The sequence below is a fragment of the Arachis hypogaea genome, chromosome 17, assembly GCF_003086295.3.
Source record: "Arachis hypogaea cultivar Tifrunner chromosome 17, arahy.Tifrunner.gnm2.J5K5, whole genome shotgun sequence".
Taxonomy (NCBI): domain Eukaryota; kingdom Viridiplantae; phylum Streptophyta; class Magnoliopsida; order Fabales; family Fabaceae; genus Arachis; species Arachis hypogaea.
Window position 1 is genome coordinate 110,218,073 of NC_092052.1, and position 144,179 is coordinate 110,362,251.

At 35.3% G+C, this 144,179-nt stretch overlaps 9 protein-coding genes and 2 non-coding genes across 11 annotated transcripts; 2 read left to right on the top strand and 9 right to left on the bottom strand.

Moving 5' to 3' along the window:
- Nucleotides 1-6,576: 6,576 nt before the first annotated feature.
- On the bottom strand, nucleotides 6,577-13,918 carry LOC112764891 (proline--tRNA ligase, chloroplastic/mitochondrial). The gene is made up of 8 exons (XM_029294566.2): nucleotides 13,790-13,918; nucleotides 13,499-13,705; nucleotides 13,086-13,223; nucleotides 12,859-12,949; nucleotides 12,449-12,653; nucleotides 12,129-12,210; nucleotides 7,855-7,944; nucleotides 6,577-7,527 (listed from the first exon to the last, which is right to left on the bottom strand). Exons 1-5 carry the CDS (start codon nucleotides 13,916-13,918, stop codon nucleotides 12,649-12,651), a joined length of 570 nt encoding a protein of 189 aa, XP_029150399.1. The 3' UTR covers nucleotides 6,577-7,527; nucleotides 7,855-7,944; nucleotides 12,129-12,210; nucleotides 12,449-12,648.
- A 2,081-nt stretch (nucleotides 13,919-15,999) lies between these two features.
- On the bottom strand, nucleotides 16,000-16,619 carry LOC112766574 (metallothionein-like protein 4B). Its single transcript, XM_025812469.2, has 2 exons — nucleotides 16,510-16,619; nucleotides 16,000-16,437 (listed from the first exon to the last, which is right to left on the bottom strand). The coding sequence occupies exons 1-2, from the start codon at nucleotides 16,593-16,595 to the stop codon at nucleotides 16,275-16,277; spliced, it is 249 nt and encodes an 82-aa protein (XP_025668254.1). The 5' UTR covers nucleotides 16,596-16,619; the 3' UTR covers nucleotides 16,000-16,274.
- An 11,267-nt stretch (nucleotides 16,620-27,886) lies between these two features.
- On the bottom strand, nucleotides 27,887-28,918 carry LOC112763649 (uncharacterized). The gene has a single exon (XM_025809268.1). It carries the CDS (start codon nucleotides 28,916-28,918, stop codon nucleotides 27,887-27,889), a length of 1,032 nt encoding a protein of 343 aa, XP_025665053.1.
- A 19,609-nt stretch (nucleotides 28,919-48,527) lies between these two features.
- On the bottom strand, nucleotides 48,528-52,071 carry LOC140180792 (uncharacterized). Its single transcript, XM_072222088.1, has 3 exons — nucleotides 50,957-52,071; nucleotides 49,659-50,582; nucleotides 48,528-49,495 (listed from the first exon to the last, which is right to left on the bottom strand). The coding sequence occupies exons 2-3, from the start codon at nucleotides 49,735-49,737 to the stop codon at nucleotides 49,140-49,142; spliced, it is 435 nt and encodes a 144-aa protein (XP_072078189.1). The 5' UTR covers nucleotides 49,738-50,582; nucleotides 50,957-52,071; the 3' UTR covers nucleotides 48,528-49,139.
- LOC140180682 (uncharacterized) lies at nucleotides 48,672-49,103 on the bottom strand. Its single transcript, XM_072221955.1, has one exon. The coding sequence runs from the start codon at nucleotides 49,101-49,103 to the stop codon at nucleotides 48,672-48,674; it is 432 nt and encodes a 143-aa protein (XP_072078056.1).
- Nucleotides 52,072-52,408: 337 nt separating the features above from the next.
- Nucleotides 52,409-53,889, bottom strand: LOC112764426 (histone H3.3). The gene is made up of 4 exons (XM_025810010.2): nucleotides 53,280-53,889; nucleotides 53,094-53,170; nucleotides 52,908-52,998; nucleotides 52,409-52,807 (listed from the first exon to the last, which is right to left on the bottom strand). The coding sequence occupies exons 1-4, from the start codon at nucleotides 53,349-53,351 to the stop codon at nucleotides 52,637-52,639; spliced, it is 411 nt and encodes a 136-aa protein (XP_025665795.1). The 5' UTR covers nucleotides 53,352-53,889; the 3' UTR covers nucleotides 52,409-52,636.
- Nucleotides 53,890-54,328: 439 nt separating this feature from the next.
- Nucleotides 54,329-58,470, top strand: LOC112767199 (protein MAIN-LIKE 1). Its single transcript, XM_025813081.3, has 6 exons — nucleotides 54,329-54,449; nucleotides 55,418-55,497; nucleotides 55,671-56,383; nucleotides 56,589-56,679; nucleotides 56,770-57,910; nucleotides 58,113-58,470. The coding sequence occupies exons 2-6, from the start codon at nucleotides 55,432-55,434 to the stop codon at nucleotides 58,253-58,255; spliced, it is 2,154 nt and encodes a 717-aa protein (XP_025668866.1). The 5' UTR covers nucleotides 54,329-54,449; nucleotides 55,418-55,431; the 3' UTR covers nucleotides 58,256-58,470.
- Nucleotides 58,471-58,645: 175 nt separating this feature from the next.
- LOC112763650 (uncharacterized) lies at nucleotides 58,646-61,701 on the bottom strand. Its single transcript, XM_025809269.1, has 3 exons — nucleotides 61,482-61,701; nucleotides 59,576-60,568; nucleotides 58,646-59,475 (listed from the first exon to the last, which is right to left on the bottom strand). The coding sequence occupies exons 1-3, from the start codon at nucleotides 61,699-61,701 to the stop codon at nucleotides 58,646-58,648; spliced, it is 2,043 nt and encodes a 680-aa protein (XP_025665054.1).
- Nucleotides 61,702-77,239: 15,538 nt separating this feature from the next.
- On the bottom strand, nucleotides 77,240-77,348 carry LOC112768875 (small nucleolar RNA R71). Its single transcript, XR_003186255.1, has one exon. It is a non-coding gene; the product is annotated as a small nucleolar RNA R71 (small nucleolar RNA).
- Nucleotides 77,349-103,420: 26,072 nt separating this feature from the next.
- Nucleotides 103,421-109,324, top strand: LOC112764380 (uncharacterized). The gene is made up of 16 exons (XM_025809936.3): nucleotides 103,421-103,955; nucleotides 104,104-104,165; nucleotides 104,296-104,363; nucleotides 104,712-104,833; nucleotides 105,209-105,314; nucleotides 105,433-105,484; nucleotides 105,814-105,931; nucleotides 106,010-106,040; nucleotides 106,121-106,144; nucleotides 106,309-106,433; nucleotides 106,891-106,972; nucleotides 107,090-107,212; nucleotides 107,314-107,367; nucleotides 107,855-107,924; nucleotides 108,293-108,326; nucleotides 108,601-109,324. Exons 1-16 carry the CDS (start codon nucleotides 103,757-103,759, stop codon nucleotides 108,936-108,938), a joined length of 1,608 nt encoding a protein of 535 aa, XP_025665721.1. The 5' UTR covers nucleotides 103,421-103,756; the 3' UTR covers nucleotides 108,939-109,324.
- A 22,990-nt stretch (nucleotides 109,325-132,314) lies between these two features.
- LOC112767764 (small nucleolar RNA R71) lies at nucleotides 132,315-132,422 on the bottom strand. Its single transcript, XR_003185204.1, has one exon. It is a non-coding gene; the product is annotated as a small nucleolar RNA R71 (small nucleolar RNA).
- Between the last annotated feature and the right edge of the window lie 11,757 nt (nucleotides 132,423-144,179).

The window sequence follows — 144,179 nt, forward strand, 5'->3', positions numbered from 1 at the left end:
TTTCATATTTTTGTTAATGTGTTTTTAATAATTTTTATTGACAATCCAACTCAAACCACATAATACCATTCAAAATATCAAAGATCTTTAGGAGACAATGTAGTTGAAGATCTTTTTTTTATAGATTAGATTCACCAACAAAAAGGATCTTGTACTCACTCCTCTAAACTCAGATTTTGTCATTCTTGATTTTCATTCTTATTTGCATTGTCTTCCTTGTCTCTATTGTGGTAGCCTTCCTTCCATTCTAACACTCTATACGTGTTCAATCATCACATTATTCACACTAACGTAAGTTTTAAGTATCAAAGTAGTTTAGCAAGTTGGCCTAATTTTTCAGGCGAAATGATTAAGGATAAATCTTAGTGGAAGTTTATATAATAGAAACAAAGCAAATTTCTTTTGATCTTTAAAATTATATTTGCAATTATTTGATTTACATTATTTTCTTTGTGTAACTCAAGATCAAAATTTTTTTTCTTTCCTCCTAAAATTTAGTCATCAAATTCTGTTGTTTCACTTTACTATCTATTTATGAAAAGAAAAAAAATTGAAGTAGAAGTTAAAAAAGTAAAATAAAATTCATTTAACATGTTAAATAAACTATAATAAAAGCATTATATATGTATTAAAAAGTTCTCACAAGACAATCTCTTCGTGAAACTAAAGAAATACTACGATCATCATATACACACCATGATTTAGCAAACATTTAAGCCTTGTGCGTATGCATGGGGAATGCATACGCACGATTGTCGCTTCGAAGGTGTACCAAAATGACACTCTCCTTCACCTTGGCGTGTTAAATTCCCAAATCCTTGGCCCTGGGAGCTATTTTTCTAGTGTGTTGCACGCTAGCCTCTGGATGCTCCTGAGCTTGTTTCTCTTGGCGTGTGACACGCTCAATCTTAGCGTGTTGCACGCCCTCTTTGCTGCCTTAAATTGCCTTGAATTTGAGTCTATGGAAAGTTGGTCCAGCGTGCCACGTACTTGCCTTGGCATGTGGCACGCCAGCTTCTTGAATTGTCTTGAATCTCCTTCTTTATTGTGTGTGCGACATATTTCTTCCTTGGCGTGTTGCATGCCAAGTTTTCAAGGTTACTGGGCATGCACACGCCCTCCTTGAGCTGGAAATTGTCCACTAAATTCCTAGCCCAACGTACCACGCCCCTATGCTGGCGTGTTGCATGCCAGGTCCTCTGCTTTAGCTTGAGTGGGCATGTTGCACGCCCTCCTTTCTGGCGTGTTGCACACCAGTTCTCTGCCTCCTAGAGGATGCTTTCCTGGTTACTTTCCTTTGCTTGTGCCTTACTTCTCTTTTGCTATCATTCTCCGACAATTAATAAGAAATCAAAGCACTCAAAGTACTAATAAAAAACCCTTAAAAATCACATAATAACCAAGTACAAAGTCATCAATTTTCTCCAAGAATTACAAAGAAAAGTACTTAAAATACTTATGCACCACATACCAAACTTAAGCTCTTGCTTGTCCTAAAGCAAGCAAAGAATCATGCCTTAATCATCAAAGTTTTCAGGCTTAAAATGCAAGGGTGAATAGTAGCAGTTCACATTTTTTAGTTAGCCATTTCACTAATGCACAATTCAACATAAATGGTTATAATCTTTTAGAGCCACTATCCTGATTAGATTATGGAATCCTTCCTTGATTCATCACCTTGAAGCAAGCTTATTTACTTTCTTTTCATAGCTTATTTTTGTTGGGTGCTTTGCACCTTGACCCTAGCCGTGACTCTAAATATTTTTTCTCAAGCTTTATTCGACACAAAAATACCACAAGCACTTGATTAGGGAGCTCTTTAAGCTTACAATATCCTTTTAACATTTTTCATCAGTGGTGCTCAGAGCCTTTGACTTCCCTTTCTTTGGGAGGTACTTTGCACTTTGAGTTTAGCTGTGACTTTAAATGTTTTGTTTTCAAGCTTTGCTTGATACATAAGCACCATAAGCACTTGACTTAGGAGGCTCTTTGAACTCATTTTTCTTTTAATTTCCTTCGTTAATGATACTCAGAGCCTTTGGCTTCTCTTTCAACCTCTTTTTTTTTAAATATTATTCATTATATTCTTGCTTCTCCAAGGCTTTGTCAAGTGTAAGGATCCCATAATAGTCATCTAGATTAAGGCCTTGAGCAATTTGGCTCTTGTTTGTATTGAACATTCTTAGTTAGTTTGGCTTTCCAAACTCACATTGTCATACTCTTTATGTTCAATCCCTTTTTTTCTTTTGTTTCCTTCTTGGTACATGTTCTTTGCTTGCTTTATGTATCAAGCACAATTATAATTGTGGGTTGTGATGGACAAGTCATGATAAGCACTTGCGAGACAGGAATCATAAATGCATTATATAAGATAGAATAGGATAACATACATGAACATAATTAAAAAGAAAGGAGGCAAATAGAATTCAACAACCTTGGCTATCATTGCCATCATCTTCATCATTTTTCTCATTGTCCTCTTCATCACCTTTTAGACTATATAGAGCATAACCTCTAATACCAAACTTAGAATGATTGTTTGTCCTCAAGCAACAAAGAAAAATAGTGGTGATGAAAATAGGAATAATCATAAATATCTAGTGGAAGCAATTAAGCGATACAAAAGCTTATTCAAATAAAACAAATAAAATTAAAATAAAACGAAAGTAAAGACAAAACAAGGTAACAAATAAGTGGCTAATGCGTTTGCATGGGGGATGTACCTTGCATGAGTGAAGTGTGGCAACACCAAACTTGGTGTGAGAACACTAAACTTATTCCATGAAACACATATGCAACATGAAGTAAAGTAAAAAGAAAGATGAAAAGAGATTACTTAACGTTAGGTTGCCTCCCAACAAGCACTTCTTTAACATTACTAGTTTGACAGTTAGTCCTTGCTAAGGTGAAGGTTGATCATAGTGCTCCAATGCCTCCCTTTTCACTTTAAATGTCCTTCCATTGTCTTCATCTATGAGTTCAATATGTTCCAAAGAGAGGATCTTATTTACTATGTAAGATCCATACCATTTGTTCAACTTGTCTGGCTATATCTATGGTGGGAAAGGGAATTAGATTACTTGCTGTTTAGGAGAGAAGTCACTTGTAGGGTTCTTCTTATTTCTCCATCTCTTGGACTTCTTCAGACTCTTCTCTTCTCCCTTAGGTGATGGTGCATACTCAATACCAAACTTAGGTTTGATGTCAGGGGAAATCTTGTTGGTTTCCACAAAAGGGGGCTTAGGTTGCAATTTCTTGTTAGCTTCTTTTGTGCCTCCAACTTGCGGCACCACTTCTATTTCTTCTTTGACTTTCAAGCATGGTGGTTGAGCTTCTAGAGGTGCTTCATCAGGGGGTTCTTTGAGGCTTGGATTACTTGATTCAACCTTCATGCAATCCTCCTTGTCACTCGAGTGATGCATGGTTTTAAAAACATGAAACACTAAGAGCTCATCACGCACCCTCAATATCAATTCACCTTTTTCAACATCAATTATGACTTTACCAGTAACTAGAAAAGGTCTCCCTAGAGTGATAGAAGAATTTTCATCCTCTTTCATATCAAGAATAACAAAATTTGTTGGGAGAAAAATTTTTTCCACTTTGATCAATACATTCTCAACCGCTCCATGTTCTTGCTTTATTAATTTGTCTACCAATTGAAGGGCTATTCTCATGGGTTTTACCTCTTAGATTTGTAACTTATTCATCACAAAGAATGGCATCAAATTGATACTTGCTCCTAAATCACACAATGTTCTTTCAAAGGTTGTGTTTCTAATGGTGCAGGGGATTTGGAAACTTTCAGGATCTTTCTTCTTACTTGGTAAATTTCTTTGATTGATTGTACTACACAATCTAGTCATTCCCACTATTTGGCCTCCTTTTAAGGATCTTTTTTTTGGACAATAATCTCTTCATGAATTTAACATATAGGGGCATTTGTTCAAGTGCTTCTATAAATGAATAATGTTGATGTGCAGTGACTTGAATATCTCAAAAAATTTGGAGTATTGCTTTTTCTTGTTCTCCGCCTTGAGCCTTTGAGGGTATAGGATTCTTGGCTTGTAATCTGGCACCTCTGCCTTTCTTGTTGATTCTCTTGAGAAACTTGAGGTTAGGGTGCAAGGACGTGTGCCTCTTGAGGAATGACTTCCTCCTTGGCTTCATCCTCTTGTTGGTCAATGCTTGTGACTTTGTTGCTCACTTCTTTTCACTTCTCAAAGTTATGGCCTTGCATTTTTCCATCGGGTTTGGGATTGTGTCACTGAAAAAAGTATTTGTGGGTTTTGCTAATTGTTGAGTAATTTGTTCTACTTGTATTTTCATGTTTCTAATGGAGGTTTTAGTTTCGTGCATGAAATTTTGAGTGTTTTGGACAAAAGTAGAGGTTTTCTGAGAGAGTGTTTCTAAGGCAACTTCCATAATGGAAAGCTTCTGAGGAATACGGGATTCTTGCAATGGTTATGGGGGGTTGTGAGGATTGGTGGTTGTGATGAGAGTTGCTGGGTTAATGATGGGGTTGAAATTATTTTGATGAAGGTTGTTGTTGAAGTTATTTTGTCTCTGACCTTGATTTTTTCACCCAAAATTGGGGTGATTTATCCATCAAGGGTTGTAGGTCTTAGAGAAAGGGTCATTGTTGGGTGGTCTAGAAGAATTTCCCATATAATTCACTTGTTTCAGGGAAGATTGGCCAAACTCGTATCATTCACCTTGAGAACTTTCTCCACTCATGTCATAAGAAGCATCTTGTGTATTCACTGCCGAGACTTGTATATTCCCAAGTTGTTGAGTAATGGTATTAATTTATTGGGACATGACTTTATTTTGGTCTAGAAGAGTGTCCAGTGCATCCAACTCCATCACTCCTTTTCTCATTGTTCTTTCGGAGGAGTATAAGTATTGATTATTAGCCACCATTTTAATCAACTACAATGATTTATCAGTGGTCTTTTTCATATGCAAAGAACCTCCATCTGAATTATCTAATAAGATCCTTGAAGTGGTGGTAATTCCATCATAGAAAATTTGGAGTTGCACACAGTCAAAGAACATGTCCGGAGGACACTTTCGCAGCATCTCCTTGTACCTCTCCTAAGCCTCAAAAGAGACTCTCCTTCTTGCTGTCTGAATGTCGATTCTCAACTTTGTCAACCTTTAAGGTGGAAAGAATTTGGTTAAAAACTTACTCACCAAATCCTCCCAAGTTGCTATACTCTCCTTGGGTTGTGTCTCAAGCCACTGCTTGGCCCGGTCTCTCATAGAGAATGGGAATAACAACAATCGGTAAACCTCAGCAGGAACTCTATTAGTCTTGATCATGTCATAGATTTGGAGGAAGTTAGAGATGTGTCAGTTGGGATCCTCTTGAGGACTTCCACCAAATTGATCATTTTACTAAACTAAAGTGATGAGTTGAGACTTTAACTCAAAGTTATTAGCATTCACAATAGGAGTGACAATGCTACTATCACAATGTCCAGGATTTGGGGTAGTGAAGGAGCTAAGAGTCCTCCTTGTTGGTGGATCATTAATGACATTGTGGGCAATAGCATTATTGTTGTTGTATTTCATATTGAATTCCTGCTCTTCCTCATTTTCTTTTTCATTGACTTCTTCAAATTAGTGGTCTCTAGCTTGCTTTCTTTGTCGCTAGAGAGTTCTTTCAATCTCTGGGTCATAGAAAATAAGCTTTTTATCTTTATTTCTCTGCATAAACATACAAAAAATAAAGAAGAAATGGAATTTTTCACATCAAAGAGAGGTAAACTCCAAGTGAGGCAACTAACGAAATTTAAATAAACGGAAATAAAAGAGTCTAATATAGGTAATCAATTAACGGGTAGTTGTTAATCATAATTAATCCCGGACAACAGCGCCAAAAACTTGATGCGGATTTTCAAAACCATAAATGATACCATGGGAGTGGGTTATCGTTCCTACGAGGATCAACGGATTAAACAAACAATAGTCAATTGATTATTCTAGTTAGACAAGCACAAACTTAGGGTTTCAATAGCAAATAGCATGAAAATAGAGAGTTAAACAAGAGCAAACTAAAATTGATTGAGAAAGTAATATGATTAAGAGAGTTAAGGTTTTAGAGATGTTGAAACTTCCGAAAAATGCTTTTTACTTTTCATCTTGATTAAGCAATGATGTATCTATGGCAAATCATTAGCAATCAAACTCCAATTCTTTGATAATTCAATTTCTCTAATCCTAAAAAATTATCAATTCCTTGATTAATTGATTGAGATAAAAGGTTATGTGCTTTCACTGATTCAAAAATCACACAATTGATTTGTTGTCACTTATCAAGTCCAAGTCCAAAACTTAAAAACCATGAGAAGAAGTTTTCAAGGTTAGTCAATTAATTAACTTTTTCAAGAGATTAAAAGAATTTAAGTCAGAAGAGAATTATTTGTCAACACTTCAAATCATTTGGATGAAGAACGAAAACTTTTCCTTATGAAAACATCAATGCATTAATCAAGATAGAAAAGCTATAACATTAGTCCATAGAAACCAATAGAGCTCCTAACCTTAACCAAGGAGATTGGTGACTCATGCTTTAAAAGAAAACCTAAAAAAATTATAAATTATAAACTGCCAAAGAAGCGAAGAGGGGCCAAGCCCGTATGTGACTTCTCTCCTTATATACTAAAACCTAAAACAAAAACCTAAGCATTAAATGAAAATTCAATTAAAATAAAAACTAATCAAATCTTTCCAATTAATCTTCAATTCTTCTAGTCATTCAGGTCCATGACTTGATGATTCAATCCTTGACTTGGTGGTTCATTATGGGCTTGAGGAAAGCTTTCTTTCAACATGTGAACTTGGGCTTTTGGAGGCGTGTGGCACGCCCAAGGTTAGGCGTATGGCATGTCCAATGGGGAATCAAATTGGCCCTTTGGAGTTCTGGCTAATGTGCCATGCCTTGCACTTGCGTGTGGCATGCCCACTTTTTCTTCAATTATAGGAGTAGTTCCAACCACGGCATGGGACATGCCCCGGCCTTGGCATGTTGCACGCCAAGTTTTCAAAGTCACTGGGTCATGCACACTCTAGGCATGTGGTATGCCCCCATCTATGGCGGCGTGTTGCACACCAGCTCTAGGCTTGAGGAGACCTTCGAAGGCGTGCCAAAGCTGCATGCACTTGTATGTTGGCGTGTGGCACGCCAGCTTCTTGAATTATCTTGAATCTCCTTCTTTACTGGGTGTGTGACACACCTCTTCCTTGGCATGTTGCACACCAAGTTTTCAAGGTTACTGGGCATGCACACCCTGGGCGTGTGACATGCCCCATATATGGCGTGTTGTATGCCCTCCTTGAGCTGGAAATTGTCCTTTGGATTCCTGGCCCAGCGTGCCACGCCCCTATGCTGGCGTGCTACACGCCAAGTCCTCTGCTTTAGCTTGTGTTGGCATGTTGCATGCCAGTTCTCTGCCTCCTAAAAGATGCATTCCTGGTTGCTTTCTTTTTTTTGTGCTTTATTTCTCTTTTGTTATCATTATCCTACAATTAACAAGAAATCAAAGCACTCAAAGTACTAATAGAATAACCTTAAAAATTACATAATAACTAAGCACAAAGTCATCAATTTTCTCCAAGAATTACCAAAAAAAAGTACTTAAGATGCTCATACATCGAACAACAGAAAAAAAGCCTCTTCAAACATTATTGTTCAAGTCAAATGCATTAGATGAATCCATTTCTGCGGTCTTTGGACAAAACAATTGGCTCTGCCTTGGGATTATCATCTCTTCATCTTTCATATTCTTCCTATTACTTATTTCCATCCTAAGCAAATATTATATATATTCAATTGATCATAATTCAAACCTTAAATTTCCATACTTTTCAAGGGCCAGCTTGAGCATGTTATTCATCTGTGTATCTATAGTCATTAATTACAGCTACATCTGTTTTTATCTGGAACAAGAAACAAAATATGTATATTAAGCATATTATAATCGAATGTACAATAGCTCCATCATCAACTTCTCCAAGCACAGTATGTTATGATACTGACAAGGAATTAAACTCTCTAACCCACCAATCCTTTGTCGATGCAGTTAAAGTACAATATGGCAAAAGACCATACATAAAGAGTAAGATATGACTTTTTGAGATGACCATTTTTTTAAGTTCAGTTAAATATCTTTTTCACTGAATAAATAATACTTTTTTGTTGGAATTTGTAAGTAAAACCTCAAGGAGAAAAATTTCTTTCTGTGATAAAAATACTCTCTATCAAGTGTTGGAGTTCTTGTCAGTGGCCCAAGTGAAATGAGACATGAAGTAGCATCAATATGTAAATCTTGCTCCATAGAAAACCTGCTTTGAATATATTAGCTTCACCTAGTGATTGGTGTGCTTGAGTTTCTCCTTTTTATATTTGTATTCTCTGTCCTAATCTCATATCTCCACTTTTATAGTCTTGTATAATACAATGAAAAAAAATAAGAGCAACAAGTTTTCAATCTTTTAGGTCTATAAACGTAAACAATCATATATTCGTCGGTTTAAAACCAACTCCCTTAATTCCGTGGAGTTCACTTTTCAATTGATAGGAACCAAACCACCAATTCTGCATTTTAACCATGTATTTATAAAAATCATACTACTTTTTTTTGTTAGGGTACAAATTATACATAACCAAGACATGCGCCACAAAGATGAACTTATGATAGTAGGAAGGGTGAACTGACTGGTTTCATTGATTTGCGACGTTTTGGTGGATTTTCTTTGACAAACATACTCAAATTGAGGATATTATTAAATTCAAAAAGAAAATCCTAAAATGGATTAATTTATTCTTGATATCATAACCTAAAAACTATTCATTACGTGTTCTACGTTTTTTTTTTAACAATAAACAGTTTTATATGTTGTCGATGTATAAAATTTTAGCATTTAATTGCAGAACTGATCTGAATTAACTCATATCATCTGAACAAATTCAGGATAAGCATAAGTCAAAAACCAGATTCAAGGAGAACATTATTTTGTCATGATCTAAAGTTATGCTACCATTAGCCTTCTTCACTTCAAACAAGTAGATGATTAATGAAATTATATTACTAAGCAGAAGCCTTTATTTCACACAATTTAAAGCATGTTTGAATAGGAGATATTTAGATTTTAGACCAAAAATGAGTGAACATGTCATGAAATGCTATGGCCCTCTCCAAAAATTCTACATCTAAACAAAATATTTAACTAAGTCTAACCAAGTTGTTATAACCGCTTTTTAAATCACGTACCTTCTCGTTCATCGTTTCCTTCTCTTTCTTCTTCTCCTCCTCTGTTTTCTCCTCCTCCTCCTTCTTCTTCCGTTTTCTTTTCCTTCTCATTTTCCATTTCCTTTTCTTTCTCCTCCTCCTCCTCTTCTTCTTCTTACTACTAACATCTCTATTGCTATTTTTTCTTCTCCTTATTTTTTCTCATTTTTTCTTTCGTTATCATCGTCACCACCACCATCACTATCTTCTCCTCCTCCTCTTCCCTTTTTTTCATTTGATTCTTTTTTTCATTCATTTTCCTCATCCTCCTTCTCCATCATCATCATTGCTATCATTATATCGTCATCGTCATCTTTGTTGAGTTAAGAAATTAACTAAATTAATTAATGATGACAAATATTATTTTATTGGGCTAATTAATCAATAAATGTTGATTATATCTGATTAAATATTGCAGGCCAAAATTCATTGTTGCAGCAGCCCAATATGGAACAAGCTGAATCTATCTTTGTGGGCAACAATTTCAATCAAAGTCCAATTACAAATAACAAAGAAATCAAACGGGCTGAATGAAAAGAACCAACCCAAGTCTGAATTCATCTCTTAAGCCAATCCCTCCAATTTGCTTCCAGTAAAGCAACGTTCACTTTTTTCTCTTTGGTAAGAACTCAGAGAAAAAGAGAGAAAGCTTAGTTCCTAAACTGTTCATCAAAGAAGAAAGAAAGAGAAGGGTTAAGTAAAAAAGGTTGAAGTCTAATCACCCACATCAAACCATATCAAGATAAGTCAGAAGCTAAAGGTGATTCATTTTCTTCTTCATGCATCTTATTTTCTTCTCTTCATCTTCAACTTTCTGCCAATCCAATTTGAGATACATGGGAAAGATGATCTCTGCTAAACACTGCTGTGAATCAAAAGCCAAGATTATTTCTTGGGGACTAAGTAGTATCTCAAGAGTTCAGATCTGGTCTACCATTGAAAGACTGTTTCTCTTTGCTTCCATGAGGCTTTCGATGGGGCTTTCGATCAAGTAAGAGAAAGTCAGACTCATATTTCTAGTTTGGGGATTAACTGGAAAAAGTGATATGGTAAATTGGTAGCACACAGCTCAAGGAGTTGACCTAAGAGAGAGAGACTCAACAACATGCAAGAGGATACAAAAAGAAAAATTTTGTTTCTGCTGAAGCAAGGAGAAATAACCAGTATTTTGAGGTTTATGTTCTGAAAAGAGTTCTCTGAAGAAGTTCATCAACTTGGACAGTGCTTCCTAGTCAAAGGAGCATTCCACCAGAATAAGGAACTAAATCAGAGACAAGCAAAATCTGGTTCATCACATAGCAAAGAGGTTGTTGAAGCATCAATCTCCTTCATGTTTTATAGATTGTAATTTTTCTTTTTAATGTTTATCTTTCTATAATTTCTTGAGGTAAAAAGCAGAATGAGAGAGCTCAAGTAAAAGCCTAAGAGTGGAAAGAGACAGAGAGAAACACTTGAGTGAAAAGCCTAAAGTGATTTCAGATTTCTTTAGGTTGATTCTGTGTCTTGTATCTTGTACCAGTGAGGTACCCCTTTCTTAATTGGGTGAGCACTAAGAGTGAAGAGTTAGGTATTAGCATAACCAAGTCAAGTTAGGTTAGAAATTGAGAGTGAAAGGATTGTGTCAATCCTGTGGAATTGATGTATGTAATACTTTAACTATAGTGAAAATTCCACCACTGTTGTGGTGGAGACTGGATGTAAGTTGCATTGCACAAGGCAACCGAACCAGGATACATGATGGTGTCAGCTTCTCTCTTCCATGCTTTGTTCTGTTTTCTGATATTCATGAGACAAAACAAAATTGTCTCATAAATTTTCCAATGCTGAGTTCAAACAGATTCAGATCGAAAGTTTGTTTTAAAGGGTTAATATATCAAAGTTAAAAGAAGGCCATAGATTCAACCCCCCTTCTCTAAGCCTTCTACAACCTTCAATTTTCTTTATCGTTATCATCGTTATTATTATCGTTATTGTTGAATTTTTGTCATATTAATGACATTGTCTGATCCAAAATTAATTTGAATGTGTTTTTGTTCATGATTCAGTCTTGTTTATGTGCTTGTTTTTTAACTGAGTTTATATGTCGCAATCATTAAGTAATTTCAGTATAAAAACTAAGAAATTTATGTATATTTATTAACAAATTTTGGTGTATTTTTATTCTGATAAGTTCTGCATAATTCAAAACTCAGCATAACAATGATGGGTCCAACCCTTCCTTCTTCAAGGTAAGGGAGAATATTATCTATAACCTGACTAAAAAGTACATAATTTATCCGATTATTCCTGCACATTTTTGTGCTTTTGTATCAAAGTTTCGGTGTAAAAACTAAAAAATTTATGTGTATTTGTTAAGAAATTTCGATGTATTTTTATTCTGATAAATTCTGCATAATTTAAAATTCTTTTTCTTCCTCTTTCTTATCTTCTGCTACTTCTTCTTCTTCTTTTTCATCATCATCTTCTTTTTTTTTCTTATTTATCATTTCCTTCTTATTTTACATTCTGAAATTTCTTCTTGTTTTACTCTCTTAATAAGAATAAAAACAAAAAAAATACAAACAAAGAAGAAAAGAACAACAATGCTGCAAAATTACTAGGAAGAGGATAAACCTACATTCATTGAACTAAAAGTAAGAAAGAAATAAGAAAAAAAAAGAAAAAAAAAATACGGCATTAAAGGAGACATTTTTTGCTTTTGTAGTAAGGTTTTTGTGTAAAAAACTAAAGATTTATAAAGATTTATGTATATTTATTAATTAATTTTGATGTATTTTTATTATGATAAGTTCTGTATAATTCAAAATTCTTCTTCTTAAATAAGAAACCTACATAGCAGACCAAGGACCCTTAGCCCATTTGCGTTGTGATATTGCTACTTTAAGATCATCATGAGTTCACATCTACAACATTGCTGCAAAAGAAAATGCCGTGCTTTTTCAATATGCTAGTGTTATAGCATAAGCCAAAAACCAGATTTAAGGAGAACATTGTTTTGCCACAATCTAAGGTTATGCTACCAATAGCCTTCTTCACTTTAAACAAGTAAATGATTAATGAAATTATATTACTAAACAGAAATCATTATTTCAAACAATTCAAAGCATTTTAGAAAAGGAGATATTCAGATTTTAAACAGAAAATGAGTGAACCTGTCACGAAATGCTATGGCTCTCTCCAAAAGAGAGGACTGTATTTCATACAACTTGTCTTTCACAAAATCCACCAAAATGGAAGGCTCCATAGAGATTCCAAACACTTTTCCCTGCTTCCCATCCCAGGAACATCTCTCCTGGATATCATGACACTCTCACTTGACACATCATGAGGACCAATTTCAATTCTAAGAGGATCACCCTGAAATGAGAAGGTGCATATTAGGTAAGCACAAGTAGAAATTTAATTTGGCAAGAGTTTGCATTAAGCCACCAGCAACTACTGCATCAGATTATTTATATCAAGCATCCAAGTTTAAGAGAAAACCCTCATTTCCCAGAAATTGAATTTCCATCCAGGAGTTCTTTGCTCTGAGTCATCTAGTATTCTAGTTTAACTTTAATACCTGCCGTACGAAGAACTTCTTTTACAGAAAATGCTGCATTTAGAACAACCACTTTTTCTTCATCCTTCTTCCAAATAGGTACAATTAGCACCTAAATGAAGCAATGCATATCATTAAAAGTATAACCATCAACTGAATTAAATTATCAGCCAAGGTGAAAAATGTTCCAAAGGATAATCCCAAACCAGTGACTTAACGTGACTTAGATGTGCAGCACCCTAAAGTACCTGTATCGGAGCAAGCCTTGGTGGAAGCATTAGGCCGGCATCATCTCCATGGGTCATGATAATGCCTCCAACAAAACGTGTACTAATTACCGATGATGTTCGCCAAACATGCTGCATTTGTCCAGTCTCATCTAAAAACTGCATAAGGATAAATCTTGAGCATCTGCATCTGATATAAATACTTGAAAAAAAAAAGGTCTGCAAATATAACAAAGTCAATCAAAATTTGAGGGTAACTGCCCAGGTATCATGGAAAGCAAAAATAGCAAATGAATAAAAATAACTAGTGCATTTAAGATGGGGAGAAGGAGCATAATTTCTTAAAGAAATTAAGTAAATTGATAAAAACAAGTGAACTTCACACCAAGAAAACATTTTGCAGATCTGCAACTACTAAAATGTCGTTTAAATACCTGTGTTCCAAAGGCACGAGAAAAGCTCTGGACAAGATTGTGGCTGGTTCCGGCTTGCAATGCTTTCTTGTAACCCATCATGACCTCAATTGTATAGGTCTTATTAGCTCCAACGAATGTTTCTACTTTAGATTTTCGACCTGCAATAACAGATATTGCAGCTTGCTCATAAGCAAATTTGGTATAGATGTCAATCATCTGTATAGCCTGCAGTTGAATCGAAATACTTACTAAGATCACAGTGATGTAAGTAGTGAAGACACTAAGGCTTAACATAGCGAAGATCATGACCTCGTTTTCTGCCTCTTCAGGAATTGCATGAGCAGGATGGCCCTCTTGCCAAAGAAACTCAAGGGTCCTAATAAATAGTTTTGTGCGCATCTCCCATCTTGTGCCATTTGCCCACTGCATCATATTCATGTGTCAAAAGAAAGTCACAAACTATCCAATCACATAAGCAGACAAGTGTCTAATCACAAGCACAACAGCGGAAACATTTACCTGATTAATCAAGAGAGGGAGATCACGGTAACTTTAGAAACAATTTTGGTATGGCAGCCTATTTGATTGGAAAGTTATATGAAATTTTAGTACTCCTTAATTAAAAGAAAAAGAAAAAGTTTGTATATAGAATTTTACTGTAATTAAGAAGAAAAAGGAGGAGTATTAAAATTCTGTTTGGGCTAAAATCTTTTCATTTTATTATTTTAATTTGAGTTTATTTTATATTTAGATTAATATTAAATTATTATAGAATTATGATAAAAATAAAAAATAAAAATGTAAAAAAATTATATTATTTACAAAAATACCTTTAATAAGATTAATCTATTTAATCACTTAAATGGACAGGTTTTTTACTTTAAAAATAGACCTTTGAAAAATAAAACTTTTAACACACTCACTTCTATTAATATGGGATATATTTATATTTATCATTTAGATTATCAACGAAATAAGACTATATTTTGTAGTATATTTTGAATTTATTCAAACTGTAAAAGTGATATAATTTTAAACAATTTGGATAATATTAATTTGATTTCTATCTTTCAATCTAATTCAATTTTATACAAATAATTAATTTGTATAGTACCAATTTAAATTTATTTTTTAAATTATTTTAATTTAATCTAATATTATTTGAATTAAATAGAATTATATTCTATTTAAATTTAAATTTTTTAATTTAAGTAACTCATTCAAATTTTTAATACATATATTTAAATAATATTTTAAATTTTTAATACGTGTATTTATATATATATTTATTTAAATAATATTCAAATTTTTATTAATAATAACATATTTTACTCTAAAATATTTAAAATTTAAATGAATATAATTTAAATTTTTTAAATTTTAAACTTTATTATTTGGATGATATATAATTTTATATATTTGCTAATAATTTTTGTTGGTGACTTAAGAAGGATAAATTTAAAATAAAAGAAAAAAACAAGCCTAGAAAAAATTGCAAGCCTAAAACATCACTACAGACAAGCATTTTGAAAGTTTGGTCATGTCATCAACCATTCAGTGTTCTCAACTTTTCTTTTAACTAAGTTAATGTACTCCCTATTTTAAACTATCATTTTAGAATCATTTCAAATTTTTAAGTGTAAAACAAATAAAATATTTATCATAAACTAGGTTTCAATTTTAGTGACGCCGATAACAATTTAAAACCTCCATGGTACTAATTACTAATGATTAAATTAACAAATATTTATTATAAATTATTTAAATAATAAATTATATTGTAAAATAACAAAAAAAAATATTTATCGTAATATTGTAAGTTTTACGCAACAAAAAATTATTTTGTTTTTAAAAGTTTAAAATTGTTTCATTGTTTGTACTAAAAACTAATTAAACGTTATAAGTTTTCACTGTATCAAAATTACATTTTAATAAAATAATACATACCTTTATTTTTTAATTATATATATCAAAATTAACTACTAATTAATTAAATAAATTAATTATTAAAATTAATTATTAATATAAAATATATATTAAAATATATATATTAAAAATAAATTAAATTACACATATATTTATATATAAATAAATTAATAATTAATTTTAATATATAAATATAAAATACATATTAAAATATAAATATATATTAAAAATAAATTAAATTATATATATTTATATGTAATACATTAATAATTAATTTAATAATTAATTTAATATATAAATAATATTTTTATTAATTTTAGACAAAGATTTTTTTTTTTACTAAAATCTTTGTTGAAAATGGTTAAGTGCTCTTCATAAAATCATAGAGGCCTGATACAATTTTGGATTTGTTTCCAATTTTCAAAGCCATACTATTCAAGCCGTTTTACTGGTTTCCTTCTGAATTATCTCCAAAGTTCTCTATCAATATCTATCTCTCATTTGAGCCAAACCTACGGCAGCATAATTGTCAAGTATATAACTCATAAAATAATGCTCATCATAAGTTGCATTAAAATTTTATTTCAAGTATATAACCCATCAAATTATGCTCATATAAAATTGCATTAAGATTTGAAATGCATAATTTGATACATACATAGTGAACAATCTCAACTCACAACTTCTACCTAGTAAAAAAAACTACACAACACGTCCATCATTCATTGAAAAAAACGGCGAACGCGGAATAACAACACGTTCTTATTAAATTACGACTACTATATAACTCCTAGAGAGACACACAACAAAACCAAAATACACACCATAATACAATAAAAACCCACATATGAAATAATAATAGTACTAATCAAGCGCGGCGGCAGGATGCACAAGTGCAACCTGGGCCACACTTGCAGCCAGCTCCAGCAGCAACTGTCTTGGGGCACGTGCATGGGTTGCACTCACAGTGCTCTCCGCACGGGCATGTCAAGTGTTGAGTCCCACCTCCACCTTCATTCCCACTTGCACACCTGTCGAAGTTGGTTCTCGTTAGATTAATTGAAATTAATTAACGGGATACTAAGATGAATTATTATGAATACCTGCAGGTGGAATCACCAGGGCAAGGAACTGAGCAACCACACCTATCATTACATCTTGTACCTCCTTTCATTGCTGTATCTGCCATATTTGAATATCTTTCTCAAATGTTTTTCTACGTTTCGAGAGTACTCTGTGTTCCCTTTTTATATATGTCTTAGGAGATGTCATATGTCATGTTAGCTTTCTAGGTGGCACGCAATAACCTTGACATGCAATTCTTCAACTGAAAACATGTTGAGTCATGCTGTATCCGACATAATCGGATCTCTCTTTCAAATGTTTCTCCACGCTTCGAGAACGCTCAGAAATGCCATATGTCTTGTTAGCTTTTTAGGTGGCAATAACCTTAACATGCAAATCTTCAGCTAAACACGTAGATACGAAACGTTAGATAGGATTAGGATAAATTTTTGCTGAATCAACACACTTATCCGTACAAAATAACAACATCAATATTATATATGACCAATAAATATTATTATTTTTAATGAGTACTTAATTAATAATAATTTATACTTATATTATATATATTTTATACACAAAAAAATTATAACTTATATTTATATTTACTAAATTTTTATATATGAATTAATACAATTTATACTTATAAATCAATATAATTTATATTCATATTTTTTAATTAAAATTTACACACATAAATTAATAAAATGATAATTTAGTATTTATACTAACTAAATAATAATTAAAAATACTAAAAATTGCTAGTTTTTAAAAAATTCTCAAATAACAATTTTTTTTTAATAAAATGATAAACAAATTTTTTAAAATTTACATTTTGAATAAATTAGTTCCTAAAAAATATCAATAAAATATTTTATTCTAAATTAGTTCTTAAAAAAATATTAATAAAATATTTTAAGATAATAAATATAGACATATTATTTTTAATTAGTCTCTATAATTAAAATAAAAAATTTTAATTGAAATTAATTTATTCATATTTATTATTTTAAAAAATTTATTAGTATTTTTTTAAAATTAATCTATTTAAAATATAAATTTTCTGTTTATTTACATTTTTTTATTATATTCATATATCATTTATATTTTTTTTAGAGTTGATCTAATCTTTAAATACATATATCTATTTTTTTTTTTTTACCCAAACGGTATCCTCCAATCCGACAGGTTAAAGACTAATCCGTCACAGATCTGAGCTCCATTTAAGGGTCTGCCTCTGGCCAATGAATTGCTACATGTACAAAGTGGAGTTCGAACTCCTGACACTTGCTTAAGCGGACGAGTGAGCTGATCACTCGACCAACCCAAGTTGGTTTACATATATCTTTTTTCTTTTTTGGTTTACCCAAATGATACCCCTAACCCGACAGGTTAAGGACCAATCCGTCGCGGATCTGAACTCCATTTAAGAGTCTACCACTATTGACCAATGAGTTACTGCATACACAAGGCGGAGTTCGAACTCCCGACACTTACTTAAGCCGACAAGTGAGCTGACTACTACCAATTCAAGTTGGTTTGGTTTACATATATCTATTTGACGTGTTTTCGTAGAAGGAAGGGTATGCTGTTGGGCCTATATTTTTTCTGACTCTATTCTCTTTCTGGTAGGCTCTCATATAAAAAAGCCCAAGCCCACTATAATGCAGCCAGGTGTCACTTATGTTGGACAATTTTACCATAGCAACAATATTTTTTGTTTAGTAACATTGTCTGAAGTATATATTTTTTTTGTCTTGATCTGAAAGTGTATGTTATATTATGTTTAGATTTTCTCTCTATACCAAAAAAAAAAAGAGAAGATTTTCTCTAAAGGCATCCATTGTTGAGCGAACTGTTCTGGAATGATTTCTAGAGGACAATAGTACAATACTGATAAAACGACTAAATGGGAACAAGCGTCGATTCTAGCGTGCAATTGCATTGTGGGATAGTCGTCGGCTTCGATAAATAATATAGTAAAAATGTGGACTCAGGTCTAATTAAGATAATTTTATTAATTAATTGATTTACTATAAATAATATAATAAAAATGTAATGAGAACATTGAGTTAGTAATTGATATTTTTTTTATTTGTAATTCTACTGGTGTTGTTGCTGAATTTGGAATAATATAGTTATGTGGATTGATTTCTGTTTGAATTTAAATTTAAAATTTTAATTGTAATTGCTCTTTCATTTTAAAATTAAATTTTTTTGCATTTAGCCAAACATCTAAAAGAAATAACAATTTTTTTCAAAAACTTTTTTTATTAACATAGATTTTCAATTTAGTGATAAAGCAAAGAATTAAAATTTCAGAAACTTTTATACTAATTTGGTTAGCATAACCTATTAAATTATCGCATTTACTAATACTACTAGTTTAATCTATAATTGAGTCTAGCAAACTACCATAAAATTGGAGAGTGGTGACTGTCCCGGGTTTATCTGAAACGTTGATTTGGGTCTGAACGTGAGGTCTAGAACCCTCTATATGGTAGCGTCTGACTTGTTTAGTACCGAAGTGCTGCCTGTCCGAATTTTTCATGAGGAGATGGGGGTTAATACCTAGAAGAGACTCCGATGCTTAAGTTAGTAAGAATTTTAGGCAGGTTTTTACTAGATTAGAACGAGAATTATACTTGGAGGGTGCCAGTGTATTTATAGTAGAGTTGCTTAACCACTTTTGTTGGAGAGATCTTATCTTTTCTAATAGATAAGTGTTCCTTTTATCTTAGGAGTTTGTTGAGATTCACCTTCTAGATGAGATAGAGATTTTAGGGGGCAGTTTACCTATTTAGAGCAAACAGGGCCTTTGCCCCTTGGGATCGGTGTCTGGTCTCTTTAAAGAGGTCGTGCTTCTCATGAGGTCCACCTTTATTGGTGGGTCTTTTATTGTTATTGGGCATTGATATTATCTATTGGGTCAGAGTATGAACAGTACCACTGCTTGAGTCCGTTCTTTCTAAAAGTCGGGATCAAGCATTATGTGGCTTCTGTCGTGGATATCGGGTTCAAACACTTCGGGTTACCTGACGTGTTCAAAATTTTGAACATTAGTTCTTTAATGATAGACGAACATTGCGCGGCCGTTTTGCCTCGAAATCTGCGCATATTTAATACAAGATCCGTTTGCTTTTGTCCTTTATAAAGGTCTTTTCGGTTCTTTGATGGGTGGAAAAATGCCAGTTAAGAATTTCTGAAAAGTATTTTCTAAAATAGTGTTGTAAGCACAGTCTTAACGGACGAAATTCTCACTATCAATTTAGAATTTGTGTCACAATTAATAATAAATAACCGGGAGTAGAATCCCGGGTTGTTTCCCTAAGAATTGACACAAGATGCAAATTATTGGTTAGGATTTTTCTGAATATTTTTGAAATCAGAAACGGAAAAATAAATAGCTAGGAATTAAAGCAATGAATAACTAGTAAGAGATGATAAGTAATCAGAATAAAAGGCCTTGGTTAGGGGAGAGAATTGGAGTTTCTATCCTTGTTGTCTTTCCCAAGTGTAATAATAAAGGTTCATTGCTCCCACTTAGTTATCCTCTAACAATTGAAAGAAAGTCAAGTGAGCGTCACTAACTCTAACTCACAAGTCCTAGTCACTTCATGGGGAAGGACTAGAGTTGGTGAGAATTGAGCTAGCCAGCAATTTCTAATTACAGATTAATACATGGGTACAACAACTCAAGAGGTTCCAATTACTCAACCCCCAACCAAGTTGGGAGATTTACTCCATTAACATGAATGCCATTTTCATAAACACATAATAGGTGTAAATAGAAGACATGATAATTACGAGAAATTAATTAAATTGAAATTGGCACTAACAACAATTAACAAAGATCAAACGAGTAATAAAAATAAACATAAAATAATTCAATGCATTAATAAAATTGAAGAGTAACAAGGTCCAAATATGAATTCAATAACCAAATGGAAAAAAGTGTTAATGGAATTGAAGAAGAAACTAGAAGTTGAATGATGAGGAATGAAGGTAACAACAGCTCTCTACAGATCCAATCCAAAAGCAAAACTAAGAATGCTAAAATCCTAGAGAAAAGTAGGAGTTTCTCTCACTAGAATTCAAAACTAATCAAAAACTAGAATGAAAAGTGAAGTGTGTTCAGTCTCAGCTCCAACCCTGCCTCTAGTCTGTGTTTTGAAGCTTGAAACTGAGTCCAAATCAGCCCATAAATCGCCCCCAGTGAGTTCTGTTAAGTGCAGCACGTGACGCTCTGTCACGCGTACGCGTCGGCCACGCATACGCATCGTCTGAACTCTGCACTGGTCATGCGTACGCATCAGTCACGCGTACGCATCACTGAAAGACGCTCCTGGTCACGCGCACGCGTCAGCCATGCGTGCGCGTCGCTCCTCGCTTCTCAACTCTTTAATTTCTTGTGTTTCTTCCAATTTAACATGCTTCATCTTCATCCTTTAAGTCATCCATGCCCTGTAAACTTGGAAACACTTAACAAACACATCACGACATCTAATGGTAATAAAGGAGAATTAAAAATTAACAATTTTAAGGCATAGGAAGCATGTTTAGAATCATAGCACAAAATTAGGAAGGAAACTTAGAAGCATGCAATTTACATGAATAAGTGTGAGAATAGTTGACAAAACCCACTCAATTCAGTCCAAAATATATCATAAAATAGTGGTGTATCATTCTTCTTCTCCCTTTTTTCTTTGTTTCTGAGAAAACTGCTCCCTTTCTTTTCACAAAGAACTTCCTTATGCCATTTCGATCACTTCTGCTTCATCAAGAGTTCTTTTCTTGATCTTTGAAGATTTTGCTGCTTTTGACTTGAGGATCGTCTGTGTTTGCGCTATTTTAGGCGCGTTCTCCCTCTTTTCCACAGTCTTTGTTGAGGTTGGTCTAGTTCCCCTTTTTCTGTACTTTCATTCCTGTTTGTTTTGTTTTGTTTGAGTTTTTACCTCTGCTCCCATTGCCTTCTTTTCCCTTTCTGCCAAAGAAAGTTTGCTTTTGACATGAAGTGTTTTGAGAAAAATGTTTGTTTACCCAAAGATTTGAAAAAACTCTCTTCTTTCATGAAAGAATCTTCGCTTGTCATAGCTATTATCTTGTGTTTATGTACTGTATTGCCCCTAATGGTGCCACTTTTGACATAACATTGTGTCTAAGAGGTGCCATTTGGTTGCTCTGTTGGAAGAATTTGAAAAGAATAGCTTTCCTTTGATTTAGTTGTTTTTCCCGATCTCTTTGGAACGGTGTCCGATTTATTTGGTAACAGTCTTTATTTACTTTCTACATTTGTAGGTATAGCCTTAATGTCTCGCCGTGTTATTAAAAATATGTCGACTAAAGTTCTCCCTAATCTTTGTGCTTGGGTAGGTAGTATTGTTCTTTGCTGTGTCTCTGTTACTGATGGTGAGTATTGTGAGGCATTCTGTAGGCACCATAGTGTTTGCGAAAATAGGAAAAAGGAAAGAAACTATGTGTTAAAGCCACCTGACCCAGAAGAGAGAGTGTGTTTCTCCCCTTTAGTGGATTCAGAAGGGCCTTTCTTCTACGCCTATGACTGCTTTTTTACTAGGTTAGGCATCCGTCTTCCTTTTACTCCTTTTGAAATGGAAGTTCTTAGATCTTATAACCTTGCCCTTACCCAATTACATCCGAACTCATGGGCTTTTGTGAAGATGTACGAGCTCCTATGTCGGGAGTTAAGTGTCGACCCTTCCCTAAACGTTTTCTTTTACCTTTTTGTTGCAACGAAGCCTTATAGTTCTTCAAATAAGTCGGGATGGGTATCCCTCCGAGTTATGCAAGGTTGGAAGGTATTTTTCATTTTTTATGAATCTTTTCATGATTTAAGAACCAATTTTTTAAGGTCTGGGCTGCTAACAATACCCGACCTTTCTTTCTTTCTGAAAACCAAGAGCCCTATTTTCCTCTGTACTGGCAAGATACCCTTATAACTCTTAAGGTAGATGTGTCTGAGTTAGACGACTTAGAGAGGGGTGTCATAGATTTTCTGTTGGATACCTGGGGTCAACCTCCCCATTTGGATACGAAAAGAATTTTAGGAGATCCCGGCCTTCCGAAGTCCGAGCTTGGTAGCTCCCTCTCCTTTTCTTGTTAAATCTCATTTGTTTGTAGTTTGTTTTTTTTTCTGATGGTATCCTGCTTTATTTTGCAGAAAGTTTGGCTCTTAAGTCCACTATGAAGTTTTTCCACAATACCAAGAAAACAGTTGTGGCTCGGAACCTCCAGCAGTAGAAGGAGGTCGGAGCAGGTTCCTCACAGCAGAAGGTCGTGAAGCCTATCCAATCTTCTCCCAGGAAGAGGTTGGAATCGGATCATTCAGATTTGAAAGTTGTTATTCCTACCCCCTGTCCCGCCTTATCTCCTCAAAGTCCACTCCCTCCTCTCCTTTTTCCACTGAGCCTCCCTAAAAAAACGATGAAGAAGAGAACATATACACAAAAAATTTTGATGCTTTGGCCTGGGGGGAAAAGAACCTTCTCCCTCATCATTGTGTGATCATGGATGACATGGCGGTTCAAAAATACCTCCATACTTTAGCACGTGGAGGACTTCGCATTTTGGGGGTTTATTCTCAGCTGTCTAGGGAGTTGAAGAGTTCTCCCATCCAGGCTACTATTGGGGCCTTGGTGGCTGCCCGAGCCGATGTAGAGAGATTGAGAAAGATTAAGGTGGAACTAGAGAAGGAGAGGAACACCTTAAAGGCCGACCTCCAGAAAGCTCGGGAAAGGGCGAACAAGTCAGAGGCAGCTGCTGCTCTGGCCGAAGAGAAGGCCAAGAAGTATCAAGAGAGCTATACTCGGGTCTTTGGAGAGAGATCGGCTCTTGAAGAGGAATTGGAAAAGCAAAAGGAAAGGTATGTCGAGCTTGAGGAGTCGGTCGCTTTAGGCTTGGACAAGATGTTCAAAAATCTCGAAGCTTAGGTTAAAGTCCTGGCTCCCAACCTCGACTTGTCTCTCTTCAGCACGAATAACATTGTTGTGGATGATAAGATTGTCTGGGCTCTAGATGATGACGTACACCTTCCCTTTGACCTGAAGACCTCGAAGCCCCAAGTTGGTCAGACCTCCACGGTAGAAGCCCAACCCGAAGTTGTTACTGTGGAGACTTCCTCTCCAGCTCCCAAGGTGGTCTCAACTGTTCCCATTTCTGTGCTCCCTCTAACCTCTCCAGCCGATGGTCAAGATGCGGAGACTGGCAAAACTCTTGATCCTTTAATGGGTGAGAAGAAAGAGAAGTCTTGAATTTTTATGTTTCTTTAGTTTTATGGTAGCCCGACCTGTGGGCTTTTTATGACACTTTAATTTTTTGCAATAGTTAGCAGTATTTTGAACACTTACCTTGTTTAGTTATTTTTTACAACTTTTACTAAGTAATGTTCAAAACTTTATTGTAGTATCTTTTTGTCGAATACTCGTGGTAAGGCGTAATTTATGATGACCTTTAAATTTCATTAATTTCCTTGCTTAGGTCCGACTTTGTGTAATCGGCCTCGGCTCAAGTTACTTTTAAAACTCCGTTTTTTATCCGACATGTTTGAGATCGCTTTGTAAGAGTTGTTTGTATAACTTCTTACATTAACTTGTACCTCGTCGCTTCATCTTGCCGACCATTTTAGGTCGGGCAATTATTTTTGCAGTTTGTCGAGCTTAAATTAATGCGTTTGAAATTGGAAACTTTTTTAAAAAATAGACCAGGAATTTTATTAACATTTGAAATTCCTTTACAAAGATAGTTACTAAAGGCTTAGGTGCCCCTAGCCCTACTCCTGGTGCCACATTAAAAAACCTTTATTATTGGGGAAAAAGAATGCACCTAGGTTCAAAGCTTTTAGCTATAATACATTTTTAGGTTACCAGCGTGTTAAAACCTCGGGAGCTCCCGCCCTTGGAGGTCGGACACTTTGTAATAACCTTTGCCTAGGAGCTCAGTTATCTTGTAAGGTCCTTTCCAGTTTGCGGCCAACTTTTCTGCGCCCGACTTCTGTGTCCCGATGTCGTTTCGGATTAGGATGAGGTCATTGGCGGCAAAGCTTTTCCTGATCACCTTTTGGTTGTATCTTAGAGCCATCATATGCTTCCAGGCTTCCTCTCTGATCCGAGCTCTATCTCAGACTTCTGGAAGGAGGTCGAGTTCTTCCCTTTGCGCTGGGGATTGACTCCTTCATTGTAAAATAAGACCCTAGGTGATTCTTCATCTATTTCTATGAAAATTATTGCTTCCATTCTATAAGCAAGTCAGAAGGGTGATTCTCCTGTTGTAGAATGTGGGATAGTCCGATATGCCCACAATACTTGAGGAAGCTCGTCAGCTCAAGCTCCTTTTGCGTCTTATAATCGGTGTTTCAGCCCTGCCAGTATGACTTTATTTGCTGCTTCAACTTGTCCATTGGCCTGAGGGTGCTCTACCGAAGTGAACTGGTGCTTGATCTTTAGGTCGGCCACCAGGTTCCTGAAAGTTGAGTCAGTAAATTGGATTCCATTGTCCATAGTGATGGAGTGGAGGACTCCAAACCTTGTGACAATGTTCCTGTATAAGAATTTACGACTTCTTTGAGCAGTGATAGTTGCCAAGGACTCTGCCTCAATCCATTTGGTAAAGTAGTCAATCCCCACTGTGAGGTATTTGACTTGGCCTGGTGCCTGTGGGAATGGTCCGAGTAGATCAAGTCCCCATTTTGCGAATGGCCATGGTGAGGTGACACTGATGAGTTCTTCAGGAGGCGCTACATGGAAATTAGCATGTTTCTGGCAAGGTGGGAATATTTTGACAAACTCGGCTGCTTCTTTTGGTAAGTTCAGCCAAAAAAAGCCGGCTCGGATTACTTTTTTGGTTAGTGTCCGAGCTCCTAAGTGGTTTCCACATATGCCGCTGTGGACATCCTATAAAACTTCCTTTGTATTGGAGGTCGGGACGCACTTCAAGAGGGGTGTTGAGATCCCTCTTTTGTATAAGACATTATGAATCAATGTGTAATTATGTGCCTCTTTTACAAGCTTTTTGACCTCCTTTTCCTCTTTAGGGAGTACGTCAAATTTGAGGTTGTTGACTATGGGAGCCATCCACCCTAAGTATTGATTGGATATAGTCAGTACTTCCTCCTCCTTTGAAACTGATGGTGATTGCAGAGTCTCTTGAATGAGACTTCTATTATTGCCCCTTGACTTGGTGCTGGCTAGTTTTGAAAGAACATTAGCCCAGGCATTGTATTCCCGAGTTATATGTCGGACCTCACTTTCTGTAAAGTGTGTGAGCTGTTCCTGGGTTTTATCCAAGTACTTCTTCATATTGTGGTCTTTAGCTTGATAGGTTCCATTGATCTGTGAAGTGATTACTTGCGAATCACTGAAAACTATTACTTTTTTTGCTCCAACCTCCTTAGACAGTTTCAAGCCAGCAAGTAAGGCTTCATATTCTGGTTGGTTATTGGAGGCAGGAAACTCGAACCTCAAGATAGCTCTATTTGAGCTCCTTGATCACTTTCTAGCATGATGTCTGTTCCACTTCCAGCCTTGTTTGATGACCCGTCTACATATAAACTCCACATGATGGGTTCTCCGGACTGTCGGTATATTCAGCAATGAATTCGGACAAGTACTGTGACTTAATGGTTGTCCGAGTTTCGTACATGAGGTCGAACTCGAATTATTCTACCACCCATTGTAGAATCCTTCCGACCAAGTCCCTTTTTTTGTAAAATATGTTTCATTGGTTGATTAGTTTGGACTTTAATGGTATGAGTCGGGAAGTAAGGTCGGAGCCTTCAAAATGTGAGGATAAGGGCGTAAGCAAATTTTTCTATCTTCTGGTAGTTCAACTCTTCCCCTTGTCAGGCTTTGTTGATGAAGTAAATAGGTTGCTGTCCTTTTTCATCCTCTCGAACCAGGGCCAAGGCAATTGCCCGACTTCCAACTAATAGATGCAGCACGAGTTCTTCTCGTTTAACAGGTCGGGTAAGTATGGGTGGTTATCCCAAGAATTTCTTAAAGTCTTGGAAAGCTTGTTCGTACTCCGGGGTCCACTCAAAGTGCTTCTCTTCTCTTAGGATTGAATAGAAGGGAAGTGACTTTAGGGCTGATCTAGCTAAGAACCTGGATAGAGCTGCCAACCTTCCGTTTAGCTATTGTACTTCTTTGATGCAAGTCGGACTCTTAATGTTAAGTATAGCTTGACATTTATCTAGGCTTGCTACTATGCCCCTTTAGGTTAGCATAAACCTCAAGAACTTCCCAACTTCTATTGTGAAGGTGCATTTTGAGGGATTTAGCCTCATTTCATGCTTCCTTATAGTGAAAATACATCAGAGAGGTCAGACAATAGTGTCTCATCCTCTTGAGCCTTGACAAGCTTGTCATCCACATAGACCTCCATTAGTTTCCCTATGTAGGTGAAAAACACTTTATTCACCAATCGTTGGTAGGTAGCTCTTGCATTCTTTAACCCAAAAGGTATTACTACGTAAACAATAATTCGCTTTTGGAGTTATGAACGAGGTCCTTTCCTGGTCTGGCTTGTACATCGGGATCTGATTGTATCCCGAGTAGGCATCCATGAAGGAAAGATATATCTGTAGCATGATGCCGCATCGACCAGGGTGTCAATACTGGGGAGCGGGTAGGGATCTTTAGAGCAGACTTTGTTGAGGTTGGTGTAATCGATACACATTCTCCACTTTCCGTTTTGCTTTTTCACCAATACAATGTTAGCTAGCAAAAGTAGATATTTTACTTCTCTTATAAATCCTGCTTCTAGCAGGGCCTGCACTTGCTCCTCTATGACTTATGTTCTTTCTAGGCTGAGCTTTCTGCGTTTCTGTTGAATAGGTCTGCACTTGCTCCTCTATGACTTGTGTTCTTTCAAGTCGGGATCTATATCAGACATGTCAGAAGCTTTCCAGTTAAAGAGGTCAAAATTTCTTCGTAGCAAGTCAATGAGTTATTTTTTCAGTCTCTCTTTTAAGTTTGCCCCTACGCTTGTTGTCTTGTCAAGGTTGTCTCCGATTTGCACCTCCTCAATTTCACCTTCAGGTTAAGGACGTAATTCTTCACAAACTCTGGTTCCCCTAGCTCAATAGTGTTGACTTCCTTTCCCCCTGAGTTGCCTTTCAAACTGAGGCTCTCGTTATACCACTTCCTTGCGAGCTTTTGGTCTCTTTTGATAATGGCAATCCCCTCGGTCGTAGAGAATTTCATGCAAAGGTGAGGAGTAGAGACAACAGCTGCCAGTCTGCTTAAGGTTGTCGGACCTATTAGGGCGTTGTATGTCGAGCTTACATCGACTACAATATAATCGATGCTTAAGGTCCTCGACCTGGCCCCCTTTCCGAAGGTGGTGTATAACGAGATATAACCAAGAGGTCGGATTGGGGTGTCTCACAGTCCGAACAAGCTGTCAGGGTATGTCTTTAGGTCTTTTTATCACTATTGGATCGTCGTGCCCGGACAGTAAACCTTGCGCGTCTTTCTTTATGAAAGAGATGGTGGGCAGGTCGGTCAGTTGACTGCTTTCGCCAACCTGGTACACTTCTTTAAGGCGCCTTTTCTGTGAGGATTTTGACATTTTTCCTCCTACGAACCCTCCATTAATCATATGGATGTGTCGCTCCGGGGTGTGAGGAGGTCGTTCTGGTTGTCCTCCTTCTTCATCCCTTCTTCTCTTTCTCGGGTCATCCGATCTGTCTGCCAGGTATCTATCAAGTCGGCCTTCTCCGGCCAACTTTTCTATGATGTTCTTCAGGTCGTAACATTCATTGGTGGAGTGTCTATAGAGCTTGTGATACTCGCAATACTCTGTCCGACTTCCGGCTTTCTTGTGCTTAATCGGATGAGGGGGTGGAAGCTTCTCCGTGTGACATATCTCTCTGTACACATCCACTAAGGAGACCCTGGGAAAAGTGTAATTGTTGTATTTTCGAGGTTTCTGTATGTTTGGGTCCTCTTTTTTCTTGGGCTCCCTTTCTTTGTCCCGAGATGAAAAGGGTAGGAATGACCTTAAAGGAGACTCTCTTAGTCGGGAATTTTTTTCCATGTTAATATACTTCTCTGCCCTTTCCTGAACCTCATTCAGAGAGGTCGGGTATCTTTTGGATATTGAATGGGAGAATGGTCCTTCTCTGAGGCCATTAACTAAGCCCATAATTATGACTTCAGTTGGCAGACTCTGGATTTTCAAACAAGCTTTGTTGAACCTTTCAATGTAATCTCGAAGGGTTTCCCCAACCATTTGTTTTACTCCTAGCAAGCTCAAGGCATGCTTTGTTTTATCCTTTTGAATAAAGAATCTGGTCAGAAATTTCCTGGCTAGGTCGTTGAAGTTGGCGACCGACCTTAGAGGTAGGCCGTCATACCATTTCATCGCAGCTTTAGTCAGAATGGTAGGGAAGGCTTTGCAGTGTGTGGCGTCGGAGGCATCTACCAGATACATTCGACTTTTAAAGTTACTTAGCTAGTGTCTTAGGTCGGACGTCCCGTCGTAGAGATCCATGTCGGGCAATATGAAATTTCTGGGAACTTTTGCCTTCATGATCTCTTCTGTGAACAGATCGTCTCCTCCAAGAGGGCTTTCTTCCCTGTCAGACCTTGTGGCCCAACTTCGAAGATCAGCTTCTAACTTCTGGAGCTTTTCTTCTAATTCCTTGCATCGTCTCACTTCTCTTTGTAGTTCTCGTTCTGCCTCTCGTTGTCACTCAGCCTCGTGTTCGAGTTGTCTCAAGTGATCTTGCTATCTATGGACCATGTCTAGTATCTCAGTCACTTGGTGGTTGTCCTCATCTTCAAGATAGTGTACTTTAGAATGGATCCTCGTTGGATGAGGGTTTTCAAAGGGCCCTTTCCCGTGGGGTCCTTCAGTAGGTCATGGTGGAGGAGGTAGCACAATAGCATGTTCTTCTGGCTGGACTTCTTCCTCAGATTTAGAGGTGGTGTGGCCATCTTCCCGTTGTGGTTCCGCCATGGTTGTAGGATGAATTCCAGGTTCCCAGCAACGGCGCCAATGTTCTCAGGGTTATCTTAAACGTTGATTTGGGCCTGAACGTGAGGTCCAGATCCCTCTATGTGGCAGCGTTCGACTTGTTTAGTGCCGAGGTGCCGCCTCTCCGAGTTCCTCATGAGGAGATGGGGGGTGGTACCTGCAAGAGACTTCGATGCTTAAGTTAACAAGGGCTTTAGGTAGGTTTTTAGTAGATTAAAACGTGAGTTATACCTGGGGGTGCCAGTGTATTTATAGTAGAGTTGTTTAACCACCTTTGTTGGAGAGATCTTATCTTTTCTAATAGATAAGTGTTCTTTTTTTCTTAGGAGTTTGTTGAGATTCACCTTTTAGATGAGGTAGAGATTTTAGGGGGTAGTTTACCTGTTTGGAACAGGCAAGGCCTTTATCCATTGAGATCGGTGTCCTACCTCTTTAAAGAGATTAGGATTCTCATGAGGTCCACCTTTATTGGTGGGTCTTTTATTATTATTGGGCCTGGCTATTATCTATTGGATCAGAGTATGAGCAGTAGCCAACAAAAACATCATTGGATATATATATATATTCAATGACTCATTACATTTTTATTATATCTATTTATAATAACAACTTCACACTTGCATTAATATACGATTGGATAATATGGTATCCTTCAACTTATCATTTTGGCAATGCTCTGTTAGAATTTTATAGTAATATGCTAGAATTTTAGTGGGAGAAATCATATTTTCAAAAAATATACTCATAAACCAAAATTCTGATAGCTCTATTGAGGCTCTAATAGCAATGATAGCTGTTAACAATCGAAACAAAGACAGGAGGCGTTAGGAGGATGAGAAATAAGTAGTAACTTTTGGCAAAGAGGATACATAGGTAGGGACAGAGATATTCTCAAGGAATTTAATAGGTAGATTGTTGGCTGATCGTTTATTCTCAGGAGGTACAATTGTAGCAGCAATGCATGCGATTTGGAGGCCATCGAAGGGGTTTAGGGTGGTGGATCATGAAGAAAACCTCTTTCAATTCTTCTTCTCTGATGAAAAAGATCTTATTCGTATTTAAAGAAGGGAGCCATGGCTTTTTAAGAATTATATTCTAAACCTAAAGAGGTGAAAGGGGGAATAGTCAATTAGTTATGTTGAATTCTCTCAAACACCAGTGTGAATCCAGTTGTGGGAACTACCTGAAGATTTTAAAATAAAAGAGTTAGGAGGAAAAATAGGAAAAGCAATGTGAGAAGTTTTAGACGTTGACCTTTTTCAAGTGAGAGGCAAGAAAAGTAGGATCGTTTCGGTGTTGATTAAACTTGATGTCACTAAGCCACTCCGAAAACTCATCAAAATGGAAGGGTCGAATAAGAGAACCATGAAAATCTCACTCCACTATGAACAGATAGGGATTTTCTGCAGCTACTGCGGTTTCCTAGGACACGAGATTCAAAACTGCAGCAAACATTTAGATGATGCATTGAAAGGAGACATGGAAGACAAAGAATGTGCAGACTGGTATCAGAATAGGTGGTTAAAAGAGAACAAATTTTCAGAGAAAGTGTCAACACTAATGCTGGAAATTCAAAAGATTGGAGAGCAAGAAGAGATAAGCAGCCCACTCAAGTCAATCTCCTCACGGAACTGGCTAGTCTTACTGATGGTTATCAGTGGCTAAGAGAAGAGGAGTTGAATCTTGGACTCCTTTTAATTTTGTTTTCAACCTTCAGTTCTGTTGAAATACTTTAAGTAGAAAACAGGAGAGACTATCGTTTTGTATCTTGATGCGGTAGGAGCCAAAACAAAGTTACGTGAAAGGTGGGTTATAGAGAAGTGTTGCTGAATAGTAGAATCAGGAGATACTTCAGTTTTGTCTCCTATATGCAGAACTAGAAATAGAGAAGAGAAAGGATAATAACACACATATGTATCTTGGTTCAGTTACTCAGTGCAATGTAGCCTACATCCAGTCTCCATCATAACAATAATAGAATTTCACTATCTTTCAACCAGATTACAATCACCAATCTCCCTAGGATTCTATCCAATTCTATCTGGAACAAGTCCAGTTTCTAACCCAAGCCAGACTTGACTAGGAACTCACTCTAACTTTTCAACAGCAAAGTACTAACCCAACTTGCAAGGGAATCCCCTCAAGATCATGACGACAAAACAAAAAAATCTAACAAAGAATTTTTTATATAACTTTGGCTTTTTCTCCAAGTCTAACTCTATCTTTTTTTCCACTCAATAGATTTTTCTTATAAACCTCACCATTTTGTATTTTTATCATTGAAACACAAAAAGACTAGACTGAGAAAATGAGATACTCAATAAAAACCATGAAGGAGAAGAATAAACACCTTAGTGAGCTATGAAAACCCAAATATTGTACTCTCACTCCTTGCCCTAATCCTTGGTCATTCATCCCGTTAATAGAGGAATGAAGCTTCTTAGGCTTGAAACTTGCTTCAGCACCTTGTTTGACTTCTTCTCCCAAAATCAGTAGTAGCAATGGCATGACAAAGGAGAGAGATGGTAGAAGCAATGACTGAATCAAACATGCAACCATACCTTCAATCTTCTCTGTCAACCTTTTTTTCATCCGTGCCTTTTGATTTTTTAGCGTTGATTCACAGCAAAGCTTTATCATCTTCAGCATTTTCAACTTTCCACTTCTAGGCATACAAGGAAAAGATTTCTTCACCGAGCTTCAATGAAGCAAAAATGTGGAAACTCCTTTTTGTAATTTTCCCTTGGATGTGATCTTGCCTTTTGCCCTAGCCTCTTTGACCTTCGCTTGTTTTGCTTGAAATTAGAAATATTACTTTTTGTTCTTCATTTTGCCCTAGCTCAGAGTTTCCCATTTTCTTTTGTTTCTTCTAAGATATCACGTGGGTATAGGAAGAGAAAGAAGAGAGAGAAGAGAGGATATAGTTTCGATGGTGTGGTTTGGTTCAATTGAAATGAAATTAAAATTCCTAGTTAACAACTAAGTTGAAAAGTTGGATTTGGATATAGACCACTGTGTGTGTGTGTGTGCCAGATGCCTGTTTGGGCTTGTTTTGTTTCTTCCTGGGCCTATTTCAATTAAGTTAATTTCCTGTACACTAAATAAAATAAATCACACAAATAATTTGATAATAACCCAATAATATTTAGTCATCATCTTAACAATATTTTAGTTCTTTAAACTCAACACTTACTATGGAGGAACGAAGTGGGGGGGTATGCAGCACGAAGTGTAGAAGGAAAAAAGGAAGAAGAAAAAACAGGAAGGTTATTGCCGAAATCGGAGGATACAGAAAGCAAAACAGAATCTACAGCAAATAAGACAGTCACAAGTATGCAGAATTGAGGTGGCATGGAGATTATAGAAGGTTTAGTGTTTAATTCATGTAGTAATCATGAAAGACAGTAGAGTAAACGGAAGCCAAATCTGAAAAATCTTGCTATATCAAAGATAATTACTGTTATTGGAAAAAAGAGAAATACCAAAGAAGAAAAGAAGATTGCAAACTTAGAAAATAAGCCAAGATGACATTATTGCTGCTGATGAAGGGGAGGGTGCCACCCATGAAAGGGAACCCGAAGAGCCATGAAGATGGTGATGTGCAACTGTCGGCGTTTGATGAAACACATGATAGTTCACAGCATACAAGGGATTTGTAAATTCTATTTTCCCGAGGTATTGTTAATGTGCGAGACAAAAACAATATCTTGACGGTGTCAGATATTTGTAAGAAGTTGGGTTTCGTGCACTTTTTTGCATGGATCCAAGGGGTTTGGCAGGAAGTTTGGTGCTAGCGTGGAAGGAGGAGGCTAACATCACGATTTGACATAGTTAGGAGTTCTTGATTCATTTTTTATTATTTGATCGCACACCTCAAAAGCGATGGGAGGTGGTGGGAGTTCATCTTCACAGTGAGGAGAATCGGAGGAATGAGCAATTTGGTAAGATCTTGGAGATCATTCGCAGATTAGGTCAATATTCTACGGTGATAGATGACTTTAATGCCATCTCAGAGTACCACGAGAAGAAGGGGGCATATGAAGTCTAGAAGTACTATTGAGGCCTTTAATAATTTTAATAGTGAAGGTAATTTGGTGAATTTGGGGTATGTTGAAAGCAAATTCATGTGGAGCAATAAGAAATATGAAGATAATTTTGTTAGAGAAAGGCTGGACAGATGCTTGGCTTCAACACAATGGAGACTAGCGTATCCAAAAGTAATGCTTATGTACTTGGAGGACACCGATTCCGACCATTGTCCTCTTCTATTGCAATCGAACAGTTATGAAAGGAGATCCAAGAAAAGGTTTTGATCCCAAGAAAGGTGGTGTGATAGTGAGGAGGTCTCAAACGTTGTCAAAGAGGTATGGCAAACTCAATTCACTTGCTCTCCTATGTACAAAATGTTTTGTAAGCTGAAAAAGTGTCATCATATGCTTGTGGAGTGGCAAAAAAATATCAGCAGCAACTCGACGACACTCATTACTGAGCTCAAAAACAAGTTACAATAGAAAAAGGAGAAAGAAGATGGCTCGGACAGATGGCATATTCTGAATTTAGAGGTTGACCTAACTGATGCGTATAAGAAAGAAGAGCGGTATTGGAAGGAGAAGTCAAGGGTTCAATGGCTGAAATAGAGGGACCAAAATACTAAATTCTTTTATGTGAAATTTTAGAATAGTACCAAAAAAATAAGATCCAAAGGCTGTAGGATGACACAGACAGTTATAAAACTGATTCTAAGGGAGAAGCACAGATTACTCAGCAATATTTTACAAAACTCTTCTCTACCTCTAACCCAAGACCAGCTATGGAAACTATAGAGGACATCGAGGCTCAGGTTGATGATGTGATTAATAGAAGACTAGTGAGACAAGTCACTGAAGATGAGGTAAAAACAGCAACCTTCTCATTAAATCCTTTTTCGGTTCTAAGTGATGATGGATTTACAGAAAAAAAATTTCAACATTACTGGAGGTGATTAAAAAGGATGTTACGGGGGTAGTTATAAGTTTCTTCTCAAAAAAAAAAAGATGATGCGAAGTTTTAATCACACGCATATTTATTTGATACAAAGGTTCAAAATGCAGAAAATATGGCTCAAATAAGATCCATTAGTTTGAGCTGCGTTTTCTATAAAATCATCTCAAAGATATTGGTACATAGGATTCAAAGAGTCTTGAATAAGATGATTAGTGAGAACCATAGTGTATTCATCAAAGGAAGGCGGATTAGTGATAATATATTAATAGCTCACGACCTTATGCATTTTTTGAATAATAAAAGTTGTGGTGACTACAAGATGGCAATGAAGCTTGACATGAGCATAGCCTATGACAAGGTGGAACAGAATTTTGTATGGAAGGTCATGAAAAAGTTGAAATTCTACGAAAAATGGATAGATTGGATGAAAGAGTGTGTTACGACTGTATTCTACTCTTTTGATATAGAAGGACAATCTCATGCTTTTTTTAAACCATGCAGGGATTGCGCCAAGGCAACCCCCTCTCCCTCTACCTATTTTTTATTTGCGCAGAAGGTTTATCATATCTGCTCCACAAAGGAGAACAGATGCGAGAAATCGAAGAATTGAGGATCAACAATAGGTTTCCTATAGTCAATCATCTACTTTTCGCAGACAATTCGATACTTTTTGGTAAATCTAATGAGGAGGTATGTCACAGTCTACTGCAGATCCTAAGCACTTACGGATAAATTTTTAGAAATCTTCCACCTTTTTTAGCAAGAACACCCCCCTCCTCCAATGAGAAATGAATTAGCTCATATCCTATAAATTTCACATGTAGAAAACCATAACAGATATTTAGAACTACCAGTAGTAATTAACAGATCAAAGAGGAGTACATTTAACTATATAAAGGACAAAGTGGATAACATGCTTTCGAATTGGAAAATATCACTATTCTTAGTCCGTAGAAGAGAGGTTCTTATCAAAGTCGTTGCCACAGTTGTTCCTTTCTACACATTGAGTTGTTTCAAGCTACTGGACTCACTAATTAACGATATTCAGAGCAAAATAATGAACTTCTGGTGAAGCCAAAAGGGTACAAAATAAAAACAGTGGTAGGTCAAATGGGATATAATTTGCAGAGATAAGAAGCACAGAAAATTAGGTATAAAATATCTCAAATTATTCAATCTAGCTATGCTAGCCAAGCAAACTTAGAGGATTGCAATAAAATAGGACTCACTAGTTAGTAAAATCTATAAAGGCTGCTATTTCATATTTTTTTTTTAAAGCAAACAGTAGCTCAAACTCATCTTAGGCTTTGAGGAGCTTACTAGAGAGTAGGAAGGTTAGTAAAAAATTTTGAGGACTCCTGGATCAGAAATTATAGACCTATTTCAGTCTACCAATAATAAAATACAAACCCAAACTTAATGTGGGTGAATCAGTTAATCACACAGAACAGAACATAAAATGCACAACTAATCCAGTCAAACTTCAATTCAGACATAGCAAATAGCATCATGCAAACAGAAATTAAAGAAAGTGAAGTCATGATTACCTAGGGAAAAGAAAAACCTGGACACTACTCTATAGCTTTCGTGTACCAAATAACTTTCTCCTTCTTCTATCCTCCAATTGATCAGATACCTTAAACTTGCAACCAAAACACCATTAGGAAGACCTTCATCTGGAAGTTACTCCACAATAGAATCCTGGCCCGACAGCACTTGCGTTATCCTTCAAAGGTCAAGATCTTCATCTGCAAGCTACTCAACAATGGGATCCCGGTCCAACAACTCATCCATAGTAGATTTGAAAACGCAGAAGACGTGTGCCCTAAGTGCGGAGAAGCGACTCTCACCTTGATGCAATAGCAATGACGAGCAACAACCAGGAACCGTCGCGATAGTAGTCAAAACGTGGAAAGAATGCAAAACAGTGATGGCAAAGGAGGAATGACCTGGCGCTGGCGGCAGTGATTCTCTGATTAATCTGGCAAGGCAAAGACACCAAAATCTTTAAAGAAATAAATATTTTTCCTCAACAGATGTTCACTCAAGTGATAGAACTCCACTCCGATTTTTAGATACATAAACCCTGTTAGCTTTCTCACCTTTCTTTTTGTTCAGACATGCAACTTCAATTATTTTACCTTTTTAAAGTAGTTTACTTTAGTTTGCTATATGTAACACCCTAACTTTTAGCACGTCATGATCATACCAAAAGTAAGGCGTTACTAACCCATTTTTCTTTATTATCTATTTAATATTAAGCCTTTACGTCGGTATTACATTACAGTTTTTAAGAAAATTCCACAAAATTTTGTTTCTATTAATTAAAACCACATATCAAAGATTTTCAAATAATAATCACATAAATACTATTAATAATAAGTTAAATCTTTTAAAATAACATTTCAAATAAAGTCTCAAAGATTATAAAATTTCGGCAGCATTTTCTCTAAAATTCAGATTATGCCACCCTTCCAAGATCCCAACCAAACAATCTCTCAATCATTTTGAATATCAAATCCTTTTCAATAATCAGTCCATTTTCAAATATCAAATAATTTTCAAAAATCAAATCATTTTCTTTAAAGTTAAGCCTCTTTTTGTTTCAATAAAATTCATCTCTCTTTCAAACTTTTTGCTATTAAGACCAAAGGAACAAGCCGCACGTTCATTCAAACTTTACAAAATATCCCGATCATATTCTTTTTACATTTAACATTAACCAAAACCACCTTTTCATTTATGGTTACAAGAACCCGGACATAACCTCCCTCACTTTCATAATTCCTTAATTCATATGTCATTTAATCAAAGCATAAACGTAATGTATTTTCAGCCACAATTCAAACAATCAAGAATTCATATACGTTCATCAAACTCAATCATTCTCACAATTAACACTTATTCATCAAATTCAATCAGTCCAGACAAACACAATTTATTTGCAATTACTCAATAAACCTTTTGGCATTCTTAACTTAAAAACTATTAATTATTTTTAAAAATAAAACCCCCTACCTCGATTGTCGAACCCATAAACTAAACGCCTCAAAGAAACCCTTTTCTCTCGGCTCGCACCCAACGGCAGCCGCAACCACAGCTTTATCCACTATCCGCAGCAACATTGCAACTCTTAATCGCGACATGCAACAACTCTAGTAGTTAGGATAACAGTGACAACGTCAACAATTACAATAATCATTCACTTATCCAACATAAATTTAATTGGTGAGAATTTACCGAAATCCTACCTCCGTACGAAATCAAAATACTCGAAGTTCTGGAGAAGTTTTCTAGACGAGCTGCCGAAGAAAAAAAACGTTCAAAATTGTCTGTGCCTCTTAGAATTCTAGTTGGCCGAACTCAAGGGATAGAAGAGTTACATTACCTAATAAAATTATGAAAGAATAGGAAAATAAAAGAATTGTGAAAGAAAAAGATGAAGAAATTTTATTGATTGTTGATTGAATGAATTGTAAACTATGAAAGTAAAATTAAGTATATATAGAGTATTGGCCTATGAAAGATAAAAGTAGATAAAGATAAGATATAGAGATAAAGATAAAGATATAGAGATAAAGATAAAGATAACTATAAGATAAGATAAAGATTAAATTATCATTTAATTTGTGTATTCTGTTGGGCTGAATTTGTGGGCCGTGAGACGTCTTTATTGTTGTCATGGGCTAAGGTGGAAGAGTGGTTTAATACGCCCCCGCAAGCTGGAGGATGAAAGATGTCAAGAACACTAAGCTTATTCAGATTAAGATGGAAGGGTTGAGGAGACAAAGGCTTGGTGAAGATGTCAGCTAGTTGCCCAGAAGAGGGAATTGGGAGAAGTTTCATCACTCCAGCTTGAGCTTTTTGTCGAACCAAGTGACAATCAACCTCTAAATGTTTGGTCCGTTCATGAAAAACCGGGTTAGCAGTAATATGAAGAGCACTTTGATTATCACAATATAAAACTGGTGGGCGGATAGGAGAGATGCGTAAAAATTGTAACACATTTAATATCCATTGAAGTTCACAAGTTGTGTTGGCAAGTGCACGATATTCTGCTTCCGTGGAAGAGCGGGCAATGGTGGTTTGTTTCTTGGTCTTCCAAGAAACTAAAGAACTGCCTAAGAAGAAACAATAACCTGTTAAAGATCGCCGAGTGTCAGGACATCCGGCCCAATCAGAGTCACTGAAGCCGAGAAGCTGAATTTCTGATTCCCTTGGAAAGAAAAGTCCTTTGTCGGGACTAGTTTTCAGATATCGTAACACATGCTTGGCAGCTTGAAGATGAGATTCAGTAGGAGATGCCATGAATTGACTTAATTGTTGAGTGGCATACATGATGTCCGGTCGAGTAGTGGTGAGATAGATAAGACGGCCAACCAAACGACGATATACAAAAGGGTCGGATAGCAAGGGACTTTTGTCTTGATATAGTCTTGTGGTACTATCCATTGGAACAGAGGCAGGTTTAGCACCTAATAAACCAGAATCATCCAAAAGATCAAGACAATATTTTCTCTGAGATAAGCAAATTCCCTTCTCCGATTGAGCAACTTTAATACCCAAAAAATATTTTAATGGGCCCAAGTCTTTAATTCGGAAGTGTTGATGTAAAATAGACTTAATGGCAGCAAGTTCAGAAATGGAATTACCAGTGAGAACAATGTCGTCAACATAGACTAAAAGGATAGAAATTTGATCACCAATGAATTTGACAAATAAACTATAATCAGATGAGGTCTGCTGATATCCATGAGATAGCAAAAGATGAGAAAGTTTGTCATACCACATACGACTAGATTGTCGTAAACCATACAGTGACTTTAGTAGCTTACAACATTGATTCGGTTGAGGAGATATAAATCCGGGTGGCAGAGTCATATAAACATCCTCAGAAAGATCCCCATGTAAGAAAGCATTATTGACATCCAACTGATGTATAGGCCAATGCTTCATAGAGGCCAATGCCAAAACTAATCTGATAGTGGCAGGCTTGACAACAGGGGAGAAAGTTTCCAAGAAATCAACACCTTCAGTTTGAGTGAACCCTTTAGCCACAAGGCGTGCTTTATATCGATCAACTGAACCATCAGGCTTGCGTTTGATGCGATAGACCCATTTACAGCCAACCGGCTTAACCCCTGCAGGGCAATCAACAAGACGCCAAGTTTTGTTCAGCTCAAGAGCATCCAACTCATCTTTCATAGCACTACGCCAATTAGAGTGTTGATTGACATCCTTAAAAGACTTTGGCTCAACGTCAGAATGTAGAGATAAAAGAAACTTTTTATGTGAAGATGAAAGAGAAGAAAAAGACATGACTGAAGATAAAGGATACTTGCACTTTGAGGGAGATTGATTTGTAGAGATGAGAGAGGAATTACACAAGTAATCAGAGAGATATGCTGGAGGTCGGTGAGGCCGGTCGGAATGACGAGGATGGGGTTGCTCAGGTGGTGAAGAAGGTGACGGGGGATGAGAAGGTGATGGTGGACTAGTGTCTAGTGTTGAAAGTGATTCGATGGTCATGGGTTCAACTTGGTTAGGAAACGATAGTGAGGAAGAAGGAGAGGTTGTTGGAGAAAATAAAGAACTAGGTGGAGTTGGGTCAATGGGTATAGGTGAGGGTTCAACTGGAAGACTAACTGAATCTTGTTTTTGAGAAGGTGTGTTTGGCAATGTTGGGTTGAGTGTCTGGAATTGGACATTTTTTGTGACTAAGGGCAAGATCTTTTCATAAAAAATCACGTTTCTAGAAATCTCAATTCTTTTATCTTCTAAAACATAAACAATATACCCTTTAAAACCAGATTGAAAGCCAATAAATACAGCCTTTTTGGCTCTTGGATCAAATTTTGATCTATTTGCCATTTGGGTAGAAACAAAACATAAGCATCCAAAAACTTTAATGTCATGATAATTTGGTGGATGATTGAATAAAATCTCAAATGGTGTTTTAAAATTAATTGCGGATGATGGAACTCTATTAAGTAAATAAACAGCATGTCTAACAGCATAAGACCAAAAAGATGATGGTAAATTAGATTGAAACATAAGAGCACGAGCTATGTTCAAAATATGTTGATGCTTGCGTTCTACCCTTCCATTTTGTTGAGGAGTTTCAACACAACTACGTTGATGAATAATGCCCTTTGAAGCATAAAAATCAGGTAAAATAAATTCTGGTCCATTATCGGAACGAATAGATTTGACTTTGGAGTTGAATTGTGTTTCAATTAAAGTAATAAAATTTTTTATTTGATTCTGTACTTCTCCTTTTGATTTTAATAAAGTAACCCATGTAAAGCGGCTAAAATCATCAACAATAGTAAAAAAATATTTATGATTATGAATAGAATTTTGTCGAAACGGACCCCAAATGTCAAAGTGTAATAAATCAAAACTTGCATTGGCTTTGTTAAAGCTTTGAGAAAATGAAAGTTTCTTTTGTTTAGAAAGATGACAAATGTCACAAGCCTCATCATGATGCATAGAGATAAAAGGAAATTGTTTATGTAAATGATTAAATCTTTGCCCAGAAAGGTGTCCTAAACGAAAATGCCATATATTGGAAGGTGTAATGGGTGGAGATTGGATGGAATTTATGGAGTGTGTAGTGGATGAATTTTTACCGAAATTGGGTTCAAAGACATATAATCCCTCTCTCATTCTGGCCAAATCAATTGTCCCCAAATTGTTGCTCTGTAGAGTGCAAGAAGAAGATGAAAAAGTGAGTTCACATATGAGTGCTGAAGTAATTTTTGAAACAGAGATAATATTAAAGTTAAAATGAGGTAAATAAAGAACATCATGAAGAACCAAGGATGGTGAAAATTGAACGATACTTTTATAAGAAACAGTAGTTCGAGAACCATTTGGTAAATGAACAATAATAGGAGAAATTTGTGTGTAAGAAATAAACCAAGACAAATTTGATGCAATGTGATCTGTGGCACCAGAATCAATGATCCAAGTATTCAAGAATGAATCTCGATTTGAAGAATTGTTAACAGTAGAAAAGGTATCGAAGGAACAAAGATAATGAGTAGTTGGACTTGGTAGAAGCTCAAGTTGGTTTGAAGGACGAGCTTCTTCATTGAAAGGAAGTGCCATGAAAGAAAAGTGTTGGGCTGACGAAAGGTCCAAAAGAGACTCCGGATGAAGTTGTTGGTGTGCCCTTTCTCCTTGATCCATGGATGTCAGCAGAGCTCAAGAGGAGCTCTGATACCATAATAAAATTATGAAAGAATAGGAAAATAAAAGAATTGTGAAAGAAAAAGATGAAGAAATTTTATTGATTGTTGATTGAATGAATTGTAAACTATGAAAGTAAAATTAAGTATATATAGAGTATTGGCCTATGAAAGATAAAAGTAGATAAAGATAAGATATAGAGATAAAGATAAAGATATAGAGATAACGATAAAGATAACTATAAGATAAGATAAAGATTAAATTATCATTTAATTTGTGTATTCTATTGGGCTGAATTTGTGGGCCGTGAGACGTCTTTATTGTTGTTATGGGTTAAGGTGGAAGAGTGGTTTAATATTACCATCAGCTTCCATCAAACAAAAGTAACGGTAACATATAGAAAAGCAGAATATAAACACTTTTATCGAATTAGATTTTTTATTGGAGTTACAAATCACAAAAAATCGAAAATAGAATTTTTGGTGTGGGTCACGTTCCATGGAAACTCACGTTCTCTCCCTCTATTTTTTTTCTTTCTTTGGGTGGTGATGATAAGAATGAAATGAAGAATGATGATATGGAATAAAAGAAATGTATCACATTATGTTTTTATATAAACAAGCCACGTTTCCTTTTTTTTTTTTTTCTTATCAAAAATAGGAGACTCGAATCCGCAACCTCTTAATTAAGTATAGAGAGACTATGTTATTTGAACTATTACTCATTGGCGCCACGTTCCCATTTCTCTACCTTTGATTATATATACATATATATTTATTTATACCTAGGCATATAAGCATAAAGCATGTTTCAATTATATATATATATATAATGCATATGACTAAAGGCTTCGGCCACTTCCTTTTTTTTTCTTTTAAATAATAATAATAATAATAATAATAATAATAATAATAATTCTTTTATATTTTTTTTAAATATTTTATTATAATAATAAAATTAATTTAAAAATTTTAATAAATTTTAAATTTAAAATATCATAAAATTTAATTTAATTATTTTTAAGAGATTAATTTTTTTTAAATAAAATAATACATTATTATTTAATTTTTTAAAAATTTGGAGTGTTATATTATACGAACAAATTTGGAATTTTTTTTTTATATTTTATTGTTCAAGTATAGACCAATCCAAAACAGTGTAGTCATTTGTCTAATAAAATGGATAATGACTAATTTTTTGTAAGAAAAAAATATCATTTTGGAAAAAATAGCTTAAATGCTCAACAAAAATAAAGAAAAATCAGCGAACATTCTTGAACCAACAGAATATGAGATCAGATGATCATATCACAAACCTAATCCCTTTTTAGTCTTAGCCCTTATTTTGATATTACCTAATGTCATAGACCTAATTCCTATGGTTCACCACGAGTATTTTTTTTTTAGTTTATGACCTCTTTGAAAACTTCTAATAATATAGAATTGAATTAAATTTTTAAATTGAGTGAATTAGTAAAATTATATAATTAAATTCTAATGTTTTGAATGTTTATCAAATAAAATAAAATTTTATAATAAACAATTTTATTCTTTATCGATATAACATTATATTTAAATAATAAATATATTATTTGTTAAATTATATGAAATAATTAAAAAATTTATTTATTTAATTAATTTTTTTAACTAAAATTTGTTCACCTCTTTTTAAAAAAATAAAATTAGATTAATCTAAAAATATTAAATTTTAAATATTTTTATTAATTAAAAATAAATAGTTCTTCATGTTTGATTCCAACAATAAATCAACAACACAACATAAATATAAACTATCAAAAACTAATTTGTTTAGTAATCCAATGACATAGTAAATTAGTTATTAACAGTAAATTATAGTAACTAATTTTATGTTTTTTTGTTTTTTGCTAATGTTATAATTAACACAAATTTACTTAAGATTTGTCTGGGCGTTATTATCTTGATTAAAAAAAAGATTTTTTTTTCAATGAAAAGATATCTTTTTTATTTTTTAATGTATTTAGTAAATTTCTAGTAGTAAAAGTAAAAGCACTAAAAAATTTTTAAAAAAAAATCATTTTTGAGAAACTATAATTTACATCTTTTTTTAAAAAAAATTTAAAAAACATTTTTCATGTAATAAATAAACAAAAAAAGTACTTTTATATTGTCATACCCAATCATAATTGATGAATAAAAAAATTTTTTGCATGAGATATTCAAGCATAAAATTTCTTTTATTTTTTCATAAGATCTTTTAAAAAAATATAACTTGAAAAAAAAATTTCTTAAAAACTCAACCAAACAAATTTTTAAAATGTTCAAATATATTAAATTAAACACATAAAAATATTTTTTCTTAGAAACTCAACCAACCAAACAAATATTTTGAGTCATTATTTTAAGTTAAACACATAGAATCTATACATATAAATATTTTTTAAATAATAAATTTTTCAAAAAAAATATATTTATATTAATTGAATTAAAAAAAAGAAAAAAAGAAAATAAAAGCAATGAGAACAGAAAAAATAAGTTACCATATAGTGGCATTGAAAAAAAAAGTGACTAAAAAAATTAAAAATTTATATTTAAATTATAAAAATATTTTATATATTTTAAATAAAATTTCCATCAAATGAAATTCCAAATCAAACCTATTAAATTAGAATTGATTGAGAAAAAACAATACAATTAAAGTAAATTCTATTTAGGACTTATTGAAACATCAATCTTGAAAAAAAAATTTAACTAATATTTTTTTAAAAAAAATTTACAAAAATAAAAATAATTTTATGTTTAAATATTTTAATAAAAAAAATTTATTTATTAATTATATGTAGATAAAATAAAATAAAAATATTTTTTATTTATTTTTTTTAAAGAAAAAAATCATTTAAGAAAGTATAAATTATAACTTTTCAAAAAAATATTTTTATTTTTTTAATATGCTTTTTAATTTGAATATGGAAGCAAGAGTGGTGTTGGACTCAAATTTGGAGAATAGAGGTGCTTCACAACGTTGTGGTGTCTATGGAACAGAACCCAGACCCTGCGAGTTCTCTCTCACTAAACGGACGGTCCGAGTTGCGTTTGCCAAACGCACGGTCTGTGTTGCGAAGGCATGGACACGCGTCACGCAAAAGCTTCTCCCCGAACGATACCCTGAATCCAAACAAAGACGCATGCAAGACCCACACTCACCATCCGAGTTATCACTTTCAACACTCACTTTCAACTTCATACCACCATGCTTCTTCTTCATTTCTCCATTTTTCTGCTGTGCATGGTGGAAGGAAATTTAAAATGACAAAGAAACATAAAGTTAAAGATGTTGATCGTCCCGAGCTTCATATTATACATTATTTCAATCATTCTAATTATGTAAGTTTTTTTAAATTTTTTAAATATTTTATATTTATAATTATTATTGTTAAAAATTTAATTATTATTATTCTTGTTAGAAATTGAATTTAGGAATATAAATAGAATGATTATTGCTATTTTTTAACATTTGTAAGTTTTTTCTGAAATTTTTTTACTATTTTTTAATAATAATTATTATTGTTAGGAAGTTAATTATTATTATTATTGTTGTTAGCCTTTGTATTTCAAAATGTAAACAGAATGATGGCTATTATTTTGTATTACAAACGTAATTTTTTTTGAAATTTTTTTAATATTTTTTATTATAATTATTATTGCTAGAAAATTAATTATTATTGTTGTTGTTAGAAAAGAAATTTTTAAATGTAAACAGAATTTTTTTTTTTTTTAAAACAACTTTTTTTTTGAAATCCCTATAAAATTTTTAATTATAATTGTTAGGAAGTTAAATGTTATTGTTGTTGTGAGAAATTGAATTTAGGAATTAAAACTGAATGATTAGTATTATTTTTTAAAAGTACGTAAGTTTATTTTAAGATTATTTTAATATTTTTTAATTATAATTATCATTATTAGGATGTTAATTATTATTATTATTGTTGGCGTAGAAAATAAATTTAGGAATATTACGAAAATGATTATTATTATTTTTTAAAATTTAGGAATATATGTTTAAATAATAGTAAATAATTAATTAATATTAGAAATTATAATTTTAGATATTATAAAAAAAATTGTACCGTAAATAAAGAAACAACATCTCTAGATGTTGTAATATTGTTGAGAATTTTGATTAGGAATATATGTATTAGTTATTATTATTAATAGTTAGTTATGAATAATTTTAAGGATTAATAATTAATTTTAGAAGTCAGAATTATTTGTTTTAGTTGGATTTAGTAAAATAATTTATCATAGTTGTGTGGTTTTAAGTAATTTGTTTGTTGTTGAGTTAGTTGTGCGAATTTTGTAACCATAAGAGTTAATTAATTGGTAGGTTAGTACATGGTAATTACTTATTTTGTAATTAACAAAAAGTTTAGCATGAGAAAGTTATTTTAGTCGCTGTAGTTAAAAAATTATTATATTTTAGTAGTAAGTTAGTAATTGTTAATGAGTTGACTAATAATTTGTTATGTTTTTATAGAAATTTAAGAATGTTGACATGTGATTACCCAGTCCCTCCAGATCAGTACAATGATAGGGTGGAGGAGCATTTACGACTTACTGGTTTTTATCATGTATCTCTGATTAGGGTAGTCTAATGTCAGAAAACACTGGTGAATGCTCTAATCGAAAGGTGGCACCCTAACACACATACGTTTCACCTTCCGATTGGTGAATGTGCTGTGACGCTTGAAGATGTGGCTATAATTCTTGGTCTTCCGACGGAAGGTCTTCCAGTCATAGGGATGGCAATGAATAGTTTTGAAGTCTTGGAGGCGGAGTGTCTGCACCAATTTGGAGTTGCACCGCATAAGTCGGACTGTAGAGGAAGTTGCATAAAATTGACGTGGCTACGGGATCTAAAAGAAAATTTACAGTTGACTGATGAAATCAGTATACATAGGTATGTGAAGTGCCACATTATGTTGCTGATCAGGACGATCTTGTTTGGGGATAAATCTGGGGCAGCTGTGCACTAGAAGTTTCTACCTTTGCTTCATGATTTTGGCAGTATTGGACAATACAGTTGGGGATCGGCATGCCTAGCACACCTCTACAGGGCGTTATGTAGGGCATCTGGTTTTGACTATAAGAAAATTGATTGTCCACTAACACTTCTGCTCGGTTGGGCTTGGATCCGACTGCCATATCTAGCGCCGCTTCCTAGGAAACCCCGCAATTTTTCGTTTGCAAACAGGTAATATTTTGTTACATTTACCCCGTATCTTGATATTTAGAATCCAATTGTGCTAATGAAATATATCGTATTAGGTGGCGTAACTAGGAGCGTGGTGACCGATGATATAGATATCTTACGCTAAGTCACTTTAGGAAGGCCTTTGATGAACTTTAGGAAGGTCAGGTGTGTTCTCATTAAAGAAGTATTAGTTTTGGGTTTAGAGTTAGTGTAAATCTTATGAAGCATTGTTATTGTGTCTGTTATGTGGTTGTAATCATGAGTTTCCTTTATTTTTCCTTAGTTTGTGTGGGTTGCTTATGCTGTGGACCGCGTGGATCCGAACATAATTCCTGCAGAGATCTACATGCAGTTGGTTGTCTGGAGCGCTACAGTCTCGTTGGTGTCTTTTGAATGCATCGAGTGGCATGCAACTGATAGGTGTAGGCGACAATTCGGTTTTGTTCAGGGGGTACCTCATCAGGAACGGAATCTGGACAAGGCGCATGGAAAAGTCCTGACTGGTCCTAAGAATCTTAACTGGGCCACGGCTCCGAGTCATTCATTTTGGGTGATGCATTGGACAAACAGGTATAACCATGTTCTTATTGAGCTTCTTATGCCGTCAGAGCATCTATTGGATACTTACATGTACTGGTACCGAACAAAATTTGGGGACCGTTTGAACTTGTCAAATCTTATGGTTCAAGAGAATGGTGAGGGTAATCAGGACATGGATGATGACAATGAAGAGCCGGAGCCACATTCACCGCCATCATCACCTCCAAATCCGCTTCTACAAGAACAACATCAGTCCTCAAGCCAGTATATACCTTAAACACAGTTCACCCCGTCATTGCCAATACATCAACGGTATTGGGGTATGTCACAGTTTGACTCATGAGAATGAGCTTCTTTTAACCAGTTGCTTGGGTTCATGGCTGCAGATGTAGGACAATCACAATACGGCCATCAGCCTGAGTTCATGGCAGGTAGGTATTCGTTGGACGGAGGCATCCGTGCCGGACCTCATCGGTTGCTTCTAGAGGGTTCGTATCTATTGACTCCAGTAGGAGTGACGGTGGACGCAGAATTCTTAATAGTCAAAATCCTAACCGTGTTTTCATGGGACTCATTGAAGAAAATGCTAACACACTCGAGCAAGAGACCAATGGGTATCTAGTAGATGACCCGGATGACGAGGACGAGGATGAGGAGGATGAAATAGAGGAGTTCGACGAGGATGAAAAATTCCGTAATGATGGTATTATATTGTGTATTTTGATTTACATGTTTAATTAGTTAATTATTTTGTATTCATAAATGGTATCTCTGTTTGGTTTGACTAAATGATATGTGGTATCTATGTTGGTTTGATTACCTTATGTACTTTATTTAATTGTTTAATTAAATTGTATACATGTCAGGCACGCACTCCGGATGATACAGGCAAAGGTTACAATTTGAGGGTAGATCCGTCACGTTGTAGCGCTAGTCGGTACACTCCATCTGTGTTCAAAAAGGCCGTCAAAAATGCAAGAATTTGTGAAGGATGTAAAGTGGGCAATGAAAAAGTAGTTGTTGTGTAGTAAACTTGTTTATGTATTAATGATCTGGACTATGTTTTGATTACTTTGTATGTCTTGGACAATATGAACGTGTTATAATGTTTCATATATCTTAATATATTGCTACAAATATCATATCATATTAACTCAATTGGACAATTCATGTCATATTATATAATGTTACAGATATCTTATTATACTAGATTGTCATAAGTTATAATGCTACATATATCATATCATATTAGACTGTGAATCTACTGAGCATCTCTGTCGGCATTTGCACCAGCTGACTGATGGCATCTGCTACGATTGTGTCTCTCAGCCCCACATAGCCTACATCGCCTAGGATGACGTAACATTCGCGTGTTCATCTCATTCAAGAAGCGTGTCATCCTGGGGCGACCTTTGGTGACGCGTCTCAGGTACGGATTCAGTATGAATCGAGGTCCGTTGTTAGCAAGCCATGTAGTAGGATTACCCAGTGGCCTAAACCTAGCTCGGCACACTCGCCGAACTTGGTCCATCTTACACACATCATGCACATACACTTGCCAATCCAGTCGTTGGTTGGCACAACATGCAAACACATGTCGACAAGCAATCCGGTCTACCTGGAACTCACCACAATCACATCGTTGGCGACGGAGGTCGACAGCATACTCCAGTCCACTTGGCATCTCGCGCATTTCGAAGACCTCATTCTGCCGGTCGAAGCAACTAACCTAGATGTTTCCTGATGCCAGTTGGTTTGCATGCAACTTTGACGTCACAAGCTCAGAAAAAACATGGCCAGCATTAATCCGTACTTCCGCCTCGGCTCTTTTTCGGGTAAACAACTCGTTAAACCTGTAGAATGTTGCCTTCACAAGGGCAATAATGGGGAGATTCCGTGCACCCTTCAATACTAAATTGATGCATTCCACTAGATTCGTCATCATGTGACCCCACCGGTAGCCACCATCAAGTGCCAACGCATACTGTTCGCGGGGGATTCGGTTTAACCAGTTAGTGTATGCCTCGCTCCGTTCTCGTAAACGCTGGTAACGCACTTCGTACTCCCGCACCGTCCTCAAATATCCTGCACGATAACAAGAAACAAACGAAAGAAAAGAGATCAAAACACTTGTTGAAGGTAACTCTGTTAATAACTTACTTAGATCTACTCTGCGTTACCTATATTGACGACCAGTTTATGCAAGTATGGTGCCTTGAATTTTCTCAGAAAATTCGACTCTATATACCTGATGCAAAACATATGAAAAGCTCTAGGAGGTGACCATGCTCCGTTACTGCGTGCCACAGCTGCATTGATGGATTCATGTCGGTCGGATATTAGTCCCACACCATCCCGAGTGACAACATGTTAGCGCAGGTTACTCAGAAAAAAGTGTCACGCATCAGAAGTCTCTCCCTCCACAATAGTAAACGCAATTGGGACGATATTGTTGTTGTCATCCTGTGAAACTACCACTAGTAGACAACCCTTATACTTACCGTACAAGTGAGTCCCATCCACCTGGACAACTGACTTACAATGCTAAATGCTCTAATGCAGGGGCAATAACTCCAAAAGACTCGATGCAATACCCGAATATCACTCACCAAGCCATCGCCTTGATATGCAGGCATAGTCTCAATATGGACAACAGCTGATGGCTCCTTATGACACATGGCCTCAAACCATATAGGCAACGCTTCGTACGATACTTCTCAACCTCCAAATATTTTTTCTACTGTCTTTTCCTTAGCCAACCATGCTTTCCGATAACTAACGGTGTAGTTGAACTTCGATTGCACTTCTGCTATAACCGATTTTACCTTTAAGGAGGGGTCAGCCTCAACCAACGGCTTTATTGCTTCTGCAATTGTGGTCGAATCCAGCTTCGAATGATCCTGAGAAATAGTGGCTCTGGTACAGGTGTGACTACCATTATACCTCTTTATAACCCAACAGTACTTCCTGCTGATCATGCTAACCCTGATAAGTCAATCACACCCTGACCCATACTGTGTACACTTGGCATAAAATGTCAACGGCTCAGACTCATACACCCGGTAGTCTACCCTTCTTCGTATGGTATACTCTTTTATCGCCTTAATAACAACTTCCCTAAAACTGAATTTCATCCCAACGACAAATTCACCATCTGCGACAATAGAAATTTCTGCTGGGATAGCAGCCATACAAAACGTACTTAATACACAAATATTTTAACACCGAAAATAAAAGTAAATCAATATTTACTGCATCAATTATGATATAAATACAAACTTTACATCATGTTATTATATATCATTCTAAACAAAATAAGAACATCAATGTGTCATTAAATGATGATTAATAAATACTAATTTATATTTAACTAAATCAATAACTAACTAAAAAAATGACTATCTTAAACTTAAATACATAAACAGATACACAAAAACAAATACTAATTGAGTATATTATCGCACTTCACTTAACTGTTTGGTCCATCTATCAAGATAAATTATTACAAAATTCTAATCCTTTTTATAAATACGAAAAATTACGTACATTCACTCATATATTCTGGAAACTCCTAAACATGCATGGCTTCCAAATCCAAAACTCGCATGAATGATGGCTCCTCAAACGGCACTTCGTTTGCGAGTGCATTCGCCACGTCTATCACATCTGGAGCCATAGTTTCGTCACCTTGATCTTCATCTCCGTCTAGACCAACAACTTTGTAGTTACTTTCGAACTCTTCTTCACTGTCACTATTGTAATCTTTCCGTACAACATTTCAGTCGGCCTCAGATTGTTCAAACTCAGCATACAACTCGATGAACGAGACCTAAGCCCGGTTTTCAATATACATTGAAAACATCTCTTGCATGCTCGCTTCGTCCGTTACATATTTGATTTGAAATTGAACGAATCCACCAAACACCAGTATGGGATATCTATATAGAATACAGGATATTTTTCTTACCCTCTCAAAATCAATCTTTTCACATATCACACCTTTGAACTCTTCAAAAGAGATGGTAAAAGAAATAACATTTAACAGATTTTCACAAACAAATTTTACTCTTTCAAATGTTTGTAACAAAATCTGAACAAAATAGTTCTTTTAATATAACTCTGTCACTCATTTCTCTCAATCACTTAAACAAGAACATAAACTTGACTACTAGTTTTTTGGTTTCATACCAAGCAATGAAAAAACTCAAAAAGAAGTTATGTTAATTCCCTTAAATTAGGTTAATTTGATTCAAAAAAATATAAAATAATCAAATCGTACCATGCGATGAGGGTCCGATTTTCACCTGCCTCCAGCTATTTCTTTCCAACTGCCTCCAGCTACTTAAATTTCTCCAGCTACAAATCAGAATTTAAATTTCTCCAGCTACAAATCGGACTACCAATCATCCCATGCGATTTGTTATGCAAAATTTTAAAATCAAAGAACTCACATAGTGCAAGTTTTTCTTTCTCACACTCACAGAAAACTGTCCCCCATATTTGTTTTCTACCCATGAATCCATATTCAGACAGATCACACACAAGCCTTCCATATTCATAAAATTGAGCCTTTTTTTAATACTATTAACTAAAATTTACTAAAAACAATCAAAAATAACTTTTTTCATTAAAAAAGAGTCCAACAAGCACTTAAACTAGTTTAAATATTTTTGTTTCAAATCCATTCAAATTTCATCAATTCCAAGCCAAACACGCTGTTAATTTGATTATCAACGAATAAAGACGATGATTTCGCAACCTGTTGCAGAATGTTCAACAGACTTCCCAAAAAAAAAAGCCCACAATTGCGAAAAACGAGTAGTTATACACAAGTGTCCCAAAAACAAAAGTCCTCCTATTACAATGTTCATACCGCCTAAAAGTAAGAAGCTCGCAGGGTTAAAAAAACAAACCAGCAGATTACTTCAAGATATTGATTGCTTAGACAATTCAACACTGTCACAATCAATAAATAGCTAATTATATAAACACTTCGAATTCAACAAACAAGGGAAGGGAACTTAATTCACAAAACCATAGATCGAAATAGGTAGCTGAGTCTTGAACAAACATTAGAAAACATTCATGTTATATGCCCTATAATAATAATAATAAAATCCTAAACATCACCCCCAAAAGAAATCTGAGCAAACAATTAGAGACATCCGAATTTATATGTCTACCATAAATCCTAACGTCAACACCATGTTGAATTACACAGTAAAACTAAGCACGTTCTCCACGAATGCGCCTAGCGAGCTGAATGTCCTTGGGCATAATGGTGACCCTCTTGGCGTGGATAGCACACAAGTTTGTGTCTTCGAACAATCCAACCAAGTAAGCCTCTGCAGCTTCCTGAAGTGCAAGAACTGCGTGGCTCTGAAATCTCAAATCAGTCTGCACCATACACAAACCATAAATGACATCTTTAATTATATAATCCAAGATCAGAAATTTATTAAACTGGGAAACGTGAAAAATTTTGAGAACAACACACCTTAAAGTCCTGAGCAATTTCACGAACAAGACGCTGGAAGGGTAACTTACGGATCAGAAGCTCGGTACTCTTTTGGTATTTTCGGATCTCACTGAAAAGATAACACGAAGAGAATGTAAAATTGAGGCCAAAACATACAAGAGCTCCAAAACAAAAAACGTTAAAAAGATTTGGGGAAATTGTTACCGGAGAGCAACAGTTCCAGGGCGATAACGATGGGGCTTCTTCACTCCACCGGTTGTGGGAGCGGACTTTCTCGCGGCCTGACAAGAATTACAAAAGACAATGAGAAACCCTAACCCTAAAGAGGTTCCGAATTGCGGCAAAAATTGAACAAATTTTGAGAAACCCTATGTCCGAGAAAGACGTTACCTTGGTAGCGAGCTGCTTCCTTGGGGCCTTGCCACCGGTAGACTTACGAGCGGTCTGCTTCGTACGAGCCATGGATTCCGATCAACGACAAAGGAGGGAAGATACGAAGAGTTTGCAGAGAACGCAAAGAGATTGGAGTCGGAACGACAGAAAGGTTTCGGTCTAGGGGTTTTATAGCATAGCAGAATGGGGTTAGGTCCGTTACGAAAATATGTGGAGTTTTTTTAAAATAAAATTAAACAACGAACACTGATCCGTGTGCTTGCTATTCACTGGTTAATTCTTAATTTGCAGAAGTAAGGACTGCCAGCGTGGACGAGTTGTGTTTCTTTTGTGAGAGCGTTTAAGAACGAGTCGGCTCAAATGACTCGTTCTTCTTTTTGGTTTTTCCCATTTTGGAACTAATATCGACTCGCTTTTTTTTAATTTGCAATCTATTTTAGTTTTTTTTATTTTAAAAAAAAAAAAGAAACGACGTTGGATTTTCTAAGTATACGAGAATCTTTGGGATTTTTTTTTCCGTTTTGGTAAGAAGAATCTTTGGAATTTACTCATATGTGAATGACAAGTTGACAACTGTTTCTTCTTGAACCCATGCTTACTTTTTCTTGTTGAACCCATATTACTAGTGTATGTACTTGTACCATACACAGAAAATATTTAATATTTTATTTATATTTAAAATATTTTTAATAAAAAAATATTTTTTTAATATATTAAATTTTAAATTAAACTCAATTTATATTTTTTTATTTATGTAAATAATAAATAATAGTATATAACGAACTTTTTTTTTTTAATATTGGGCCAAAGGTGGTGTTACCCACCAAAATGATCAAACAGGAAAATTTAACGTCGCTATGGGAACCGTCAAATACTGGAAGGAAAACGTCAACGCCGTTATGTGGAAAACGTCACTGACGTTTTGATCAAAACGTTATCGACGTTTTGTTGTGCATGATCAACACGTGGCAGATTTCTCTCTCTTCCCACACATTGATGAAAACGCCAACTCTCTTCTTCCTTCATTCTTTCTTCCTCAGCCCATAATATCCATAGTCTTCATTCTTTCTTCTTCATTTTGTTTACCCCACATCCCCACAACCAGAAAAAACGGCAGCCCCACATTCCCGCAGCAAGGAAAACGGCAACAGTTAAAGATAGAAAAAGGTTAGTATTTTAAATGTATTGTTAGTAGTTAGTTAGGATTAATTTTATTGTTTTGAAGTGAAAGTAAAAAAAAAACAGTATATAATATTTTTAAAATAATTTTTTGATTACGTAGATGAATAAATTAATTATTAGTTCTTGATTAGGAGTAGTTAAAAATATATTATCTTTGTTATAGTTATAATAATAGTAAATTGTTAGCGTATCGTTAATATATATTATTCGTTGAAGGTTAGTATTTTTTTTTTAACTTTAATTTTGTTTAATTAATTTTTTTAAAAAATAGAATTTTTATTAATTTTAGTTTGATTTTATATAATTTATGTGAGAAAAAGGTTGCTTTAGAATTTTTGTTTAGTTTTGTTTTAATTTTAACTTTTTTGAGAAACAGACGTTTTTAGTAATTTTAGTTATATTTTAAATAATTTATTCGAAAAAAATTTAATAATTTTAGTTTTATTTAAAATAATTGATTTCAAAACAGAATTATTTATTTAATTCGGATATAATTTTTTAGTGATTTAGGTTTTTAGGTTAAAATTTAACTAAAATATATAGCCTTAATTATTATCTAATGAGCCTGGGTTATTTTTTAAATTTTTTTTATATAAAATATTAGGTGTTTCAGTTTTTATTAGTTTAGATTTTTTGTTAATTTATATATGTAGTGCGTGAAGTTTTTAATAATAAAACTGAATATTTATTAATTATATATATATACCATTACGCTTTTTTATTTTATTTAATTATTGAAAAGCAAAATTATTGTTATTAAATTTTAGTATGTTTAGTAATTTTAGACATTTTTGCAATATATATTGAAAAATAATGATGAGATATTTAGATCGGATAATTAGTAATTTTTAGGATATGTATTTAGTAAATAGATTAAGAGTTATTATTATTATTGTTTTCAGTAAAAAAGAAAAAAAAATATAAGTAATTTTTTTTATATTATTTTAATGTAGCGTTAAAGACAAAAATGGGAAAACGTGACATCACACGTGCTGACGAGCATATATCAGAATATCTTCAACATCCTATATATGTAAGTAATTTTTGTGTTTACTGTTATGCTTAATAATTAATAATTCAATTAGTAATTATAAATTATTTGGATTTTTAGTAATTATTAATTATATTTGTTACTAAACCGAGTATTAGTTTGGTAATATTGACTAGTTCTGGTTAATGACGGTTAGTTATTATTTTTGTTATCAGGGTTCACGAAATTTGCACACTAGACACTTACACCAAATAGACTCATATGATGCTAGGGTGGAAGAACAACTCAGAGAGAGCGGATTCTATCATATATCTCAGATTGGAAGGATCATGTCTCACGGTCCAACTATAGACGCACTAGTTGAAAGGTGGCGGCCTGAGACGCACACATTTCATCTTCCACACGGCGAGTGCACGATTACGTTGGAGGACGTAGCCATGATTTTTGGACTCCGAACTCACGGCTTGCCAGTTACTGGATCAACTGACCACAGCACAAGTGGGTTAGAGAATGAGTGCATGACCCAATTTGGTATTGCTCCTGGCCCGAACGACCATAGAGGAAGCGGAGTCAAGCTAGCATGGTTTCGCACCCTAAAGCGGCGCCAACATTTGACTGACGCAGTAAGTAGGGAAATTTATGTAAAATGTCACATAATGTGTCTATTTGGAACAACCTTATTTAGTGACAAGTCTGGAATCAGTGTGCACTGGAAGTATTTGCCGTTGCTTCGTGACTTTTCTCAGATTCACAAATTTAGTTGGGGTTCAGCTTGCCTTGCACACATGTATCGATCCTTATGTCGGGCATCTAGGTATGACTGCAAGGACATTGATGGTCCTATGCCATTGCTCCTTGTATGGGCATGGTTACGAATGCCGTCAATAGGACCACTGCCGATGGATACTAGCTTTCCACTTGCTCGCAGGTAAAATTTAGCTAAGATGTGGATTTAGTGATTTTTTCTGTAGTAACTGATATTACGAATGACTTATGATTTAATTTGATGTGCTGAGTGGTTGATGGTTGAAATGATTTATGAACTGAGGGAACCCTTAAGGGTGGTTAAGTCCAGTTTTAGGGGAGGTTATGTCCAAATTTTTATAAAAATATGAGTTGTTGCAATATGCCAGGTGGAATGATTATCAATCAGCTATCGAGCAGTATAAAAATTGGACAACTGCTGACGTCAGGAGAAGGTTGGACGATCTTTCTCCGGACGGGGTATGTGTTTCATCATTTAGATTTGATGTTATGCTATATTAAATTCATGATTGCTCATTTATAACTTTGAGATTTACTGTGTTTTTACAGTTTGTGTGGGATGCATACAGTCCCAACCGGATTGCGCCACATCTTATTCCATTTGAGATCAACGATGGTGCAGAGCTCTGGAGTGCGACTGTACCTTTAATATGCTTTGAGACTGTGGAGTGGCATCCCACTGATAGAGTCAGAAGACAATTTGGCTTTCAACAAGACCCGCCAGTTGAACCAATGAAACTCGGCGCATCCCATAACATAGTGCTGACGGGACCCAAAAACAAAAACTGGGGTGTAGAACACGAAAAATGGATCTCACAGTGGTTAAACAGTCCTGCATCCGTATTAACCGGTGCACATGGCGACCATTATCAACCTTCTGAGCAGTACATGGACTGGTATGTTCGTAATTTCGGTCATCACCTGCGTCTCTCCGAGCATGCCAATGAAGAACAACAACCACAGCAAGAGCAATCACATCAACAAGAGCAACCAGCTCAGCAACAACACCCACCATGGCAAGATCAACAACCATATTCACAGCCATATACATACCCACCGTATCCGTACCTACCACATCCACAAGCATATGCATACCCACCATGCGCACAACCATGTCCACAACCTTTCACTCAGCCTGTTATATCATATCCACCATACTCACAGGAATATGCACAACCTTTCACTCAGCCTACCATACAGCCATACACACAGGCCTCTACGATGCACGAGGAATACATACCGACCCAGGCACCGCACTATTCGTTGACACAAATACTAGGGACATCGACACATGATGAGGAACAGTATAGGCATATTATTGATTGGGTTCAAGGTCCTGAGTCATCTCAATGGGTAGATAATTTATTCTCTACCCAAGACCCTGTACAGGTGCCGGTGCCTCAAGAGGGTCCTGGTCGATTATCTTTGGATGCAAGTCGTCCACCGCGGTCCTTTTCTGAGTACTCTATGCCGAGAAGCTCTGTTGATTCTGGTAGGAGTGTCCATAGGGGGATTGGATGTCGGCAGACTCCGACACGGATTTCTATGCCCGAAGAGGATGAGGAGGAGACTGACAATGTGGTTGAGGAGACTAGTGCAGGGGAGCATGAAGTCGATCAGCTCGGTTTAGTTCCTGATGCGGTTGATGAGGGCGGTACAAGTGATGAAATGGTTGACGAAGCTGGTGCAGGTAATTTGATTGTTATGCATTGAATGGGATTGATATTTATGTTTATGATACATTATTTAGTGATATAGTAATAATATTGTGTTAAATTATTTTTGGCTGTTGATTTAGGTTTGCTATTCACCCTATTGTTTCTTGATTAGGGTTAGTATTCATATTATTGATACATGAGTATTGACCAGGGCTAATTTTTGTTATCATTCAGGTGCCCTGGATAAGGGATATGACCTTAGGATTGACCCAGCTCGTAAAAGTGCCTCTAGATGGTCTCCGTCAACCATTAAAAAGAGGGTGAAGAAAGGATGTTCCAAAATGGCACGAAGCATGAAGAAAACTTTCTCTAAATGAACCATTGTAGTAATATTTATTATACATATGTAGAGAGACTATTGTTTAATGATAGTGCACAGTAGGGTTTAGATTGTTGTGAACATGGTTGATGAATTGTTGAGATTGAAAGAACCCTAAAGGGTGGTTAAGTCCATTTTTAGAAGAGGTTATGTCCGAATGTTTTTAAAAATGTAAGAGTTTAACTATTGAATTGTGTGAAATGTGACTTGAAAGAACCAAACTTCAACTGAATATCACCTAAACAAGTTAAATGGACAACACTAAAAAAGAGATTAAATCAATTACATGGATACAACTATAAATACGAGCAACTGAGTTAAATGGATACAACTAAATACAAGAGTAAATAACATAAATGGGACAATAAAAAATCAGCCAAGTTGACAACTACTCATTCGGAGCCGAACCACTAGCACTAGCTCCTCCACGATGCGGGCATCTACTTCGGCTGTGACCCTCACCACCACAAAGTCTACAACGCCTAGGACCACGTAAATCACGCATATCCATTTCATTCAAGAAGCGTGTTTTTTTAGGACGACCTTTGGCCACTCGCCTGAGGTGAGGATTTGGTATTAGTCGTGGTCCTTGATACACAGGCCATGTTGTTGGATTTCCTAGTGGTCTGAATCGGGTTCTATACACCTTTCGGATCTCTGCCATTGTATATACCTCATGCACATACTGCTTCCAATCTAGGCGCTGGTTTGCACAACAGGCAAATACATGGCGACAAGGAATTCGATCGACCTGAAACTCACCACAATCACAATGTCTTAGACGCAGATTTACTGCAAACTCTAAACCGCTGGGCATCTCCCGTACTTCAAAAACTTCTTTCTGCCTGTCAAATAAATTAACTTGGATATTTCCTGATGCCGTTTGGTTAGACTGGATTTTCTCAGTTGCATACTCGGAGAATAGATGACCTGCACTTATACGAGCCTCAGCCTCGGCCCTCTTCCTTGTGAACAAGGCATTAAGTCTGTAAAAAGTTGCCTTGACAAGGGCTGTCACAGGAAGATTACGTGCGCCTTTCAAAACTCCGTTAATGCACTCCACTAGGTTAGTGGTCATGTGTCCCCAGCGATGTCCCTCATCATATGCCAAGGCATATTGTGACCGAGGAATATTGTCGAGCCACTGCTTGTAAGCCACACCCCGCTCACAATATCTCTCGTAACGCATGTTGAATTCACGGACTGTTCTAGAATAGCCTGCCATAAGAGAACAACGGAATCCAGATAATACCATCAGTTTCTTGTTAACTTTTCACCGTCGGTCACAAACTGCATAAAATGTAAATAATTTATTTACCTATGTTGACAATCAGCTTCTGCATTCCTGGCGCTTTGAACCTTCTCAAGAAGTTAGAAGCTATGTGCCTGATGCAAAACATGTGAACAGCTCTCGGATATTGCCATGCTCCATCACTACGACCTACAGCTGAGATAATGGACTCGTGTCGATCAGAGATAAGACCAACACCATCTCGATTAACTACATGCGTTCGTAGATGGCTAAGAAAAAAGTGCCAAGCATCGGCGGTCTCACCCTCGACTATGGCAAATGCAAGAGGCACGATATTCCCATTTCCATCTTGTGATACTGCAACCAAGAGAGCCCCTTTATATTTTCCATACAAGTGTGTGCCGTCTACCTGTACCAGCGGCTTGCAGCTTCTGAATGCTTTAATACAAGGATAGAAAGCCCAAAAGACTCGCGTCAAAATCCTGAGATCCTCAACCAACTCATCCCCTCGGTAAGCATATGCAGTTTCGTACTCAACAGCTGCTGATGGTTCTTTTGCAACCATTGCTTCAAACCATGTCGGCAAAGCTTCATAAGAAGCTTCCCACCCACCAAATATTTTCTCAACTGCTTTTTGCTTGGCCAACCATGCTTTGCGATAACTTATTGTATAGTTGAACTTCGACTGCACTTCAGCAATTACAGATTTCACCTTCAGAGATGGGTCGGCTTCAACCAATGATTTTATCGCTTCTGCAATTGTACCAGAGTCCAGTTTGGCATGATCTTGAGAGATGGTAGATCTGATGCACGTGTGACTACCGTTATACCTCCTTATCACCCAACAATACTGTCTTTTTATAAGACTGACTCTGATAAGCCAATCACAACTTGTTCCATAATGTACGCATTTAGCATAAAATGTTGTCGGTTCAGATTCATACACCCTATAATCGACGCCCCTCTGAATGGTATACTCTTTAACTGCTGCAATCACAGCTTCCCTAGAGTTAAATTCCATTCCAACGACAAATTCACCATCTATGACAACAGTAGCAACTGCACGAATGATAAAACAAAATAATAATAATAATAATAATAATAATAATAATTTCTATAACATCCGTTAGATAATAATACTTATAATAATATTTATAATAATTAGTGTTAATTATAATAACAATAACGTACCTATACTAATAATAATTCAAATAATTCTTGTAACGCATAATAATAATAATAATAATAATAATAATAATAATAATAATAATAATAATAACCTCCGTTTCATAAAAAGACTAATAATAATAATAATAATAATAATAATAATAATAATAATAATAATTTCTATAACATCCGTTAGATAATAATATTAATAATAATATTTATAATAATTAGTGTTAATTATAATAACAATAACGTACCTATACTAATAATAATTCAAATAATTCTTGTAACGCATAATAATAATAATAATAATAATAATAATAATAATAATAATAATAATAATAATAATAACCTTCGTTTCATAAAAAGACTAATACTAATAATAATAATAATAATAATAATAATAATAATAATAATAATAATAATAATAATTTCTGTTTCATAAAAAGACTAATAATAATAATAATAATAATAATAATAATAATAATTTCTATAACATCTGTTAGATAATAATACTAATAATAATATTTATAATAATTAGTGTTAATTATAATAACAATAACGTACCTATACTAATAATAATTTAAATAATTCTTGTAACGCATAATAATAATAATAATAATAATAATAATAATAATAATAATAATCACCGTTAATAATAATAATAATAACCTTCCGTTTCATAAAAAGAGTAATGATAATTAGTAATAATAATAATAATAACAACATAACAATACTAATAATAATTCAAATATTCCTAACAACAACAATAATAATAATAATAATAATAATAATAATAAATTACCTCTACTGACATATTCAGGAAATTCTGGAACATGCATGGCATCAAGATTCAAAGTATGCATAAATGATGGTTCTCCCGAAGGATGTTGATCCACTAGTGCATTAGCAACATCTGCTACATCTTCCTCAACTGATATATCATCTTCTTCCACATCTTCAGTTGGACCAACAACTTCATAATTACCTTCAAACTCTTCATCACTTTCGGTATTATAACCCATCCAGTCTATATTGGGTTCCGGAAAATCAATATCTTCAATTTCTTCGAACTCTCGATAAGTGAGGCTCGTGCTCTAGTTTGATGGTAGGTCGAAAACATTCCTTGTATACTAGCTTCATCAGCCACGTGCATTACTTGAAATTGAACGAAACCACCAAATACTAACACAGGCTGCCTATATAAAATATTGGTCACTCTCTTCCGGCCTTGTTGACCTACACTCTGACAGAGTACACTCTTAAGTCCTTCATATGTTATTGAAAGAGGAACAATAATAACACATGGATTCTCACACAAAAAACTCACACCCTCATGTGTATCATACAAAACCTGACCATTGAAATATATTTTTAAACTAACATAACTCTCCATTTTATACACTTATTACATTTACCCACAACTTATTTCACTCAACAGATACAGAACAACTTCAATTGCTAAAGAATGAAGAACAGCTTCAGCAGCTAAAGAAGTAAGAACAAATTCAAATACTAAAGAAGAAAGAAGAAAGAGCTCTATGCTCTCTGGAAATTTGAAGGCAAATAATTTTGTATTGTTCACTTTCTACTCTACTCAAGGTGCTTCTCGCATAACACTAGCATACCTTATATAGCTAATTTTAAATTTTTTTATTCATACTTGTACTAAACGTCACCACCGTTTTGACCATTTCCAACGGTAAAATTTGTTTCAACACAAAACGTCACCACCGTTTTGACCATTTTCAACGGTAAAATTTGTTTCAACACAAAACGTCACCACCGTTTTCTATTTTTAAATTAAAAATTTTTTGCCTCCTCCACAAAACGGCAATGCCGTTTTCAGCTATGCTTTTTTTTTAAATTATTTATTTCTAACAAAACGGTAGTGCCGTGTTGGTTTTATTTATTAAAAAAATTTAAATTATGTACAAAACGTCTCCAACGTTTTGTATCTTCTGACAAAAAATTATTTTTCTCCCATAACAATGTTAAACTCACCTAAAGAAAAATATTAAAGAGAAACACACACCTTTTCACAATATTTAAAAAACTCAGCCGTATATAACAAAATAAATTACAAAATAATTGAAAATATATTTATTTTGTTAAAATAAATATATATAAGTTAAAATTAAGAAAATTGACGTTAAAATTTTTTTTATTCAATTTTAATATTGGAAACTAAATTTATAATATTTTTTAGTTAGAAATAAATAAATATTTTTAACATTTTATCTTAAGTTGATATTCCAACAAATTGCTAGTCCATTGTGATCATATCCTAGAAAAAGCCACCAAAACTTTACAGGACTGTGTCCCGATAAAAATTAAAGTAAATTTTACAACACCTTAATCAACATTTCTCTTAAGTTTTTTAGTTCAATCGTTATTCACTTTGGTTTAATTTTTAAGTTTATGTAAAAATTTTACATTATTACCAACTGTAAATTCCGAATAATTAATAAATAATTAATCAATAAATTAATTAGTGATCAAGCAAATTAAAAACTAGAATTTTATAACTTAATGAGATAGAGAAAATTAAAACAAAATTTTGACATTAATTTTAAAAAATTTAGCTTAAAATTAGATCAAACAGACCGAACCGAATCCGTATTGGGCCAAGGCCCAACCCACAAGCCACATCCACTTATCTTCCAACTCCGAGCTCCAATCGCCATACCGTTTGCGGCCACACGGCCAACACATCGAGCTCTATAAAGTCCAGTACTTAATTAGGTAAGGAAGTCATTTTTCAGTTTGATTTCCTCCTTCTCCAATTTCAAAATTCCTATGGTTTGGGATGTCGAGATTTTGTTGATTTTGATGTTTAGGATCAAGTTAACTTAGTGGGTGTGCTGGGTTTTGGCTCAATTCTTCTGTTGGCAAGGTGAGGAATGTTTAATCCTTGTCAAGTTATCTCATTAGTGAATCCTATAGTGATTTTAGTGTTATTTTGTGAAATTAGTTTGGATTGTGTATTTTGAAAACAAATTGGCGGTGTTGGAGACTTGGTATTAGACTTTGGGGAGCCATAGACCCATTTTGTGAGACTTTGAAAACTTGGATGTCGTGAAACGATGACGATTGTGACGTTCCGGATTTTACGAAGAATCGGCCAAGGTATGGTTTAGGTTTCACGTATTTAATATATAATGTTCGATGAAAACTTAGGTTAGATGACCATAGGATAGGTTGGAATGTATGAGTGTGTTTAATGTTTAGTAACCTTGATTAAAAATTGTGATATGAATTTGATGTTTGTTGGATAAATGTTGAGTTGATGATTATTGACTTGATGACATGAATGTATATGTCTAAGATAGGTGGATTATGATTTTGTTGAGGTATTTGAGAGATTGATGCATGATATTGATAAATTGAGATATGGTAAGACATTGTGGTTGATGGTGATTTAGCGAGGATTTGTGAATATGAAATTATTATTGTTGTTTCATTTATATCTCGTGATTGCTTTGGATATGGATTGATTGGTTTTGAGTAGTTGAATGATGTGTTGAATATTGTGGAAAAGGTGAATTGGTTGTGTAATATTGTGTAGAACCTTGGAGTTATGAAAGAGAATCTTGTTTTGGTAAAAATATGAGGTTTGAGGTTTGTGAAAAATTGGTTTTTTAGCCGAACTTCGGCGAGGCATAATTTGGCTTCTGGATTTCAAACTTGTTTCAAATGAAAATTGGTTCCGTGAAGTTTACGCCGTTCGAAGAACGGATGAAAAATGTTTTAAAACGAAAAATTATGCGCGTCAAAAGTTTAGGATTTAAAATGAGCATTCTGTAGGATTCAGACTTAGCAAAATTTTTGGTAAAACGTATGCCCACGCATACGTGTGGCCTTATTATTAAGTTTGGGGTGTTGTTTTTCCCATGTCAGTTTGGGATTCTTCCCATGGTTACTCTTTGATCTTGGGGTGTTGTCTCTTCCCCCATGTCAGTTTGGGACTCCTCCCATGTATGTTATTGAGCTTGGAGTGTTCTCTCCTCCATGTCAATTTGGGAATTCTCCCCATGGTGTATTTTGAGCTTTAGGACATGTCGGACTAGTTACATAACCGACAGTTGATATCAACAACCATAGGACAGGTATACATCATGTGCATATTATTTGTTTTGTTTGCTATGCATTAATTGGGAATGCCTAATTGATTATATTCTGCTAACTGATGTAATTGCTATTTGAATTACTTGTTTTCTACCTGTACTTGCCTTATCTGTTTGTTTGTCTATGCGAATTATCGGAGATAGAGGAGCAGAGGAAAGGTGAAACAGTTTAGTGTTTAGGTTAAGTTTAAGTTAGGTTGAATAACCTTTAGAAGATCACCCCTCTTTATGGTTGCTGTTTAGTTCTTTAAGCTTTAACAACTGAGTGTCGGCGTTCTAGGATTGCCTCTGACATTCCCAAAAGCTTATATCTTATGTGCATGGCACCTTTACCATGCTGAGAACCTCTGGTTCTTATTTCATACTGTGTTGTTGTTTTCAGATGCAAGTCGACAGGCACCTCGCTAGGCGTCTGGAGCTTCTGAGGCGAAGTGGTTTTATTTTGGGTTTCTTTTGATATCTTGATCCATGTATATATAGATTCTCCTCTGATATACTTGTTTATTCTGCTCCTCCTAGAGGATTATGGAGAACTAGGATTTTATCTGTGTATTATATATATATATATATTCTTCGGCCAGCCTTGCCTTCGCAGGCTGAGTTAGGAGTTTGATATCCTGTGCTCTTGACTTTTATAGAGATATTTTAGTGAACTTTAGTTTTCTTCTCACGCAAGTAATTTGTATTTCTGAGCGTTGCGCTTTTTATTTTTGCGATTTTATTTTATCCATTTTTCAAGACACTTCGTATACTATCTCCTTTCCATTATTATTATATATATTTTATTTTAGAGGTTGTAATACCACACCACCTCTATTTTATGGCTTAAACATAAAACTTTGTGTGATAGGGTGTTACACCAACCATAAATTTTTCGTTCAATTTCTAAAAAAATAATGCATGATTGAATATCAATGAAAATTATTTAAAAATTATACTATATAAAAAGAATCGAGTTTAAATTTGTCAATAAAAATTAGACCACAATCTTGCCATAATCAAATCTAAATATTAAATATATTATTCTTTTTCCTTTTCCAAAATGATTAAAAAAATACCATATTTGATATAGACAAATAACAACTACTTTGGATATTTTCTTTAAATGAATTTTATATATAACTAAAAATTAAAATTTAGAATAATATTTATTTATATCTAACTAAAATCCTAAAATTTAAAAAGTATACACTAAAATTGACATAATTTATAATTTAATAGAATAATATATATGATATATAAAAAGACCAACTATCAAAATTTATATTGTTTAGCAAAAAAATAAACCAACATCAAATTTAATATTCCAAAACAAAAAAAAATAAGCCAACTAAATTAAAATTAAAGAGTTTAAAATAGCATATAAATAATAGTCTTGAATAGTACTAACTAGAAATTATATGGAAAATCTATAATAAACCATTTTTATTATGACAAATTTCATCATTCAAAATAATCATTTTTTAGCAGTTTCACACTTTCACTTTTTACATCATCTTCTTCAACTAACTTTTTCATTTTGACATTAAATATTAACGATCGCTCTATTTTATTTTTAAAAATGTGTTCTATACCCGATGTAGTTTTTTTTTTTGAGAATTAAGCCTACGTTTATTTTTAAGAACAAGATAAGATAAAGACTTTTTCACTTAAATAAAATAAACACAACACTTTTCTTACTTGATTCTCCTAAAATAATTTTTAAAACGTAAATGTCTTCTTCTTAATATTATATAAATCGCCCTAAGGCTTTGAGAGTTATATAATAGGTTAACCATGACACCTTGAGACGATTTATGCATGAATACTTAAGAAGAATAACTCATAAATCGTGCCAGGGTTCCCAACTATATAAATTGTCTATAAATCGTCCTAAGGTGGGCGGAGTTACACGATTCGAGGCTAAATCACACAAGGCTAGCACGATTTAGGTGTAAAGGCTAACTCTCAGCTCACTAACACGATTTATGATCAACTTTGGAGACTCTCAATACCCTGTCACGATTTATCCTCAACTAGCTACTCCTGAGGAGAGTTAGGGAACCCCATAGACGTATTCTTTTCTAACTTGTCAATTATTTATTTAAAAATAGATGTGGATGTATCAATTATTTTTAAAAGAGTATTTATTTAATCCAATCTAAAAATAAATATCAATAAAGATTATATACATTCACATTTTACTTTAAAAATAAATTGATACAATACAAATTGATACTCTTTCTCTTTATTTAATTTGGTATTTTTAATAAAATTAATAATTAAAATTACAAAAAAATTAAAAATTATACAAAACCAAATAAAAAAATAACAAAGAAAAATTCTAGAAAAAATATGCATCAATAAAAATAATTAAAAAAATTATATGAGAAACGAATAATAAAAATTTCATAAAAACTTAAATTTATGTTACTCAAAATCACATAAAATTATATTATATAAAAATATATTTTTTAACGACCTTTTGACTTTTTTTTTAATTTAAAAAATTTAGCACCCTTTTGATTGTAATTTGTCAGTATTCTTTTTTTTTATTTAATTTGGCCTTTCCAATAGAATCAATAATTAAAATTATAAAAAAGTATATTTTTATTTTTTAAGTTAAAATTTAAATAGATATAATTTAAATTAAAAAATTAATTAAAATTTTTAAGTTAAAATTTAAATAGATATAATTTAATTAAATTTAAAATTTAAATGATATCTATTTAAATTTTAACTTAAAAAATAAAAATATATCTTTTTTATAATTTTAATTATTGATTCTATTAGGAAGACCAAATTAAATAAAAAAGAGTACTGATAAATTATAATAAAAAAATACTAAATTTTAATACATAAATTTAAATATTTTTTAAAAAAATGAGTCAAAAGGATGTTAAAAAATATAATTTTGTATAATATAAATTCATGTTATTTTGAGTAACATAAATTTAAGTTTTTATGAAATTTTTAATATTCGTAATTTTTTTAATCATTTTTATTGATGCATATTTGTTATAGAAATTTTTTTTGTCATTTTTTTTATTTGGTTTTGTATAATTTTCAATTATTTTTTTATAATTTTAATTATTAATTCTATTAAAAAGATCAAATTAAATAAAGAAAAAGAGTATCGATTTATATTGTATCGATTTATTTTTAAAATAAGATGTGGATGTATATAATCGTTATTGATAGTTATTTTTAGATTGGATTAAATAAATACTCTTTTAAAAATAATTGATACATCTACATCTATTTGTAAACAAATAATTGAGAAGTTAGGGAAGAATATGTGTACGAGGTTCCTTAACTCTCCTCAGGATTAGCTAGTTGAGGGTAAATAGTGACAGGGTGTTGAGAGTCTCCAAAGTTGAATATAAATCGCGTTAGGCAGATGAGAGTTAGTCTTTGCACATAAATCGTGCCAGCCTTGAGTGGTTTAGTTTTGAATCGCGTAATTCCGCCCACCTTAGGACGATTTATATACAATTTATAAAACTAGGAACTCTGTCACGATTTATGAGTTATTCTTTTGAAGTATTCATGTATAAATCGTCCTAGGGTGTCATGGTTAACATATTATATAACTCTCAAAGCCCTAGGATGATTTATATATTATTAAGAAGATGACATTTATGTTTTAAAAATTGTTTTAGGGGAATAATGTAATTTTGAGTTGTATTTATTTTATTTAAGTGAAAAAGCCTAAGATAAAATACGGAGAATAAGACACAAATGACAGAAACATAAAATTTAATGTTCTTATATTCTGTTTGGTGATAAATAAGAATAAATTATAAAAATTTAATTTATTCTCATTTTTTTATTCAAAAAATTTGAGAAAAAACATAATAATAAAAAATATAATTATAAAAAATTAATTCAATGTTTCTGAATACAATATCTCTATTTATATTTCATCTGTCAAATCCAATTTTATGTCTTAGTGTCTCATTTATGTAAATAAACGCAGGCTAATGTCTTAAGAGTTTCTAAATCACTGGTATTTTCTACGTCAATATATATTTTTAATTCAAAATAGTACATTTGAAACTAGCCAAAATATTTAAATTTATTAATATATCTAAAAATATTAATCGCATCCAAAAATATTAATTTATACCTTCGATGTCTTAAACGCATCACCAAGACTTATCAAGTCAGAATTATCCTCCAAAGGTGTGACCTAAAATAAAAAACAAAAACACATTACCCAATGATATCCACTAAAATTGAAAACTTGGTCAAATTTTGAATTCCAAATTTCTACTCACCAAGTTTTTCTTGAATGCCAAAATTAATTTCTCATCTTGGAACATTCTACTCACATGATATGTCTATGGTTGATAAGAATTAATATTTTAAACTTTGATATTCACTTTAAAATGTATGAGTTTGTCTTTACATGTATATATATCTTCAGGAAGAGTATTTGCATTCAATTCCTACAACAAAACAGAACAACTATATTAATCATTACAATCATATAAATTATAATAGTTGGCTATTCTTGAATTTAATTTAAATACAAACCTTTTCAAATATAAAACGACGCATTTCATTAAAACTCTTTTTTTAAAAACTCTAAGCCTTATGTTCAGACACTATGAAAAGGATAGTATCTGTCTCATCAACAATTATAAGATGTATTTTGTACCTACATAAATGTATAAATAGATTAAGAAAATTCAATATTATGCCTTACTAATCATATCATATTTTAAATATTAGAAATCTGTTGAACGACCACAAACATAAGTGAGAATTCTGAACATTCCTCTTTACAGTCATCACATTTGTATTTTTTTCCAATATCCTTCAAGAATCCAGCATATAACCGATCCTTACAACTATGGTACCAACAACCATACTCGGTCTCAATCTCCTTTATTGTTCCAATGATAACATAGAATTCATTCTAAAAAACATAAAAAAATTTATACTCAAAGAAAATTCTCAAAAAAATGTGAAATTTCACTTGTCAATAAAACAATATAATACAAATCTATCGAACATCCTTGAGGTCAGCAATTATTTTATACTCAATTATCTTTAAGAAATTTTCTTCTAATAAAGTATGTTTAAAGAGTGAGCACTTGATTTGAGGTTGCATCTCCTTAAAAAAGTCTAAATTTTTAAAGTTGTGATAAATTATTTTTCATAGATTGATTTTTTTAAATTGGCAAAATTTTAATTTATTAACCATTATCCACAAATACAACATTATTACGATATTTATATCAAAATTAGCAAAATAGTGTATGTTTAATATCTTATATATATTTGATATGAAAAATAGAAATAAAAAACATATACGTTTATATAACATAATACAGCGGGTGAAAAATAAACTAATAACATATTAAGATTACCATAATAAATATGTTATTAGTTAATTTAACAATTGAAAAATTCGACGTGTTTCAATTAGGATTTATTAGTTTGCTTTATATTTTATGAGTGTAATTACTTTAAGAAGTTAATTGAATCAAATATGTACTTTTTTTAAATTTCTCTACTTTTCAAAAATCTCTATTAATAAAAAATGTGGACTCATAATTGGCATTTAAAACTATGGTTATTCTCGAAAAAAATATAAAATAATATATTATTTAGAATTTATAATTATATATATGACTAAAAAATTATAAAAAGAAAATAGATACTTACTATCTAAATTCTTAAACTTTTTAAATTACAATAATATAATTATATATTCTCTATTTGGGTGATTTTGTATGTGATCAATAAATTGCCTTATAAAAATTTTCATAATGTACATTTTAATTTAGGTCCTTTCCTATATCTCATAAACACAAAATAGTGAGAAATACAATAATTTTTAGAAACTCAAAAAATAAAATTTAAAAAGTTATTAGAATTTTTTTAAATTGCTGCCTCTCATCAAGTTCTAGCAACAAAAAAAAATTTGGACTTTTAAATTTATTAGAGATCTCTAAATTTCCTTTCCTAATTAGAAGGCCTATTACATCTATAATTTTAAAAATACAAAGTGTTATTACATTTAAAAATATCAAAATAAATTGATACCAATAATTTTGTGACGAATAATATAACTGTTACTTATCAAGTACGAGTCTTCTCTTTTTTCTTGTAGTATTTTCTCATTAGGTTCGAAGCAAAATGAATTTACTGTAATTGAGGATTCTTTAACTAAATACAAAATGGTATCCTTCCTTAAATAAATCCTATATTGATGCTTAGTTGGCTTGAACCTAATATTATTTTGACCTACGTCATGGGTTATAACATAAACACTTCCTTCAGATATCTTTTTTCCACTTTTTATTGTGTATTGTATGTAGAACTCTTGTAAAATAATATTACAATAAAAAAATTAAAAATAATATAAATAGCAAATTAATTTAAAAATAATATACAATTTTATGTTACCTCTTCATTAAGTAGAATCATTTCTATTGGAACTTTTTGTGTACGTGTTTCAAATTACTTGACACTCCATAGTCGAATTATTCTAACCTTAAGTTTCTAAACTTTTATGTTTAGATGTTATTTTAATATTCTTAATAAGACCATACTTGCAAAGAAATTAAGTTAAGATAAAAGTACCAAAGAATATAAGTAAAAAGATTAAAAAAACTACATTTAACTTTATATTAAAGTCAAAGTTAGAACATAACCTAATAGCGATGACAATTGTTAAAAAAAAATATAAATTTCATATATAAAAGTTTACAATCATATAATACATTAAGACGACATATATACAGTGTAAAATTGATATACTCTAAATTAAAAATAGTAATTGTTACGTAGGTAACCTAAGATAGGTGGATTGGGCTTGAAAGATTGGCTCAAATGCTAGAAGAAGGTGGCTTCTGACTTGGTTTACATCTGGGAACCGCCGTCCGAGTTGTGTGTTTGACGGAATGAGGGGTGGTACCTGCAAAGACACTTCTATGCCTAGGTCAGCAAAGAGTTAAGCAGGTTTAGAGTATATTGGGACTTAGCTTTACCTGAGTGTGTCAATGTATTTATAGGTGATGACTCAATAACCACCGTTGAAGTAGTTCCACTTCTGAAGGTGGATAACCGTCCCTTTATCTTAGGGTTGTTGAGATATCTCTTCTAAAAGTGGATGAGAGATTTTAGGGGACAGTTACTTATTTGAATAAGCGTTATCTGCAGCTCATATCGAATCTGACCCCGACCTCTTTAAAGAGGTCGGGTAGGTGGTAAAAGTCAACCTTTGGATTGTGTCTTTTTTTGACTTATTTGGACTCGGACCATAGTATTTAGTCAGTGCATGAATAATAATTAAAAATAGAAATATTTAATTATTATTAAATTAATTTAATTATCTATTCAAAACAAATTATTATATTATAATTATAATTATGTACGTTTTACTCAAAACAAATCATTATATCATTGCAAAGAAATAATTTTCTTATGATTATAAATGATTTGTGATAGTTTCTTATAATTTTCTTATGATTATATTATTTCAATTATATCATCCCACAGGTACAAATCATTATATCCTTATGATTTTTTTTAGTCTATAATACTAAATTTTTTTATTTCATTAATAACGAACATCGTATGTGTAAGTGTAATAATCTTTATAAATTATTGTAGTTTTTTTATTTATATATATGTATATATAAATAATTTAGTCAATTATTTTTTTATTCTGAGAATATATTTATTTTGTTAAATAATTTTAAATATTTCAAAATATTATTGTATATATAATTTTTATAAATTACGATAATTTTTTTATTTATGTATACCAACATATTAATTATTTAATTAATAATTTTTTTATTCTTATGATATATTTATTTTATTAAATAATTTTAAATATTTTTTTATTTATATATACATATATATTAATCATACACAAAAAATATTTAAATCACATATATTAATTTTTTATTATGATTATTTTTTTATTTATATATGATTAATATTCTACAATCATTCAATAATTTTTATTTTTTATTTTTGTATCCATGCATATTCCCGATCCTCATTTATATGCATTATTATTATTATTATTATTAAAATAATGATTTTTAATTTTTTTTCTTTTACGTATATAGTAATTGTTTAGTCAAATTTTTTTTGTAGGATATATTATTTATTTGTTTAAATAATTCTAAATATTTACTTATTTAAATATAGATATATATCAATTCACATATTTTAATTATTTTAAAATTTTTTGATTATGATTTATTTTTAGTCTATAATTATTTAATAATTTTTTATTTTATTAATAACACCATATGTGTAATAATTTTCAGAATTCATTATAATTTTCTTATTTATATATATGTATATATTAATTGTTTAGCCAATAATTTTTTTATTCTGAGAATATATTTATTTTATTAAATAATTTTAGATATTTTTAAATATCATTGTATCTGTAATCTTCATAAATTACGATAATTTTTTAATTTATGTATACTAACATATTAATTATTTAATTAATAGAAAGGTTTAAGTTTTAATGTAGTGTAATTATTACATATAAGGAGGAAGCATTTCGCTTCCTCCAACTATAAGAAAAACGGGACTTAGCAGCAAAAAATTTTCGACATTTTTTTCAAATCGCCACAAATTGGTTGAATTGGTGCAGTTCTTGTTGCGTAAATAAGCTCCGCTCCAATTGATTTGACTTGAGGCGGTTTTGAGCCCCAACCGCATCAAATAACCTTGGGGGGAGGAGGGGTTTTGTTTCACTAAAATACCCAAACAAAAATTAATAGGCGCCATTAACCTTCACTTTTTGCACGCAAACCCCAGCAGAGCAAAGGCGCCAATGAATGGTCTCCTTCCCCTGCCGTCGTGAATCTTCTTTCCGTCAGTTCCAGCCGTCACGTCTGTGTCGTCGTTCTTCCCCATCACTGGTCTCCTCCTTCCGCCGTGTAGCTCCAGCACGCGAAGGTAAAGGGGAAGGGGTCGTCCAAGTCTTCTACTTCTGCTGTGGATGTCCGTGACATCGTCGGCGTCCTCCCCAGCCATCCGTCCCGGTGTCGTCGTTGGCAGCCTTCCCCCCTTCTGATGAGTGGATATTTTATACGCTTTTTGGCATCATTTTCATATTGTTTTAGTTATGTTTTGTTTAAGTTTTATCATGTTGTCATAGGTTTTAGTGTAAAATTCATATTTTTTTTATTCTACTTTGAGTTGTTGTGTTTTCTGATGATTTTAGGTAAATTCTGGCTGAAATTGAGGAGCTTTGACAAAGTCTGATTCATAGGCAAGGAAAGCGTAGCAGATGCTGTCAAATTCTGACCTCCATGCACTCAAACGAGCATTTCTAGAGCTACAGAGGTTCAAATGACGCACTCTCAACGGTATTGGAAAGCTAACTTCCAGATCTTTCCAGCAATGTATAATGGTCTATACTTTTCTGCGAAGAAGCCTGCCTATATTGGGCATTGATCGCCCAAGAACCACTCTCTTTCTGGCGTTCAACGCCCCCAAAGGGACTCAAGACAGCGTTGAACGCCCAATCACCCCATTTTGGGGGTGTTCAACTCCCACCAAGAAGCATAAGACAGCGTGGATCAACCCCCTAATGGGCGTTCAACACCCATCCTTCAAGTTGGACGCCAAACTCAACCCAAGTACTCAACCAAAGTGGGCCCAAGAGTGGACTTTAACACCTTTAGTCTAGTCTATCATACTTTTGTACTTCTTAGTTATCAGGTTATTATATATAGAACAAAGATCACCACTGTTAGAAATCTTTGCCCTTTTGCACGTTTTACTATTATTTTCTGTAAGCTATGAGCAACTAAACCTCCTAAGTTAGGGTTAAGAGCTCTGCTGATTCTCATGAATTAATAATATTACTGTTCTATTTCAATATGTCTGATTCTATTCTCTTATGCATTCTCGTTCTTCTTCTCATGAATTAAGGATGAACCGTGACATTCATCCTTGTTCTACTTGGGTTCCGTGCGAGTCTTGACCCGGATTGCATTGAGCTAAAGCTAGAAATTGCATTGCGGATTCCAAGAGCATACCTGGGCGACTTTGGATATGTGACATAAAATTCTATTGACCGTAGGTTATTGAGGTCTCTGTGACGTTAAGGCTAGAGTCAGAGAAGCAGCATTCCCTGATCCGGAAGATCTGACCTTGTCTGTCGTGTTTTGAGTAGGATTGCGAAGGGGAGTGGATTGCTTAGGGCTTCACCTTCGGCCATAGTGGGAAGCCATGAGTTAACTTGATGAGAGAACATGAGTTGCTCGGATATGGTGGACTGCTATGGTTTAGAAGAGATTAATTTAATGAGAAAACATGGGTTAATCACGTACGACTGACATTGAAGGAATCATTCGTTATTGAAGTAGATAGTAAGAAAAGTTAATCTGGAAAGAATACGCATCTTCGAAGGCTTAACTGAATCTTTATCACTGTTTTTACACCAACCTGGTATTTCGTTCTTTATTATTTTATTTATGCTTTCAAACAAACAACCATCTTTTCTAATCGCCTGACTAAGATCTAAGATCTACAAGATAGCCATTGCTTGCTCAATCCAATAATCTCCATGGGATTCGACCCTTACTCACCTGAGGTATTACTTGGACGACCTGGTGCACTTGCCGGTTCATCTGTGCGAAACTTGCGGAGTTCAATTTTGCGCACCAAGTTTTTGGTGCCATTGCCGGAGATTGTTCGAGTTTGACAAACTACTGGACTATCTTGTTACTTAAATTAGGTGCTTTTTATAGTTTAGTTACTCTTTTAATTGTGTCTTTTGTTTTCTTCTTCAAAAATTTTTCAAAACCTTTTCTTTTCTTTAGAAATCCTTATCTTTTGTTTGAGTCTTGCGTCAGTTTTTAAGTTTGGTGTCCCTCTTGTTTTCTTTAATTTTCGAAATTGTTCTTGGTTGTTTTTCTTGGTATTTGAAGTGTTCTTGTTAATTTATTTGTTTGATCTTAAAATTTTTAAGTTTAATGTCTTTTGGTGTTTTTCCTTTCAACTTTCGAAACTAGTGTCATTTGATCTTAAATTTTTAAGTTTGGTGTCTTTTAATCGTTTTTCTTTTTTTCTTTAAAATTCGAAAATCCAAAAAAAAAATTTATCTCTTTTATCTTTCTTTAATTTTTCAAAAATCTTTACTATCTTTTCTTATCTTGATTTAAAAATTTTAAGTTTGGTGTTTTCTTGTTAGTGAAGTTTAAATTTTGAATTTCAAATCTTATCTTTTCAAATCTTTATCTTATCTTTCTTTAAATTTTAAAAAAATCCTATCTTATCTTATTCAAATTTTAAAATTCAATTTCAAAATTTTAAAATTCAAATTTCAAATTTCAAAATCAAATTTTTTTTCAAAATTCAATTTTCAAAATCTAAATTCAAATCTTTATCATATCTTTTTTTACTTTAAATCTTTTCTATCTTATCTTCTTCAAAATTTTAAATTTCAAACTTTTATCTTTTTAAATCTTTACTATCTTTTAAATTTGATTTTCAAAATCTTTAAATTTTAAATCTTATCTTTCTTTTTGAATTTAAAACTTTTAAATTTCAAATCTTTACTTTCTTTCAACTTTTAAATTTCAAAATCTTCTTTTAAACTTTCTCTTTTCAAATTTCAAAAAAAAATCAAATCTTTTATTTTGTTTTCAAATCTTGTTAATTAGTTAGTTACTTGTTTTATCTTCTATTCTCCTTTCTCTTTCTTTTTTTTTCAAAACCTTTTAACTACTTTCTCTTTCTTCTTTTTCAAAAATCTCATCTCTCCTTCCTCTCTATTTTCGAAAATATCTCCTCTTCTCTCTCTATTGATTTTCGAAAACTATCCTCATTAAAGGACATCTTCTTTTTTTTTCCTCTTGACTTATCTTTCTGACAAAGAACCTCTATACTCTGACATAGAGAATTCTTTCTTCTTCTTTTCTTGCATTCTTTCTTCTTGTTTATGAGTAGGAACAGAGATAAAGAACCTCTCTTTGATCCTGATCCTGAACAAGAAAGACAACACTCCGGAGGAAACCTCACAGAGCTTTTCGAACAAGAAGCTAAGAATACAGACATCGCAGCCAATCCCAATGGCATAGGAGACGCAAGGAAGGTTCTAGGTGACTTTACTACACCCATTTCTCACTTTTATGGACAGAGCATCTCTATACCTGCCAATAGTACAAATAATTTTGAGTAAAAGCCTCAACTGGTCACTCTAGTTCAACAAAACTGCCAGTTTCATGGACTTCCACAGGAAGATCCCAACATATTCATCTCTGATTTCTTGCAGATTTGTGATACTGTTAAGACTAATGGAGTGGATCCAGATATTTACAAGCTTATGCTTTTCCCTTTTGCTGTAAGGGACAGAGCTAGGTTATGGCTGGATTCTCAACCTAAGAAAAGCCTAGACTCTTGGGAGAAGGTGGTCAATGCATTTTTGACCAAGTTCTTCCCACCTCAGAAGCTGAGCAAGCTTAGGATGGAAGTTCAAACCTTCAGACAGAAAGAGGGTGAATCCCTCTATGAAGCTTAGGAGAGGTACAAGAAACTGATCAGAAGGTGCCCTCCTAACATGATTTTAGATTGGACCATGCTAGATGTCTTCTATGATGGCCTTTCTGAGATGTCCAAGATGGCATTGGACCACTCTGCTGGAGGTTCACTCCACTTGAAGAAAATGCCTGAAGAGGCACAGGAACTCATTGACATGGTTGCAAATAACCAATTTATGTACACTTTTGAGAGGAACCTTGTGAACAATGGGGTAGCTCAGAAGAGAGGAGTCTTGGAGGTTGACACTCTGAATGCCATATTGGCTCAGAACAAGATCCTGACCCAACATGTTGAATTATTGAGCTATATGTTAATTGCGGTGGAAATTGTGATCTTAGATTGGAACTTCAATGTTGGTTGGATGAAGATTGAAAATGTGGGGCTTGGATTGAGCCTTGGTGATTAGAGGGTCTCTTGGTGGAGTTTTGGAATATTGGGAGATTGGAGAATGCTAATTTGTGAGGTGTTCCGGGTTTATCGGGAAATCGACCAAGGGATGATTTAGGTTTCTCGTATTTAATATATAATATTTTGTGAAAACTTAGGCTAGATGACCATAGGATAGGTTGGAATTGTATATTTGTGTTGAATGCTTAGTAAAGTTTATAAAGGATGTTGAATTAGTATGATAATGGGTTGATGATTGTTGCTTATGGTTGGTAGTTAATGGTGTAGTGAAAATTATGAATTTTGGAGATTGGTTGGTAATTTAGTTGACATGGTATGATTTATTAATAAGGCATGGCAGCATTAATGATTGTATGATATGAGTATAGTTGATGTGGTAAGAGGATTAATGAATGATGACTTTGATGGTGTTAAATAAGAATGTTAGTTGTAGATATGTGAAGGATAATGATTTTGATGTTATGATTGAAAATGTTAGAAGGAAATGCATGTAAGGTTGAGGTATGCTTGGTTTTGATAGAATGTGGGGTTATGATACTGAATTGAAAGGTTGTGGTGTTGTTTGTATATTTAGAGGTTAGTATTGAGTTCAGTTGGTGATAATAGAGGTTTATAAGTTTCTGTGAAAAATCTAATTTTTGGCCGAACTTCGGCGAGCCATAACTCGGCTTCCAGACTCCCAAATTATTTCAAACTTATTTCATATGAAAATTGGGTCTGTGAAGTTTACATCATTCGAAGGACAGATGAAAAATGTTTTAAATCGACAAAGTTATGCGCGTCGTAAGTGTGTAGTGAAAAGTTGAAAATTCTGCAGCATTCAGCATTTTCGCTGTTCTGCATAACTTGCGTATGCGACCACTACACGCGACGTGACCAACCTATTCGGGTTGGGTATCTCGCGTACATGAGCAGAGTGCTTGCGTATACGAGCATAGAAAATTGTATGCCCACACGTACGCGTGACCCATGTGTATGCGTGACCTTTCAGTAATGCTGTCCCACGCGTACGCGTAACCCCTGTTTTCAACACACTTGATTTTATGTTTTTAAAACCTAATTTCGAACCTCAACCTCTATTTTTACTTTCCAGTGTCTGAAGTCTTAAAATTAATCAAAGGAAGGGAGTTGAATATTGAGAGGATAATAATTTGTGAGTGACGAAAGATTGTAAAGGGGGATGTAAGTTGAAAAGTTTAACAGGAAGGCTTGTTCGTAAATAAATATGATTATGGCCCCGGGTAGTAGGCAGTGGCGAGGTCCACTTGCTCCGGGTATGAGATGGAAAGAAGAAGTATGAAAACTGAGTTAATTATGAAGTAGTAGCAAGGATGGTGGTTCGTCCCGCTTGCTCCAGGTTAATGTTTGAGATTTGATAACCATGATGATTGATTTAAGCTGAATGAATGTATGTGTGAGACCCTGAGCAGTAGAAAGGATGGTGGTTCGTCCTGCTTGCTCTAGGTCAGAGATTGTGACGGCTGGGTAGTAGCAGAAGTAGTGGTTATTCCACTCACTCCAGGTTGAGCTTTTAAACACCTGCCTGGGTAGTAGCCGCAGTAGTGGTTATTCCACTGGCTCTGGGTTGAGCGGGTAGTAGCAAGGGGGTTGTAGCTCAAATCCACTTACTCCACGTTAGGTGTTTCAGTCCATGATTAGCTACCAGGACATGTCGGGTTGGCTATATAATCGACAGATGATATAATCAGCCATAAGACAGGCATGCATCATATGCATTTGTGTGTTTTGATTGCTTGTGCATTAATTGGACTTGTCAATGTGATTATTTTGCTTACTTGCTAAATTGTTACCTGCTGTATTTGTATTCTACCTGTGCCTACTTTGCCTGTTTACCTGTCTGTTGTTTCACCAGGAATTGGAGGATTGGAGGAAAGGCGGGGAATTGAGGGTTTTGGATAGTATTTAGTTAAGTTTAAGAATCCTAGAAAAACCACCCTTATTTATGGTTTTCAGTTTTTGTTCTTAAGTTTTATAATCTGAATGTCGGCATTTTAGGATTATCTCTGGCATTCCCAAGACCTTATATCTTATCTACGTGGCACCTTTACCATGCTGAGAACCCCCGGTTCTCATCTCATAGAAAATTTGTGTTTTTCATATGTAGGTCGAGAGGTACCTCGCTAGGCGTATCTGGAGTTCTCTGCAACAAAGTGGGCTTTTTAGGATTATACTTTTGTTCTTTTTTGTTATATATATATATATATATATATATATATATATATGTATGTATGTATGTATGTATGTATGTATGTATGTATGTATGTATGTATGTATGTATAGATTCTCCCTATGTATATATGTTTTACTTTTACACCTCATAGAGGTTTATGGAGAACTAATGCTTTTTATGTATTTTGGGTTATGGATTATATATATATGTATGTAACTATTATCTGGCCAGCCTTAGTTTTGCAAGCTGAGTCTGGAGCTTGATATTTTGTATCTTGAACTTCTACTCTTACTTTCCATATATATATATATACATACACATATGTTTAAGAACCTTAGTTTTTATGTACGCAAGTTACGTTATTTCTAAGCGCTACGCTTTTATATTTTGCTATTTTTCTTTACCTTTTCTTCAAGGCTCCTCATATATTATATCCTTCTAATTATTATACTATATATATATATATATATATATATATATATATATATATATATATATATATATATATATTATTTTAGAGGTCGTACTGCTTCGCCACTGCTGTTTTACATCCTAGGTGTAAAGCTCTGTGTGGTAGGGTGTTACATTATGGTATCAAAGCAGTTCATTCCTGTAGAGCTTGAGGGACGGATTGACTATGCTTCTGAGCATACTCTGAGTTGTGTTTATATGCTACTTTGGATATCTGACTGATATACATAGCATAAAGTTCATGAGCCTGCATTTGGAACTTTGAAGCACTAGACTTGCAATATTGAGACTGATCACTTTGATATCACTTGTTTGGTGTGAACAGGGACCAGATGGCGACTCGTGAACGCAGTCGCGGTCGAGGGAGAGATAGGGCTAGTAACTCGGAACTTGAGACAATTGAGAATAATCCTGCGAACTTTATGACTACCCTAGAGAACATGGCTGCTGCTATGCAAGCTACGATTGTGGCATTGGGGAATCAAGCCGGTAATGGGAATGGTGATGACAGATAAAACGGGCCAATGACCTTAATAACCTTCTTGAAGGTAAACCCGCCCATTTTTAGAGGGACCACGAACCCCACGGATAACTGGTTTCAGGCGATGGAACGGGCGTTACAAGCACAACAAGTTCCTGAAAATCAACGCGTTGAGTTTGCGACTTATTAGTTAACGGGTGAAGCCCAGTATTGGTAGCAGGATATGCGACGCAAGCTACAGCAAGACGATGTTGCAATACCTTGGAATGCCTTTCAGTTGGAATTCTACCAAAAGTACTTTCCCACTTCGGTCAGGACAGATAAGGAGCTTGAATTTTTGCAATTGAAGCAGGGTCAAATGTCTATAGCTGAATACACAAACAAGTTTGAGGTATTATATCGATTCTCTAAGATTTGTCAGGGTGCTCCAGGAGACTTTGAGGAATGGAAATGCATCAAATACGAAGGGGGGACTTCGAAGTGTTATACTGAGTTCAGTGGTTCGATGGAGATCAGAGTTTTCTCAGATTTAGTAAACAAGAGTAAGGTCATGGAAGAATGTTTGAAGAAGGCCACTGTGGCAGAGAACGATAACCAGAAATTTCACCGAAGAGACCACAATCAGAATTTGGCACCAAGGGGCCAAGAATTCAAGCAAAGAGGGAAACAAACAAGGGATACTTTGGAGGAGCTGACATGTCAGAAGTGTGGTCGCTATGATCTGGACAGGTCGTGCCACTTTGGCTTCGGCGTATGTTACAAGTGTGGTCTACCAGGGTACGTATCCAGGAATTGTCTGCAGGAAAAGACTCAAGATGGAGGACGATCAAATTAGCAAGATTGAGGTAATTACAAAATTGATAATCAAAATTTAAATTGTAGTATGTGACCTTGAAACACCGCGTTCATTTATAGCCTGCGTCAGGGATGAGGATGTAAGACTGAAAGCGTCAAGCTCAGTGTTAAGCTTTGGTTTTGGTTAAAGGAAATAATGAAAGAAAAATATGTTTGACTGAGTGTTACTCTGTGGAGAACATCCATTTTGTCAGTAGAAATGAAAGACCATAATAGTAGACTGTATGCGTGAGGGAGAGTACCGGCAAATCTTCGCAACTCAATCTAGCTTTCCTTTTGTATCTGCAACGAAATTCTGTTTTGGATTCCTTTTTCCCTCGAACAATGAATGGTTTATCCTCTAAACTTCTAACCCCTTTACGTGCATATATTTATATTTGAATCTGTCTATCTAAAGGTGAGCCTGACCTTATTTTGGTATAGACAAACGATTCTTGAGTCCTGGAAATTTGCTAAAGGTTGGGTGCTCTCTTCACAACTTTGTATCTTTCAAGGTCAGCTAAAACTTACTTGATTCAATATGTCTAATCTTTGCTATTAAATGCTTTTGGTTTGGTTTCCTTTCTTGAGATGCACCTTAATTCTTCTTCTTGTGCATTTCTATTTTCTGGGACTTGATCTAATCATCATACCAAACCTCCTTTTATTTATCAACAAACACTGTTTGAATAGTTTAATCGCCTTTGAGCTTAGTATATTTTCGAAACATCAACCTGAGCTTAGTTAGCACCTCATTCTATTCCTTGATATAACCACCAAGATGCTAGTTCCTTAAAGCAAAATGCCTGAACACAGAAGAAGGAGTGCATAATGATGCAATCTCAAGAAGAGTTGTGGAACCTTAATTCTTATTGTCCACGTTGTCCATGATTAAGTTGACGTATTGGAATGTACCGTTTATTTAGATGTCTGAGTGCAACGAGTTTTCAAACCTTAGAGAAAGGGTAACCTCTATACCGATATTCGTGGTACCTGAATCTAATGAACTATTTGGAAATTCAACGTATGTACTATCCAATGGCTTAGGATGTGAGCAGATGCTACATCATGACAACATGACGGTGCCTCGCTGGAAAGATCCGAGTAATGATCAAAAGATGTAATGTCGTTAGGTAAGCATAAATCGAATGACAAGTTCACCTACCGTTCGCCTATCAAAGGAGACTAAATTATCAAAGAAATTTGTAAGGTTGCATGATACGTTGATCACCCTTGTGCTACGATAACCTGAGAGTATTAAAATATTCTAAGTCCCAGGTTGAAAGCTGAGACAACAAAGAAAAGATTAAGCGAATTTGAGTTGAGATTATAACTGCGTAAAGCCAACAGATAAGTTATGCGAATAAGAAAGAAGAAGGCCTAGGTAGTTTGAAGGAGGAAGATACACATTCTTAAAAGCTACTTCAACAGACTAGAATTGGTGAGCCATCAAAACTAAGGATTTAAAATCGAGATGTATTAAACCGTTCAAAGTATTAAGACAGATTAGGGGCCGGTGAGGTCTCCAGCAGATTTCCCGCTGTATCCTTTGAACTTGCACGACATATCCACATTCCACTATGCCAATAGTATACCTCTGAGATAAGGCACATTTTACGGTCTGAGTTAATCTAATTGAAAAAGAGATTTGACGTATTGAGTAACTTCGGGTGAGGTTGACAATACTAGTGTAAGCAACTAAACGGAAGAGTAGTATTGATAATAAAGGTTGCTTGGAATCAGGTTGAGATCGAAGGACACACTTGGCAACTCGAATTGGATATGCGGAAGGACTACCCACACCTATTTTCAGGTAACTTAATATGAATTTTGAGGGCAAAATTCTTAATTAGGTGGGTAGGATGTAAACCCCATAAAATTAGTAGATAATTATTCAATAAATTAAATATTAATAAAAAATTAGGAATGTGAATTTTATAGTTTAAATAATATAGAACGAATTAAAATAAGAATTTGACATTAATTTTAAAGAATTTGGCCCAAGATTTGGCCGAACGGGTCAAACCAGACAAACCGGGCCTGTATTGGGCCCAAAGCCCAGCCCAACACACATAAATTAATGAACTCAGCTCTCTTTCTCTTTCCAAAACAAGGAAACACACTGGGAAACTTGAAGAAGGGTTGAAAAATCCATAAACCCTAACCCTCCACTCAAATCTAAATAACTTTCAATCCGGAGCTCCGATCGTTGCACCGTTTGTGTTCACGCGACGAGCTCTACAAAACCTGGTAATAATTTGATAAGAAATCCATATTTCAGTTTTAGTTCTCTCCTCCTCAAATTTTGAAATTCAATGTGAAGTTATGTTGAATTTTGCTTGATTTCGGTGTTTAGGTTCGAATTAGCTTGCGGGTTTTGTCGGATTTAGCTCACTTGAGCTGTGAGAAATGTAAGCACCCTCAAACCCTTAGTATGAATGTTGAATTAATGAGCTATATGTTAAGTGTGGTAGAAATTATGATCATAGATTGGAACTTTAATGTTGGTTGGATGAAGATTGAAAATGTGGGGCTTGGATTGAGCCTTGGTGATTAGAGGGTCTCTTGGTGGAGTTTTAGAATCTTGGGAGATTGGAGAACACTGATTTGTGAGGTATTCTAGGTTTATTAGAAAATCGGCCAAGGTATGGTTTAGGTTTCACGTATTTAATACATAATATTTTGTAAAAACTTAGGTTAGATGACCATAGGATATGTTGGAATTGTATGTTTATGTTGAATGCTTAGTAAAGTTTATAAAGGATGTAGAATTAGTATGATAATGGGTTGATGATTGTTGCTTATAGTTGGTAGTTGATGGTGTAGTAAAAATTATGAATTTTGGAGATTAGTTGGTAATTTAGTTGACATGGTATGATTTGTTGATAATGCATGGCAACGTTAATAATTGTATGATATGAGTATAGTTGATGTGGTAAGAGGATTAATGAATGATGACTTTGATGGTGTTAAATAAGAATGTTGGTTGTAGATATGTGAAGGATAATGATTTTGATGTTACGATTGAAAATGTTGGAAGGAAATGCATGTAAAGGTGAGGTATGCTTGGTTTTGATAGAATGTGGGGTTATGATGCTGAATTGAAAGGTTGTGGTGCTGTTTGTATGTTTAGAGGGTTAGTATTGAGTTGAGTTGGTGATAATAGAGGTTTATGAGTTTTTGTGAAAAATCTAATTTTTGGCCAAACTTTGACGAGCTATAACTCGGCTTTCATACCTCTAAATTATTTCAAACTTATTTCATATGAAAATTGGGTCCGCAAAGTTTACGCCGTTCGAAGAACGGATGAAAAATATTTTAAAACGAAAAAGTTATGCGCGTCAGAAGTTTGGAGTGCAAAGCTAAAAATTCTGCAGCATTCAGCATTTTCACTGTTCTGCATAACTTACGTACGCGACCACTGTACGCGATGCGACCAACCTATTCGGGTTGGGTATCTCGCGTACGTGAGTAGAGTGTTTGTGTACGTGAGCAAAGAAAATTGTATGCCCACATGTATGCGTGACCTTTCAATAATGCACTCACACGCGTACGCGTGACCCCTGTTTTCAGCACACTTGATTTTATGTTTTTAAAACCTAATTTTGAACCTCTAAACCTCTATTTTTACTCCCTAGTGTCCTAAGTCTTAAAATTAATCATAAGAAGGGAGTTGAATATTGAGAGGATAATAACTTGTGAGTGAAGAAAGATTGTAAAGGGGGATGTAAGTTGAAAAGTTTAACAGAAAGGCTGGTTCGTAAATAAATGTCATTATGGCGCCGGGTAGTAGGTAGTGGCGAGGTCCACTTGCTCTGGGTATGAGATGGAAAGAAGAAGTATGAAAACTGAGTTAATTATGAATTTTGGATGAGATACCTAGGTAGTAGCAAGGATGGTGGATCGTCCTGCTTGCTCCAGGTTAATGTTTGAGATTTGATAACCATGATAATGGATTTAAGCGGAATGAATGTATGTGTGAGACCCTGGGCAATAGCAAGGATGATGGTTCATCTCGCTTGCTCCAGGTCAGAGATTGTGACGCCTGGGTAGTAGCGGAAGTAGTGGTTATTCCATTCACTCCAGGTTGAGCTTTTAAACACCCGCCTGGGTAGTAGTCGCAGTAGTGGTTATTCCATTGGCTCTGAGTTGAGCGGGTAGTAGCAAAGTGGTTGTAGCTCAAACCCACTTGCTCCGCGATGGGTGTTTTAGTCCATGGTTAGCTACCAGGACGTGTCGGGTTGGCTATATAACCGACAAATGATATCATCAGTCATAGGAAAGGCATGCATTATATGCATTTGTGTGTTTTGATTGCTTGTGCATTAATTGGGCTTGTCAATGTGATTATTTTACTTACTTGCTAAATTGTTACTTGGTGCACGAATCCCCACACTTTAGTACAGCTGTACTAGCAAGTGCACTGGGTCGTCTAAGTAATACCTGAGCGAGTCAGGGTCGATCCCACGAGGATTGTGGCTTGAAGCAAGCTATGGTTATCTTGCAGGTCTTAGTCAGGTAGATCAGAAGGTTGTTTGAAGTTGTAAGAGTAATGTATGCCTTAAAATCATCAATAGAAATATGAGAAAAGGGTAGAAGATGTTGTTGGATATGGAATTGTGTTAGGATTATGGGATTATTATAATAGGGTGCTAATACTTTAAAGATAGAGTTGAGGATTGGAGTTGCTTTGCCTTTCTGAATTAACTCCGGTATTACTGCTCTCTTTGCTTGTGAGTGATTTCTTCAATGGCAGGCTGTATGTGATTGACACTGGTTTGAGCAACTGTTAATACTCCTCCAGATCTGAACCCCAGGTTTAGTGCAGATCCATTCTGATTGAGGGTGAAGCTCGTACAGTTCATTCTCCTTGATGATCCTGCTTAAAGCACCACAGACAAGGTCGAATCTTCCGGATAGGAGGAATGATGCGCCTTTAGTTCAAGCCTCTACCACAGAGACTCTAATCTCCCCAGAAATTGGCTAAACTGATGTCTTGAGAAGTCCTCAATGAAGTCGTGGATTAGCCGTCTAAGAGATGTATAAACATAGCTGTTGGTTCGTCATTGTCCGGTGAAAGACGCATTATGAACCCAAGTATACGCAGGTGTTTGTCAGGCACGTTCATCTTAGTGTGATGAACAGAGATAATTTGTTAGATCATCATATTAACCACGATGAAAATTGAATATACATCTTAGAATTAATCAAACACGGATCGAATAGAAATAGTAATACTTTTATTAATTCATAGGACTCAGCAGGGCTCCTCCCCTCAACCTAGGAGGTTTAAAAACTCATACTGATAAGAAAATACAATAGAATAAACGAAAATATGCTGAATGGTATGCGTTGATGTCTATAGATTATGTAAAATACACTTTAAATACTAAACAGATGACTAGTAAGGGTAAAACAGTTTATTTAGTGCTAAAATCCACTTCTGGCGCCCATTTGGTGAGTGTTTGGGCTAAGCTTTGATGAGATCCACATGCTTTGAGGCTTCTTAGGCATGAAACGCTGGCTAGGGGGTCCTCATTGGGCGTTTAGACGCCGGTCTCTGCTCTTGGGCGCTGGACGCTAGGAAGGGGGCAGGAAGTTGGAGTTGGACGCCAATTTTGGTCCTTCTAATCCGAAGCAACGTATGGACTATTATATATTTCTGGAAAGCTCTAGAAGTCAGCTTTTTATAGCCATTAAGAGCACTCCATTTGAACTTCTGTAGCTCCAGAAAAGCTCTTCCGAATGCAGACATGTTAGATCTAGACAGCATCTGCAGTGCTTTCTCTGTCTCTGAATCAGAATTCTGCTCCAGCTCCCCAATTTCAACCAGAAAATACCTGAAATTCTACAAAAATACAAAAACTCATAATAGAATCCAAAAATGTGAATTTAACACTAAAACCTATAAAAAATTAATAAAAACTAATTAAAACATACTAAAAACTATATGAAAATGATGCCAAAAAGCGTATAAAATATCCGCTCATCATTACCTACTATATTTGTATTCTACCTGTGCTTGCTTTGCCTTTTGTCTATCTATGATTTCACTGGGAGTTGGAGGATTGGAGGAAAGGCGGAGAATTGAGGGTTTTGGATAGTATTTGGTTAAGTTTAGGAATCCTACAAAAACCACCCTTATTTATGGTTTTCAGTTTTAATTCTTAAGTTTTATAATTTGAGTGTCGACATTCTAGAATTGCCTCTGGTATTACCAAGACCTTATATCTTATCTATGTGGCACTTTTACCATACTGAGAACCCTTGGTTCTCATCCCATAGGATATTTATGTTTTTCAGATGCAGGTCGAGAGGCACCTCGCTAGGCGTTTGGAGTTCTCTGCAGCAAAGTGGGCTTTTTGGGATCATACTTTTGTTCTGTTTCATTATGTATGTATGTATGTATGTATGTATAGATTCTCCCTATGTAAATATGTTTTACTTTTATACCTCATAGAGGTTTATGGAGAACTAGGGTTGCTTTTATGTATTTTGGGTTATGGATTATATATATATATATGTATGTATGTATGTATATGTTCTCTGGCCAGCCTTAGCTTCGCAGGCTGAGTCCGGAGCTTGATATTTTGTATCTTGAACTTCTACTCTTACTTTCCATATATATACACACACACACACACAAGTTACGTTATTTCTGAGCAATGAGCTTTTATATTTTGCGATTTTGCTTTACCTTTTCTTCAAAACTCCTCGTATATTATATCTTTCCAATTATTATACTATATATATATATATATATACACACACACGCGCAAGTTACGTTATTTATGAGCGATGAGCTTTTATATTTCTGAGCAATGAGCTTTTATATTTTGCGATTTTGCTTTACCTTTTCTTCAAGACTCCTCGTATATTATATCTTTTCAATTATTATACTATATATATATATATATACACACACGCAAGTTACGTTATTTATGAGCGATGAGCTTTTATATTTTGCGATTTTGCTTTATATATATATTATTTTAGAGGTCGTAGCGCCTCGCCACCTCTGTTTTACATCCTAGGTGTAAAGCTCTGTGTAGTAGGATGTTATAAAAATTAGAAAACTTTTGTCAATGGTATGGCATTACCACTAAAAAAGTACCTAGCAACCAAAATAGAATCTTTAAGAAAAGAAATATAAAGAATTATGGAAACAAGTATAGGTATCAATCTAGAGAACCTTATACAACAGGAAATAAGCCAAAAGAAAATTATAGGAAAAAACAAAAATGAAATAGTAAAAAGAAAAGTGACAAGAAGCACATAGTCTATTGGAAATGTAAAAAACCAGGTCAACAACTACAAAACAGAAGAAAAAAATAAACAAAATTAGTAATGAAGAAGTAAGAAAAGTTTTAGCTGCTATACTAATTTATAGTGAATCAGAAATTGAAATAGAAAAAGAGTATTCTTCTGATGATTCAGGTAATTTCATACAATAGTTAGATATACCATCTTCGGGTTCTTCTGAATTAGAAGAAGAAGACTCGTGTTTAAGACCAGAAATATATAATTATGATAGCTGTATAAAATCTTTAAATATAATTACGAGAGCTCAAGAAAAGTTAATCAATACATTAACCAGAGAACAAACGAGTACTTTAATATCTATAATAGATAAATTAGAAGATTCTTTCTTGAAAGATAAATTCATATTCCAATTAAATGATCTGATTAGAAAAGAAGAACAAGTCAAAGAACAGATAAGGCCAGTAGAAATTAAAGAGATATATAATAGATTTAAGATTTCTAAGGAAGAGACTTCTTTAAAATATTTACAAGAAGAAATAAAAATATTAAATCTCAAAATTTCTGAATTAAAACAATAGGACATTTTCCTTGACTATAGAATACTAAAATTAGAAGGAGAAAATATAGTAAAATTACAAAAAAAAAAAAACGATTAAAATTAATAGAAGAAGAAGAGGTTATAACTCCATAAAATTACATTAATGAACTAGCATTACTTATTAATCAAAAGTGGTATACTTAAAAAGAAAATTTTGAGTTTACAGCTATGGTAGACTTAGGAGCATATGTAAACTGTATACAAAAAGTATTAATACCTACTAAGTACTATAAAAAAATAACTGAAACTATTATCAAAGTAGAAAATGATAGAATGACCATAAATTACAAGATTTCTATAGCAAAAATTTGTAAAGACAAAGTATACTTTTCAACTACTTTTTTTCTAACAAAAAAAATATCCCAACAAGTTATATTAAGTAACCCCTTCACACTTTTACTATATCTTTTTATGGTAGATGTAGGTGGGGTAACCACTTATTGCATACCAAACCAGTCGATCCTATTTGAGTTCATACAGAAACCAAAGAGAAGAAAGCTAAATTTATTATAACAAGTAGCTATCTCCCAACTTAATATAATAGAAAAAAAAGAAACAAATTAATTTCTTAAATTAAGAGATTATATATAAAAGAATATAACAACTACTAAAAATTCAAAAAACCCAAATCATAATAAAAAGGTTAGAAGATAGGATTAAAAAAGACTTGTATAATCTAAACCCAAAAGCTTTTTATTATGGAAAATTATATGAAGTATTCCTAACATACGAAGATAATTTTAATGAAAAAGATATCTCCATTAAGGCAAAGCCTATCCAAATGAATAAAGAATTCTTGAAATATTATAAGAAAGAAATCCAAGAATATTTAGATAAAGGATTAATCAGACTATCAAAATCTCCTTGGAACTGTGGAGGATTTTATATAATGCCTTAGAAATCAAAAGAGGAGCTCCCAAATTAATAATTAATTACAAGCCTCTAAATAAAACCTTAAAATGGATAAAATATCTCTTACCTAACAAAAATGACTTAATTAAAAGATTAAATAGTACTATCATCTTTTCTAAATTTGACCTAAAATATGAATATATATATATATATATATATATATATGAAATTTAATAAAAGAATTTTTATTATTTTGTGAGATTAAATTTAATAGTAAAAATTTAAAAATATAACTTCAAGAATGTGGTGAAGTATTAGGGATTGCCTAAGAGCATCATTAGTGATCAAGATCCACGCTTTACAGGACGATTATGGATAGAGTTGTTCAAACTCCTTGGGTCGGAGCTTCATTTTTCAACAAGCTTCCATCCTCAAATCGATGGGTAGATTGAGAGAGTGATGCCTTACTCGAGGGTCACTTGAGACATTTAGTAAGCGCTAATCAGAAGAATTGGACAAAATTTTTGGACATTGCTGAATTCTCATACAATCTACAAAGGAACGAGTCCACAGGAAAAAGTTCGTTCTAAATTGTGACTGGACAATAGCCGCTTACACCACACTCTTTGTTTCTCTTACTTAGGAAAGAGCCCTGAAGCTTATTATATGATTAAGTCTTGGAAAGAACAAGTAGATGTCACTCGTTTTTACCTCGACAAAGCCACAAAGAGGATGAAAAAATGGATAGATAAGAAGAGGAGGCATGCAAGCTATCAAGTGAGAGACAAAGTAATGATTAAACTTCTTCCACAACAATTCAAAGACTTTCGAAAGGTCCATAAGGACTTAATCTGCAAATACGAACGGCCATTTGAGATTATTGAGCGCATTGGGGAGGTTTCTTACAAAGTACAACTCTCTCCCTCTATGAAGATCCATCCTGTCTTCCATGTGAGTATGCTTAAATTATATCATGGACACCGAGAGGAACAAGTAGATGTAACTCGAATCGTGTTCCGCCCTTAGTGATTAGATCCTTTGATAAAGAAATCAAAGAGATCTTAGCTAATCACATTGTGAGACGCAGGGGAGTACCACCAAGTATCTAATAATTGATCAAGTGGAAAGGGCTCCTGATAACCAAAACTAGCTGAAAGCTTGTGAAGATTTGTGGCAATGTCAAGAACACCTATAGCGCATGAACAGAACGCGACGAGGACGTCTGCGCAATAGGTGAGGGAGAATGTCACGGTAAATTTTAGAAGGTTAAATTTAACGGTGTTTGTATAGTTTTCTAGAGTGTTTGAGAATGCTCTATATGATTTCGAAACGTTCTAGAATGTCCTAGAAGGTCTCAGAATACTCTAGAAGATTCTAGAATATTCTAGAAGGTCATAAAGTATTCTAGAGTGTAGATGTATACAGAAGTATAAAGAGTACACTACAGCAGAGGCGGAGCCTAGCGGCGGAGAAACAGCGGCCCTAGACAAAAACGCTGCTAGTTGAGAAGATCCCGGCAGAGGTCAGCGGCGGTCTGGCAGGTACCGCTAAACGCCCCTGGATAGCGGCCGTGTAGTCCGAACCGCTGCAAATTTGGTGTATATATCTTCAACCCTCCTGATTTTACCTAACCTCTTGGCACAAACGAAAGCACGAGCAGAGGCGCGAAGAGCACCTAACCTCCCTCTGGCGCAACCTACCCGCGAGTACACCCAGAAACGCCGCTAGGTGAGTTTCAATTCCTTAATTCAATTCTCCCTTTTACCTTACTGCCATTAATTGAAACCCCCCTCCCCTCAATTTTGCAGAAACCCGTCACTTGATTTTGGTAGCGCGCCAAACACGAGCGGGAGCAGAGCCGCGTACCATCTGCTCCACCCGGCGCTTTTGTGTTGGCTGTCGAATCGCGCAGCGGCCAACCGTGGTTCTATCACCGGCGACGAAATTGAGCATCTCATCGGTAGTGTGTGAAACTGTGACACCCTCGTCCACCGTGCGCGAATCTTAGCTATCGCTGCCTCCCCCTTTCACTGGTTTGTTCTTCCACATTGAGCTTTTCTTCTGGTTTTCATTATTGGTTCAAAGTTCTGAACATGTATTTGTCTATATCTTCTATAAATTATGGTTAATTGAAGCTGTTTTGAGTTAGGGATTTCATTCAGTACGATTAATTAGCAGATTGCAAGTTTATCTTCCAAAAGATAACAAAAATTAGAGTATAATACCTCTGTCCATGATCATCAAGGATGAATTTCTCTGTTAATTTTTATATTCAGTGTGGAGACTTGATTGGTTCACGTTAATATCGTCTATCTCTCACTCTTGAGTCAATCTCTTATTGTGTAGACAGATAGAGTACTTTTCGCTTTATGTGATGAATGTGGAGCTGAGAAACAAAGTTGAGTGGTTTGAGTGAACATAAAAGCATGTTGATACCATTGGATTGATTTAATTTTACGGATTCTTTGATGCTCAATTGATTGTTCATTGTTGCTTTTTTCCTCCCCTTTTTCTTACGATTGATCATCAAATTTATATTGCCTTCTTAAACCGGCTATAGTTAGTTGAACTTAAAGGGTAATCGTGTGAGTTGGATTGAATCAAGCAATATTTTGGATGAGAGAAAAGAAAATCCCATTAGACTTTGAACCATCACTGAACTCCCTCCCTGTGTATGTTGCTTTTAAAGTGTGAAATTAAATAGACTAATCTAGTTACAAGGTTCTGGGCTAATCCTGATATATAAATGCAAAGTGGTTGTCCTCATTCCTTTTAGGTGCGTGTACAGAACTGGAAATACAAACAAACGCTACAGTTTTCATAATGATTTCCGTTGTGCTCTTTGCATTCTATCTTGCATCTATGGTCTGCCTCTAAGCTTGGAAATTTGAATCCATAGTGATAAATTTGATTTATTAATATTGCATCCATTCATCTTTTGCATATGTGAGTAGTGAAATTGATCATTCTCCTAGTTAGGAAAATGATTATAATAAGAAGGATTTGAGCCTGATGTAACCATAATATTGTAAATATGTTATAACCAATACTTACCTGCATTGACAACTTTTCACCACTGCATCTTTTGCCTATTATTAGTAATATTATTAAAGTGAAATAAGCAATATTATGTGAGTTTTGGTGATTGTTGGATAGTTGATAATATAGTATATTTGGTGACATTCTAATTCCCAAAAACTCTGACTAATGAATGAAATATTGAGATCAATAGGAGTTACTAAGTTCTAACAAACATATAGATACATGAGTCTTTATTCCATTTTTAGTTTGACTGATTGGTACCTGTTATGTTCAACAAAATTTGCAACAGAATATAGAGGTTTCCTTTGTATTATTATTTATGTGAAACTTGAAAGTAGTGCTTAACTAGTTTCCGCAGCAAGCTAGCTTGGCTGGTTTATATACTAATTATTGATAGAGAACTTGGTTTACATAAGATAGGATTTTGGGCATTTTTCCAAGTATGAAAAATAATGGAGATATTATGGACTCTGCGTGTTTACTTATAAAGTTTCATTATTTTTATTGACTTCAATTTATTTCGCTTGACCATAGTATCCTCTTTCTACTTCTTTCTTGGGTAATACAGTTTCCTGTTACAATGCAAATGAAGCCAAAATATCAAAAGAACTTATTTATATTCTTTATCATTATTACTATAATTATTAATGTTATAGCATCTCCCTTTCCATCACTCAAAACTAAATTTTTTTGTTTGCCCAGTTTTTTCCAAGTAAAGGAACAATATTGATTTCTCAAAACATGTTACAAGTGATTTTTTCGATATATTGAAATTGAGTTCAGGGGTTAATAATTTATTCTTTTTCACTGAACTTATTTATTCTATTTACACGGTGGAAGACAATTATGGCAGAGGAACTATAATAAGACCTTCTTATAAGCATACAAGGAGTAATATATCCTTAAATTTTATAAACTTATCCTCCATCTGGTATAATTGTTATTTTAACCCCTTTTTATTAACTGTCTTTTAATTCTAACTTTTAATATTATTTTGTCTTCCATTTTTGAGATATTTTAAAGATTCTATTCACTGTATATTATCATTATTTAGTTATGTTTGTTGACCTATTTATTTTTTAAATTTAATAGTTATTCTTGGTTTCTTTTTCAATTTTTAAGGTAGCTTTTCTTTATCTTTTCATTTTTTGGAACTGGAACCAGCAATTCTTTCTACCAGTATTCTTTTAAGAAAGCACAGAATTTTAAACATGAGTAAGCCTCCTTTCCAATACCTTTCCTGTTCTTCATGTTATCTGGGATGCAATCAACTTTGTTTCTGTTTCCGTTTTGAGTTATTGCATTGTTCCCTACATGGTTTTGCTTGTAATATATTGTCAAGTTTATTACGTATGGTACTCTCCCATATCATAATTGTGATAGACTGTTATTGGTTCACCTGACACACACCCCATTTTTTATTTGGTTTTTTTTAGTTCTATGTCTTTTTTTACTAATTATCTATTTGTATGTGCTATTTCATTTACTTAGACATTGATAAGAGCTGGATTACAAAGCCACGAGGTAGTGTAGAATATAGGGATAGACTGAATATATTCCTTGACTTTGCATTTGTCAATGCATCATCCGATGGGATGATACATTGTCCATGCCCTATGTGTGGGTTCCAGTTTTTCCAGACTAGAGAAGATGCATACGACCATCTTCTGATGAAACTATTTCTCCCTAACTATACCTTTTGGTTACATCACGGTGAGAGGATCATAGACGAGAGACCCAGCGGTAGGGAAGAACTAGATCACACTATAAATTCAGGAGATCAAATGCAAGCCATGGTCCACGACGCATTCAATTTGACGGGACTGCAGAGTGAGGATGAAGACTCAATGGATGGGCATGTTGGAGACGTTACGGATGGGTTGCCGTACTTATCTGATGAACCTAGTCACGAGGCTCGTGCCTTTCAAGACATGCTTAAGGACGGCGAGCAGGAGTTATATCCGGGATGCTCAAGATTCTCGAAGCTGTCTTTCTTAGTGAGGCTGTACCATATCAAGTGCATGTGCGGAGTGAGCGACAAGGCTTTTAGACTAATTCTAGAGCTATTGGGGGATGCCTTTGAGCATGCACGGATTCCAAAGACCTTGCACGATGCCAAGAGGATCATAAAAAAGCTGGGTATTGAGTACAAGAAGATAGATGCATGCCTGAATGACTGCATGCTATTCTAGGGTTCTGACCACGACCTGTCTAGATGCAAGCGGTGTGGAGCATCTAGGTGGAAGCAAAAGACCAGGAAGAATTCTTTAGTAAGGATCAACACCGTTGTCAAGAAGAATGGTAAACCTCAGGCGGCGAAAGTTCTTCGTTATTTTCCTTTGATCCCACGGTTACAGCGATTATTCATGTCAAGCAATACAGCTGTGGACATGTTGTGGCACAAGAGAGGAACCAACTCTGACGGTTCTTTGAGGCATCCTAGAGACGGCGAGGGTTGGAAAGCATTTGACATGAGATATACTGACTTTTCTGGTGATCTGCGCAGTGTTCGCTTAGCCTTGGCCAGTGATGGCTTCAATCCTTATGGAAACCTCAGTTCAAAGTACTTAATATGGCCAGTGATTCTTATTCCATACAATTTACCCCCATGGATTTGCATGAAACAAACCAACTTTATTCTCTCTATAATTATTTCCGGTCCTAAAATGCCTGGCAATGACATAGATGTATACCTACAGCCGCTTATCGATGAGTTGAAGCAGTTGTGGGCCGGTGTTAATACCTACGACGCTAGTGAGAAGAAAACATTCAAGATGCGTGCTGCGTTGATGTGGACTATCAGCGATTTTTCTGGCTTGGGCAATTTATCCGGCTGGAATATGTACGGTGTGAGAGCTTGCCCCACGTGTAATTTGGACGCCGAGACTAGGCGACTCACCTACAGTCAGAAATGGTGTTATATGGGTCATCGTAGCTTCCTGAATCACGATCACAGATATAGACAGGACCGGATTAGATTTGATGGCAAGGTAGAGGATAGATCCCTACCTACCAAATTAACTGGCAGGGATGTCCTGAGACAATTAGAAGGTGTGCCCGTCGCACAGGGCAAGGTGCAAGCGGTGGGCGGCAAAAGAAGGCGCGGACAGCAAACCGTGATGCAAGACGAGTCTTCCTGGAAAAAGAGGAGTGTATTCTTTGATCTGCCATACTGGGAGAACAACGATTTACGTCACAACCTTGACGTGATGCACATAGAGAAGAATGTGTGCGACAACATTGTTTTCACCATGTTGAACGAGAGCGGTAAATCCAAAGACCACCTAAAAGCTCGAAAAGATCTCCAATTGATGGGAATCAGGCAAGATATGTGGCCACTTGAAGGTGAAAAGTATCCCGCTGCGGTCTTTACCATGTCGAATCCACAGAAGGATGTCTTTCTTAGGACTATCAAGAATGTGGTATTTCCTGACGAGTACTCTAGCAACATCTCTCGCTGCGTTGATTTAAAACATCGCAAGTTATTCGGGTTGAAAAGTCATGATTACCACATTCTGATGGAACATCTATTGCCAATTGCGTCAAAACACGTATTGCCAACCACAGTGACCGTCGTCCTGGCTGAGTTATCAACCTTTTTTCGACTAATATGCAGTAAATCCATAGATCCTCAACAACTTCCTCTCCTTCAGGATCGTGTGGTCCATACTCTATGCCACATGGAGATGATATTTCCACCTTCCTTCTTCACAGTCATGGTTCATCTAATGGTGTATTTAGTTGACGAGGTACGTCTTGGTGGTCCAGTGCATTACCGGTGGATGTACCCAATCGAGAGGTAAAGATCAACTTAAGCTTTCACGAACTGTTTTATTAGAATAGCTATCATCTAGAAATTTATATGTTGTCTTTCGAAGGTACCTATGTCGTCTCAAACAGTATGTGCGTAATAGGGCACAACCTGAAGGATCGATTGCAGAGGACTACTTATCCGAGGAGATTCTCACATTCTGTTCAAGATACCTAGATAATGTCGAGACTAGGATCAACCGACCGACGCGTGTTGACGACCGGCCGAGCGAGAATGCCAGCATGATCCTGGCGGTCGGGGCATCTTCATTTTTTACTCTAACAGCAACCGAAAAGCTTCAAGCACATCGTCATGTACTTGTCAATTGCGGCACTGTAGAGAAATTCTTGGAGTAAGTATAGAGCCTGAGTTTTAAATTTATACCATCAGCCAATATGGCAGTGATAGTATTGAACTTGATCAAACTTATTGTATGCATAGTGAGTACAGAGCTATCACAAAGAGAAAACTGCGAAGTAGAACCGAATCCTAGTCTCACATAGATAGTGTTATGCACAGAGAATTTCTCAACTAGTTCAGTCATAAGGTATTCGTTACTATCCATAGATTCTAATACCCTTTGATACTTTTTGGCTCTAATGGTTCAATGCCAGGTCCCATTTGGAAGCACCAATCATTCGAACGAGTTGCAATGGCTTGCTTGCGGTTCCCTGCCTCAGGCCAGACGCTACCAGGCTTACAACGTCAATGGATTTAAATTTATAACCATATCGAGGGAGGAAGGGATGAAAATACAGAATAACGGGGTTTATGTCACTTCAGATACTAGAAGTTATGCAAGTAAACGGGATGCCAATGTTGCTGTTGGCGGTGTCTCGTACTACGGGAGACTAGTGGACATCATCGAGCTAAATTACAGCGGTCAATTCACTGTAGTATTTTTCAAATGTCTTTGGGCAGACACCATGTCGGGTAGAGGCATACGACAGGACGTGTTGGGCCACACCTGTGTCAATTTTGCCACTCCGATTCACACCGGTGATCGAGAAGATGATGAGCCATACATCCTGACTTCTGAGGCACGTCTTGTGTTCTACGTGGAGGATGAGGTGGACAATGGTTGGAGTGTAGTATTCCATGTGAAGCCACGAGATTTGTTTGACATGGGCGAGAATTTTGAATATTGTGAGGTCGACCTTCACCCACAAGCTTCTATGACTACCTTACCTGAATTTGATGTCGAAGGCCTGCGGCTGACAAGAGACGGCCATCAAGCATGTAGCTCATATTTTAAAAATACTACAATGGGATGATTATATCGACTTATTTTAGTTTTTTTACAACTTATCTTCTGATATAAAGCTCTTAGATTTAACTGGTTCTTCACAATGCCGTAACTTCTCCTTCAAGTCTTCTTACACTCACATCTTTTTATTGTCCTTGTTCTAATGGTTCTATGTCTTTGGCCTATCAGGAAAATTAGAGTGCCGAGACTTCTATCTCATTTGCAGCAGCCGTTGTTTCGTAGAGAAGATGATTTTATTCACAAACTTGTGTGTACTCTTAAGAGCTGAGTTGGCATATTTTCTTTTTAATTTGTTGGCTTATGGATTGCTATTAATGACATTATACAATTTTCAATGCCTTGTGCCCATTTTTAATCAGTATTATATTTGAGTCAATAGATATATTTTACTCCATTTTTTTGGGTTCATGTCGGTTGGTGCAGCTTAAGTGATTTATCCTTTAATGCTAAAAGATGTTTTTGTAATGGGTGGCTACCTTTGACCAACTCCTTGACCAGGAAATATTCCGACAAATATTTTTAACAAATCGTGTCATTTATGCAGCAAATGTTTCAGTTTGATGAAGATAGTGAAGGAGTTATAAGAAAAAATATTTTGAAAAGTATGGGAAAGTCCTGGAAAGATACAAGGCTGAGGTTGTTTGATGATTGCTACGACCCAACATTGTCGACCGAAGAAAATATTGAAAACTGTCCACCGGGAATTGATCGAGATCACTGGAGATGGTACCTTGATTATCGCGCCAAACCTGAGACGAAGGTAAAAATAGTATTAATTTTGGTATAATATAGTACAATCACCTTTGTATTGTATCTTTTTTAAAAAAGTTTCTAATCCCCGTTTATCTCTGATGGTCCAATAGGAGAAGTGAAGGAAAAATGCGATAAATCGATCAAAACAGCTGTATACCCACACTGGAGGTTCGAAAAGCCTGGCTCGGCGAAGGGAAGAAGAGGTAGTGTACTTATTTTTTCACTCTTCAGTTTTGTACTGTCATGCATAATTCACTCATTGGACTATCTCTGTGTCTACATTCTCCCTGATTGCGTGGATTTCGGTGATGGATTAAACTTTATTATTTCAGTTAGAACAAGAAGGAAGGATAGTCGGTAGAGGAGAGTTGTGGATCAAGGTTCACAAAAGAAGGGATGTCTCTTATATTAATGATGAGGCAAGAGAAATTGGTGTAAGTACAGCTTAATATGATTAGTCATCAAAATTATGATATCTAATGCATCCATAGTTTGCTGCATCTTAGTTGCCCATTCCTTGTGTGCTGAGCTGAAAATATGTTGTGGGTTTCTTTTTATTCAATGTCTACAAATAAGTTTTTTGGTTCCAACGCTTATACTATGATATAAAGTTGTTACATGTGAAGGATTCAATTAATTTACAAAATAACTGAATGACCGAAAAGGTTCTTTATTTGTGCATAAATTTTGTTAAGTGCTTTATGAATAATAATTTTTAACAGCTCTAATTATTTGATTCAAAATATATATGTAACACATGATTAGGAGCAATTATCAATATTACTAGAATACTAGTATTGAATTATTTCTTTGCCCATTTTATTTATTTATTTATGTATTTATACATTTACTTAAATGAGCGATAATCTGAGAGCGTGTAATAGGTATTAAGTTTAGTAATAGAGAGAGAACAGTAGAAGGTTGGAATCCAAGTTTAGTAATAGAGGAAGAATAGTATACGTCTTGGAATCCAGGGAGTTCTGAATGATGAAGACTATAGCGTACTTGGGTGTCTTGTGGTTCCTCAAATTGATTTTGTGATAGAACTGGAATCCAATCCATTCAAAAGTATTCTCTGCTCTCACTTCAGATGTATATCCTTATGCATGCTTATGCTTATCGTGTGCCTCAAATATAAACTCAGTTTAAGTTTTAATTAAGTTGAATGTACTTGAATCAGATCCATGTTGTTGTTTTATGTCTGTAGGAAAGACTTCTGGAGATTGAGCAACAGGATGAGTCTTCTAGAGCGTTGTCTCAAAATGATTCCATTACTCAGGTTTTCGGAAGGGAGAAACCAGGTAGAGTGCGTGGAGTGGGTTTTTGACCGACTCCTAGTCAACTCTTTGGTACAAATTTGCAACCGTCAGTAAACAGAGTCCAAGTAGAGGAGACGCAAAGGAAGTTAAATGAACTACATACAGAACTGGAAGCCGAGAAGTTGAAAAGGAAGGCGATGGAAGATGAAGTAGCAGCAGACAAGAAAAGGATAAAGGTAATGGAGAGTGCATTGATTTATCTTTTTCAACGGCAAGGTGAGGAGCTGCCACCAGAGATTGCTGCAGGGATGTGTTCAATGGAATGATACAGTAGAAAATAGTACTTTAGGATTGAAATTATTTTGGATTGACGCATACTTTTTTTTAAGTAGACTATGCAACTCTTAACAAGAGATTCTATTTTGTTGATATTTTGATAAATACATTTTTGTTTGTGGATATTTTTCTGGTTTTGTCACAAGTTTAGATTCTATCTCTGAATACAATCACTCCTAAAATAATTAGAAATCCAAGGAACAAAACTTGATAATATTTAAGAAAATTTTATGTGATTTCATAAATAAAAACCCAAATTCTGCATTTCTTTTTTTTATTTAAATTTTTTTCTTAACTTGGCGGCGGTTTTAAACCGCCAAAAAGTCTAAAAAAATAGGACACTTGTATTGGGGATTGCGGCGGTTCGCAACCGCCTGTAAAGATGTACACAAACCAGTTCTATAATGCGGCGGTTATAACATAGCCGCAAAATTCATTCAAACTTGCAAAACTGAATTGATTCGTGGCGATTTTAAAACCGCTGACAAACAAGATGACAATCGTGGCACTCAAATTTTGCGGCGGTTATACTAGCGGTTGCTGAAAACCGCCGCTGAACTCACTCCCAGCGCTCATAACCAGGGTGGTCTCCATTGCCGCCGGCAATTTATTTTGCGGCGGTTTAAAACCGCCGCTAAAGGGAGAAAAAGCGCCGCTAAGTTTCGCCTCTGCTGTAGTGGTAGTATGGAATAATCTAGAAGTATTTAGAGAAATATGGTATGATAGATATTTGTAGTGAAAGTCCTAAATGATCAATCTAGACCGTTGATTGGATTTAATTCTAACCATCCATTGAGGAGGTGGATAGCTATAAATAGGGGTGAGAGTTAGAATTTGGGTACATGAGTCATTTGTAACAAATACTTGAGTAATATAGTGTTTTTTCCATAAAAACTTTCTTTCTCTTGTATTATCTTCCGTTCTGAGGTTTTTTGCTAAATATTGAGGGTTAGACTGACTTGATCTTAGTTTAAGAAGTTGAGTAAGTCCGAGTACTAATATGGTAGTATTGGAGTGTGTCTAAAACCGTGACAACGTATATACATAATTATATATTTTATAACATTTTTTAACAATACTAGTTAAGGCACTTGCTCCCATAATTTATTGAATAGATCCGTCTCTAAGTATTTTTTTTTTGAATGAGAAGCTCAACACAACAAGTGGAGCAAGAAATGTATCAAGGAAAAAGCAAAGCAAAGCAAAAGACCAGAATAAAAGCCAACATAGAAATCCCTTTGTCATCTCCGGCATTGCCATCAACAACAGAAAGGGTCAGCACCTAGCCACTCCTTATAATTCAGAAAGGATAAGTTGATAATCTCCTCAACCCCTTTCCCTTTGTTCTGAAAAATCCTCCGGTTGCGTTCCAGCCATATGTTCCAAATGATCGCACAGAAGCACACCATCCATCGCTTGCACTCTTGTTTTGTTTTTGAGTTCTCAGTCCAACTTTGAAAGTGCTCCTTTACTGCACCTGGACACACCCATTGCATTCCAACATATGATAACCAAGCACACCATACCTGCCAAGAAAAACTGCAACCAAGAAATATATGGTGGCCATATTCCACACCATTGTTACATAAAACACATAAATTATCTCCTTGGTGTATGACTCCAAGCCGACTTAACCTCTCCTTGGTGTTGACTCTGCCAATCAGGACAAACCAGACAAACAACTCTACTCTGGGTGGGACAAGGCCTTTCCAAATGGTCCTTGTAAAACTGTAGCTTGATATATCCTCCGGGGCTATTTCCACCTGCAACACCTGCACAAATGAGTTAGTAGAAAAAATTTCTTGTTTATCATACTTCCATACAATTCTATAATTATTAAATCAAAGGCTAAGGAGAATTTTTTTATTCATTATTAGTTTAAAAATATTTAAAAATCAATTAAATAAAAAATAAAATTTTTTGTATGCTTATATATTAATAATTATAAGGTGAATATTCACATAAAAATAGTTAAAAATTATTAGATTATTTAAATATTTAACTTAATTATTTACATAATACATATTTATATCGCAGCTATTATTTTTTTATTAAGATTTCTTTATCCGAATAATAATTTAATTATAATTATTACTCCAATTTTTTAATAGGTTTATAACCAATATAATTAATAACCTCACAAATTTGACTCCAAATGAAATAATTGAAAGCAAAATCCTAATTGAATAAACCTCTTTTGACTTTTATACAAAAAATAATTGAAGGAAAAATTTTTGATTTATGTATTTTTGGATTGGATATAATGAATTAAATATAAAATTAGAAATTAAATTCTAAATAATTTGAATTGGTTGAGTATTATTAGTTCATTTATTCATTTAAATAAGTGTTAATGTTTAAATTTTATTTCGTGCATGTAATAATTCATTAGCTATCAATTACCTCTAAATAAAATTTACATCTACAATAAATTAATCTTTTATCTGTGAAACATTGGATACCGTGGGACAAAAAAAAAAAAAAACTAAATCCTAATCATAGATATTAGATAGACAAATATATAACAATAATAGATTAAGTATTGAGTTGTTGCTAGTTGCTACTCTCGAAAACCTCAAGACAATCTTCTCTTTTTATTTTATCTAATAGTATAGGGTAGCTCTTTTTCTATTTCAGTACCTTTGTAAAAATGAATTAGGGTTTCATCTCGCATTTTGCTTTCTTCATTCACCACACTGTCACTCCGCAAACGCAGAGAGAGCTCTTCCTTAACCCTTCTCCCCCATTCTGATCTTTTCCCGCCACTTGGTGCCTCGGATTTTGAATACTAGCCGTTGGATCTACCATTTTTTTTGTATTTGAACCAAAAAATTTGTTGACCGTTGCTCTCGCCGGAGTGAACGGGAAATGTCTGCAACGGAAGCGGAGAAGAAGGCCACCGAGGGGGAGAACGAGGTCGTCAAAGGTGGAGAGCTCTTGTTCTGTGGCGGCACGTGCTGGGATGTCGTTGGCCGTCGCAAAGGCTCCGTCGACGGTAACCTCGTCTCTCCAACGCGCCTCCGTCCTCTTGTTGGCGTTGACATTCGCTTCGTTGCCTCTGGTTGCGGTAAGTTACTTTCTTACCACTCCTTTTATATTTTCCCTCAAACTCACTCCTCGTTCGTTTTAAATTTACTGTTACTTTAATCTTGTTACTTACTGTTTTGTTAATTCTTTCTCTTCTTCTTCTTATCATTATCTTTGAATGAATGCAGCTTCTTGTCATTGTGTAGCACTTGATGTTGAAGGGCGTTGCTATACATGGGGCCGAAATGAGGTGAGGATATGATATTTTAAATTTCATGATTTGTTTTTGGGTCTTGAGTGCCCAAGGATACTACAAGGGCGTTACCATTACTATGATGATTGATGAAAAGATTTTTTTTTTCTTTTTTTCTTTTTTGCAGAAAGGGCAACTGGGTCATGGAGACACCATTCAGCGTGATAGGCCTACCGTGGTATCTGAACTTTCCAAGTTAGTTGAAGATACCTTGCTTCCTCTCCTTTTGGTTATAATGGTTCCTTATTTAGTGTTATATGTGGTTATAAGCTTGAACTAGAATGATACTAAGTCTTCTCTTGCTTGGGTTAACGATATCGTTCCTTGGGTTGTTAATAGGCGTATAGTGAGGTTTGGGAAGATTTGAGGAATACTTTGAGGAAGGAAACTATATTCTTACTCTATAATTTTAAAAACAATGCTGAGTTTAGTGTTTGTCAAGCACATTTTCTGCATAAAGGTTAATTTTGTATCTACATTTGCAGTTTTTTTCCCTGTCAATATTTATGGTTATGCTAAAATTTGTTGACGTTTGAGATGAAGATACAAAATTGTCAAAGCTGGAGCAGGGAGGAACCATACAGTGGTTGTCACAGAGGATGGAAATTCACTAGCCTTTGGATGGAACAAGCATGGACAGCTAGGTTCGGGTTCTGCTAAAAATGGTAGGTAGAGTGTTTTTAGTGTATTATGCTAAAAGTCTGCATTTTTTTATGCTAGCTATTGTTTGTTTGTTAGTGTGTTCCATGCTCCTTAGTTACCATATCCTTTGTAGCTTGTAGAGAGAAATGGTTGCAGTTACTTATATTCATCCTGGTGGTAGTTTTTATTTGCACTTGTTGCTACTGTTTGTATAGTTGTATTTGTAGCATGTCTATTTTCTTCCAGTTACGCCAAGGTGAAGATGATATTTGATCCCAAACTGCACAGATTTGCCCTTCTAGTTTTAGCTTATGCATTTCTGTTTTGTTTATGAATATTCAGAATCACCATCTCACTGAGAGCGGTAATCTGATTTTCTTCCTTGCTTCACTGTGCAGAAATTGAGTCATCTCCTGTTCGCTGTCTTGTGTCTGAAGTAAATTATACTACTTGTGGCGGTGACTTCACTGTTTGGTTGTCATCTGTTGAAGGATCTTCTATACTGTATGGTTTATGAAAATTGCATCCTTTTTATTTATTCTGTACTAGCATACATGATGATTCTCCTTTTTTGCTCGTTTTGGGACACCCATTTCAAACATTTCCTTGTTTTATTTCCCAGGACTGCAGGACTTCCACAGTACGGACAGCTTGGACATGGAACAGATAATGAGGTATGCTAGATATGTGTGTCGTTACTTTGGTTTTAACACATGGACACAGGTCACTGTAATCAAGTGGTTGAATACTTCTGTTTGTTCTACTGATGGTATGCAATATATAAAGGCTCAAATTGCAATTGTGTTTGTGTATCACATCTTTCCGGTGACTGACAAAACCATGCACTTGCAACATAGCATTTAATGTTAAACTTTTTCTTTTCTACTCAGAAGTTAAAATCTTTGTTATCATCCTCCCATAGCTTCTGCTTATCCTAGTAAATGTTTTCATGAAAGGTGCAACAAAGAACAGAAAGCTTTACATATTTTGCATTTGCTTGCAGTATAATTCCAAGGACAGCTCTGTGAAACTGGTGTATGAACCCCAGCCACGTCCTCGGGCAATTGCTTCTCTGTCTGGGGAAACAATTGTCAAAGTGGCATGTGGGACAAATCACACAGGTGCTTGTTTTTCCATTCTTGATCTCAATTATTTAACCTTTTCTTTCATCTACTCATTATTTTTTTTTGAATGTTTAGTGGCGGTGGATAAGAATGGCTTTGTTTACACGTGAGTAATTCTTTACTTTCTTAGTTCAGTATCTTAGCTCTGTAAAACAAGTTATAACTGTTGATTATCCATTTGTGCAGCTGGGGATTTGGTGGTTATGGAAGGTTTGTGCAGAAATTTCCAGACTGGTTGTCAATGTTCTGTAAAATACAAAGAAATCACAACAATCAGATGATTCAATTCAAATTGGTTTTATTTATTTATTTATTTTGTTCTTCTTCACTTTTATTCTGTTTTAGTTTACAAGTAAGTTTATGAATATGTTCAGGCTAGGACATAGGGAGCAGAAGGACGAGTGGACCCCTCGTCGCATTGATGTCTTTCAGAATAGAAATGTTTTGCCTCCCGATGCAGTTATTTCGGCTGGTTCTGTGAATTCTGCATGCACTGCAGGTATGCTTGACACAAACTCAATTCCCTTGTCTTGTGTGTGTGTGTGTGTGTGTGTGTGTGTGTGTGTGTGTGTGTGTGTGTGTGTAAATGGATCATCTGTAAGATATCTCTTTATACGAGTCATTAAGCCTTGTTCAATTATGGCTACATCAATTTTCACTATGGATTATACTGATTAATGATAGGTCATATGGCATTGGCAGTGTGAGCATTTACAAGTTACAAGATTTAAGGCTTGGTTTTGAAAAGTGACAGGCAATGTTATTACTTATAGTACTGCACCCTTTTGGACGGCTTCAGTATTACAAGTTTACAACATTGTTATTATATGTATTATGCTTACACACACACATATATTAAAACCCGTCTAAAATGGAATGCTGCTTCAGCATATTTGAAATGATTGGTTACTTTCCAGGGTTGGTTTTTGTTTAGTGTCGTTAATATGTATTTTCAGGTGGAGGGCAGTTGTACATGTGGGGGAAAATAAAAAACACTGGTGATGACTGGATGTATCCAAAGCCTCTAATGGATTTAAGGTTGTGATTTTTTAAGTCATGTTTGAATGATATATAGTATATAAAATCCATATATATGGGTTCTTATATCTCTCGTTTACTCTGACCATTATATTCTGTGTTTGCTTTGGCGAATAGTGGCTGGAATTTACGATGCATGGATTCAGGCAATATGCACCATTTTGTTGGGGCTGATTCCTCATGTATAAGTTGGGGCCATGCTCAATATGGAGAGCTTGGATATGGGCCCACTGGACAGAAGTATGTTTATATGAAAATTCCCCCCGTGCATTATCTTTATATCCGTTTCTTCATAATTTTTTTTTTCCTTTTTTCTAATCCTGCCTTTATTTACCCTTTAGGTCTTCAGCTGTCCCCAAAAAGGTTGATATACTTGAGGGCATGCATGTTTTGAGGTAAGCAGTAAGGCTTGGTTCTTTACTCCTTTTTATCTCTGTCACTATCTCTTGGAACTGCTTCATATTCTATATTTACTCTCTGGAAGTCAACAATCAACTGGTTGTCTTCTGTCTTGTAATTACCTTTAGCTGCCAAAATGCTGAAATTGCAAAGAGATATTTAGTGCATGAAACTTTATAATAAAAAAAGGCTTCATATGGATGATATGATGCCTTATTAAATGAAGGTATATGGTTTGTTTTCTTTTTATTTCTAGTCAATGTCTTCAGTTTCCATTAATAATTAATAGGGCTAGAATGCCACCTTATTTTCATTATGTTTCCTATTTTCAAGTTTATATGAAGGCAAAAAAAGATTGAAAATTGAGTGGCTTTTTAGTTACTGTTAAACTGAACAAAAATATACCAGATACCCTTTATGATTATGATATAAATAACCAACGAAATGAGAAATGATCCTAATGTATTCCTATTTTTCAAACAGTGTTGCTTGTGGTATGGGTCATTCAATGGTTATTGTTGATAGGACAAATGTTGCTGATCGACTTGACCAGGTAGCTTAGAAGCTAATTATTTTGTGATTACTATACTAAGTTCTCCAAGGATTGAATGAGTATTGCTGTGCTTTAGTCTCTATTGATGATGCTTAAATCAGAAATTAGGGTTTCAGGAGTTTGTGTTATTTATCCACACTACATGGCACTTAGAATAAATTTTAGAGAATTAATGAATGTTATGTCCTATACATTTTTTTGTTATCCCTACCCCCTCCTTGTAAGTTTGTATCTAAATTTATACTTAGTGTGTTTATGAATGAGATGCATCAGGTTTCTGTTAGCTTTTCTGTCCTCTACATTGCTTGTCTGATTTAGTTAATATTTTTAGAAGTTCTATTTTTTTTCACATACTTATTTTTCTGCAGCTTGATATCTATGATGGCAAAGCTTTTGGTGAAGGTATGCTACTTACAATAATTCAAGTTTGTCTTGGGTGTCCCGTATGTATTTCTTCCCAAACCCGGGGTTTAATAAAACTTTTCATATCTCGAATGCATCACAAAATATGATCTAGTGGATGGATTCAAAGGGGAAATTGTTTTCCCTCTTCTTTGGTCCCGTGTTTGTGTCCTGATCATAGGGCGTCATGGATTTTCCTGATATATCTTAGTTGGATTTTAAAACAATATGGTTGAGGTATAAAATGTGCTCATTTATCTGTGTTCTTGATCAGAAAATGAGTCTACAATCAAAATTCCAGTGGCTAAACAGAGTGCAAAAAAGGGTGCCAAGGGGGCTGAAAATTCAAAGAAAAGGAAGAAATCCAAAGATTCCTCTGACTCAGAAGAGGATGTTGAAGAAAGTGATAATAGTGAGGATGAAGCTAACGGTGCGGCTGAGGTAAAAAGGTCACGTGGTGGAAATAGTTCTGGTAGAGGCCGGGGTAAGGCTAAGGCATCCAAAAAGTCAGGTTCTGGCAGAGGGCGTGGTGGTGCTCCAGCATCGAACAAGAGTAGTACTAAAGACCCGCCAGTGAAATCCGGTAAGAGAGGGCGACCCCGAAAGTCTTGAATTGGGTTTTGGCTGGAAATTTTGTTCTCTACACAGAGAATTGTAATAGTAATTCATTGGCCGATTGTCTCACTAAAATTTCTGCTATTTTGAAATCTGGTCCCGCTAAGTATTTCTTATCTAATGCAAATTTTTAAACTACGTCTAAGATTTGCTGATCGTTTTTAGGTGCAGAGGATGTACTTTATACTTTTGTGAAGGGAATAGTGGCTTAGGTTTGTATTGGTCTTTTGCTAATTTACCTGATTGGTGACTTGGTTAGATGTTTGCTGATGAAACTCGAGGTCAGTTGAACTGTTCTAATTTTTAAGCCGATATGGTACTATATTCGAGAAATTCTATGTACTTCTGTAATAGCAAAAAGATATACATGATTAATTTGTTCCTGAGAGGATCTTATCGTTACATCATAGCTAAAAGAATTTGTTTTCCTTTCAACTTTGCCTATTAATGATGGGAAAGCTAATAGTCATAATCCATTAACTATATTTGGATGTGGAGACAAATTTAGGTAATGGATTTAGCTGTCTTAATATCTAGGAAGCTTTGGTTTCTCTTCTGAGGAACCACGAGACACTTTCATTTTGTATGTCAAATCTTTTGATTTGGAATCGTAAGTAGACGGTGCCTCTTGTCTGGCCTAAACCAATCATTGTGGTTTGGAAGCAAGAACCGACTTGTCTTATTCTAACCCAATTACCCAAATAAGGCATGGTTATGTGGGACATTATATCATTTTTTATTTGATGCTGCTTGACAGTTACTCATTTGTTTATTTTATTATATTTTCTCTCTTTTTTAAAATTATTTTGTAGTGATAAATGAATAGGGCTTTAGCCCTTTTTTGTTTTTATATTGGAACATTAAGAGTGTTTTACGTTATTTCGGTGTAATACGCTGATATAGGAAAGTTTAGTGTTAGAAAAAATCGTAACTAACCATTTCAATGAAATACAAATATTAGATGAAATCGTGATCTATAATTTCATGTGGGACAAAATTTATCAGAAAAGATTGATATGTGCTAGCCAAGTGTTATGAAGTGACAAGTGTTATGTTTTGGAATAGGAAAACATAACTTGGACTAATATTAATATATATCACTATCTTTTCCAATCCCTTGAAATTAAATATCCAAAAAACTGTAAAGGTTTCGTGATTTAACTAAAGGTGAAAGTAAAACCTTTCCAATGAACTAGGTTAGGGCGGTGGCGGAATGTACCCACTGTCAGGGACTTGGGAGCTAGGAAAGTGAAGCTTCACGCTCTCCAACCATTCACAATTTCTCATTCGTCTTCTTGACACCGGGTTTCGGAGATTCAATCTTCCTTGGTTTCCTAGTCTATGTCCAAAAGTCTTAGCCAAATCCAGTGCTTGTCCTGGTTCCACTCTCTTTGACTCGTTCGTAACTAGTCCAGGTGGAGTTTTCGAGGACTTTCATCCATACATATGCTAATTGGAACAAGTTAGATACAAATTGTTACTAACGATTTGTTTATTGTTATTATTATTATTATTATTATTTTTAAAGAGGAGTATTAGGGTCAATAATTTTTGTGATTTGTAGTCTTCAAATAGCTATCAATAATGATTTTAATAGTGTGAGATTGGTGTGAGATTTTATCCAATGACTCATTTTTTTTGCTGGTTACATGCTCACCAAATTTTAATAAAGTTGCTGACTCTAAACTTTTCCATTTTGAAATTGTTGGTAACGATTTCATCTAACATTAGTCTTTCATTTGAAATTGTTAGTCGCAATTTCTTCTGATATTAAATTCTTCCATATCAACATATTACACCAAAACAACATAATATTAATGTAAAACTCGCTTAATGTTCCAATATCAAATAAATAAATAAATTGCGAGAAGGATCATCTTTTCTTCTTAGTGTGTATATAAAAATTACACTAGTTCCGTTATGACTATGTGAGCAAACCCTATTATCGTACAGCATAAGCACATGTGACATGTCAACACTTGACCAATACAAAAGAGCACATGCGAACACGTATCCTATTCTAACGGTTACTACTAGTAGTGAGTAAAGTGATTATGTGTTACGTGAATTTGAAGCATGAGAGGATGATAAGGATCCAAAGGCTTGTGTGCTGCGCTGCTCACTGATTGTTAATGATTCATGGAGGCAGCATGTGAAACATGTCAGGGGCCATAACCCTTTTGAACTGAGACCAAGCCACATAACACATAACACAACACAAACTTTGGTTTTTGAATGAATGAGTACTGTCTCTTCATAATGAGTGAAATTTTGTTAACGAATAACAAATTTATGGCTGGCTTTCTGCGTTGGATCCCATGTGATACTGGGCTCTACCACAACTGCACACTCACTATTAATTGGGTTTAAATGGGTGGCCACCCATGTTTCGTTGTACCTAAATGTCATTTGATTGCTGAACTGAAACAAAGAAAAAGAAAAAGAGGAGTTGCATATTAGTATTACTAACTACTAACTAGTGCTGTTATGGATAAGAAAAATGGAACCTTTATGTGTGAAAGGTTTACACCCAACCAAATTGAAGTTTTTTTTTTCTTTTTTAGTAAATCAGTATTTTTTTATACAAGATTAGTATCCACTTCTAGAAAGTGCGAGAGAGCAATTGCTGGAAAAAGAAAAGGAGAAGTAGGAGTATCAGGGAAAGAAATAACGAACTTGCATTGTTCTCATCCGTGTGTCATTGCTGTAAAAGGGATGGTTACGTCATTTGCTTTTGTCGCGTCTGTTTGTCCATACGACGATTTTGAAATTAATGTGTTGGGATATTGCATGGAGTTGAAGTGGCTTAGTTGAATGAGACATTGTTTTTGTTTATAAAACTTTTGGGGTAATCATAGACTGAGAAAAATAATTTTTTAAAATATAAATATAAATAAGTGTTGAAATAATTTAAAAGTGTGACAATAATGATAAAAATATTGACAAACGATTTTTAAATTTATCAACAACTTATATATTTTATTTGAGTTTTGTAAACAAAATTAATTTAAATTAAAGAGTAAACACCTAACTCGGTTATTGTCCATTTTAAAATAGGACAAGGCAATTCCTGTCAATAAATTACACCTAACCCCGTTGTTATTCCTGATAAAAGTGAGACAAGGTGGCCCCTCCATTATAACTCTTCACCAAAATTGACGAAAAAGTCTTACGTGACCGGTGTTGATGTAGAGGGTTACTCACAGTTAAGTGCCACGTTGGTTAGCGAAAATAGACATGAGTCAATTTGTCCCCCTCCATTCTTCAAAAACGACGCCATTTCTGGTTTATATATATATATATATATATATATATTGAAATGCAACCTAATTTTAGTGGGTGATTGCACCCTAAACCTCTTCCTACGTTCTGGGGTGCGAAATTGGAGACAAACCCTAGGACAAGATGAACTTGCGAATTGGAGGTGATAATTCGAGTTGTAACATGAACTCAAGTGAGAGCGTTGGAATTCGGAGGAAGAAGAGATGGTTCTCCCCAAAGAGTTATTGTGGGTCTCATGCTATTCTATTCATGTCTGAGACTGAAAACAATCCGGATAGATTATTCTTTCATTGTCCTTATTTCAAGGTATGTTAGGTTTAATAATGTGTTGATTCCAAATAGGTTTAATAATGTCTAGGTTTAGTTTTGTACTCATTGTTAGTTTCTCAAACTTAATTCATATTGTAGACTGCAGAAGTTCCTTGCTCATTCTTTGCATGGCTAGATGATTATGTTGCTTCATTTAATGAGTATGCTGGAAAGACAATGTCAAAGGGGGTATTGTTGCAAAAGCAGAATACGTTTGAAGGACAGAGTAATGCAGTGGATGACAAAGTGAAAGAGCTAGAGGATAGGTTGATTGGATTAGAGAACGAATAGGAAAAGTGTAGATTAAAAATGGGTGAAAGTACATGTCTGAGTTTTGGATGTAGATTTTTTGTATTTTTTGGTGGAGTTGTGATTGCTTGTTTGTTCAGGTTAATTTTGTAAAAAAATTGATGTCCTAACTTTAGTTGGTTGGGATTATTTATAATTTGGGATGAAATCATATATTTGAACACTATTGAAGATAAATGAAAATAACTTCCTATGATCTTTTTAATAGTTTGTTCCATGAATTAAATATGCAAAAAAATTTGTGCATGAAATATTTGTAAATGCAATCTGCTGGTTGTGCAACAATCCATAAGTTCACCAATATCAAATAAAGCACAAAAGTTTATGTATTATACTCATGCTGATATTGCACAAACAATCTATAGGTTCATAGTTTAGACAACATTTCATGGGCAATAACATGATTTTAAATCAAAAGACTAAAACATTTGTCCCTAAATCAAAAGACTTAAACATTTGTTCCTAAATTGAAAGACTTAAACATAATCTTGAAGAAGCTAAATAAGCAGCCAAAAAATTAAAATAAGTAGCCAAAATACCAAAAGAACGAAACACACTTTTTTAATCCCTATATCATTATCACAGCTTCTTCGAAGGACTGAGGCTTGGAGGCCTAAAGCCTGGTGTTGGCACAAATTTCTGAAGCCTTGATGCAGTTGTTGAACTTGCCGCAGCCATCATCTCAGCAGATATTATGCTCCCTGTAGTTCTTGGATTTGTTGTACCAACTACTGGCCTAGTGCATTGATTCTGTGAGTTGTGAGGCTTAGGTTGTTGAGATTGTGAGGGTTGAGATTTAAACCATAAAGTTAGTCCTGGAGCTGGTATAGGTGGGGGTACATAACATGGAGCTGTAGGTCGAACAATTTGTTGCTTTTCTCTAAATGTTATAGGATTGTTGTTAGAGTTATGTGTTGTAACCTGTTACAAGTGGTGAAATTGATCAGCATAGAATATTAATTCTTTAATAACAAAAATAATGAATATACTACCTCCTTAACCTGTGGTGTAGATTGTGACAATGGAATTTCTTCACTCTGAGCTTGGACTATTGTTTCAGGCAATATTTTGAAAATCGAACTGGTCATCGAACCGTTCTAACTACTGGTTCGTTGATTCATAGGTTCAATCGGTTCGACCGTTGTTGAACCGAAGAAACTGTTTTATAATAAAATAATAAATAAAATATAAATAAACACATTAAAATATAATTATAGTCTAACATAAACTTTAAAGTTGTAATTACACGTCCCTAAAGGCCATTGGGAGCACCTTATATTCCCAACCTAAGTTCTCAACAGTTACCTCACTTATTCTAATTACTACCTGCATAGGTCTAAAATTTTATTATGATTCATTGCTGCATCAAAATATCCCAAACAATTTAACTATATCATCTATTGTCTTCTTACTGTAATCCAATACGTGTTCCAGTAAGTCTTTATATGTTAAAAAACATTCTAAATTTTGGTGATGGGACAAATGTAACGCCATCATGAAATCATATACTTGGACTAACATCAAAACAAAATAAGTAAAATGCTCATCCTAATCCCTAATCTAACATAATTGCAGATCACACATAGACAAAAAATTTACTTTCCAGCATCTATAAGAATGTTGTGAGTTCCTGAGGAGCCCGGGTGACGAACGAGGATGCTCGTGTTAAGTCTCCTATTCTTATTGCCCGGCTGAGCAGCCTTTGAACTTATCTACAACAATCATGAAATATATAAATCTTAACAAAATCCTAAATATTCACTTCCATTGCAGCAAATTTTTAATTATTTTTTCCAAAAAGCTTTTTTGTTTCTTCAATGTACCGAACATTTTTCAGAGGATTAGTCAAGCAGTGATGAGCGGATAATTTATACGCTTTTTGGCACTGTTTTTAGTATGTTTTTAGTATACTTTAGTTAGTTTTTATTTAAAATTCACTTTTCTGGATTTTACTATGAGTTTGTGTGTTTTTCTGTGATTTCAGGTATTTTCTGGCTGAAATTGAGGGACCTGAGCAAAAATCTGATTCAGAGGCTGAAAAAGGACTGCAGATGCTGTTGGATTCTGACCTCCCTGCACTCGAAGTGGATTTCCTAGAGCTACAGAAGTCCAATTGGCATGATCTCAATTGCATTGGAAAGTAGACATCTTGGGCTTTCCAGAAATATATAATAGTTCATACTTTGTCCAAGATTTGATGGCCCAAACTGGCGTTCCAAGTCAGCTTAAAGATTCTGGTGTTTAACGCCAGAATTGGCATAAAAGCTGGAGTTAAACGCCCAAACTGGCACAAAAGCTGGCGTTTAACTCCAAGAAAAGTCTCTAAACATGAAAGCTTCAATGCTCAGCCCAAGCACATACCAAGTGGGCCCCGGAAGTAGATTTTTACACTAAACACCCTAGCTTACTCATTTTCTGTAACCCTAGGTCACTAGTTTACTATAAAAACTACTTTTAGTGATTCATCTTGTACCTCAGGACATTCTACACATTTCATATTGTATCTTCTACGGCATGAGTCTCTAAACCCCATTGTTGGGGGTGAGGAGCTCTGCTGTTCTTCATGAATTAATGCAATTACTACTGTTTTTCATTCTATCACACTTGCTTCTATTCTAAGATATTCATTCGCACTTCAACCTGATGAATGTGATGATCCGTGACACTCATCATCATTCTCACCTATGAACGCGTGCCTGACAACCACCTCCGTTCTACCTTAGATTGAATGCATATCTCTTAGCCTCATGATTCAGATCAGAGTCTTCGTGGTATAATCTAGAATTATTGGCGGCCATTCCTGAGGTCCGGAACGTCTAAACCTTGTCTGTGGTATTCTAAGTAGGATCTGGGAAGGGATGACTGTGACGAGTTTCAAACTCGCGAGTGTTGGGCGTAGTGACAGACGCAAAAGGATCAATGGATCCTATTCCGACATGATCGAGAACCGACAGATGATTAGCCGTGCGGTGACAGCGCATTTGGAACATTTTCACTGAGAGGACAAGAAGTAGCCATTGACAACGGTGATGCCCAACTTAAAGCTTGCCTTGGAAGGAGCCTTGCATGCATGAAGAAGAAGATAGTAGGAAAGCAGAGATTCAGAAGACAAAGCATCTCCAAAGCCTCAACCTATTCTCCATTACTGCATAACAAGTATTTATTTCATGTTCTTCTACCTTTTACAATTAAATCTGAGAATTATTGATATCCTGACTAAGAGTTACAAGATAACCATAGCTTGCTTCAAGCCGACAATCTCCGTGGGATTGACCCTTACTCACGTAAGGTATTACTTGGACGACCCAGTGCACTTGCTGTTTAGTTGTGCGGAAACGCAAAAGTGTGATTGTGATTTCGTGCACCAAGTTTTTGGCGTCGTTGCCGGGGATTGTTCGAGTTTGGACAACTGACGGTTTATCTTGTTGCTTAGATTAGGAATAATTTATTTTTGTTGGTTTAGAGTCTTTATTTGAGTTTAGTTTCATATTTTAAGTTTGGTGTCAATTGCATGCTTTTATTTTCTTTCAATTTTTCATATTTGCATGTTCCTAGTTCTTTCTTGATCTTTAAAAGTTCTAAGTTTGGTGTCTTCTTTGTGTTTTTCTTTTAATTTTCGAAAATTTGGGTTTGATTTTCTAAAAATTTTAAGTTTGGTGTCCCTTGTGCTTTTACTTACCTAAAAATTTTTTAAAAATTTGTTCTTGGTGTTCATCTTGATCTTCAAAGTGTTCTTGGTGTTCATCTTGACATTCAAAGTTTTCTTGTTTGTTCTCTTTGTTTTGATCTAAAATTTCTAAGTTTAGTGTCATTCTGTTGTTTTTCTCTTTCCTCATTAAAATTCAAAAATCAAAAAAAATATTTTTTCCTTATTTTACTCATAATTTTCAAAATTTTGCATTAATTTAGTCAAAGATTTTCAAAATCATATCTTTTTTTTAGTCAAATCAAAATTCTAATTTCAAAAATTGATCTTTTCAAATCTTTTCCAAAAATAAAATCTTTTTAATTTCTTCAATCATATCTTCTCAATCATATCTGTTTTCAAAATAATTTTCAATCATATCTTTTTGATTGCTAATTCCAAAATCTTTTTAATTAATTAATTAATTTAGTTTTCAATTTGTTTTTATTCCATTTTCTTCTAATTTTCGAAAATCATTTCCAGAATTTTTCAAATCTTTTTAATTAATTAGCCATTTTAGCACTTGAATTACTTATTTATCTTTTTACTTTTTCTCTTAATTTTTGAAACTTTTATTTTATTTTTCATTTATTTTGTTTTATTTTTTCGGTTACTTTTAATTAAATAAAAAAATTCATATCAATTCCCTTTTCTCCATCATGGACATAAGTGGAAGTGAACAGTCCAGAAAGACTCTGGCGTCATATGCTAACCCCATTACAGCTGCATATGGGAGTAGCATCTGTATAGCTCCCATTAAAGCAAGCAGTTTTGAGCTAAATCTTCAGCTCATTATCATGGTGCAGCAAAATTGCCAGTATTCCGGTCTTTCACAGGAAGAACCTACTGAGTTTCTGGCACAGTTCTTACAAATTGCTGACACAGTACGTAATAAAGAAGTGGATCAGGATGTCTACAGATTATTACTGTTTCCATTTGCTGTAAAAGATCAAGCTAAGAGGTGGTTAAATAACCAACCCACAGCAAGCATAAAAATATGGAGACAGTTATCAGACAAATTTCTGAATCAATTTTACCCTCCAAAAAGGATGACACAGCTAAGGCTGGACATCCAAGGCTTTAGACAAGAGGATAATGAATCCCTTTATAATGCCTGGGAGAGGTACAGAGGGATGCTGAGAAAATGTCCCTCTAAAATATTTTCAGAGTGGGTACAGTTAGACATCTTCTACTATGGGCTTACAGAAAAAGCTCAGATGTCTCTAGACTACTCAGCTGATGGATCTATACACATGAGGAAGACGATTGAAGAAGCTCAAGAACTCATAGATACGGTTGCTAGAAATCAGCATCTGTACTCAAGCAGTGAATCCTCTATAAAAGAAGAGGCTAGGGCAGTAACTACTGATCCTAATCCTCAAGAACAGATTGTTGAACTTAATCAGCAATTACTCCTTGTGACAAAAAAATTAGCAGAATTTAAAGAGATGCTCTAAGACACTAAAAATGCTAACAAGAATATGGAAGCACAATTGAATCAGACAAGACAGCAGCTATCTAAACAGATAACAGAAGAATGCCAAGCTGTCCAATTAAGGAGCGGGAAGACATTGAATAAATCAGCTCAAAGTAGCAGAAAGCCAAGAAAGGAACAACTGACAGAAGATGACCAAACCACTACCCAAAATCCCTCTAAGGACAGCAAGAGCCCAGAGAGGAATAATTCTGGCATTCAAACGCCAGAAAAGGGTGAAAGATTGGCGTTCAACGCCCAGTGGATGCTCACTTCTGGCGTTCAAACGCAAGAAAAGGGAGAAAAGTTGGCGTTAAATGCCCATTCTCTGCCTAGTTCTGGCGTTCAAACGCCAGAAAAGGGTGGGAAGCTGGCGTTAAACGCCCATCCAGCACCCAATCATGGCGTTCAAATGCCAATGAGAGATCAGACACCTGCAAGTGCTGATAGTAACCCCTCTAAGAAGGCTTCTCCAACCACCTCTACAAGGAATAAACCTGCAGCAACTAAGGTTTAAGAATATAAAGCCAAGATGCCTTATCCTCAGAAACTCCGCCAAGCGGAACAGGATAAACAATTTTCCCGCTTTGCAGACTATCTCAGGACTCTTGAGATAAAGATCCCATTTGCAGAGGCACTTGAGCAAATACCCTCTTATGCTAAGTTCATGAAAGAGATCTTAAGTCATAAGAAGGATTGGAGAGAAACTGAAAAAGTGTTTCTCACTGAAGAATGCAGTACAGTCATTCTGAAAAGCTTACCAGAGAAGCTTCAAGATCCAAGGAGCTTTATGATACCATGCACATTAGAGGGTGCTTGTACCAAGACAGCTCTATGTGACCTTGGAGCAAGTATCAACCTAATACCTGCATCCACTATCAGAAAGCTTGGGTTGACTGAAGAAGTCAAACCAACCCGGATATGTCTTCAACTTGCTGATGGCTCCTTTAAATATCCATCAGGCATCATTGAGGACATGATTGTCAAGGTTCGGCCATTTGCCTTTCCCACTGACTTTGTAGTGCTGGAAATGGAGGAGCACAAGAGTGAAACTCTCATTCTAGGAAGACCTTTCCTAGCAACTGGACGAACTCTTATTGATGTACAAAAAGAGGAAGTGACCCTGAGAGTCAATAAGGATGAGTTCAAGTTAAATGCTGTCAAAGCTATGCAGCATCCAGACACATCAAATGACTGCATGAGCACTGATATTATTGACTCTTTGGTGGAAGAGATCAATATGACTGAGAGTTTTGAATAAGAGCTAGAGGACATCTTTAAAGATGTTCAGCCTGATTTGGAGGAACCAGAGGAAATAAAAGAACCTCTAAAAATCCCTCAGGAAGAGGAGAAACCTCCTAAACCAGAGCTCAAACCACTACCACCATCCCTAAAATATGCATTTCTGGGAGAGGGTGACACTTTTCCAGTGATCATAAGCTCTGCTTTAAATCCACAGGAAGAGAAAGCACTAATTCAAGCACAAGACAGCTCTTGGGTGGTCCATAAGTGACCTTAAGGGCATTATCCCAGCAAGATGCATGCACAAGATCCTATTGGAGGATGATGCTAAGATAGTGGTTCAACCACAGAGGTGGCTAAATCCAACCATGAAGGAAGTGGTGCAGAAAGAGGTCACTAAGTTACTAGAGGCTGAGATTATTTATCCTATTTCTGATAGCCCCTGGGTGAGCCCTGTCCATGTTGTCCCTAAGAAGGGAGGAATGACAGTGGTTCATAATGAAAAGAATGAACTGGTTCCTACAAGAACAGTTACAGGGTGGCGTATGTGTATTGACTATAGAAGGTTCAATACAGCCACCAAAAAGGATCATTTTCCTTTACCATTCATAGACCAGATGCTAGAGAGACTAGCAGGTCATGAATACTACTGCTTTTTGGATGGCTATTCAGGATACAACCAAATTGCAGTAGATCCTCAAGACCAAGAGAAAACAGTATTCACATGTCCTTCTGGAGTATTTGCCTACAGAAGGATTCCCTTTGGTCTATGCAATGCACTTGCAACCTTTCAGAGGTGTATGCTTTCTATCTTCTCTGATATGGTAGAAAATTTTCTGGAAGTCTTCATTGATGACTTTTCAGTATTTGGAGACTCATTCAGCTCTTGTCTTGACCATTTAGCACTTGTTCTAAAAAGATGCCAAGAGACCAACCTAGTTTTAAACTGGGAAAAATGTCACTTCATGGTGACTGAATGAATTGTCCTTGGGCATAAAATTTCAAACAAGGGAATAGAGGTGGATCAAGCTAAAGTGGAAATAATTGAAAAATTACCACCACCTGCCAATGTAAAGGCAATCAGAAACTTTCTGGGACATGCAGGATTCTACAGGAGGTTTATAAAGGATTTTTCAAAAATTGCAAAACCTCTGAGCAATCTGCTAGCTGCTGACACGCCATTTGTATTTGACACAGAGTGTCTGCAAGCGTTTGAAACCCTGAAAGCTAAGCTGGTCACAGCACCAGTCATCTCTGCACCAGACTGGACATTACCATTCGAACTAATGTGTGTTGCCAGTGACCATGCCATTGGTGCAGTGTTGGGACAGAGGCATAACAAGCTTTTGCATGTCATTTACTATGTTAGCCGTGTTTTAAATGATACACAACAAGCTTTTGCATGTCATTTACTATGCTAGCCGTGTTTTAAATGATACACAGAAGAATTACACAACCACAGAAAAAGAGTTACTTGTAGTGGTTTATGCCATTGACAAGTTTAGATCCTATTTAGTAGGTTCAAAAGTGATTGTGTATACTGACCATGCTGCTCTTAAATACCTACTCACAAAGCAGGATTCAAAATCCAGGCGCATAAGATGGTTGTTGCTTCTGCAAGAGTTTGATATAAAAATAAGAGACAGAAAAGGGACAGAGAACCAGGTAGCTGATCACCTGTCCCGGATAGAACCAGTAGCAGGGGCGTTCCTCCCTCCTACTGAGATCTCTGAAACCTTTCCGGATGAGCAACTCTTCGCCATTCAGGAAGCACCATGGTTTGTAGACAGGAAAGGGAAGAAGCATGAAAGGCTTCTCTCAATACAGATTCAAATAAAACCCCCACAACCAAACTCTAAGTTTGGTGTTAAGAGGGCATCATCATGCTTTGAGTATCTGTGAGGCTCCATGAGAGCCCACTGTCAAGCTACTGACATTAAAGAAGCGCTTGTTGGGAGGCAACCCAATTTTACTTATCTATGTTAAATTTCTATTTTCCATTGTTATTTTATGATTTCTGTAGGTTGATGATCATGTGAAGTCACAAAAACAATTGAAAACGCAAAAACAAACTGAAAAATAGAATGAAAAATAGCACACTCTGGAGGAGAAGCCTACTGGCGTTTAAACGCCAGTGAGGGCAGCAGAATGGGCGTTAAACGCCCAGTCTGGCACCATTCTGGGCGTTTAACGCCAGAAATGGGCACCAGACTAGCGTTTAACGTCAGAAAAGGGCAAGAAGCTAGCGTTAAACGCCAGAAATGGGCAGCAACCTGGCGTTTAACGCCAGGATTGGCTACAAAGGGCGTTTTGCAAGCCTAATTGGTGCAGGGATGAGAAATTCTTAACACCTCATGATTTGTGAACCCCACAGAATCCCCACCAACCTCAACTTACTCTCTCTGTTCTTCACACCTTTTCATAATACTCTTCCCCATATACCCTTCACCAATCACCTCAATACCTCTCCCCCAAAAACCCCTCACCCATCAAATCCTACCCTCTTCTCCATAAAACCTTCACCAATCCACATCCATCCATCACAAACCCACCCATACATGACTGAACCTTACCCTCTCCCCACTTCTATATAAACCCATCTTCACCCCTTCATTTTCACACATTTTTTGCTCGAGGACGAGCAAACCTTCTAAGTTTGGTGTGGTAAAAGCATTGCTTTTCATTTTTCCATAACCATTTATGGAACCTAAGGCCGGAGAAACCTCTAGGAAGAGGAAAGAGAAGGCAGTGGCTTCCAACTCTGAGTCATGAGAGATGGAGAGATTCATCTCAAAAGCCCATCACTAGAAAGAGGATGGAGCAAACAAGAGAGCCCACTCATGGACCTCAACAAAAGCAAGCCATTATCATCTATGAAATTAGAGAAGACCAAAGAGTTATGAGAGAGGAGCAATAAAGGCAAGGAAGATATATTGAGGAGCTCAAGCACTCCATAATATCTTCAAGAGGAAGAACAAGTCGCCATCACTAAGGTAGACCCGTTCTTTAATGTCCTTGTCTTTATTTTCTGTTTTTCGAATTTTTATGCTTTATGTTTATTTATGTTTGTATCTTATTACATGATCACTAGTGTCTAAGTGTCTATGCCTTAAAGCTATGAAAATGAATCCATCATCTTTCTTAAATAAAAAGTGTTTTTAATTGCAAAAGAAAAAGAAGTACATGAATTTCGAATTTTAAAACAGTTTAATTATTTTGATGTGGTGGCAATAGTTTTTGTTTTCTGAATGAATGCTTGAACAGTGCATATTTTTGAATTTGTTGTTTATGAATGTTAAAATTATTGGCTCTTGAAAGAATGATGAAAAAGGAGAAATGTTATTTGATAATCTGAAAAATCATAAAATTGGTTCTTGAAGCAAGAAAAAGCAGTGAAGAGCTTGCAGAAAAAAGAAAAAAAAAAGAGAAGAGGCGAAAAAAAAGAGAAAAAAAAGAAAAAGAAAAAAGGCAAGCAGAAAAAGCCAATAGCCCTTTAAACTAAAAGGCAAGGGTGAAATAAAAAAAGGATCCAAGGCTTTGAGCTTCAGTGGATAGGAGGGCCCACAAGAATAAAATCCTGGCCTAAGCGGCTAAACCAAGCTGTCCCTAACCATGTGCTTGTGGCATGAAGGTGTCAAGTGAAAACTTGAGACTGAGCGGTTAAAGTCGTAGTCCAAAGAAAAAAAGAGTGTGCTTAAGAGCTCTGGACACCTCTAATTGGGGACTCTAGCAAAGCTGAGTCACAATCTAAAAAGGTTCACCCAGTTATGTGTCTGTGGCATTTATGTATCCGGTGGTAATACTGGAAAACAAAGTGCTTAGGGTCACGGCCAAGACACATAAAGTAGCTGTGTTCAAGAATCAACATACTGAACTAGGAGAATCAATAACACTATCTGAATTCTGAGTTCCTATAGATGCCAATCATTCTGAACCTCAAGGGATAAAGTGAGATGCCAAAACTGTTCGGAGGCAAAAAGCTAAAAGCCCCGCTCATCTAATTAAGACTGATCTTCATAGATGTTTTTGGAATTCATTGTATATTCTCTTCTTTTTATCCTAATTGATTTTCAGTTGCTTGGAGACAAGCAACAATTTAAGTTTGGTGTTGTGATGAGTGGATAATTTATACGCTTTTTGGCACTGTTTTTAGTATGTTTTTAGTATACTTTGGTTAGTTTTTATTATATTTTTATTAGTTTTTATTTAAAATTCACTTTTCTAGACTTTACTATGAGTTTGTGTGTTTTTCTATGATTTCATGTATTTTTTGGCTGAAATTGAGGGACCTGAGCAAAAATCTGATTCAGAGGCTGAAAAAGGACTGCAGATGCTATTGGATTCTGACCTCTCTGCACTCGAAGTGGATTTTCTTGAGCTACAGAAGCCCAATTGGCGCGCTCTCAATTGCATTGGAAAGTAGACATCCTGGGCTTTCCAGAAATATATAATAGTCCATACTTTGTCCAAGATTTGATGGCCCAAACTGGCGTTCCAAGTCAGCTTAAAGATTCTGGCGTTTAACGCCAGAACTGGCATAAAAGCTGGAGTTAAACGCCCAAACTGGCACAAAAGCTGGCGTTTAACTCCAAGAAAAGTCTCTACACATGAAAACTTCAATGCTCAACCCAAGCACACACCAAGTGGGCCCCGGAAGTAGATTTTTACACTAAACACCCTAGCTTACTCATTTTCTGTAACCCTAGGTCACTAGTTTACTATAAAAACTACTTTTAGTGATTCATCTTGTACCTCATGACATTCTACACGTTTCATATTGTATCTTCTATGGCATGAGTCTCTAAACCCATTGTTGGGGGTGAGGAGCTCTGCTGTTCTTCATGAATTAATGTAATTACTACTGTTTTTCATTCTATCACGCTTGCTTCTATTCTAAGATATTCATTCGCACTTCAACCTGATGAATGTGATGATTCGTGACACTCATCATCATTTTCACATATGAATGCGTGGCTGACAACCACCTCCGTTCTACCTTAGATTGAATGCATATCTCTTAGCCTCATGATTCAGATCAGAGTCTTCGTGGTATAAGCTAGAATTATTGGTGGCCATTCCTGAGATCCGGAATGTCTAAACCTTGTCTGTGGTATTCTGAGTAGGATCTGGGAAGGGATGACTGTGACGAGCTTCAAACTCGTGAGTGTTGGGCGTAGTGACAGACGCAAAAGGATCAATGGATCCTATTCCGACATGATCGAGAACCGACAGATGATTAGCCGTGCGGTGACAGTGCATTTGGAACATTTTCACTGAGAGGACAGGAAGTAGCCATTGACAACGGTGATGCCCAACTTAAAGCTTGCCATGGAAGGAGCCTTGCGTGCATGAAGAAGAAGATAGTAGGAAAGCAGAGATTCAGAAGACAAAGCATCTCCAAAGCCTCAACCTATTCTCCATTACTGCATAACAAGTATTTATTTCATATTCTTCTACCTTTTATAATTAAATCTAAGAATTATTGATATTTTGACTAAGAGTTACAAGATAACCATAGCTTGCTTCAAGCCGACAATCTCCGTGGGATCGACCCTTACTCACGTAAGGTATTACTTGGACGACCTAGTGCACTTGCTGGTTAGTTGTGCGGAATTGCAAAAGTGTGATTGTGATTTCGTGCACCAAGCAGCTAACTTTAGGTATCCCTTCACTAGTTCCAGTCCCCATGAATATAATCTCTTCCTGATCACCAGGTAATTCAACCCCAATATCTCCATTTTCTGAAGCAGCAGCAGCAAATAGAATAAAGGCAAAAAATCAACACAAATTTCACCTAATTCCATATTAAATTAAGAATTCGAACAATCCAAAAGCATAGTTCTAGCTTTAATTAAATAATATCAGAGTACAATCATGCAATCAAATTATGATAATAAATAAATAAATAATTAAATAAATAAATAAGTGGAACAAAATTGGAGAGTAGTTAGTTACTTGGTTAGATAGTTACTGGATTGGAGGCGAGAATGAATGGGAAGGAGAAGAGAAACGAAAAAGACAGAGCGCCAACGGGAAGAAAAGGAAGTGCGATGAGGAAAGGGAATGGAGGTGAAGGAAGGTGGGAAAAGCGGAATGGAGGGAGCAACCACCATTGCTAAGTAGATCAATCGGCTTCGTTGGATGCGCACACTGAATACTGAAGGAGAAGGAAGTTGCGATGGTTGCTGCGCAACGGAGGGGAAGGAAGATGCGACAGTGGCTTCCAAGTTCGCAATTGCGTCGGCGGCGGTAGCAGGCGGTGGCTAGACGGAAGTGACGGAGGAGCAGGAGCTCGATGAGAGGAGCTCGGACTGGCTGAGTTTGAGAGAGGTAGGAGCGCATTTTGATTAGGGGATAGGGGCTTAGGGCTGGGGCTGGTAAGGGTTACCTCCCGTGCCCTAATGTGCTACAAAACGACGCGTCTAAGCTTAACTAAAAAAATTGGCCAGGTCACGGTTCGGTTTGATCGACCAGTTCCTGGTCGGTTTGACGGTTCAAGAGCGGTTTCTGAATTTCCCGATTTTAGCATTTGACTGATTCGCTTTTCTCTTTGGTTCGCAGTTTGATCGGTTCAACTGGTCGGTTCAAACCAATTTTCAGAACCTTGGTTTCAGGTTTTGTAGACAATAGGAAGTTTTTTCTTAGATTTTCTTGCCTTGGTCTGTATCAAAATAATGAGTTACAAACAGTAATCAACACAGCTACCTTTAAGAAATGTTCTTACAGGTTAAACTCACCACAACATCTGAGATTGTCCAACCATATGTTGTGTTATCATTGACTTGAGTGTTGTTGCCACCTTCTTGGGCCTACTCAGTAGGAAAAGAAATGTACAATTAAACCATCATACAAACATAATAAGGACATATATTTCTAAACAGTACCTGATTAGTGTTTGTTGCTTGAGTGGTGGATGAGTTTTGGTTTGTTGTGCTCTTTTGTGCTCTTCTCTCCTTTTTTATCATTGGCTTCCAGTTAAGGTCTTGGGGTACATTTGTGCATGTTTTATAGTAATGACCTTTCTGTCCACATTTGGAGCAAGTAACAATAAATATTTTCTTCACCTTCATTGTGCTCAACTCTTTCTCAACTGGGTCAGCTCTTCTCTTAAGCTTTGACCTGTGAGCAGCTCTATTGATTGTGGAAGGCATAGGCCTTGGAGCTTCAGTAGGTGTCCAGTACTCTTTATTATTGACAGGTTTAATGCAGTTTACATATGTTGCCCTAATGGCATCCATGATTAGCTATTTATGGACAAAGTCCTCAGCTTTAAGGCCTATTTTAGCCATTGCAGCAACTGCATGTCTACAAGGCATGTCTGTACATAATATGAAATAGGAAGAAATATTATTCAAAATCTCACAATGGACGTACAGAAAATATTTTGGCAAATTTTATTATCAAATAGATTGAAAACATTACTGAAAAATAAGATAAATGTGCTTTAGAAACTCTTACCATTCAGTTGCCAAACATTGCATATGCATGTCCTCTCCTATAAATTAACAGCCACCTTATGATTTTGGCAATATAATGAACCTCAAACAGAATTTTTTATGAATCACCAGCCCAAATAGCTCTCCATCTATGGCTTTTAGACTTGATAAAATCATTTAATCTTTTATGTTATACTGGAGCAAGGGGTCTAATGTGAGACTCTAACTTCTTTTTATGCATTACCATTTTTCTCATTATGTAGCACCATAATTCTTCACATATAGTTAGAATTGGCTTTTTCCTATATTACACTATTTTAGCATTCCACACTTCACACATGTTATTAGTTATATTGTCCACCTTAGATCCAAGACTAAAATGTACCTTATACCAAATAACTGGCTCAAATTTCTGGAGATATTCCCATGTTGGAGTGCATACTTGCTTCAACTTTTCCATTACAGCATTCAGTTCATTGTGAGTGGTACATTTTGCATACTCCCACACTAGTTGTTTTGTCTGTTCATCTTTAAAGCGTTTAATAAAATTTTTCTACATGTGTAAAATACAGTTTCTGTGATGACCTCTCAGATATACATCCTTCAAAGCTAATGCCAATCCCTAAAACACATTTAACACAAGAGTAAGTAATTTACTAATTAATTATCACCCACTAAATTACTTTAGACTCTGATGTATTTGAAAAGAAATGCAAAATGTCAACTAACTACGCAACTTATCTAATGTATTTGAGAAAATAAAATAAATGCATCAATCAAACTTAGCAGAACCCACAAAATATGAAGCACTAAAAACTGCATAAGTAAAACTAGGCTTACTACTTGATATAAATTAAAATGCATCAAAGCAAAAAGTAATTAAAAATGAAAGGGCTGTAACACCCTACCACACAGAGCTTTACGCCTAGGACGTAAATCATGGGTGGAGAGGCACTACGACCTCTAAAATTAAATACATACATAGATATAGTAGAAAGAAGTTATAACTAGGAGTCTTGAAAAAGAAGTTAAGCAAAATTGAAACAGAAATCGCGTCGCTCACGAAGGATAAGTATAGACGGATAAGCAAGATTGAAAGGAAGGCTAAAAGACCATATATATATATATATATAACCTAAAATATCCCAGACTCATAAAACTGACAACCTGTTTCTTCAAGTCAACCTCTAAGAGGGACAAGCATAAAATACAAGATGGAGAATCTATATACATATATAAACATAAATAAAATGCAACCCTAAGTCCCCAGAGTTCTTCGCTTAAGAGAGTCTCCAGAATGCTTAGTGAGGTACCTCCTACTCTGCATCTGAAAAGCAACAATATGTATGGAATGAGAATCGGAGGTTCTCAGCATCCCTAAAGGTGTCCACATAGTTAATACAAAAGGTCCAGAGAAAGCCAGAGGCAATCCTAGAACTCCGTCACTTAGATATAAACTTAAAGGAATAAATTAAACCATAAATTTTGTAAAATTCTCTAAAGTATCCAAGTCTCAATCTAACTCTAATTTTACATTCTGATGAGCGGATAATTTATACGCTTTTTGGCATTGTTTTTACATAGTTTATAGTATGTTTTAGTTACTTTTTATTATATTTTTATTAGTTTTTATGCAAAAATAACATTTCTGGACTTTACTACGAGTTTGTGTATTTTTCTGTAATTTCAGATATTTTCTGGCTGAAATTGAGGGACCTGAGCAAAAGTCTGATTCAGAGGCTGAGAAAAGACTACAGATGCTGTTGGATTCTGACCCTCCTGCACTCGAAGTGGATTTTCTAGAGCTACAGAAGCCCAATTGGCGCTCTCTCAATTTCGTTAAAAAGTAGACATCTTGGACTTTTCCTCAATATATAATAGTCCATATTTTGCCCGAGATTTGATAGCCCAAGCTGGCGTTCAAACGCCAGCCAGAGACCCTTTTCTGGCGTAAAACGCCAGGAGTGGCACCAGAACTGGAGTTAAACGCCCAAACTGGCATCCAAGCTGGCGTTTAACTCTAGAAAAGGCCTATTCACATGTAAAGCTCAATGCTCAGCCCAAGCACACACCAAGTGAGCCCTAGAAGTGGATTTCTGCACTATCTGCACTTAGTTACTTATTTTCTGTAATCCTTAATAACTAGTTTAGTATAAATAGCACTTTTTACTATTGTATTCGGATCCATCTATCACTTGGAGACCTGATCTTTTGACTTTTATGTTACATTTGGGAGGCTGGCCATTCGGCCATGCCTAGACCTTTTTCTCTTATGTATTTTCTACGGTGAAGTTTCTACATCTCATAGATTAAGGTGCAGAGCTCTGTTGTTTTTCATGAATTAATGCAAGTACTATTGTTTCTCTTTCAATTCACACTTACTTCTTCTCCAAGATATACTCTCGTACTTAATTCAGTTAAGTCAGAATGAAGGGGTGACCCGTGACAATCACCCACTATCTTCGTTACTCGCTTAGCCAAGATCCGCGTGCCTGACAACCACAAGCGATCTACATGATGTTCAACGTAGTCATTGGACGACAGCCGGAGTATAATCTCTTAGGTCTCTAATCCACGGACCAAGTCCGTGAGATTAGAACCTTCGTGGTAGAGGCTAGAACCAATTGGCAGCATTCTTGAGATCCGGAAAGTCTAAACCTTGTCTGTGGTATTTCGAGTAGGATCTGAAAAGGGATGACTATGACGAGCTTCAAACTCGTGAATGTTGGGCGCAGTGATAGTGTGCAAAAGGATAGAGAGATCCTATTCTGACACAAGTGAGAAGCGACAGATGATTAACCGTGCGGTAGCTGTACCTGGTATTTTTCATCCGAGACGAGAAATCCGACAGTTGATTAGCCGTGCAGAAACCGTACTTGGACCATTTTCACTGAGAGGATCATACAGCTTGCCATGGAAGGGAGCACGCATGATTAGATGAAGACAATAGGAAAGCAGAGGTTCAGAAGCAACAAACCATCTCCAAATGCTTATCTGAAATTCCCACCAATGAATTACATAAGTATCTTATTTTATTTTATGTTTTATTTATCTTTTAATTATCAAAACCTCATAACCATTTGAATCCGCCTGACTAAGATTTACAGGATGACCATAGCTTGCTTCAAGCTGACAATCTCTGTGGGATCGACCCTTACTCGCGTAAGGTTTTATTACTTGGACGACCCAGTGCACTTGCTGGTTAGTTGTACCAGAGTTGTGAAAAGTGTGATCACAATTCTGTGCACCAAGTTTTTGCCACCGTTGCCGGGGATTGTTCGAGTTTGGACAACTGACGGTTCATCTTGTTGCTTAGATTGGGTAATTTTATTTTATGTTTAAGCTTTTTATTTTTATTTTCGAAAAAAAAATGTTCTTCAGAGTTTTTAAGAATGAATTCTAGAGTTTCATGAGATATGTTGAAGCCTGGCTGGCTGTTAAGCCATGTCTAATCTTTTGGATTGAGGTTTTCACTTTCCATTGTAGAAAGGACATGTCTGTATTTGTTATGCTAAAGCTTGGCTGGCCATTTGACCATGTCTAATTCTTTTGGATCGAAGCTTTAGAATAACATTGCATGAATCCTGGAATTCTTATTAAAAATTTTGAATTTCTTATTTCTCTTTTTCCAAAATAATTTTTCGAAAAGTATACAAAAAAATTAATAAAATCATAAAACCAAAAAAAAAAGTTTGTGTTTTTTGTTTGAGTCTAGTGTTAAATTTTAAGTTTGGTGTCAAATGCATGTTTTTAATTTTTCTTAGATTTTCAAAAATTCATGCATTGTGTTCTTCTTTGATCTTCAAGTTGTTCTTGATGACTTTCCTTATTTGATCTTTAAATTTTCTTGTTTTGTACTTTTTGTTGTTTTTCCTATGCATTTTCGAATTCATAGTGTCTAAACATTAAAAATTTATAAGTTTGGTGTCTTGCATGTGTTTCTTCTCTTAAAAATTTTCAAAAATATGTTCTTGATGTTCATCATGATCTTCAAAGTGTTCTTGGTGTTCATCTTGACATTCAAAGTGCTCTTGCATGCATTATTTGTTTTGATCTTAAATTTTTATGTTTTGTTTCATTTTGTTGTTTTTCTCTCTCCTTAAAAAAATTTCAAAAGTAAAAAAAAAAATCTTTTCCTTATTCTTCTCATAATTTTTGAAATTTTGAGTTGACTTAGTCAAAAATTTTTAAAATTTAGTTGTTTCTTGTTAGTCAAGTCAAAATTTCAATTTAAAAACTTTATCTTTTCAAATCTTTTTCAAAATCAATTCTTTTTTATTTTTTTTTATGATTTTTGAATTTCATTCTTAAAATTTTTCAAAATCTTTTTCTTATTTTTATTTCATATTTTCGAAAACTTTACTAACAATTAATGTTTTGATCCAAAAAATTTCAAGTTTGTTACTTTCTTGTTAAGAAAGGTTCAATCTCTAAATTCTAGAATCATATCTTTTAGTTTCTTGATAGTCAAGTCATCAACTTTAATTTTAAAAAAATCAAATCTTTTTAAATCTCTTTTTCAAATCTTTTTCAAAATAAATTTCAATCATATCTTTTTCAAAATTTAAAAATCTTTTTCTAACTTCTTATCTTTTCAAAAATTTGACTTTCAAACCTTTTCAACTAATTACTTGATTTGTTTGTTTTAATTTTAAAAAAAAGTTTACTATTTCTTATCTTTTTCAAAATTACCTAACTACTTTTCTCTCTCATTAATTTTGAAAACTAAATAATAAATTTTTCAAAAATCTTTTTAATTAATTAATTTACTTAGTTTTCAATTTGCTTTTATTTCTTTTCTTAAATTTTGAATTCTAACTTATAATTAAAATAAAAAACAAAAACATTTTTCTTTTCTTTTAATTAATATTCGAATACTCTCTCTCTCATCTCTTTCTATTTATTTTATTTATTTACTAACACTTCTCTTCTACTCATCTAATAATTCAAACCCCCTCTCTCTCTCTCTGTGTTCAAATTTCTTCTTTTTCTTCCTTCTTCATTCTATTCTTCTATTCTTAAACTCACATAAAGGAATCTCTATACTGTGACATAGAGGATTCCACTATTCTCTTTGTTCTCTTCTTTTTCATATGAGCAGGAACAAGGATAAGGACATTCTTGTTGAAGCTGATCCTGAACTTGAAAGGACTCTGAAGAGGAAGCTAAGAGAAGCTAAAGCACAACACTCTGGAGAGGACCTTACAGAAAATTTTGAAAAAGAAGCAGACATGGCAGCCGAACCCAACAACAATGGTGGATATGCAAGGAAGGTGCTTGGTGACTTTACTACACCAACTTTCGACTTCTATGGAAGAAGCATCTCAATTTCTGCAATTGGAGCAAACAACTTTGAGCTTAAGCCTCAATTAGTTTCTCTAATGCAGCAGAATTGTAAGTTTCATGGACTTCCATTGGAAGATCCTCATCAGTTCCTAGCTGAATTCTTGCAAATCTGTAACACTGTTAAGACCAATGGGGTTAATCCCGAGGTCTACAGACTTCTACTTTTCTCCTTTGCTGTAAGAGACAGAGCTAGGATATGGTTGGACTCACAACCTAAAGAAAGCTTGAACTCTTGGGAAAAGTTGGTCAATACTTCCTTGGCCAAATTCTTTCCACCTCAAAAGTTGAGCAAACTTAGAGTAGAAGTCCAAACCTTCAGACAGAAGGAAGGTGAATCCCTCTATGAAGCTTGGGAAAGATACAAGCAATTAATCAGAATGTGTCCTTCTGACATGCTTTCAGAATGGAGCATCTTATGTATATTCTATGATGGTCTGTTTGAATTGTCCAAGATGTCATTGGACCACTCTGCTGGTGGATCTCTTCACCTGAAGAAAATACCTGCAGAAGCCCAGGAACTCATTGAAATGGTTATAAATAACCAGTTCATGTATACTTCTGAAAGAAATCCTGTGAATAATGGGATGACTCAGAAGAAAGGAGTTCTTGAGATTGATACTCTGAATGTCATATTGGCTCAGAATAAAATATTGACTTAGCAAGTCAATATGATTTCTCAGAATCTGACTGGAATGCAAGCTGTATCTGGCAGTACTAAAGAAGCTTCCTCTGAAGGAGAAGCTTATGACCCTGAGAATCTTGGAATGGAAAAAGTGAATTACATGGGAGAATCTCATGGAAACACTTACAATCCTTCATGGAGAAATCATCCAAATTTCTCATGGAAGGATCAACAGAAGCCTCAACAAGGCTTCAATAATAATAATGGTGGGAGAAATAGGTTTGGCAATAGCAAGCCTTTTCCATCATCTTCTCAGCAACAGACAGAGAATTCTAAGTAGAGCCTATATGACTTAGCAACTATAATCTCTGATCTATCTAAGACCACTCTCAGTTTTATGACTGAAACAAGGTCCTCCATCATAAATTTAGAGGCACAATTGAGTCAGCTGAGTAAAAGAGTTACTGAAACTCCTCCTAGTACTCTCCCAAGCAATACAGAAGAGAATCCAAAGAGAGAGTGCAAGGCCATCCATATATCCAAAGTGGCCGAAACTATAGAAGAGGAAGAGGCAGTGATTTCCAGTGAGGAAGACCTCAATGGACGTCCACTGACCACTAAGGAGTTCCCTAATGAGGAACCAAAGGAATCTGAGGCTCATACAGAGACCATAGAGATTTCAGTGAACTTACTGTTGCCATTCATGAGCTCTGATGAGTATTCTTCCTCTGAAGAGGATGAAGATATTGTTGAAGAGCAAGTTGCTCGATATCTAGGAGCAATCATGAAGCTGAAGACCAAGTTTATTTGGTAATGAGACTTGGGAGGATGAACCTCCATTGCTCATCAATGAACTGAATGCCTTGGTTCAGTAGAAATTACCTCAGAAGAAACCGGATCCCGAAAAGTTCTTAATACCTTGTACCATAGGCACCATGACCTTTGAGAAGGCTCTGTGTGACCTGGGGTCAGGAATAAACCTCATGCCACTCTCTGTAATGGAGAAACTAGGGATCTTTGAGGTACAAGCTGCAAGAATCTCACTGGAGATGGCAGACAAATCAATGAAATAGGCTTATGGACTTGTAGAGGATGTCTTAGTGAAGGTTGAAGGCCTGTACATCCCTGCTGACTTCATAATCCTAGACACTGAGAAGGATGACGATGAATCCATTATCCTTGGAAGACCCTTCCTAGCCACAGTAAGGGCTGCGATTGATGTAGACAGAGGAGAGTTAGTCCTTCAATTGAATGAGGACTACCTTGTGTTTAAGGCTCAAGGATCTTCTTCTGTAAACATGGAGAAGAAGCATGAAAAGCTTCATCCAATTCTCTCCATACAGAGTCAAGCAGAGCCCCCACATTTCAACTCTAAGTTTGGTGTTGGGAGGCCACAATCATGCTCTGAGTATCTGTAAAGCTCTGTAAGATCTCACTATCAAGCTATTGACATTAAAGAAGCGCTTATTGGGAGGCAACCCAATCTTATTTATCTATGTTAATTATTTTTTTTCATGTTCCATTGTTATTTTATATTTTTTTAGGTTGATGATCATGTGAAGTCATAAAAACAGCTGCAGAATTAAAGTGGATTCAAAAACAGCATCAAAAATAGCACACCCTGGATGACAGGCTTACTGGCATTTACACGCCACTAAGGATAGCAGAATGGGCGTTTAACGCCCAGTTTGGCAGCATTCTGGGTGTTAAACGCCAGAATTGGCAGACAGACTGGTGTTTAACGCCAGAAAAGGGTGTCTGGTTGGCGTTAAACGCCAGAATTGGCAGACAGACTGGCGTTTAATGCCAGAAAAGGGTGTCTAACTGGCGTTAAACGCCAGAATTGACAGACGGACTGGCGTTTAACGCCAGAAAAGGGTGTCTGGCTGGCGTTAAACGCCAGAAAGGGGCATCAGCCTGGCGTTTAACGCTAGGAAAGGCAGCAGAGCTGGCGTTAAACGCTAGAAATGGCACACAGAGGGCGTTTAAACGCCAGAAATGTACAGGGAGCAGAATTTTTTGACACCTCAGGATCTGTGGGCCCCACAGGATCCCCACCTACCCCAACTCACTCTCTCTCCTCTTCACACCTCTCCATAACACTCTTTCCCAAATACCCTTGACCAATCACATCAATACCTATTCCCCAAATACCATTTACCTATCAAGTCCTACCCTCTTCCCCATATTCTCTTCACCACTTACATCCATCCACTATTCCCCAAAAATCCATCATAAAACCCCACCTATCTCACCATTCAAATTCAAAACATTTCCCTCCCAAACCCAACCCCCTCTTACACGAATTCCCTCTCTCTCTTACCCTATAAATACCCCTCCTTACCACCTTCAATTTCACACATCATAAATACTTAAACCCCCCTTGGCCGAATTCAACACACCCCTCTATCTCTTCCATTTCTTCTTCTTTTACTCCTTTCTTTCTTCTTTTGCTCGAAGACGAGCAAACCTTTTAAGTTTGGTGTGGAAAAAAGCTCTGTTTTTTGTTTTTCCATAACCATTAATGGCACCTAAGGCCGGAGAAACCTCTAGAAAGAGGAAAGGGAAGGCAATTGCTTCCACCTCCGAGTCATGGGAGATGGAGAGATTCATCTCAAAGGTCCATCAAGACCACTTCTATAAAGTTGTGGCCAAGAAAAGGGTGATCCCCGAAGTCCCCTTCATGCTCAAAAAGAGTGAATATCCGGAGATCCGACGTGAGGTTCGGAGAAGAGGTTGAGAAGCTCTCACCAACCCCATCCAATAAGTCAGAATCTTAATGGTTCAAGAGTTCTATGCTAATGCATGGATCACTAAGAACCATGATCAAAGTATGAACCCTAACCCAAAGAATTGGCTCACAATGGTTCGAGGGAAATACTTGGATTTCAGTCTGGAAACTGTGAGATTGGCATTTAACTTGCCAATGATGCAAGGAGATCCTCATCTTTTCACTAGAAGGGTCAACTTTGATCAAAGGTTGGACCAAGTCCTCATGGACATCTGTGTGGAAGGAGCTCAATAGAAGAGAGATTCCAAAGGCAAGCCGATTCAACTGAGAAGGATTGACCTCAAGCCTGTGGCTAGAGGATGGTTAGAGTTAATCCAACGCTCTATCATTCCTACTAGCAACCGGTTTGAAGTTACAGTGGACCGGGCTATCATGATCCCTAGTATCATGAATGGAGAGGAAGTAGAAGTTCATGAGATCATACCTCTAGAACTATACAAGGTGGCGGACAAGCCCTCTACTTTGGCAAGGTTAGCATTCCCTCATCTCATCTGTAACCTATGCAATTCAGCTGGAATTGTCATAGAGGAAGACATCCTCATTGAAGAGGACAAGCCCATTACTAAAAAGAGGATGGAGCAAATAAGAGAGGCCGCTCATGGACCTCAACAAGAGCATGAGGAAATTCCTCATCAAGAAATCCCTGAGATGCCTCAAGGGATACACCTTCCTCCACAAAGTTATTGGGAGCAACTCAATACCTCTTTAGGAGATTTGAGTTCCAACATGGAGCAACTAAGGATGGAGCATCAAGAGCAAGAGGACCAAAGAGCCATGAGGGAGGAGCAACAAAGGCAAGGAAGAGATATTGAGGAGCTTAAGCACTCCATAGGATCTTCAAGAGGAAGAACTAGCCGCCGTCACTAAGGTGGACCCGTTCTTTAATTTCCTTGTTCTTAGTTTTCTATTTTCGTTTTTTATGCTTTATGATTTGGCTATGTTTGTATCTTCATTATATGATCATTAGTGTTTAGTGTCTATGTCTTAAAGCTATGAATGTTCCATGAATCTTTCACCTTTCTTAAATGAAAAATGTTTTCTGAAAAAGAAAAAGAAAAAGAAGTACATGAATTTTGAATTCTATCTTGAAAAAAGTTTAATTATTTTGATGTGGTGGCAGTACTTTTTGTTTTCTGAATGAATGCTTGAACAGTGCATATTTTTTATAGTGAAGTTTATGAATGTTAAAATTGTTGGTTCTTAAAAGAATAATGAAAAAAGAGAAATGTTATTGATAATCTGAAAAATCATAAAATTGATTCTTGAAGCAAGAAAAAGCAGTGAAAAACACAAAGCTTGCGAAAAAAAATGGCGAAAGATAAAGAAAAAGAAAGAAAAAGAAAAAGAAAGCAGAAAAAGCCAATAACCCTTTAAACTAAAAGGCAAGGGTAAAAAGGATCCAAGGTTTTGAGCATTAATGGATAGGAGGGCCCAAAGGAATAAAATCCTGGCCTAAGCGGCTAAATAAGCTGTCCCTAACCATGTGCTTGTGGCGTGAAGGTGTCAAGTGAAAAGCTTGAGACTGAGTGGTTAAAGTCGTGGTCCAAAGTAAAAAAGAGTGTGCTTAAGAACTCTGGGCACCTCTAACTGGGGACTCTAGCAACGCTAAGTCACAATCTGAAAAGGTTCACGCAGTTATGTGTCTGTGGCATTTATGTATCCGGTGGTAATACTGGAAAACAAAATGCTTAGGGTCACGGCCAAGACTCATAAAGTAGCTGTGTTCAAGAATCAACATACTGAACTAGGAGAATCAATAACACTATCTAAATTCTGAGTTCCTATGGATGCCAATCAATCTGAACTTCAAAGGATAAAGTGAGATGCCAAAACTGTTCAGAATAAAAAAGCTACTAGTCCTGCTCATCTAATTAGAACTAAGCTTCATTGATATTTTGAAATTTATTGTATTTTCTCTTCTTTTTATCCTATTTTGTTTTTAGTTGCTTGGGGACAAGCAACAATTTAAGTTTGGTGTTGTGATGAGTGGATAATTTATACGCTTTTTGGCATTGTTTTTACATAATGTTTAGTATGTTTTAGTTACTTTTTATTATATTTTTATTAGTTTTTATGCAAAAATCATATTTCTGTATTTTACTATGAGTTTGTGTATTTTTCTATAATTTCAGGTATTTTTTGGCTGAAATTGAGGGATCTGAGCAAAAGTCTGATTCAGAGGCTGAGAAAGGACTATAGATGCTGTTGCATTCTGACCCTTCTGCACTCGAAGTAGATTTTCTGGAGCTACAGAAGCCCAATTAGCGCGATCTTAATTGCGGTAGAAAGTAGACATCTTGGGCTTTCCATAAATATATAATAGTTTATATTTTGCCCGAGATTTGATGGCCCAAGATGGCGTTCAAATGCCAGCCAGAGACCTTTTTTTGGCGTAAAATGCCAGAACTGGAGTTAAACATCCAAACTGGAATCCAAGCTAGCGTTTAACTCTAGAAAAGGCCTATGCATGTGTAAAGCTCAATGCTCAGCCCAAGCACACACCAAGTGGGCTCCGGAAGTAGATTTCTGCACTATCTGCACTTAGTTACTTATTTTCTGTAATCCTGAGTAACTAGTTTAGTATAAATAGCACGTTTTACTATTGTATTTGGATCCATCTATCACTTGGAGACCTGATCTTTTGAATTTTATGTTACATTTGGGAGGCTGTTCTTCATGAATTAATGCAAGTACTGTTATTTCTCTTTCAATTCACGCTTACTTCTTCTGCAAGATATACTCTCGTACTTAATTCAGTTAAGTCAGAATGAAAGGGTGACCCGTGACAATCACCCACTATCTTCGTTACTCGCTTAGCCAAGATCTGCGTGCCTGACAACTACAAACGGTCTACATGATGTTCAACATAGTCATTGGATGACAGCCGTAGTATAATCTCTTGGGTCTCTAATCCACGGACTGAGTTCGTGAGATTAGAACCTTCGTGGTAGAGGCTAGAACCAATTGGCAGCATTCCTGAGATCCAGAAAGTCTAAACCTTGTCTGTGGTATTCCGAGTAGGATCTGGAAAGGGATGACTATGACGAGCTTCAAACTCGCGAATGTTGGGTGCAGTGACAGTGTGCAAAAGGATAGAGAGATCCTATTCCGACACAAGTGAGAATCGATAGATGATTAGTCGTGCAGTAGCTGTACTTGGTATTTTTCATCCGAGACGAGAAATCCGACAATTGATAAGCCGTGCAGAAACTGTACTTGGACCATTTTCACTGAGAGGATCATACAGCTTGCCATGGAAGGGAGCACGCATGATTAGATGAAGACAATAGGAAAGCAGAGGTTCAGAAGCAACAAAGCATCTCCAAACGCTTATCTGAAATTCCCACCAATAAATTACATAAGTATCTTATTTTATTTTATGTTTTATTTATCTTTTAATTATCAAAACCACATAACCATTTGAATCCGCCTGACTAAGATTTATAGGATGACCATAACTCGCTTCAAGCCGACAATCTCTGTGGGATCAACCCTTACTCGCGTAAGGTTTTATTACTTGGACAACCCAGTGCACTTGCTGGTTAGTTGTACCGGAGTTGTGAAAAGTGTGATCACAATTCCGTGCACCACCTTCCACTTTCTGTCTCATTAAACTCTAACCCTATAATTCACTCTCTGTCTCCTCCAATCTAATTGTGATCCAATCCTTCGCTTTCCCTTTCCTCCATTCCTCCAAAACTCCGGTGCATAGACAAGCAATACAGGCAAAGCAAACACAAGTAGGATACAGATATAGCAGGTAGCAATTATAGCAGGTAAGCATAATAATCACATAGGCAAGTCCAATTAATGTACGATCAAACAAAATACACATATGCATATGATGTATGTCTACCCTATGGCTGATGAGTCTCATCTGTTGGTTATAAAGCCAACCCGACATATTTGGTAGCTAACCCGGACATCGTCCTCTTGAAAACTGGTGAGGGGTACAATACCACGATCCTCACCTGATGAGCGGTAAACCACCTCGATCCCTGCAAAATAACTTTTTTTTTAAATCTGGTGGGCAGTAAATAACCACGATCCCCACAAAAGTATCGACATTGGACAAGCGATAAACCACCACGATCCTTGCCAGGTCAAAGCTCAAAAATCAATTTCATTTTCAAATTCATTATAAAACATTCACACATTCATTCTCAATCATATCTCATTCATCACGAATCTTAACATCAATACCATCTCCATCATACCATATTCATTATTTCTAATCAAAGTCATTTGTTGTTATAACTCACTCCAACTCCTCTACCCTCTACTCAATTGGCTCTAAATTCATGATGCTAAACACTCTTTTAAACCAAAATCAATTTTAGTTTCATTCTTAAATTTAAAATATTCCTAAAAACTCGAAGATCGTCCCGTTTTTCTAAATCAAAACTCAAATTCTTCAACTTTTCCAAAATGTTGCAAAACAAAATTATTCAATCAAAAACCAATTACTTTTAAAATTCACTAAAATTCTCCCAAATGTGATTTCTTAATCAAACTCAAAACACAATTCTTTTCTCAATAATTTAAACTCAAACCTAATTCATTCTTTTCTTAAATAAATCAAAATCAAATAAACTATTCTTCTATCCAAATTAACCAATACAAAACTTTCCAAAATACTCATAAAATTTTGGCAGCACCTCCCCTAAAACTCAGACTTTGCCACCCATCTCGGGTCCCATCCAAACCACTCAATCATCCACAAATATCTACATATATATAATCAACAAATCTCCACAACCTATCCTCATCATCACTTACTATCAATGTTATTTATCACATTCATTATTAATTTCAAAGTTCATCATTATAATTCAATATCATTCATCAATCATCAATCATTCTCATCATCATTATTCACAATTATTAATAATCAATCATCATGCATTTCAACCACCCACTCAATAATTTTCAACAACGAGTCACTAAACCTCAACCTTCCATATCATATAACTTATTCTATGATCATCTAGCCTATGTTTTCACGTGACATTAAACATTAACTACGAGAAACCAAAATCATACCTTGGCCAATTCCTCCCTAAGTCCGAAACACCTCAATTATCCACCGTTCCTCAAGCTCCAAAGCTTTAACTTCTCAACAATTGAATTTTCAGCTCCCAGGATTCAATTCCCAACTTTCAATATCCACCAATTTAACTCCAATTCAACAAGATACACGAGCTAATTCATACAATATCACAATAATCAATATTGAGCTCACTAAATCACCAATTCACAAGGGTTAGAGCTTCCTTACCGTTATCCACGAGTCAAATAGACAAAATTCAGTGATTATCCACCACTAGAGTACCCTTAAACTATCAAAATCACAAAATATCTCAATTACCAAAACCCAAAATTACGAAATGAAAAGGGGAGAATTGGGTAAGAAAACATGATTCCCTTACCAAATTTCTCACTTTTGTAGAGAATTTTGAGACGAATGCATGACCGTTGACGGCTCGTCAATCAGAGCTCCGAATTGAAAGTTATGGACGATAGAATTTTTTGGAAGAGAGTGTTAGGGATTTTGTTACGTGATTCTCTCCTCTTTAACGTCTCAAGAGTGAAAAATGAGAAAAGAAAGCTTGTGGCTTAGTTTATAGGGTGGGCTTTGGGCCCGTTTGGACCTGGTCCAATCGGTTCGGTGTGTTGACTCGGTTTTGGACTAAAATCTTTAAAATTAGTGTCAAATTTTATATTTTAATTATTTCTTTCATTCTAAACCATAAAATTTAATTTTCTATTTTTTAAAATAATAATTAATTTATTGACTAATTATTTACTAATTACTCGGGGTTTACATCCTACCCTCCTAACAAAAATTTTCGCCCTCGAAAATTTGCTATCAAATCTTCGTATATGCTTCCTCAAATTCAGCCGACATCATAACATTCATTCTGTCATTCTCCAACATCAATTCACACACTAATTTACATTCTCCATTATCATGTACAAGATCATAAACTTAACCAAATTAAAGCCTAAGTCATACCTATTTGTTTCACTCTTAGCTTCATTTAGTTCTTTCTCAGTAACTACACTCTCTCTTACACTTTAAGGTTTTCATCTAAATCAAAACAATCTCAAACACTAAACAATTTCTCAATCTCTTAGTCTATTTTAACCCGCTATAACCTAAATCACACACTCACACTTTCCATTCCTTGATCCTACGTCAATTCTCGAAATAATCTCCTATCCCAAGACTCCTTTTTCACGTCACTACAACTCTAGAGCCACCAAATCACCTTGCTTCCGTAGCGCCACTCAAATTATAAATCACTAAGAGCTTAATCCTTCAATCGCTTCCACCGAACATCTCCTTGAATCTTTTTACCTTTTTAACTAAACGCCATTGTCCTTTACTCCATTTGTACGAGTTCTAATCCCTTGGTTTTCTTCACCGCCAGATCCATTACCGCCTCTATCACCGTTTTTAGCTTGTTGTCTCAACCCGTCAGTAATAGCCTGTATAGTAGCAGCTCTATCGTCAACTGTATCACCTCACTCGCGTCCATGAGACGCCCTTTGGGTCTTGTCCATACCGAATAATTGATATTAAGGTGACCAGTATTAATATCTCAAGTCTAGCGCTTCGAATCTCCAAAAGTATGCTCATGAATATTTATGTTATATATGTCTAGCTGACATCCTAAATAGCATATGCACATACCCAGAGTATGCCCAGAAGCATAGTTAGTCCGTCCCTCAGGCTCTATAGGAATGAACTGCTCTGATACCATAATGTAACACCCTACCACATAGAGCTCTACGCCTATGACCTAAATCAGGGGTGGTGAGGCGCTATGACCTCTAAAAATAAAATACATACATAGATATAGTTGAAAGAAGTGATAACTAGGAGCCTTGAAAAAGAAGTTAAGCAAAATCGAAACAGAAATCGCGTCGCTCACGAAAGATAAGCGTAGACGGATAAGCAAGATTAAAAGGAAGGCTAAAAGACCAGAAATATAGATTAGAATTCCAAAATACAAATATCAAGCTCCGAACTTGACCTGTGAAGCAAAGGCCAGCCATAGTGTATATACATATAACCCAAAATATTCCAGACTCATAAAACTGACAACATGTTTCTAGAAGTCAACCTCTAAGAGGGACAAGCATAAAATACAAGATGGAGAATCTATATACATATATAAACATAAATAAAATACAACCCTAAGTCCCCAGAGTTCTTCGCTTAAAAGAGTCTCCAGAATGCTCAGTGAGGTACCTCTTGCTCTGCATCTGAAAAGCAACAATATGTATGACATGAGAACTAGAGGTTCTCAGCATGGTAAATGTGCCCACATAGTTAATATAAAAGGTCCCGAGAAAGTCAGAGGGAATTCTAGAACTCCGTCACTCAGATATAATCTTAAAGGAATAAACTAAACCATAAATTTGGTAAAACTCTCTAAAGTATCCAAGTCTCAATCTAACTCTAATTCTACATTTCACTTTCTATCTCATTAAACTCTAATCCTACAATTCACTCTCTGTCTCCTCCAATATAATTGTGATCCAGTCCTTCACTTTCCGTTTCCTCCATTCCTCCAAAACTATGGTGCATAGATAAGCAATACAAGCAAAGCAAACACAAGTAGGATACAGATACAGCAGGTAGCAATTATAGAAGGTAAGCATAATAATCACATAGGCAAGCCCAATTAATACACGATCAAATAAAACACACATATGCATGTGATGTATGTCTTCCCTATGGCTGATGAGTCTCATCTGTCGGTTATAAAGCCAACCCGACATGTCTGGTAGCTAACCCGGACATCGTCCTCTTGAAAACTGGTGAGCGGTACAATACCACGATCCTCACCTGGTGAGTGGTAAACCACCTCGATCCCCACCATCTGTGGGCGGTAAACCACCTTGATCCCCACAGACATTTTCAATTGGAAAACAGCACACACGTGGGCGGTAAATAACCACAATTCCCATAAAATAACTTTCTTTAAAATCAAGTGGGTGGTAAATAACCACGATCCCCACAAACGTCTCGACACTAGACAAGCGATAAACCACCACGATCCTTGCCAAGTCAAAGCTCAAAAATTAATTTCATTTTCAAATTCATTATAAATCATTCACACATTCATTCTCAATCATATCTCATTCATCACAAATCTTAACATCAATACCATCTCCATCATACCATATTCATTATTTCCAATCTAATTCATGATGCTAAACACTCTTTTAAACCAAAATTAATTTTAGTTTCATTCTTAAATTTAAAATATTCCCAAAAACTCGGAGATCGTCCCGTTTTTCAAAATTAAAACTCGAATTCTTCAACTTTTCCAAAATGTTGCAAAACGGAATTATTCAATCAAAAACCAATTACTTTTAAAATTCACTAAAATTCTCCCAAATGTGATTTCTTAATCAAACTCAAAACACAATTCTTTTCTCAATAATTTAAACTCAAACCTAATTCATTCTTTTCTTAAATAAATCAAAATCAAATAAACTATTCTTCCATCCAAATTAACCAATACAAAACTTTCCAAAATACTCATAAAATTTCGGTAGCACCTCCCCTAAAATTCGGACTTTGCCATCCTTCTCGGGTCCCATCCAAACCACTCAATCATCCACAAATACCTACATATATATAATCAACAAATCTCCACAACCCATCCTCATCATCACTTACTATCAATATTATTTATCACATTCATTATTAATTTCAAAGTTCAT

Excerpts from the sequence above, each read along its gene's own strand:
- LOC112764891 (XM_029294566.2), bottom strand. The coding sequence starts at position 13,918 with ATGAATATGATGCAGTGGGCAAATGGCACAAGATGGGAGATGCGCACA. Across the intron at positions 13,224-13,498 it reads CTCGTGCCTTTGGAACACAG|TTTTTAGATGAGACTGGACA; the intron begins GTATTTAAACGA and ends ATCCTTATGCAG. Across the intron at positions 12,950-13,085 it reads CAAGGCTTGCTCCGATACAG|GTGCTAATTGTACCTATTTG; the intron begins GTACTTTAGGGT and ends TGCTTCATTTAG.
- LOC112766574 (XM_025812469.2), bottom strand. The coding sequence starts at position 16,595 with ATGGCAGATACAGCAATGAAAGGAGGTACAAGATGTAATGATAGGTGT. Across the intron at positions 16,438-16,509 it reads CCTGGTGATTCCACCTGCAG|GTGTGCAAGTGGGAATGAAG; the intron begins GTATTCATAATA and ends CAACTTCGACAG.
- LOC112763649 (XM_025809268.1), bottom strand. The coding sequence starts at position 28,918 with ATGTATCTGGTAGATGCCTCCGACGCCACACACTGCAAAGCCTTCCCT.
- LOC140180682 (XM_072221955.1), bottom strand. The coding sequence starts at position 49,103 with ATGCGCGAGATGCCAAGTGGACTGGAGTATGCTGTCGACCTCCGTCGC.
- LOC140180792 (XM_072222088.1), bottom strand. The coding sequence starts at position 49,737 with ATGAATCCATCAATGCAGCTGTGGCACGCAGTAACGGAGCATGGTCAC. Across the intron at positions 49,496-49,658 it reads TTTCATATGTTTTGCATCAG|GATATTTGAGGACGGTGCGG; the intron begins GTATATAGAGTC and ends GTTATCGTGCAG.
- LOC112764426 (XM_025810010.2), bottom strand. The coding sequence starts at position 53,351 with ATGGCTCGTACGAAGCAGACCGCTCGTAAGTCTACCGGTGGCAAGGCC. Across the intron at positions 53,171-53,279 it reads GGAAGCAGCTCGCTACCAAG|GCCGCGAGAAAGTCCGCTCC; the intron begins GTAACGTCTTTC and ends AATTCTTGTCAG. Across the intron at positions 52,999-53,093 it reads CCTGGAACTGTTGCTCTCCG|TGAGATCCGAAAATACCAAA; the intron begins GTAACAATTTCC and ends TTATCTTTTCAG.
- LOC112767199 (XM_025813081.3), top strand. The coding sequence starts at position 55,432 with ATGGGAAAACGTGACATCACACGTGCTGACGAGCATATATCAGAATAT. Across the intron at positions 56,680-56,769 it reads ACGATCTTTCTCCGGACGGG|TTTGTGTGGGATGCATACAG; the intron begins GTATGTGTTTCA and ends GTGTTTTTACAG. Across the intron at positions 57,911-58,112 it reads GGTTGACGAAGCTGGTGCAG|GTGCCCTGGATAAGGGATAT; the intron begins GTAATTTGATTG and ends GTTATCATTCAG.
- LOC112763650 (XM_025809269.1), bottom strand. The coding sequence starts at position 61,701 with ATGGGTTATAATACCGAAAGTGATGAAGAGTTTGAAGGTAATTATGAA. Across the intron at positions 60,569-61,481 it reads TCCTGAATATGTCAGTAGAG|TTGCTACTGTTGTCATAGAT; the intron begins GTAATTTATTAT and ends TCATTCGTGCAG. Across the intron at positions 59,476-59,575 it reads GAAGCTGATTGTCAACATAG|GCTATTCTAGAACAGTCCGT; the intron begins GTAAATAAATTA and ends CTCTTATGGCAG.
- LOC112764380 (XM_025809936.3), top strand. The coding sequence starts at position 103,757 with ATGTCTGCAACGGAAGCGGAGAAGAAGGCCACCGAGGGGGAGAACGAG. Across the intron at positions 105,485-105,813 it reads GACATGGAACAGATAATGAG|TATAATTCCAAGGACAGCTC; the intron begins GTATGCTAGATA and ends ATTTGCTTGCAG. Across the intron at positions 108,327-108,600 it reads TGGCAAAGCTTTTGGTGAAG|AAAATGAGTCTACAATCAAA; the intron begins GTATGCTACTTA and ends GTTCTTGATCAG.